At 36.5% G+C, this 144,179-nt stretch overlaps 2 protein-coding genes across 9 annotated transcripts; one reads left to right on the forward strand and one right to left on the reverse strand.

The window, feature by feature from the left end:
• The first annotated feature begins 9,821 nt into the window (after nucleotides 1–9,821).
• Nucleotides 9,822–14,401, forward strand: LOC131159968 (probable serine/threonine-protein kinase At1g54610). The gene is made up of 7 exons (XM_058115225.1): nucleotides 9,822–10,393; nucleotides 10,890–11,174; nucleotides 11,455–11,772; nucleotides 11,971–12,192; nucleotides 13,201–13,295; nucleotides 13,635–13,743; nucleotides 13,905–14,401. Exons 1-7 carry the CDS (start codon nucleotides 9,992–9,994, stop codon nucleotides 14,244–14,246), a joined length of 1,773 nt encoding a protein of 590 aa, XP_057971208.1. The 5' UTR covers nucleotides 9,822–9,991; the 3' UTR covers nucleotides 14,247–14,401.
• Nucleotides 14,402–30,339: 15,938 nt separating this feature from the next.
• On the reverse strand, nucleotides 30,340–106,153 carry LOC131160538 (crossover junction endonuclease EME1B-like). 8 transcript variants are annotated; one of them, XM_058116327.1, is made up of 12 exons: nucleotides 105,590–106,153; nucleotides 104,718–104,861; nucleotides 104,474–104,547; nucleotides 103,251–103,433; nucleotides 103,014–103,167; nucleotides 102,509–102,618; nucleotides 101,007–101,182; nucleotides 86,774–86,837; nucleotides 86,541–86,659; nucleotides 72,500–72,589; nucleotides 32,415–32,529; nucleotides 30,340–31,367 (listed from the first exon to the last, which is right to left on the reverse strand). In XM_058116327.1, exons 1-12 carry the CDS (start codon nucleotides 106,023–106,025, stop codon nucleotides 31,197–31,199), a joined length of 1,836 nt encoding a protein of 611 aa, XP_057972310.1. In that variant the 5' UTR covers nucleotides 106,026–106,153; the 3' UTR covers nucleotides 30,340–31,196. The 8 variants fall into 8 exon arrangements, 6 of the variants coding, with proteins under 6 accessions (XP_057972310.1, XP_057972311.1, XP_057972312.1 ...); XM_058116328.1 differs by having other exon boundaries at nucleotides 104,745–104,861; nucleotides 105,590–106,118; XM_058116329.1 differs by having other exon boundaries at nucleotides 104,474–104,520; nucleotides 105,590–106,118.
• Between the last annotated feature and the right edge of the window lie 38,026 nt (nucleotides 106,154–144,179).

The raw sequence follows: 144,179 nt of genomic DNA on the forward strand, positions 1-144,179 counted from the left end.
ATCTATTATTCAATATCATTAGCACCAAAGAATCTACATCATCAATTACATCACTGACATCAGATAACATACACACAACATAAATATTTTTTTAGTGATAATTCCCGAGAATAAAGAAGTTTATTTGCCCATTCAAGTAGCTTCCCTCTGCTCTAACACTAATGCTAGGGCACTCACCTTACTCAGTAAGCCCTCGGGTTATGTATCCAGGCAAAGTTTTCGATAATAGGGAAGATTCTCTGGGACCCCAGAAAATTACCAAGGGTGGAGAATTCTACTTCACCATTGTCGCGACGTCCCAGGAGCGCGTGTGCCCCGGGCGGCGAAATTAAAATCATTTTAATATTTTCATGGAAAAACATGGATATCGGAGTCGCCACTAACCTTTAGTGCGGTTAGAACACATGATTACTACCCCGTTAGGGGTAGAATCGGTCTACATTACCAGAGTTGAGGCCGGGAGTTCGGTTACGCGAGGGGAAGGTAGGAGCACCCCCTACGCGCCCGTCCTTACGAACGGTACCTAATTAATTTGAAATTATCCCTAAGTTAATCTAATAATTCTTTAAATTATTCCTTTTTATGAATTTATAAATACATGTAAAATATAAATAAATAAATATATACATATATTCCCTCAGAGCTTAAGGTACGTGAAGCCCGAAGGCTCATACCCCCGCAATAAAATCATAGGGATATAAATACGAAAATACTTAATACAATAATACAAAAATACTAGAAATAGTAAATATTGTAATACAATAGAAACATAGAAAATAGTAAAAAATAAAATATATATATATATATATATATATATATATGATAATAATAAGGCTAATACATCATAATGATAATACACTACATGTAATAACTATTCTACTATGATAGTGATACATATATATATATATATATATATATATATATATATATATCTCATAATATTAATAACATATAAATGTTAAAACAATATTTTAATATTATATATCGTAACACGTAAGTACTAACATTGTACAATAATAATATTATTAGAATGATAATATACCTATATCACACTATTAGCAATAGTAATACACATATATTATAACAATACTACTAGAATACTAATACACATATACCACAATAATATACATATCTTAATACGTAAATATTAATATTATACCATAATAATACTACTATACTAATAATACATATATATCATAATTTTAATAACTATACAATATGATAATAATACATTTTAACAAATACATGCAAAAACCCTAATTATAAATAATCAAACTTTAACATAGCACTAACAAAACCCTAATATTAAGAATAAAAGAAACATTTAAGAACTCGCCAATAAATCAAACCCTAAAAGTTAAAAACAAACATAGAAACAAATAAGATGAAATTATGGAATTAGCCAATCCCTAAAATAAATATACAATATATGCAATAATATGAAGATAATGAGAGTTTGAATAATACAACTGCAAATCTAGAACTTTGAATAATATAACAAGAAGTGAAAATATGAACATGTATACTAGTCATTAAAACATATAAAAAGTTTACACATATATAAAACATGATGTCAATACTAAAGTTAATTTATAACAATAAATCATAAAAAAATAAAAAAATAAAAAAAAATAAATAAATAAAATAAGACCATAATAATAATACACATATAATGTGAAAAACACCTTAATAAATACTTTACAACATGACAGTAATTATTTTATATAAACAATGATACACCAGAGAAAAAAATAAAAATAAAAAATTAATATGGATATTAACATTAAAACCTTTAAACTCATATGATAACAATATAAACCTCAAGATTGCAATAAATATCACAAAATATGAACATGGACATTAAATTCTGAGACACATGATGCAGGAAAAGTAAAAAAAATAAAAATAAATAAAACCTACAATAAAATAAAATGAAAACTGATCATGGATTATCACAAGGGGTATACAAACATTTAATAAAATAAAATATATAAAAAAAAAGGTATGAGTGTTGTGTGCGTGTCTGAAGGCAGGAAACTCACTGTGAGTTTCAGCGTGTGTGTGTGTGCATCGTGTTTGTGTGCTTGTGTATTCACGTGTTTGCATGCGGAAGGGCAGGAGACTCACCGTGGGCTGACGGCACGGGGAAGGATGCCGGAGACGGCGATGGTTGCTGGAGGCTCGTGGGGAAGCGGCAGCGACTATAAGTGGCCGGAGAGGTGGCGGTTCATGCGGCAGCAGCAGGACCTGTGCGCAGAGAAGAAGCAGCAGGCTTCGGTGGCTAGGAGGATTGCTAGAGCTGCGTGGCCGTGGAATCTGCTGGATGTTGGTGGAGTGTGAGGATGAAGGAGGTAGCAATGGTGTTGCCGGAGCTGTGCAGAGGGGCTGCAAAGCTGAGTGGCTCTCGGCTGTGGTGGCTGGGGCGACGGTGGTTGTTGCTGCTGCGTGTGTTAGATGCTGTGTGCGTACCTCCAATGGCTGCTGGGGTTGTCGGAGTTGATGGGAGTGGCCAGATATCAAGGGGAAGAGGGAAGAAGATGACGGGTGTTCTGGAAGAAGAAGAAGAAGAAGAAGCAGACTCTTTGTTTTTTTTCTTTGGTTTCCTGTGCGCCTCGGCTGTGCGCTGCCTTGGCCTCCCCTCTTATAAAAAATTTTTGAAAACCCTAAAAACATTTCCTTTTTGGATTTTATTTTTCTTTTTCTCCTTTTTTTTTATTCTTATAATAATAATGAAAATGGAAATAATAATAATAATAATCATAATAATATAAATATCAATAAGGTAATAATAATAATAATACTACTAAATAGTAAATAGTAATAAATAATTGTAGTAAAAATAAAAATAATAAAGATAAAATAATTATAATGATAATAATAAATAAATAATAGTGATAATAATAAATTACTTATAATAATGTAGGAAATAAATAATAATAATAATACTAATAAATAATAAACAAATAACAGTAATAATAATAATAATAATAATAATAAACAAATAATAGTAATAATAATAATAATAATAATAATAATAATAATAATAATAATAATAATAATATATCACAAACAATAAAATAAATAAAAAAAATAATTATAGTAAAGTAAAAAGAAAATAAAGATAGTAAAAGTACTAGTAATAATAATAAAAATGAAAAATAATAATAATAATGATAATAAAAATACAAGCAAAATAATAGTAAAGTACTAATAATATAGGAAACTAATAATAATAATATAATAATAATAATAATAAAAATAATAAGAGGGGACCCCTTGTTCTATTTGGTTAGAGCAAAAATAGGGTGTCTACAAAGAGTGTGTGGCAAAGAGTTTAGTACATACAAAAATAATCATCTATTATTCAATATCATTAGCACCAAAGAATCTACATCATCAATTACATCACTGACATCAGATAACATACACACAACATAAATATTTTTTTAGTGATAATTCCCGAGAATAAAGAAGTTTATTTGCCCATTCAAGTAGCTTCCCTCTGCTCTAACACTAATGCTAGGGCACTCACCTTACTCAGTAAGCCCTCGGGTTATGTATCCAGGCAAAGTTTTCGATAATAGGGAAGATTCTCTGGGACCCCAGAAAATTACCAAGGGTGGAGAATTCTACTTCAACATAACTACTTATATAATTAAAGTTACACGCATCCAATGTTAATCATTTCACAGAGATCCACATATACACACATATCACAACCCATCCACACAAGATACACACATACTTCATTCACACCCACATAGGGTCCATATCCACACAAGTAATACAGTCCTCATAGGAGTCACGTCCACATAGAAATATCGTCTACACATGACTCACAACTACACAGGTTACTACACAAGCTTCCCAACCACACAGGTTACAAAGCCACACACACAACCTCGTTCATAGTAATCGGTAAAACAAACTCCTCATTCCACTGCCAATGTTTTACCCCCTTAATATAAATGTCCATATAACGACTTCCTCATACCACTGCCAACGTTATATGGCTATTTATATCAGGTACGATATAACAACCTCCTCATACCACTGCCAATGCTGTATCACAATTTACATGAACTATAGTACATTACACATTCATGACATAACCAATCATTTAGGCACAACAACACATTCACCATAGTATTTACAATCAAACAATATTCACGGCCGAACAGTATTCACAACTAGTAACCACAAGCAAACAATAAATCATAATAGAGCAGTACTCGCATCCATTTAATTATGAAAGTTATTTTCATACCACATAGTTTTTCCCAAACATAAAATATAATCAAAATCATTATTTTCTAAATGCCTAACTGTTTAGATAAATCATACCTAGATATATATATATATATATATATATATATATATATATATGTATATATTTGTATACTCGAATTTAATCGGTTTAAAATTATTAAAAATTTGATGTAACATTTTCCCCTTACCTGCTCCTCGAGATTTTGCCTAAACTGAACAAAAAACAAAACCCCGTATACCAAAAATCTTAACTTAACTAGTTTGACCCTAGGATAGTTATCATTTATCATCTCCTAGGCCCATATACTCCTAATACTTAATTTAATATTAAAAATATCGTACTTACCCTGGTTTTGGAGTGGTGCCCAAGTTCTCCAAATTGAAAATCTATTCCGCTTATGTTGCAGAGAATCTTCCCAAGGACCTCATGGTGGTTCCTGATCATCAATCCGGACTAAATTAGGTCCGAAATCGAACAGAGAAGGTGAGGGAGCCATAGGTAGAGAGAGAGTGGCGTGAGGAGAGAGAAATTCTCGCTTAAAATGAAAGCTTCCCTATTTATAGGCAGGGCTTCATCGACGAGAGACGTGGATTCGTTGACGAGCCTAAAAAGAATGTTTGTCAACAAAACCGTTAGTTCATCAACGAATTTGAGAAATACCCAAAACCTCTCTCGGTAAATCTTCATCAACGAGACACATATACTCGTCGACGAAACCCAGAAGATTATTCATCGGCGAGAAGATCAAATTCATCGACGAGTCCTTGCTTGATACCTTTTTAAATTTCTTTTCCCTTTCTTTTATTTTTCTTTTCTTCCTTTTATTTATTTTCTTTTATTTTTCTAAATTTGGGTTACTACATTGCTTATCTCTCCACTTGACCATGAACTTTCGATATGATCTTGCTAGTGTGAACTTTAGCTTGTCATCCAAGATTACATCAAGGTACTTGGGCATGGGTAAGGGTAGAGGCAAAAGCAATTTCAGGTTTTCAGGGTCAAGAGGAGTGGAAAATGGAGTGGGGTCACGTGCAAGGTTAGAATTTGAAGGTTCTATAAAATAAGATGCTACAAGAAATATGGTTAGATTTTCAACATTAAAAATATTGCTTATGCTAAAATCAATAGGAATATTAAGCATGTAAGCAATCAGAACCAGTTTTCTTTAAACTTTTGAAATGATCCATCTTGTTAGCATGTAACTTCCTCACCTTTCCTACAGGAATCTGCTTAAGACGAATATAGACTATAACCATATCACCCTTTGAAAATTCTTTTAACACGCAATGTATGTCAACAGTAGATTTATAACGTGCATGATTCAAAATAACCTTCATTCTTATTTCAGAGTGTAGATTGTGTATAAGCTTTGCAAAAGCATCAGTTGGCTTGCTCACTCTAAACTTAAGTGGTAGTGGAATAAGATCTACAGGCTTTCTAGGACTATCCTGTAATAACCTAAAATGGGCTGAGTATTGCGGTCCTATCCACTGAACTACTAAGTGCAAAATTGGCCACATAAAGGCATAAATCCCAAGCTATGATGTTTTCAACTACCTTACATATCAATAGGTCCCTAAGGCTCCTATTTTCTAGTTCAACTTGCCAATTAGTTTGGGGGTAGTAAGCACTAGAACATTTAAGTTTGGTGCCTAACATGGTCCTCAAGGCTTTCAAGAAGTAACCTATGAGTTGAACATCTTTATTTGAAACAATAATTTTGAGAAACCTATGCTTGATGACAATCTTGTTGGTATCTCTATCATTGATGCATGTGCTCAAAGTGTTATCTTCCTTGTGATTAAGGAAATTAAGGCGGGCAAATGGACCTACACTCTTATGAACAAAGTCATGTTCATTCAATTCATTCACTTGTTTCAGCTCCTTATGTTCTATCGGGTTCACTCTATGATGTCGCAAATGAGGCAGAGATGAATAAGGAACAAAGTCAGTGATATGTTGATTGTCTCTCATGGGAGATGACTCACTAGTTGACTCAGGGATGACATCCTTAAACTCAAAAGGTAGGGACGATACTTCTACGAGTGTTTCTTTCTTAGAAAGGGCCATTTCAGTCTCCTTAGTAACAACCACATTCACTTCCTGTGTATCTTGACTTTCCTGCTCACACAACTTTTTTCTTATGGTGTTCAAAGATTACCCACTAATTTCTTTCTTTTCCTTCTTCTTTTTCTCACCATTTTCCTTATCAAGCGTCAAGTTCCTGGTGGGACATTATTTGGAAAAGTGTCCTTATTTATGGCACCTAAAGCTCACTGCATTTCCAAAACTCTAGTGAGAGGATCCAGTCATGGGTGCTTTTCTTTTGTCCATAGGTTGTTGGACTGTGGGATTGCTCCTTATGGAGATACCTTGACCTGACTGTGCTGGTCAGGACTTGTCATAATTGTGTACCTTTCAAGAGTATGACTCATTGGAAAAGGTATCAAACTGTTTTTCCATCGGCCCTTTAGTCATTTGCTCAAAGTCATGAGCTAAATTATAGGCTTGTTCAAGGGACTCAATGTGATGGCGAAACAGTTTTGTCCTTAGTTCGGGCTTTAATCCTAGGCAAAATCAGGAGATCTGCTGACTAATAGTCTCATAGACACCACATCTTATAGACAACTCATCGAATTGACTCATGTATTTTGAAACAGTCATGCTACCTTGACGCAAGTTGTAAAGCTGATCTATAAGGTGCTCTCTAAAACTAAGGGGTACATACTTCTCCCTCAACCTATCCTTCATTAGATTCCAATGCTCAATGGGTCTATGATCTAACCTCACTTCTTGCCTCTCAACATTCATCCAATGGAGCTTGACTTGCCCCGTTAACCTCATTTTTGCAAACTTAACCCAATGAGGATCAGTCATTTTATTACAATTAAAATAGGAATCCATCCTAGTCAACCAATCTTAGAAGATTTTAGGGTCCATTTGTCCATAATATGTGGGGGCTTCTATCTTTACTTGCTTCATTACATCCTCGTAAGGATCACGATGGTCCCTTCGGTAAGATCTCCTAACATGAAGGTCATCAACGTCATAGTCCTCATCATCCCAATGTTGGGCATAGGGCTCATGACGTGGGGGTATCCTAGCATTGTTATCTTGGCAACTCACTCGCCTTTGTGGAGGGAGGGAAGGTCTTTCTCTAGGAGTTATAAGTGGCTCTCTTTCAACGTGAATCCTATGACCTCGATAAGGATTCCCAACTTGAGTAGACATCCTAGGGGTTGGGAAAGGATTCGAAAAGCACTAGGGTAGCCCTTTGGAATGGTGTTTGGTTACACAAAGCAAGGTCAAGTGTGAACCTAACATAACTAAGGTCCAAATACCCAAAATTTAGAGTATAGGTGGGTTGTTCTAGGCAAAACCGTCACCTGTTTTTTCTGGAAACCTGAGAGTTGCTAATGGATTTTTACCCGTGAACACCTTTTAGTATTTGGGGCATAACTTTTGCTACAAAACTCCAAATAAGGCGATCTTTGTGGTTAACGCTTTTGAAAACGGGAAACTTTTGATAGTGAAAATTGCACATCAATTCTACATAAAATAAAGGTGTTGGGGCTTAAAAGGTTCGCCTAATTCGACCTAGGCTTTGATACCAAGATGATGCAGGACGGGAATGGTCAACCTATGTCCTACGATTCAACCCTCACACAAACACATACACTTAAACACTTTAATTTAATAATTTAATTATCTGAACATAAACACAATAAATCATGTTTTATTTCACATGTTCAAAGATTTTGAAAAGGTGTATGACTTGTCCAGCAATTAAGTCTTAATTCGTTCTTTCACAAAGGAATCAAATTATTTGTTGAAAAGTTGTTATTTCAAATACTCAAGAATAAAAGTCCTATGTTAGCAAACTAATATTCATACAATTGATTTTAACTAACAAGTACCAATATTGCAATCTATGGATCAAATGGGTTACTCAAAGATGTGATTTTAATCTACTAGCAAAGGTTCACAAGATATAGCAAAGGATTCAAACACAAGTACTGAAGTTACCAAGGGATTGATTTGGATGACTTGACATTGTTCCACACGTAGTTAGGTCACGCCATAGGTCTTTCGTACAAGTTTTGAATCACAAGATGAACGCAGCAATGAAGTGTAGATGATGATCGTCGTGTAGGTGTATGAAGGTGCTAGCCATATGGTGTTAATGGGGACTGTGAGAGTATTAGATGGAGGAGGGGTTATGGAGTCGTTGGATAGTTTAGTGGTCTCTCACGACTTGATCTCCGAAGAGAACATCGTAGTCTCACACTACTCACTCACTCACAAGGAGAGGGACAAGTTTTACAAGCTCAAGCAAAGAAATGTTTTTTCTATATTCAACTTCAACGTCATGTCTTGTTCTTACAATAAAAAGACTATTTATAGACATAACTTGGGAGACAAAGTATTAAACACTCAACAACTCTCAACAACTTTCAACGACTATTAACCTAACACAACCAATACTTATTAAAAAACAAAGAACTCCAACTCATACGCACACAAATCAAGCTTAGTTGTCTTGCATTATTATAATTCAAATTTAAAATTTAAACATATTCCAAAAGGAAAGCCAAAACCAAGTAGGGCCCATTAGAGTTGTGTGGGGCCCATTGGGCTGTGTGGGCCCCCTATGAATCTCGGATTCGAACTTGCTTTGGCATATGAATTGGGTTCTTCATGCATCGAATGTTCCCAAGTAGTCTTCGAACAACCAATCTGTGTAGGACCTATGAAGTCGTGTGGGGCCTACATGGGTCTTAAGTTGAACTTTGCTTCAATACTTTACTTGGGGTTTTAAATTTGATCTTCAAGCACCTAATAGTCTTGCAATAACATATCCAAGAAAATTTATAAAGTCAACATAATAGTAATAAAGTCTTTAAATCTTCAATCCAACTAGTTAGATGGTCTGCAAGTAAGATCTTTAATTAATCTCATTTTTTCCGGAAAAACATATATAAACAATAATGGACATCTAGAATTCGTTCATATGTCACCATGTCGGTTAAGGAGTGGACCTCGGGAGGTCGTCCATGTATCACCAAATCAGCAAAATAAAGGAGTATGACATATTGACCCTCATCATCTTATTAGTTCTTTTAATAATTGAATACACAAACATACTTATTTTATTCACTTATTTATAAATCAACCCGCTTAGGCTCTACCCAAGAAGGATCCATGGGCTCATTATGTGATTATGCTGTCCAAACTGTGGACCCTGTGACCGGTGACCGGCAACCGGCAGCGCACCGAACAAAATCCGTACACAAACATTTGCCCGCCAAAATTGATTAACTTCTGTAACCGTTACTCTTCATTCTTCATCACAGCGACCCAACTAAAAAGTGTTCTTTTTTTATTCACAAATAACAAATAAAAGCTAAAGCCACCCTGAGAAAACAAGAGTGTCCAGGTGTTGACAATGTTGCTGATGATCATCACCTTTCCTCTGTCTCTCTCCTTCGACACGGCGAAGAAAGCGGAGCCCAAGACAAAGCCCCCCCTTTCTTCTTCAGCATACTTCCAAATGCGTGCCGGCCAAAGGACAGCAACATCACATGATGCAACCACCTGATCATTCTTATCATCATCCTCCTAATCTTGCATTTGCCATATGCCACAAAGCTGCAAGCAGTGCTCCGATCGAGCCCCGAGCCGCCCCGGAACCCCTCAGCATTCGCCGGAGTGGCATATGCAATGGGGTGTATTCTCACGAAGCATTCGACGCAGTCGGGAAGACGCCGGGGCCTCGAGAAGCTGAAATTGGAAAATGGGTATGCTAGGCGAGCCGTTGGCCGGAAACAGCAGGGGAAGAATCCATCCGGTAATCTCGTTCCGCAGGGGCAGGGGGCGGGTAATAAGAAAGGGGGAGTGGGACTTGGTGGTGGAGGAGGAGGAGAAGAAAGGAAGGTGAGAATCAGAGAAGAGGAAAACAGAGATCTTGGTGGGGATGTTTTGGAAAAGATTTTGCAGAAGAAGAAGATTGCAGGAGATGAGCTTGTGGATGGTTGGCCAAGGTGGCTTGCCGATAATATCCCAAGGGAAGTCCTGTTGGGTTTGGTTCCAAAGAGTGTTGATTCTTATGAGAAGCTCGAAAAGGTACATGCATTGATTTGGTAGTAGGCCAGGAGAATATGATCAGTCATTATTTGTTAAATCATTTTTTTTTTCTTTTGGTACGTCTTTGTGCCAAATTTAATTCAGTACTATCATTTTGATTTTGTTGGATGTTGGATGTTCAATTCATCCCTGTTCTTCCAAAAAACAGGGGTTGCATTTCTCTGATTTCACCGCTTTTTCTATCTATGACAACGGTACCTTTTAATTTTTCATTTCATTGCTTGTTCTTCTTTAATGAAATTAAGTCTGTTTTTTTTTTTTTTTTCATTAATCTATTAATACACATAGCATACTTGTTCTTGAAAAGTATCAAACGCTACACATTGTTTTCTTCGATTTTGGGGAAAACAGGGCTTTTTTCTCCTTTTCTTCCCCTGTTTTTGGGGACAGCCATTGTAGCCCTTGGTCGGATGACTGTCAGAATAAAGAAGAACCCATTGTTCTGAATTGGGTGTGGAAATTTTGGTTTTTGCAGGTTGGGCAGGGGACCTATAGCAATGTTTATAAAGCGCGAGACAGGGCGACAGGAGAGATTGTTGCCTTGAAGAAAGTGCGGTTCGATGCATCGGAGGCGGAAAGCGTGAAATTTATGGCAAGAGAGATAATGATACAGCGGAAGTTAGATCACCCCAATGTCATGAAGCTTGAAGGCCTAGCCACATCAAGGATGCAGTATAGCCTGTACCTGGTTTTTGATTTCATGCACTCTGACTTGGCCAAGATTATCTCTCATCCAGACAGGCGCCTAAGTGAGCCACAGGTTGGATTCTTGCCTTTTACCTTTTAAATGATGAAATATAGATTTCATTATAACTAGCTATTGATTTTGAACTGTCAAACTTGGGACCCCTGAAGTGCTTGAGACAGTTTGAGTTCAATTGATTTGGAAACATAATGAATAAATATCATTAGAAGCAAAGCATGCTAGTGAAAAAAAAAGCAGCAGCATATGTTCTCATCATAAGTACCCAGGAATGATTTAGTTCTAAAAATGAGTGGAGATTCTTAAGCAATGATGTAGGAAACTGTTACTGATGCAGGTTAAGTGCTACATGCAGCAGCTGCTTTCTGGTCTGCAGCACTGCCATGAGAGGGGAATTTTGCACCGAGACATCAAAGGGTCCAACTTGTTGATAGACAAAGGGGGGATGTTGAAGATTGCAGATTTTGGTCTGGCAAATTACTTCAATCCCAAGCCGAGACGCCCTCTTACAAGCCGAGTTGTGACGCTGTGGTACAGACCCCCAGAGCTGTTGTTAGGTGCTACAGATTATGGAGTTGGAGTTGATCTCTGGAGTGCAGGATGCCTTTTGGCCGAGATGTTCGTTGGAAAGCCAATTATGCCCGGTAGGACAGAGGTAAAAATCTGAAATCATGTTATTTTGGATACAATTGAAATTGCTCCATTGATAAGTTCTAGTTTCAATTATTGAGAAAAGGACCATTGGCATGAATGAGAGTCAGCATCACAAATAGTAGTGAGAAAAAGAAAAGAAAAAAGGAACAAGGAAAAATGTTCCCACTCCTTGTGATTATTAAGCTTTTTGTGTATTCAGGTGGAGCAGCTCCATAAGATTTTCAAACTTTGTGGTTCACCATCAGAGGACTATTGGAAGAAAATGAAGCTACCTGCAAGCTTCAGACCACCACAACAGTATAAACCTAGTTTGCAAGAGACCTTTGGGGAATTCCCACCCTCTTCATTTGGTCTTTTGACCCAGCTTCTTGCTCTGGATCCAACATATCGCGGCTGTGCTGCTTCTGCTCTTCAAAGTGAAGTAAGTGCAAACAGGCAGCACCTTGTTTTTTAATCACTGCTGTGTGGTGTACTTATTTCTTTTCGCTTGCTTAACTGTTCCCTTCAACTGCAAAGGATTACAGTAACAGTGGTTCTAAAGCTTAAGAATTTCTGAAAAAAGTCAATGCAAGATTTAAGAGTTTTGGGAGCCTAAATGATTAAAACTACAGCACTTTCTAAAATAAGTGTTTGGGCATTGAATTTTATATATTTAAATTCACAAAAGTAGAAAAGCCTTGCAGCATTTTAAGCTTTGTGTTTAAAAATCAGAAACGTCGCTAACCGATACAATGTTCAAGCAATCCTCATCTGCCTATGTTCATCTAAATTGGAGGAAATTTTATGATTGATTTGTGGACTTAAGTTACAGGAAGTTTCGCCCGATTTTCAAGCTCAATTACATGATTTTTATTCTGTAGCAAGAGGAAGAGGAGGAGGATGAGAGTGATGTGTCAAATATTTAAGGATTGAATTCAGACTAAGATGAACAATTAACCAAGGTGTTACTCGGCAGGAGTTAGTGGAAGCCTTTATCTGGCTCGGCTGCTTGTCAATTAATGTTGGCTGTAGCATGAACAAATTATCATTTCAAAAAGATAGAAACACACTGTCAAACAACTGGGCTCTGTAGATTTTCTTTTGCTTTGTTTTGTTTTGTTTTGTTTTGTTTTGTTTTTTTTCCCATCTGCTTTTGCAGCCGCACCTTGTCCATCAAAAGGAGGTGGCAAGGTCATCTCATAGCTCTCTGGCCTCTTACTTTATGGGACTTGCACAATGTTTTTCACCAACACCTCCAGTCTTTATAAGCTTTCAAGTTGAATTTTGCATTTCCAAAAGTTGAATAATCAAATTTCATGGAAGTCTAGCTTAACAAATAAGACCAAAAGGTGTTAATGGACTTCCTCTTAATTTTCTTCCTCATAACTATTTGAATTACTTTGTTTGGAGTATCATGTTTTGTAATCTAAGTAGGTATTTTTGCTTACAGTTCTTTAGTTCAAGTCCACTGGCGTGCGACCTATCGGGTCTACCTGTGGTGTACAAATGGGAGGATAAGCCAACTCAAACCAATGGGCGGAAGAAGTATGTTTTATTGGTTAAGCACTGTCAAATTTCTTTCTCCTTTGTATCAGGACAATACTATATGGCGCTTTATAAAGATCATCACAGGTGTTTTATCTGTTAGTGACCAACAAAAATAGAGGAAAAGAATAATACTTAATCCTTGTATAATTTTGTTTAACCGTGCTACATTTTGTTTGGTTGTTTTAATCACTTTTACCATTTTCTTTATACAAAATCATTAGGATGGAAAATGAAACATGCATACAAATTCATTTTCTTGAGCTGTACAAACATGGGGATCTCCGTATGCCCCAGCCCCACAGGTGAGCTGCCTGATTTTAATTTTTCCTCTGGCAGGCATAGGTCTTCGAAGACAAGACAAAGGCCACAAACAAATCGCAGAGGCTGTGGGAGAGATGAGCTAATAGTAATGCAGGACAAAGAAGATGCTGAATCTTCAAAACAGGTAAAATTGCCCCTAGTACTAAAGTATTCCCCTAGAATAATGTTTCCAACTGAAGTTTATTTTGTAGTAACTCATGTGTTGGGCTTGGAACCGAAGAACCATTTCGAGCCAAGATCATGAAATTGATCACAAATAAACTTATCATTTGCTTTCTTTACCAGGAGATCAGGAATGCAGAAGCAAAAATGGATAGCCAAGAGATTGCTACAACAGCAATGAGAATTTCATTTAGTTTACATGCGAGCAGGCACGAAGAAAGCATTGTGTTCTCCCCTATCCCTGCTGTTAAATCCCATCAAAACAGATCTCCAAGAACTGAGGGTCATCCTAATGCTTCTAAGAACATCCAGAACCTGCCCCACTCAAGGGCCTCTACTACAGACAGCTCTGACCGCAGTGAAGGCAACAAGTCAACTCTCCACCGCAGGTCTATCTCTACGATGGATTTCCGAATACTTGATGCAGAACAGGTTTCAAAACTCTTTTCATCAGGCAATGATTAAGCCATGGAAAAAAAATTATCAAACCTCACATTTTTTGTTTAAACTTGTGTATTATATCCTGCTCCCTTTGTCTCATATTTTGCTTTTTGGGGACAGACATGTAACCAATTGAACACATTTTTGTGATTCTTGCAAGTTTTATTATTGCTTAAATTTGTTTTGGCTGGTTTTCTCAAGGGAGATTTGTAATGGACAATAAGCTACAATTTCTAGAAACATGATCAATCAAGTTTACTTGGTGTTTTAAGCATGATCGATGACTGGGATTTTTTTTTTCTATAAAAACAGAACACTAGCTAAGGCTTCCTCACCTTCTCTACCACAATGGCATATGAATGGGACAAGCTTCTCCTCTTCTTTGAGAAATTACTCACAAGAAAAGAGAGAGAACCTACCCTTTATAGAGTTTGAACTTACAAGTATACCCTGATTAGAGGCCAACACATCATAAACTCTGATTAGGGTTAGGCTTCTATGCTATGCTCGCCTGATTACATCTATATGTAGAGTGATCTCACGCTATTAAAATGCATCAAAGCTCAATACATCATCATGATCACCATCTTTATATTCAGCAAATTGATGAAATTATAAACTATAATCAATATAAGCTCACCTAAGGATAAGGTCTAACATTCTTTTGGTTGGGCATTGTTGGTTATGAACACAATTTTTAAGACTTTTTATGATTTCATAAATGACTAGGATAAAAAAATATTTTGGGGTAATATGTCTTAAAAATGAAAACAACTCTCATGATCTAATTTAAATGTGCTAACAATGAATCATGGCAACCGTTACGTCATTTATATACATAATACCAATCCTTGGTTACAAAACCTTAATATGATGAATTTGTGCTAATACAAATTTTAGTCCCTCTTTATGGTTTCAACATAGTGCCCATAATTTTTGACAAGTACAACATGTTAGGATTAAGCGTTACTGGTTTGCCTAAAAGCAATTGGTGTTAGGGAGGGCGCAGTTTTATTTCCTTATACTCTTGGCAGCGCAAAATCCCGCACTAAGTGGTAGGCGCCTATGTGGGGCTGCACCATTTCTGGTGCCAACGAGCTAGCACGCCAAGCACAGTCAAGCTGGGGCCTAGCTCTCAGAGCAGGGTTGACTGTTGATTCCCCATAAAGCCTACAATCCCCCCCCCCCAACAGCTACCTTGGGAACGCTCGAACCCGTGACCTCTCTCTGATACCAATTGTTAGGATCAAACGCTACCGGTTCGTCTAAAAGCAAAGTTCGGCGATTCGTGCCTACATCCTTGCCTCAAGCAATCCACTTGACGATTCCACTATACGCTCCTTCAGTAGGTGGAGAAACTTCTCTTTTTCAGTAGGCAGAGATGCCTCTCTCTTTCAATAGGCGGAGATACCTTTACAAACTTCTAAGCGAAAATCCCCTTTCAGTTGGCAACAATTCACCCCAGAATCGTCAAGGTATAATGAGCAATAGAAATCGAGTTGTACAAATAAAACTCTCTGAATAGAGCAAATTCGTACAATAAAAAATCACACTAATACACTCTCAATATGATTATGAATGAAGCTCAAGGAGTAACTAGAAGGTGAGCACTTGAAAGATAAACAAAGAATTTGCAAAGTACTTGAAAAGATTTTTCAACAAAGATCAAAACCTTGGATGTGTATGATAGATGTATATCGCTCTTTTCTCATCATCTAGAACAAGTTTTGGAACTTGTATTTATAGGCAAGATAATGAACTAGCCATTTTATGACCATTGGACTTTAAAAGATAATTTATTACATTCAAAACTAGCCGTTTTCTAGCTGCTGCAGCTTTCTGCTGTGATATTCGATCGACCGAATTGACACTCGATCGCTCAAATTCCCTGGAGATGGAATTTGTGCAAGTCAGTAGCAACTCGGTTGCCCAAACTGTCTGGTTCGGTCGCCCAAACTACCTGGAACATGAATTGTGTATGTCCAATGGCAATACCACTTTCCTAAACACCCTTCAGTATTTGAAGCACAACTTTTGCTAGAGAACTTCAAAAAGGGCAATCTAGGTATCTACAGATAGTGAAGAAAAATTCCCACAACTTTCATGTTTACGATTTTTGAAGATGGGAAGATATTGATAGAGAAAATCGCACATCAAGGTGACAGTAGAAAAAAGAGGGGATTTGGAGAATCTTGTTTTGGGGAGATAAGAAGGGATTGACTGAGTACCCTTCTTCAGCCTCCTGAACTTCCTAAAGCCTTAAGACCCTTCGTTTGTCATTCCGAAAATGATTTTAACACTTTGAAATAAAATAATTATAAAATAATTTTTGTATATTTATAAAATAATTTTCAATGAAATATAAAGGGCCTAGAGTCCAACTAAGGTCACCTATAAGCTTCTTCACATAACCAATGATAGTGTACTTAGATAGGTCTTATTTGCCATATACATAAAACAAGTTCTTTTATTGTGAGTTGAGGTGTGATCCCAAGAGAGGGGTGAATTGGGTATTTAAAAAATTTATGCAAAGTCTTAATCAATTTTACTATGATTTTCACAAGTGATCTCACTACTTGATAATCACAGTATTCACTGCATATAAATATATCAATATAAGTGTGCTTAACTTTAAAATATTTTTTGCTATGATTGCAACAATTTATCAAACTACACAATGAATATAATATTCACAGCATTCATAGAAGATAAATATCAATATAAATATGCTTAAAAACAAAAGAGTTTAGGAAGAGAGAGTGACACAGTATTTTACAAGGTTTGGCGATCCGTGCCAATGTCCTTGCCTCAAGAAACCCGCTGAGGATTTCACTATACCCTCCTTCAATAGGTGGAGAAACCTCTCTCCTTCAATAGGCAGAGATGTCTCTCTCCTTCAGTAGGTGGAGAAGTCTCTCAAGCGAAAATCCTCTTTCGCTTGTCAACGATTCAATCCCAGAATCATTAAGATAGAAAAAAGCAGATCAAAGTAGTGTTGTACAGATTAAACTCTCTAAATAGAGAGATTTTGTACACGAATAAAACACTAATACACTCTCAATTGAAGATTGAAACAAAGCTTAAAGAGTAGATAAGGTTTTTCTGGTTTTTGAAAAGCAATAAGCTTGAAAAACAAACTCAGAAAATTTCACAGCAGTGTGTGGCATTAATCATAATCAATTAAAGTGTTTTTCGTCATTAAGGCTAGGTACTTATTTATGGGAATGAATTCTAGCCATTGGCATGTTTAATGGCTTGATAATTTAGATTCTAAGTGATTTTATGGTCGTTGTGATAAGTACCGCGCAAGCTTTGATTGACTGAACTATATGTTCGGTCACCCGAACCAATTTAAATCTAAAATTTCCAAATTGGCAGTACGCACTTGGTCGACTGAACTCTTAGGTTCGGTCGCCCAAACCAACTGAGTCTAGAAATTAAAAATGGCAGTAGCCATTCGGTCGATTGAACCTTGAGGTTCGATTGCCCGAACTTCGTGGAACCATACTAGTGTTCAAATAGTATACATTCAGTCAACTAAGCACTTTGCCTCAGGCGCCCGCACTTCCTAAAATACGAAATCCTTTATATTTTAATTCCAAAAATGATTTTAGCCCTTTTGAAATAACTTTTGAACTTGTAAAAAAATATTTTTCAAGAATTTTAAAGTACCTAAGGTCCAACTAAGTCACCTAAGAGCTTCGTCACAATAATCAAGTGAGGTGTACTTACATGAATCTTAATAGTAGTTACATAACAAAATTTTTCATGTCTTAAAGCTTGGTCTTCATACATCTTCATGTCTTTAAGGTTGGCCTTCATACAAGTTTCATGTTTATAGCCAAATACCATTGTCTTGTATGCTACATGGCTTTCCATTTTACATCTTTTATTATGCTTTAATACCTTAATACCTGTATATACACTTGATAGCACAATTAGATGTCTTGATTTATTATTATCAAAATGAGATTAAACCTTGTTAGGTCAACAATCTCCCCCTTTTTTATGATGACAAACAATGAGTAAAATGAGGTTGCCTTCACAAGGCTCCCCCTCACAATATGCATTAAACATAAAAATAAGTAATGTATAATCTTTTAGGCATATTTGAACGAAGACTTAGAATTTTCAAGTGTTTGAATATTAAGCTTAACTTTGATTAAATTTCGTAAATTTTGAGAATATATCAAAGCTTTTAAAAATTTTGGTAAAATGTAAAATAAAATAATCATTTTGCTCATAATTCTCCCCCCTTTTGACATCAGAAAAAGGCAAAAAAAAAAAAATCCGAATAAGATTGCATTTTGACATTTTCTCTATATTTTCCCATTAAAAAACTTGATATGATAATTCATTTCAATTGTCATTAAATAGGAATTGTACGTTTGCCAACCAGCATCATAACATCAATATATATCAACCAGCATGCATAAGTTTGCCACATTCAACAATCAGCATGCATAATTTTGCCAACATACAACAACCAGCATTATTAGCACAAACATTCACAAGATCATAGCATTTGCAAAACAAACCATCTATATTAAGATCTGAAGGCATACATAAATAATTATATTGTTTTCAAAATAAACATACACATAAGAAATGTACAACAAGCTCTCCCCCTAAAAGTTAGCTCTCTCTTAATATAATCTTCTTTGGTAGCATCTCCATTAGACGAACTTTCATCCTTCTCGTCATCTTCCTCATCCTCGTCGCTTTGGCTTGCTTCCATAGGTACTTTCCCTTTAGAAGAAGTAGCACCATCTAGTTTCATTTCGACCCTTTCAAGTCTTTGGTTGAAGGACCGGAAGTTGGAGTGGATGTCCTGTTGAAGTGCATTGAATCTGAAGTCTATATGCTGATGAAGGTCTTTGAGAGCTCCTTGGATAGAGGCATAATCGGGAGGAGCATAGGTAGCACCCTCAAGAACATTTGGCTCAGCCATGCAGGCATGTTCCCATTCCTCCTCCACCCATGCATCAACATTAATGCAAGGAGGTGGGCAATGTTTGGGAATCCAACCAAGAGGACCAACCAGACAGTAGCCTATTTGCTTTAACATGGTAGATGAGAAGAAATCAGTGGATTTGCATGCTACACATAGGGAAAAGGGACGATCGAGATGCTCAAAAATAAGATTGATAGCCCCTCTATAAGAGAGAATGACCCTTTGTGTTTCCTCCTTGGCTGTCATCCATTTAATAATGAGGAAGGGAAGGTCAAGGTGCCTTCCAGTATAGAGACACCGTAGGATAAAACAGTCGAAATATGACAAGTGGTCTCTAGACCCTCTATGAGGAAGAATATTGTACGTTAGGATTAAATGGATGATTTTAGCTTCAAGAGTGAGTTGCTTGTAAAGTGGAGGATGACCAAAGTAGTGACTAACTTCTTCCAATTCAAGCTATAAAAACTCTTGTGGAGTAAAATCTTGCTCCATTATCCATGAGGTTCCTACTTTGGGGCATCTAAATTCCCCACGCTCTATTCCTAAAAATGTCGACTAACGTTTGATTAGTAAAGAGGAAGGTTTTGTCCATGATTTGAGTGGCGTAGTTTTCACCATCCTTAATTAGGTTTGCATAGAAAAAGCGTACAATATTTGGGTAAACACCCTGGGGTTGATGAAACAAAAATCTACCCCAACCTAAATCGAAAAAACAACGACAAATTTTCGTAAAATATTCTTCCATAAAAGGAATGTCGAGTATCTTACCAAGGATGGGATCGAGAGATCGAAGATGCTTGTTATAGAGCTTCTTAGCTCTAGTCGTCATGAGCCAGCGTGTGATGCCTACGGTGTCATCTTGACATGTGGTTGATGTTTTTCGTGCAAAGCTCTTTTCCCTAGGCATAGTGATGAAGATTTAAGGACTAAAAGAGTGATCTCGATGGAGGATCTGAGCTTAGAGAGGTCGAAAAGAGGGTTTCGCACTTCCGGATGAGAGAAACAGAGTGTCAGGTCAGTGAAAGGACAAGACTTTAGGGTTTTACGCGAAGGTTAAGTTTTTAAATCCCCATGGTTCGGTCGATTAAGTGTAGGGTTCGGTCACCCGAATAACCTAACACTCCTAAGTAATGAAGTCAGAATGGATTCAGTCAACTGGGTCTGTTCATTCAGTTGCCTGAGTCATTCGGTTGACTGACTTTTGAATTTCCAGTCGCCCAAATCGTTTAACACTCCCTAGCAACCAAGTCAATATAGATTCGATGGACCGACTCATTCATTCGGTCACTCAAGTTGCCTGGAATTCAAAATCACCTTTGGCAGTATGTGTTCGATCGACTAGGCAAGAGCATTCAGTCACCCGAATTGCCTGAAGTTGCCAATATCTTATATTTAGTTTTGTATACTAATTATAATGGCCTAATTTGCTTCAAATTCTCCCATTTTTGTTCTAAGATTATTCATTTTGCATAACTCCATATAAGAACTCCATTTTACTAATGAAGAGCAACATGTGAATGGCTAAAGTCTGAATGGCTTTCCAATTTGGCTACAAGTGCATAGATTTCTTTGAAATCGATACTTTCATCTTTAATTGAAACCTTGTGCAACCAACCTAGATTTGTTGCAGCCAACAATACCATTCTAATAATACAAAGCTCTAATTTATTGATCAAGGGTTGAAGGCTTATAAGGGAGTATGGATTTATTTTTTCAAAAAATAATTATAATATTTTCATGCTTGTGGATTAAGCATGATAGGTATGTTCTAACCATTTAGGCAATGAGCATTTAGGAGTATATGATTTTTTCTTGATTAATGCTCTTGTATTAACAATGACTAAGGAATATTTTAGGTCGAGTATAGAGGAATATTCTATTTTGAGCTAATGAAAACTTGAATTCTTTAGTGGATGCTTCTAATTTGATTGTGGTAGGATGTCTTTTAATAAACACTAGCAGACTAAGAATTGATCATGATAATCAGTGCTTATGACTAGGTTTGAGAAGGTTTCACTAGTAGAGTTTAACATGTTGAATTATAAGTGATGACAAATTTTTCACTTTTGAATGCCTTTGAAATTTGATTAAGATATTCAAACTTAAGCATACATATATTATTTAAAATTATTCAACTAAGGTAAACACTTTTGTGCATAGAAAGTGGATTTCCTAGAGCATGCTATCTCATCCCTTGAGCTATAACCAATACTTTCACATATTAACCAATCAACCATGATATATATAGTTAAGATATTATATTAGATTTATCATTTGAATTTCTCATATTGGCTTAATTATCTAAAATCCTTAGTATAGTTGACCCATACACTAGGATTTGACTTTTTAAACGCTATCCACTATCAAATCATTATTTAGTTATCCCTTTTCATTTAGGTATGATTGAATCTACTTAATCCTTATTAGATGACTAGTCATAAGATCTAAGGAAGAAATATTTTAAAGATAATGTAGTTCTTCTAGGTACCCATTCTTCCTTGGGTCTCAAGGGGTTCACATTAGATGTTTCCTTAATTTTCCAAACCTTTTTAGTTTTCGCACTTTTCCTTTTAAATAGGCAATCAATTTTGATATGACCCTTCTTTTTGCACAAGAAATAGGTAGTGTGAGTATAAATATTATTCAAAAAACTACTAGCATAAAATTTAGACTCTTTTACAAAATATCCCACGTAAAGGTTTTCCTTTTTCATATTTTATTTACCATTAAAACCAATGTCTTTTTTATCCAAGGTCATCTTTTGAGAACCCACTAACTTATTGTTGACGTTAGTGTATTCCCAAGAGGGGGGTGAATTGGGTATTTAAAAGTTACTTCCTACGTTAAACTAGATCAACAGCAGCTTTACACAAACCTAAGATTTTTCTATTTAATTATAACCCAATCAACACATGCATTACCTATAATGAATTAAGCATACAACATACATGTGCTGAAAAATAAAAGTGCAGAAAATAAATTTGCGAAAATATAAAGAACACGGCCAACTGTGCCTACGTCCCCGCCTCTAGCTCGCAAGTCCGGGGATTCCACTAATGCTCACTTAATGGGTGGAGCGGCACCGATTACAACCAAATCAATTAGCATAGGACTGACCTCAACCTTTACAAATTCTCCTTGTGGGCGGATAAAGCCCTAGGTCAAATTCACAGGACTGATCCCAACCTTTACACAATCCTTACGGGGTTAGATTACTGTCCCCTCAGACCACACATGGAATACAACAGATGTGTAATACAATTTTTATGTACACGAAAATATGCTTCTCACACTAAGCAGATATGTACTACAATATGCGCAAGTATTAATCAATCCATACCAAACATGTAAGAACTGTAAGTTCAGTGGTGTATATGTGCAATCTACACTCAATATAATGATTATACTCAGTCAAGCACAAGAGTGTTCAAGCAAGCTAATCTTTGAAAGCAAAGTATATGAAATCTCAGTATCAGATTAGTGTTTCAAAGATGCTAGCAATATTATTCAAACAAACTCAAAAATATTTTCTCAAATTGTATCAAGCACAAGAGTTGTTTGAAAACAAGCTTTGAAAAATATTTTGCATACAAAAATAATTACTTAAGGAATCTTGCAATGACAATGCGAAGAACCTCAAGCTAAAGAATTTTCACAGTACAAGATTTATCAAGTTAAATCCGTGGGAAGAACCCTAGCCAAGGTCTCAAGAAAAATCAAACAATACAAATATTAATGAGAGTATAGGGCTATTAGGATAAAACACTAATAATCTAAACACTCTCTCTACGCTTGGATGTTCAAAGAAGACGAAGTAAAAGAGTATTTTGGATAGTATTTGGCAAAATAGGCTTTCTAAATTTGAGAGGATATTTTGTTAATGATCTTGCTAATCTTCTACTAATTTTTTCAAATGAGCCCCTATATATAGAAGTTGGGCAAAATATGACCGTTTAGGACGTGTAGGGTATTATTAGGATTGTTTTAAACCATTTTAACACAATTAACCCTGTTTAAAAAATTTAACCACGGTAAAAATAATATAGCAACCCGAGAACACCGGTCGACTAAAGGCGAGGTTCGATTGACTGAGTGTTTCAAGTTTGGTCAACTAGGTAAGATTTGAATTGGAAGTTCGGTCGACCGGTCAACAGGGTTCCAAGGCGATTTTTCCTTTTCGCGCGGTTTGGTCAACCATGAGATTTTGAACTAAGTAATTCGGTCGACCCAACAGTTGGCCGGACACACGTGGGAACATGGTCGACCAAGCGGTTGGCGTAGCATTTGGGCTCGATCAACCGTCTGATCAAATAGTTGACTCAGAGGAAGTTCGGTCGACCGGATAAAATGAACTGGGCATGGCTCAGTCGACCGAGCAATGGTCAAACAGTTGACCCAATCACCGATTCGGTCAACCAACAGATATGTACTTATAAAGTACGATCGACCAAACATGCATTTTAAGTGCATTTCGATTCTATTTACTTATGTGATCACTCTTTCCATATAACTATATATATATATATATATATATATATATATATATATATATTTATGCATATATGAGTGTCTTAGGGTCACTTTAGGTCTTCTTTAAGACATCGAAAAAATCTGGCGTCGGTCTGGTAGGCACCCATAAGGGATTGCACCATTTTTGGTGCCAACGAGCTGGCACACCAAGTACTGTTGAGTTGGGGCCCAGCTCTCAGAGCAAGGTTCTTGCTCTCAAAGCAGGGTTGACTGTTGACTCCCCATAAAGCCAACACAACAATCCATGTCTCCAATGAGACATCTTATGTCATATCAATATTATATTACATCCCAATATTACCCTATCTGTCATATGACATCTACTATGCTTTGAGACATACATATTAATATCTAAGCCATAATAATACCTATCACGACTATTCTGTGCCTCCTATATATATATATATATATATATATGGATTCATACACACAGGTGCATATGTATTCATGCAAATGCATAGATAGAAATAAACAAATATGCCAAACTAAAATTAATTTATTTAGGTAAGTGGTTATACCCAAACATTTATAGACCATCCATCCACCCACTTAAAAAGGATTTAGCCACCATGCCGCTTTTATTCTCCCGCTAACCAAGTACTTCAAAAGAATATAAAAATACTTATGTTTTCAACACTATACTTAGAAAATATTAGGTTGAATCTTTTGGTCAATGGATCAACTATCATTGCACTGGTAAATATATGCTCAATGATTTTTCGCCCTTTTTCAATATATTTCTGGCTACTCAATATTTTAACTTGTACATGTTCCTAGTTATTTTATCTCTAATTTTTCTTAGAAAATAAATTTTGTAGCCAACCAACATGAATGCTAGCTTTATATTAAATGAGTCGCAGCTTGCATGGCAGAGGATGTCACTCTTTTGTGTTTCACTCTTTCATGATAGCAAGAGAAAGTACTTACTGTGAAAAGTACTAAATATAAGTACTTGAGGTAAAAATCATATCAATAAATATGATTTAGACATGGAATAATGATATAAAGCAAAATACAAAGCGATTGATTGATATATAGTCCTCACAATAACCATAGCCAACTAATGTACATTCATTTTTGGAATGCCATATGCAAATTTTACTACAAAATTAAATTAAATTCAAACTAATTTTGCAAGATTAGACTAATCATATTGCAGTGTATTTAATGACTTCCGAGTCATATAAGACTTCATAAGCTTGTCCAGTGAGTATATTTATTTTTATGAAATGCTATCATTGGTTTTTTTTTTGGACAATGTTAGCCTAAAATAAAGAGCCCAAGCACAACCCTAATATTTTTTTTTTCCACCCTTTAAAGTTTGTTAAAATATTATATTTTAATCTAAAAATAATTTTAAAGATATCAAAGAAAAAAAAATTAGGATGGAGGCAAAATAGTCAAAACTCCGATAAAATGGTCAAACACAAGGCTCCTTCTGTGCCACATACACTTACGATAACACGGGCCGAGAAATACTTATGATGGATCGTTCCTCCACGTAGGTTTAATTCAAAATACGCAATTGTTTATATGGTTTAGTTTGTGGCCCCTCCATGACAAACAAGTTGCTACCAATGGATAGCCAACAATAGACCATCCAATATTCAAAAACTACTTTGAATTTTTTATTTTTTAATCTAAAAAACTATTATCATATAAATATAGGGTTATACATCTAATAATGATGCTCGGAAGATGCAATAAATAATAAGTATTGATTAGAAACTTGACCATAGAATCACTCGCTATGCTAGGTCGGATGACCAATACATTAAAGTCATTGATGCATAATAGAAAATCTACATATTTCTTGCTGTAAAAATAAAAATTTCCGAGTAGGGCTTTCGCCTCTCTAACCTTAAGGTTTAATCGAGCTTATATTAATTTTTGAAAAGTATGTACAAGAGACGAGAAGTATCCCATTGCCAACATTCTACTTGCAAGCTATAATTGATTTTGTTGTCCTAAAATAGAAGTAGTTGCAATAAATAGAGGTCCACATGAGGACAAACTAGAAAAAGATCCCCGGAAAAATGATCAAAATTTTTTCTTTAAATTTTTTATTTGGTAGTAAAGATCATGAGCAGTTGATTTGCTTAGGGAAAAGAAATTAAAGAAGACACTAATACCAAATCAATAATGAAAGCATGTTCTTTCTATTTCTGTTTTTACTTGGACTGCATACTTCCAAAATGTTCACTAGCTCATCCACACAGTTGCCAACATCATGAACTCGATGCTAGCATATATGCTCCTGCTTGAATCCCGCAACTAGAATTGAACATATGAAAACTAAAACATAAAGCATATTTAGGAAAGATTGTGTTTGGCAGTCCAGAAAACATATCCATAAAATGGTCATACACCTGAACCGAGAAAGTTAAGTCAAGCGGCAGATTAAGAACATACATATAATTAAAGATGAATGGAAGAGGTACCAAGTGAGAACAAGATGGTGGGATTTTCCCGGAAAATTGCAAACTGTACTGATAAGAACACGCACGCACACGCACACAGAGATGGGTGAAGTGGTTTCATGTTGCTTTCCATTAGCCTCTTATTTAATTCAAGTTATTTAATGGGAGCATGGAGAGGTTGTAGACAGCATATGGCCTTTCCACCTCCCATTCTTTGGACCACAGAACCATTACTGAAAACCGTATTTGATGATCAGGGAACCCAAGATGGAAAGTAACGTCAAGAAGAAACCAGAGGATGAAATTGAAAATCATGTATGATCATATGCAAAGAGGTGATTATCTCAATTCAAAATCTTAAATTCTTAATACAGACAAGCCCAATCAACTCAATCAAATCCCAACACAGGCTAATTACTTGAATTCAAGCTTTCAAAACCAGACTGGATGAGATTAACTAACGGGTAAATTATATTTTGGGACTTGACAGAGCAATCCAGACCACATACTGTAATAAGTGGGTCGGGTATCATGCATGCTGCCATTTAATTTAATTCTCCGCACTCTAACCAAGTGTACAAATCTGTCTGCAATTCATTTCCGAACTTCAAATTTTTCTCAGCAACCAAATGAAACATAAATCAAGGAGTTGATCTGGGTCATATATATACAGAGAACTAACCAAACGCATCAAAATCTATCTCAAGCTTTATACGTACTCCCATGAATTCTGCAAATTAACACAAAAGGAAGGCTTTCACTCTGGCCCCCAAAACAAAAACCAAGAACAAAAAATCTAAAAACAAAACAAAGGCACAACAAAGAGAGACGGGACAAATTAAAAGGGGGCAGGGAAAAAGGAGAGAGACCAATTAAGAGAGAGAGAGAGAGAGAGAGAGAGAGAGAGAGACGATAATTGATAATTAAGAAGTGAAGTCATCAGAGAACTTGTTCTTGATCCACTTGAAGCTGTTGCGGAAAGAGGATTTGAGCTTGCCTTCCATGGAGTACATGTTGTAGGAAGCAACCCTCTTCCTTCTCTGCAGCTCTGGGTTGGTTGATGCTGCAAATCCATCATTCACGTTCCCGCTTGGCCCATTGAAGCTGTAGGATTTGGAGCGTTCTTCCATCCCAAACCTTGCTTCTGCGTACGAATACTCTGGAAACGACTTGCACTTCTCCATTAATATCAAACACTTTTAATTAATTAACTATAAAAGCTACAAGATATACAGTCTTTAGCTAGCTCTCTCTCGACTTCAAAATCAAAATCGCCACCGCACACCGACCCACCCTCTGCTTATTATATATATGTGTGCGTGTGTGCGCGCGCGTCTGTGTAGGGTTAAGAAATTGCATGCAGAGAGAGAAGAAAAGTTTGGGGACCAAGTGGAACGAATGATGAATGATGTATGATGAATGATGATGATGATGATGATGATGATGATGATGATGGACATGGGAGACACAAATGTTGTGGGCTGACTGTGGCTATGGCTAATTGAGCTACTGGGGTGTGAGCCTTTAATTTTACATCAAAGGGTGCCAAAAAGTTTTGATACTACCAAAGTCTTTCTCTAGGCTGATACCTACCTACACACATCATATGCCAACTCTCTCTCTCTCTCTCTCTCTCTCTCTCTCATACACACACACCCTTTTCCTTTTTACCCCCATGAGGCATGAGCAGTGGGATCCTGGGGGTGGAGGGTTACCCTGGCGCGTACCCTATAACTTGTAGGGATACCCTAATACCCTTTTGGAGTTTGTCATGTGACTAGGGAAAAATGGGCACCCAATAAAATTATTTATTATTATTATTATTTTTGGAGATAAATTGCAGAAAGTCAAGTAATGGAGCGTGGGAATGCCATGAGGCCCATGACTTCTAAAATAAGATTTAGCATGTTTAGGCACCCATTTGGTTTGTGCACAATTCAAGGGAAGATTCATTTTTAATTTTTTTTTATATAAAATTATTGATCATTTTTTAATGTAAAAAGGAATAAACTAATAAAAATATTTCTAATTTTTATGCAGTTAGAAAAAAGTGAAAAAAAAAATGACTTGATATAAAAAAAATATTAAAAAATATTTTTCATTATTTTTCTACATTTCTAACTCTTTTTTTACATGTAAGAGTATGGAATTCGCATACCAAACTTTAATTTGTAAAAATTACATTTAAATTTTCATTTAAATAAACACAAATGCAAATTCAAGTCATAAAATCTATAACTCCAAATATTACCTTATACAAAATTAGAAAGAAAGGAAAAAAAAAAAAAGTTTTCTTTTTGTGATTGTTTTAAAATATAAAAATAAAAAAAATTGGACATTTAAAAAAAAATTATATTTTTAACACAGATCTTGAAAATTAAAAAATAAAGTAAAATTTCTTAAAAATTACTTGAAAACTTTTAAAATTAAAAAACAAAAAGTTTCTTTTTCTTTTTTTTGTAATTAAACAGTTTTCAATTTTTTTAGCACGATGATTCTATAATAAGATTTTTGCCAATTTGAAAAATAAAAAACTTTATTTTCACTGACATAATTTTAATCTTGTAATCATACTAACGTATAATATACAACTTATGAAAAAATAAAAATTACATTGACAAATTGGACATTAGCTTTGGGGAGGAGCCGTCCGGGGGATGACATGGCATATTGTGATTAGTAGACAGACAGTGATGATGAGCTCATTCAATCAGAGTGCACCACGTCATCCAGCCCTCCATAGGTGGGGTGGTGAAAATGTGAAATAGGGAAATATTCCTTCACGCCTCTCAAGTGGGCATCATCATCAAGTGGTGGGGCCCATCACTGTTGGGGGTTATTGATTGGGTGAAGGCCAAAGAGGCTCAATTCATCTAAAAATATTATTAATGGGGAAAATTACATAAAGACCCCCGTGCTTGTATTTCAAGTAATAAATTATTTTTATATTTATTAATATCGAACCTATAAAGAGCAAATGTCTTAAATAGTTTTTTCATGTTCTTAAATTATATTAGGCTTGTTATTGATTAGTGTTACTAAATCTAATATCCGGTTAACCGAGTCAATACCTAATTAACCTTCTTAATTAAATTCAATTACTATGTAGGTATATCTCGTTGCGAGAGATGTATTATTGGATAATTCTTGAATAGAGTTAAAGAAACTAAACTATACAAGTTACCAACAATATTAATTAAATGAAGGAATAAAATCCGAATCTATTTTTCATGACATTAAGCATGGATCCGATATATCATGACAAATTCTTCATAAAAAAATATATCTTCCAAAAAGAAATTTGAGATATCGAGTAAATGTCTACATAAATTTTTTTTTGTTTGACAAAATGATTCATCAAGTACGTTAACGTGTTCAGCATGTCAAACTAAATCGAACAAGTTTACTAAAAAAAATTTGAATTTTATATATATATATATATATATATATATATATATATATATAATGATGGATGTACAACTATATCTAAATATCCTCTCTAAGGTTCTCATAAGTATTTTGGGAATAAACAACATCAAAATAGCATAAGAGCCCATTTTGACTTTGTGAGTGCCAAGTTCAAGAAGCCTCTCTCTAATCAGCCCTAATAATTTAATATAGATTAGCAACCCCAATTAAAGTGTTCCCACTCTCACTTTGTGAAAAGCATTGCCGTATCATGTTTTAGCTTCTTTCCAAGTTCTTTTTTAGTCTATACATCAGATCAGAGGATGGGAAAACGAGTTTTTTGTCATTTTCAGAATTTTCTTTCTTGTTTTTGAAAATAAAATTAAAACGTTAAACAATATAAACAACACAGAACCATGTTTGGTAGGATATTTTCAAAACTGATTTTCATTTATTTTGTTGAGCTTTTAGGGAAAAAAATCGAACTAATAATTGAGCTCCCTAAAAGAGATTGTTTATAGGAATAACCAGCCCCCGCCCTAACCCGCCCCCCCAGCAAGGGCGGGGGCGGGGGAGCGGCACTTGTTTAATTTTTGTAACAAACCAAACACGCCCCAGGTTTTTACCATAAAACTTGTCCTCCCATATCCTTCATTAGAAAGGTTTGGGGAGGATAACAATCCATTGACTTAAGATTTGAAATCCGCTAATCAGATTGGGACCTATACCAATAATATAAGATCAACATTATAAACCCCAAAAGCATACGTACCTCGTGTGGAATGAAGCAATAATACAATATTGATGGGTTCTAAATCCGAGTGTCTCAAAGTCTTTCTCATTCATTAAACTAGCACGAAAAGTTATCAGTTAATGTAGTAGTAGTAGTAATAATAGTGATAAACTGGTAATAATGATGAAGATTACAATGGAACTTCATATCAGTGAGTTGATGGATTTAATAGCTGAAAGCTCACACGAATCTAAAAAGTAAAAATCAGATTTATGAAGGATTACAAACAATTGTGGATGAATCAACGGACTTGACTGCCGATAGATCACACAAATCTCCAAATGCGCCCCAGGCTCTAAAATGTGTATTCTGTACTTGAAAAATGACTTGGAGAAGGTGGGCGTGTCTGCTGGTTCCACCAGCGGCCAGCCCCATGTGGTGTCCACAACAGATGCACACTAGAATAAATGGTTTAGATGCTGATGGTGCGCACTGCCACAGTAGAAAGTATTGCTGCACAAGGACAGCAACCTCAGAATTTCAGACATGCTTCACCAACGATGGAACAGAATAGAATAGAATAGCTAGGGGATTCCTCCAAGTGGGTTACATATATCTGGAGATGGAATGCCTCCAGATTTCCATAACAGCCCCCAAACAAACACCACTCTTTTTTCAACTCCATCCAATCTGATTCGCTGATTAGGAGCACAAGGGTCAATCTCATCGCCACTTGATTCATAGACTGGATACAGGTCACTGCTCGAACAGAGCTGACGCGATAAGCAATATTCGTGTTCATCAACTGTGCTGAAATAGAAAGTGTAGCAGCAAGAAACAGGAACTGGTGGGGCATGTCACCAGCTCTACTTTTGCTCATCCAATTGGAGATGATCTCAAGGAATTGCCATTGGAATTTATTTTTGAAATTAATGCGTGAAAAAATCAGCACCATCCTCAACATCATCCGTTTTGATACTCCCACTCTGAGCCATGAGTATTCTGTACACTCTCTTGGAACAAATCTCGCCTAATCTTCTATCACCGCCAAGCAAGCCTTCTGTAGTCAAATCCTTCAGCAGAAACTCTTTCTCATGCACCTGTCAATTTGATAAAAACAAACACCAAATTATTTCTCACCATTGCTCCATGTTAGAATTGGGAATCCTTCACACAGCCTTAATATACATGGGTGAGAACCAACTTAACCCAAAAGCTTAAACTATTAAAACTTGAGTCCAACCATATATATACGCCACTCATCCTTTAATTTTCCAATGTGGGACAACTCTCACAAGTGGAATTTCCAACAAACCAACTAGAGAAAGAGAAGAGTAGAAGATATTCATTGTCCCAACAGACCTTGAACACTGGGTGGGATATTATATCAACTTTAACTTCACAATTTGTGGGGATATACCATTGTTTTTTAATGACTTTGACCCATTCATCGTAATGCGGCATCATACCACCCACTCAACAAAGGTTACATAACATACCCTGTTCCTACAATATTAGGATTCTTTTATATCTGTCACTTCCAATACAATAAGACACCACAATTTATTAGGAGTTCATTACGTTGTCCTACTAGTGCCCACTTTACAAAAATTCTTTAAATCATGTTACAGAAAACAAGAAATGGTTGGGTTCCTTTCTCCTTCAAATTCCTTCCCAGCTGCTCACATGGAACTCAGCAAAATATACCCTTACAGTATTTTCGCTTCTGAAACAGCTAAAGTTCCAAAATGAACAAGATGTGATTACTCCCAGATATCAAGTGCTTGTTATATATGCTCCCCTCCAACCTCCTTCAGGGCGTGGGTCATGATGTGGCTAACCCCATAAAGAGCATGCCTCCCCATGAGAGCCCCCTTAGTTTTTTCAGTCTAGGGCCCTAGGCCACTTCTTGAATTGGCTCCCCAGCAGATTGGGCTCCAGGACATGTCATGGATAGATTGCCATGAACTGGTTACTCCCTCTATCATTTTCCAGGACGAAAGGGGAAAACACACACACAAATGCAACCAAATAGGTGGCTAACAAATTAAACATTGTAAATATGTATTTCAACGATGCTTTCCATCAATCAAATAGTGACAATGTGCATCACAGAGACAGTCAATACATAGCTTGAGAATACATACCGATTTACTGGGGTCCATGTAAACACTCAGAAGGGATTTCATGGTTGGATATTTCTTCCATATAGCAATAGCGAACCGTGGTTGTACTTTTGGGATGGCTACCAGCGCTTTTAACCTGACCGCACAAAGTATATTCAGGTATGCAAGGGCAATTGTGCAATCAGATAACAAATAGACATCAAAACAAGCTATGGATGCATGAGAAAAGCCTAAAAAGCTTTACTCCATATATATATATATATATATATATATATAGGGCAAACTGCAGCAACCTCCCTTGAGGCTTCTGAGGTTTACCTTTAACCCCTAAGTTTTTGAATCTGCAACATCTTCCCTTCAAGTCTAATTTTTTGTTGTAAACCCTTTCGTAGTTAGTTGACATTGTTGCCTCTATGCAAAATATTTTTTTTAGCTTAATCTTACAAAAAAATTCATTTTAAATGTTTAAACTTTTAAAATGATGATTCGCCTTTTTATAACATTTTTTTTATGATTGCCTAAAAATTTATTGTGTGAAATTTAAAAATTTTTGAATGATAATTCCATCCATGGTCTTAAGAAAAAATTTAGCATTTTAATATTAAATAATTTTAGAATGAGAAATTAAACAACGATTAGAAAATTTGTCACTTAAAAGTTTTTGGACTTTCATGAATAAGAATTATTGAAATTTTAAATAAAGAAAAAATTCTAATATAAGAACAAAATTGGCATTTTAAGGATTTAAGACTAAGTGCACATTAATAACAATTAATTAAAAATACAAAAAAAAAATCTCAGAAAAAGGCAAGAAGCAATATTAGCTCCAAACAGGAAAAACAAAAGAGCCTCACCAGAACAAAGGAAAGAAACAGAACCAACCAAACTTACTAGGACCTGAAATGAAACATTTGATATCCTCAACACTAAAAGCAACCTCATCAGTCTTAGCAGTCAAATTTTCAGAGACTAATCTGTTTCTAGTCCTCCATAAGTGATCGAGACAAGCAACAAAGACAACAGATGGTTCAGTAGCTTCAATTTCTTCATTCCACAGTATATCTGGGTGCAAGACCTTCAGACGCTTCAGTAGTTTTTTCTGCTCCAACATTTAAAGAAAAGACAGTTCCTTGGTTCCGCCTCATTTTTGCAGAACAAACAGATCCAGGAGATGTTTCTATTCCAATTATCAAATATGATCAAGGGTTTAAAGTCTAATCCAGGAAGCAAGCTCTAATATTAAGGCATGCCTTGGAATGCAGCCTTTGAACCAGATTACTTTTGGCTAAGAAATAGCAGCCCCCCTCTCCCTATTTAACTCTGAAGCAGAAACAAGGTTCAAAACAGAAGAATCACCTACAAGCACTTTGTCCAGAGCAGTGGGATTAGGCTCAAAATTCAGGCTTCTTTGATGGCAGTAACTAAAGTGGAACATCTTCTAGACCATCACCAGCTCCTTTTCTTACTCACCTAAGCTTCCAGGGGAGGTAAGATTTCATGATGAACATTTTGACCAAATATGATGCATAGAGCCCAAAAGGATGATGACTGTCAAAAAATAAAGAAGTCTTACAACCATCCCCAATAATATGTTTGAAATGAAAAAAAACTTTACTTCTAACACGTAGGACACTCTTCTAGAAACTGGTACAACTTGGGGGGTTTTATTGCCCAAATACTTGTCTTTAAGCTTGTAGCCTAAACCCGTTTGATCCAGAGAACAGGAGAGCCATAGCAGAGAAGACAAAGAAGCTTCGCTGCATAAGCCTCTCTCAGCTCCCACAAATTTCTAATGCCCAAACCACCCTCTGAATGAGGGTTATAAACTTTATCCCAACTAATGCTGCAGCTAGAAGTACACGAATCAGTATTCTTCCACAAAGGCTTCAAACTTTTATTCCAGAGCTTTGATGACAGAAGGTAAAACAAGAAATGAACCCTACTAATTATGTATGCTCATCAGCAGAGTTAATAACCTGCAATCTTCTGGCAATTCTCTCAATCAATAGAAAATAATCATCCTCACCGACTCTTTTGGTAACCTGGGGCAGACTCATACTTAACAGGAAGAGTGCCCTCAGACATACCCAAAAGACTCAAAAAAATTATGTCTTCGACTCCTCAATTAAACCAGTAGAAACAACTGAAGACTTCAGAGGGTTGATTTGGCGGCAAGAACACAGACAAAAGCATCCGGGGAATATTTGGTGCTCCTTGCAAAGGCTAAATCTCAATCAACAACAACAGCAGCAGCAGCAGCAGCAAGCCTCAAGTCCCACTAGGCTAAATCTCAATCGTTAAAAAGATAAGCAGCTCATTTGCAAAACACAAGTTAGTTAGGCCAATATTCCTGCATCTACTGTGAAACTTGAGTTTCCCTTTAGAAGTGCCAGGACCAACATTTTAGTCAGCACCTGCATAGCAATAACAAAAAGTAGTGGGAATGGGAATCTCAGTCTAAACCCCTCATTACTCCTGAAAAACCCATCTAAAGATCCATTAAAATGGCACACATCCACTGACCCAAAGGAGTGCCAATAGCTTCAAGCACTTTAAAAATAAAACCCCAGTTCACTGAATCAGAACCCTTGTTTTTTCAAGTCCACTTTTATGGCCAAACTGGGACTCCCTTAATTTAAATGGTAATTATGGAGGAGGTCCTGGGCCAGCAAGAAGCGGTTCTGCATAGATCTACCCTTCACAAAGCTGTTTGATTCAAGGTTGTCAGAATTGGATCCAAAGTGGGATCATTGGAGGGATCCCCAGTATCGGATCGTAGAATCAGATTGAGAATCATAAGATTCTACTTTCAGTGTAAAAGAAATATTAAAAAATTATATGTGGAACTTTATGACAAGTCTAAGACTGAAAGCTTGGTAAGTGTAGTTAAAAATACAATAAAACTATTAAAAAGTTCAGACAATAAAAAAGAAGAGTAAGAAAAAAATAGAAAAACATAGCTCACTGTTGAGTCTTTTTTGAAGCTTTTCAAGAAGCAGATCTGTTTCGAAGCATACCACTGCAGCTCAGCTGGGTTGCTGGCTTGGCTCTTTTCTCTGCTGCTGCTGATTGAATGAAAAGAACTCTGGGTCGAAGAGGACTGAGTTGTTCTTGTCAAACACCAAAGAAAGAAGAGGATTGAGGACTGAGGATTGAGTTTTTGTCGAACAACAAGAACTCTGGTTGTTGAACACCAAAGAACTGCTGATCGAACACTAGTTACTAGATGGAGGGGGCTCTAGTTGTCAAACAGGAGAGAAATTTAGGTGTTGGGCTGCTAAACTTCAAAGAGTAGAGGACTGAGGTGTCAAGCTCCAGGGAGCCTGGGAGCTATTTTGCCTCAATTTTTAAAGACTCTGGGCCAAACATAAACCTTATGGGGCCTTTGGGGCAATAAAAAACGTGTATTGGGCCTCATTATTAAAACCCAAAAAAAAAAAAAACCAATCTAGGTAACAAAACAGGATTGGTACAATTCTACAATTCTGTTTCTACCAATTCTTTTACGTGGTACCACGATTTTACTTGATTCTGATTTTTGTTGCGACTTAGATCATTTGAGTGAATCTGCAATTCTATGATTGCAATTTTAATAACCATGGTTTGATTAGAGCTAAATAAAAGCTTCTAAGCATTATTGCAATGTGTTAGTGAAAATCATGGTAATACATTTATAAATGATACTAGAGCAAGCAATATTTTAAAGGGCAAAGGTGTAAGGGAGTGAGGCATTTTAATCCTTAAGAGGCAAGGCGAAAGCCTTAAGGCATTGGGGCATAAGCCTTCTAAAAATTTATTTTTAAGATAAAAAAAAATGTAAATAAATTTTATATATTTTAAAAACAAGGAAAAATTAAGAAAATCAAAAATATAATGTAAGAAAGAAAAATTATATATATACTTTGCAAACTACTTGTTGGCTATTCAAAAATTGCTAACTTGAATACATGACATAATCATGACAAGAGATAGCTATACTATTACAAAGTCCAAACTATTTTCATGATCTAAGATACAACTCTCTATTATTTTGGAAAGACTAAGGTTCAAGAGTTCTAAAAATCAACTCATATTATGAGATTTTTTTTATACAAACATGTAGTTAAAATTTTTTAACCAATTCTTACTTGACAATCACACACCCAAAATGCGTTAAGGCTCAACCAAAAAAGGCGCAAAAAGCATGCCTTTTGTAAAAATGTGTTAATGCGTTAGCCTTTTTGGAATTTGGTATTTTAGGTTGAGCCTCAAGGCGTTTTAGGCATTCCTTGCCTTGAGGGGAGCCTCAATTGAGCCTTTTGAAACACTGACAGCAAGCAACGGGCCTGAATCAGCTTCAGAAGTAGAATCGAGGCACTTTCGAACCAGTGTCAAATTCGTGCAGTTCACCTACTTAAGAAAGCATCATCCTTCTTATATCATCTTTATCAATTTTCTTAGTTAGGATAGCCTTAATGCTCATCAGAACAACTGAAATTCAAGAGTTCCTTCAAAAAGAGAGGTTACAGGGAATAATTTCCTTGTTATTAGAACCCAATAAATTTGCATAGTAAGCTACCAACTCCTTTTTAATGTCCTCAGGAGAATCAATTATAGAACCATCAGAATTAATCAGAACATTGATTAGAATTTTAATCATCAGCCATGGCCGTTGCCCACCATCAGCCATGCTCTTGAGTTGGTTTTTGTGTTGTTGGACCAATATTTTATAATATGAATTTAGTTTGATGATTGTACTAGTTTGTAAAGTGTGTAATTGATAAATTTGCATGAATGGGGCTTATATTTCATTTTAAATCAAAATTACCACAATATTTGTCAAGGAAAGCACGCCTAAATATATATATACACACTATATACATTAATTAACGTATCTCTTCCGTGTCATGTCCTCTTTTTTTTCTTTTGAAACAGCCACATTGCCATGTCCGTACCATGTCGTATTTGTGTCTCATGTCGGTATAGATGCTTTCTAGGTTTCAGATCTGGCTTTCAAAACATCAAAGAAGACACGATTATTTCTGTCCCAAATTGAGAGCAAGTAATTAGGATTATGCCTCGACAATTTAAATTGCTCATTTTAGCACATTGTTTTGAAGTGTGTGATGCAGGGGCAGCATCAAGGTTCTGCAGCCATAGAAAAATTAGAAGAAAGGGGAAGGGAGGAGAGAGGAGATACTAGTGGGGAACTCATGTTCAATTAACAATTTAAATTCATCAACTAACTACAGCATGACTTTCACACACTATTTATAAGAAAGCCTCTTTACATGAAATTACACATAAACCCCTAAAACTACATTACGTTACAAGTACACCCCTACTTTACACAAATATTACAAACAAACCCCAAAAATACACATAATACTGTACTAATTAAACTAAATACATAATAAGCTACTTGTTGGGGATGTGGCTCATATTTAGAGCAAATCACATATTTTGAATTTGGAGGCTTGTAGATTGGACTTATCTGGAGATTTTTTTTCTCTGGGAGATAACTATAGATGTAGTTTAGTTATACTAGAACTCTTCTATAGGCATTAGATGGTTATATAAACATCATTATGTAACTCTAGAAAGGTTTAAGCTTGGTGTAAGCTTCAAGTAAGCTTCAAAGTTGGAAGCTTTGACATTGATCATGGTGAAACCGAGGTTGCTGCTCCTGTGGATGTAGGTTATTGTCGAACCACGTAAATCTTGTGTTCTAACTGTGTTTTTTATTCTTCTTATTATTGTTTGATTGCTTCTTGAGTATATATCATCATCGAGTAATTGCATTAGTGGAGGTTGATTGTTTCGTATTTGATTGTGTGCTTCCGCTGCGCATGTTCAAGTTAAACGAATGTCAACAAGTGGTATCAGAGCTATAAGTTCTACAATGGCTGGGGTCTCTTCGATTAAGTTCGATGCAAATAAGTTCGATGGAATTAGTAATTTCGGGCTTTGGCAATGAAGGATGAAGGACTTACTAGTGCAACAAGGGATGGTGAAGGCGTAATATGGAAAGAAGCCGAACGACATGAATAACGCATGTTGGAAGGAGCTTGAAGCAAAGATGATTTCCATGATCAGGTTATGTCTGGTCAATGACGTGTTGTATCACGTCATGGATGAGGATTCTCCAGCATCAATTTGGTGAAAACTGGAAAGTCGATATGTCATAGGGTTCTCCAAAATCTACGAATGTAGTTGAAGAGGACTCAAGGAGCAATGATGGTGAGATGCTTACTGTTTCATCAGGCTTAGAATGCCTCACGGGTTCTTGGATCCTATACTTAGGATGTTCTTTTCACATGACGCCCAACAAAGCCTAATTCAAGATGTATGACAGTGTGGTAAGGATGTTATGTGGGGTAAGGCATGTATCCGATCTACGGAAGAACGTGATATCATTGGGTGCTTTGGATTGTAATGGGTATAGTTACAAGTCCAAAGGCAAGACGATGATGGTGTGATGGGGTATTGATGGTGATGAAGGGACAGAGGATAGCAGGGAATCTCTATGCAATACAGGGTAACAAAGTTGTAGGTGGAGCTATAGCTGAGAGTTCTAAGTCAAGAAATATTGTTTTGTGTAATGTAACCACACACAAAACGGTGGGTATTCTTAACTACATTGGTGTGGATGTTTGGGGACCCGTGAGGGCAGCATCACAGGTTGGACATGGGTATTTCATTAGGTTATCACGAAAATTCTGAGGGTATCTCATGCGGCACAAGTTGGAGTTGATTGCCAGGTGTAACTTGTGGCTGAGGTGGAGTACCACATCGGGAGAGAGTTCATCAAGTCAGATATTGTTGCTGAGTATGCTGGTGTTCAAGTAGTTTTGTGAGCAGGGCATGGTGTTTGCAAAGCTTGCATGGGACTTCTTGGTGAAGTTAGCGAGTATGGCGTGTTTCTCGGTTAATCGATTGCCAAAGGAATCACTAGATGGGAGAGTTGCACGAGAAGCTTGGACAGGTTATGCGGTAGACTTTGGAGGTCCAGCTATGCACATTTCTAGTGAGGTGGGATCTAGGCTTGATATTATGTCTAGACAGTGCATCTTTCTGGTATACAAGAAAGATGGATTCAAGCTAGGTGATCCAATGGCAAAGAAGGTGATGATTGGTAGAGACATGGCTTTAGGTGTTAAAACCATGGGACAACATACTCAGGTAGATGAAGAGAAACGGGTGCCAGAAAGCAACAGTAGCAACAATAAGCATGTTGTGCAGATGGAGTTAGAGACTCAGGGTAGAAGTTCAGGGAGTTCTAACTCAGGAGACCTACGGTATCACAAGATAAACTGGAGCAGAAAGGAGAATGTGATGCGGGTGGAGTTTTCGACTCAGGGCAAAGATGATGTTGGTTATAATGCAGGGAGTTCGAGCTCAGGAGACCAACAGGATCACAATAGGCTCAAAAGCCTTATCAAGCCACCTCCCAGATGTGATCTAATGTCTTATGCAACCATTACTACCAAGAAGTATCCTACTACCTTTCAAGAGGCATTGCACGGCTAGGAGAAGGGTAGGTGGACAGGCGTCATGGTGGAGGAGATGGAGGTATTGTATAAGAATCAGACAGGGGGGTTGGTGGTGCTCCCAGAGTGGGAGAGTGAGATAGGATGCAAGTGGGCAATAATTCTGCTGTTTTATGTGAATGACATGCCAATTGCTAGAACGGTTCCGACTGAGGTAAATTAGTCGAGGACTATGTTAAGAAAAGAAGTTGACATGAAGGTTTTGAATGCTGCCAAGAGTGTTCTTGGGTTGGAGAATTGCTAGGATAAAGCTGCTGGAAGATTGGTGTTATCTCAGGGCAGCTGTGTGGACAAAACCACGTGGAAATTTTGATTTTTTTAGGGTGGTTTTGGGGATCAGGTGTTGATGAGGTTTAGCATGGTTAGTGTTAAAGTGGTCACCGGTACACTGGTGGTGAATCTAAGTAAACAGTCTACCGCTCAGTACTCAAAGACAAATGGCAATGTTCGAGTAATGTCAAAGGTTTCCTACGCCAATACAGTTGGGTACATCAGCGAGCAACAGAGGGTTCCGTCAGTTGTGAGGTTCGGAGATGGAGACTACACAGGGGACTTGGAAGACAAGAGGCTTGCAACGAGGTACGTTGTGGGAAGGCCTAAGTGTTGGAAGTCCGAGGTACAATCTCAGGGTGCATTGGTTGCAACTACATCGGAGTTCTTGGCAGAGGCTGAGGCTGACAAGGTAGCATTGTAGTTTAGAGGATCGTTTAAAGAGTTGGGTGTTCAACTAGGTGGAGTTCATATTACCACAGTCAAGTTCAAATGTGGTTTGGACTTGGTTCACATCTCCAAGTGTTAGAGGGGAGGCAGGTCCCAATCTACAGGCTCGGGTGGAGCAGCGGTTATGCTTTTAGATTTCCAAAAAGGTGAATATTCGCCAAGGTGGAGATTGTTGGGGATGTGGCTCATATTTAGAGAAGATCACGTATTTTGAATTCGGGGCCTTGTAGATTGGGCTTATCTAGAGGTTTTTTCTCTAGGGGATAACTATTGGTGTAGTTTAGTTTTACTAGAACTCTTCTATAGGCATTAGATGGTTATATAAACATCATTATGTAACTCTAGAAAGGTTTAAGCTTGGTGTAAGCTTCAAAGTTGGAAGCTTTGACATTGATCGTAGTGAAACCGAGGTTGCTGCTCCTATGGACGTAGGCTATTGCCGAACCACATAAATCTTGTGCATTCTAGGTGTGCTTTTTATCCTTCTTAGTATTGTTTGATTGTTTCTTAAGTATATTTCATCATCGAGTGATTGCATTAGTGGTTGTTGATTGTTTCGTATTTGATTGTGTGCTTTCGATGTGCGTATTCAAGTTGAACATATGTCAACACTACTAATTAAACCCAATAGTTATCAATCCAATTCTTCTTAAGTAGTCTCCAACATGGATCTTCCAAAGGTCTTGCTTCTTGTTCATTATCATATGTAAATTCAGATGCATGGTATACATCAGTACTCCATTGCATTTCCCATTCGAAGTTAGAATAAATATGTATTGATTACCTTCCTAGCGTATATATAAGATTGAATCCATTCGATTTCTAAAAAGGATTATTAATCCTTAAATTTTTTAGCTACATCAACTCTCCCCCAGTTAGAAAAATTTGGACTCAAATTTTGAAGTGTTGGAGGATCATAATTAAGAAGCAAACTTGGATTCTTCCAAAGCCAGAGATTGAATAAGAAACTACGCTCCATTGGCAACACCACAGACTTGACTTGAGAATTAGCATCAACCAACTCATCAAGGATGACAAACTCTACAATAGGAATGTTTGAAAGACTTTGGATGTCTTCAAACACAGTCATTGCCTTAGTTGTGGTGTCTTTAAGTTGGGTGACATCGACATGATCAATAATCTCAGATTCTTTGTCTTGGTTAATTGGTAGAGCAGACTTCCAAATGACTTTCTTCCCATTACAATGGTAGACATATGTGTTCTCAAGCCCTTGAGTCGCACCCAAATCATCCAACCAAGGAGAACCAAGGAGTACATGGCCAATGTTCATAGGTATGATATCATACCAAACATGATCAAAGTAAGCACCCGTTTGGATAGGAACCAAACATCTTTCACAAACATGTAAGGTAGTGTTATCATTCCAAGATATGTCATAAGGCTTTCGATGGGGTTCTGGATAAAACTGCATACCAATGACTCCATTTAAGGAAACCACATTCATTGAACATCTCCCATCAATAATGAATTTGCAAACCTTTACTCTACATTTGAGAAAGGTGTTGAAAAGCTTGAAATTGTGCCCAAAGTTTGGCAAATGGCATTCCTTTTTCCTATGATTTTTCTTCATGTTGCTCAATTTATGCATATACATGCTGCAGCTATATATCTCAATCCCTTAACACAATTTCCCAAAAGCCTTACTCCCAATTTCTCAAAAAACTATCTTTAATTTACCTTGATATTGATTGTCCTGCTGAAATGAAACAAATTCATGAAGAAAACTCACAAATCACAGCAACAAAACCTGATTCTTGATGCTAGCAGTGACAATTTTTAGGGTTTCATGCCAAAATTATTGCGCTTGCTTACAATATATTGTGTCCCGATCAAATATCAAGCTACAGATCAAATTATCGTGGAGAAATTCAAAATATCATGGCTGCAGGAAATTTCTCTCGAGACAGGAAATTGTAGAAAACTCTGGGACACTTTCTCATGCGCTTCGCCAGTGCATGAGGCGTGTGAGTCACCAGCGGCGAGATTCCAGAGATAAAACTTCAGGCGACTGCAGATCAGTGGGTGTGGAACACAGTGGTGGTGGTGGTGTGCTGAGAAAAACACAAGAAACTAGTGATTCTAGAAGGCTGATGGCTGAAATATGTTTGGCCAGCGCGTGGGGGTCCTCCGGTGCTTGGACAGCGATGAAATTCTGAGGGGAAGGGTTTTGTGGGGTTCTATTTTTGGTGGCATGGGCGGTGTTGCAGTGGGACACTTTCTCACGAGCTTCGCCGGCGCATGAAGCATGTAAGTCACCGGTGGTGAGATTCCAGTGATGAAACTTCAGGCGACTGCAGATCAGTGGGTGTGGAGCACAGTGGTGGTGGCGGTGTGATGAGAAAAACACAAGACACTAGTGATTTTTGAAGGCTGATGGCTGGAGTATGTTTGCCGGTGCGTGAAGAAGCGACAGTAGATAGGGAGGGAGAAGTTACAGACCAAAGGAGAAGAAGAAGAAGAGAAGAGAAGAAGCAGCAGCAGGGAGGGATGGAGAAGTTACAGAACAGAGGAGGAGAAGGAATGAAGTTGTAGCAGAGGGAGATACAAGTTGCAGAATAGTGGGTGAAAGGAAGAAGAGAATAAGAGGGGGGGAAAAAGATTGAAAAGAAAAGATGGAGGAATTGAAAGGGAAGAAAGATACCATGGTTGGGCTCTGATACCAAATGATGCAGGGGCAGCATCAAGGTTCTCCAGCCATGGAGAAATTAATAGAGGAAGGGGAAGGGAGAGAGGGGATACTAGGGGGGAACTCACGTTCAATTAATAATTCAATTTCATCAACAATCAGCATGGCTTTCACACACTAGTTATAAGAAAGCCTCTTACATGAAATTACACATAAACCCCTAAAACTACATTATGTAACAAATCTATCCCTACTTTACACAAATATTACAAACAAACCCCCAAAATACACATAATATTGTACTAATTAAACTAAATACATAATAAACGACTAATTAAACCCAACAATTATCAATCCAATTCTTCTTAATTAGTCTCCAACATGGATCTTCCCAAGGCCTTGCTTGTCCTACATCAGTGTGACTTTGTAATTCCACCATTGTTCTAAATCTTGCCATAATGTCACGAGCTAAGTTTGTTCAGGGCATTATGCTTGCCTGTGACCGCTTATCTTGTGTGCTTAGGATGGGTTTCCATCATGTAAATATTAGTGTAGGGTTATTTTTGCTAGTAGAGTCTTTGTATGCCAAATAAGGCAGTATGACTCCTCAGTCACTTTGATGTTTCCTAGTGCCAGGATGATAATTACATAAAAACCTCTTTAGGGAAGGGTGAGTGTTCATCAGTCATTGTAAAACTCACTAGCTATTGTCAACGTGTTTAGCCTACTTGCCTCCCTCGTTAAGCACACAATGTCAACAGAGGTGTTGTTAATGAATTACGTTTGCTTCAATGTTTACTGCTTGCTTGCCACAACTTTTGATTACTGTTTCCGCTTCTATTTGAATGAATGTCAATGAAAGTATTTCGTGGATGAATGTTGGTAAACGATAGGCTGGCTAGTTAAACAAAAGTGCTTTAACTAGCGCCGCACAGCACTTCGCTAGGGTGTGAAAATAGTCGGACCGTGACACTTGATATCAAAGCTAAGTCTGTGAACACTTGGTCAGAGCCCAAGGTTGAGTTGCTACGTGAATTCAATTGCCTTCGTTGTTAGATTTGGAAAGCTTTGGTAAGTGATCATGGTACCAAACAATGCTGAGAGGATCAGCATGCTAGAAGCACAGGTTGAGACAACAACTAACACTATGGCCGCGGAAGTGGGCCAGATGAGAGAACTTGTTGATGAAGTGATGGGATCACAAAAACATCAAACAGGTGTGATAGGCGACATGTCAGAGGACTTTCGCCACACAATTGAAACTTTGCAGTCGCGGATGGCTGATCTGGATGCAAAGGTGAATCTTATGGTTCTTGCTATGGGGAACTCCAACACTCCAAAAGTTAGCAAGACCAAGGTGTCAGAACCCAGGACGTAAGGGGGTTCCCGAGATGCCAAGGAGCTAGAAAACTTCTTGTTCGATGTGGAGCAGTACTTTCGCGCTGTGAGGTTGGCCTTAGAACAGGTAAAAGGTGGATACTGCGACCATGTACTTGGTTGGTGATGCCAAATTGTGGTGGCGTACTAAGTACAAAGAAATTGAAAATGAAATGTGTGTAATCGATAATTGGGCAGACTTGAAGAGAGAGCTCAAGGCCCAATTCTTCCTGAGAATGCTGAGTATAATGCAAGGAGAAAACTGAGAGATCTCAAGCATACAGGATCGATCTGGGAATATGTAAAACAATTTTCTGCTTTAATGTTGGATATTCGAGATATGTCAAAGAAGGACAAGTTGTTCTATTTTCTAGAGAGGATGAAACCATGGGCAAGAGCTGAACTTCATAGGCAAAGAGTTCAAGACTTGCCAACTACACAAGCGGCTGCAGAACACTTGACTGACTACGCTGGTGATGATACCTCTTCGTCCAAACGGTTTGGCGGAGAGAGAAACAGTGGAAAGTCTTTCAAGAAAGGCAAACCCAAGAGTGGGGGAGCCGACACTAAATCATCAACCTCGAAGGAAGCTTCGTCGTCTCAAGGGTTCAACACACCCAATGGAAAAGGGAAGAGTAAAATTTTGTGCTACTTGTGTGGTGGATCTCACAGAGTGAGTGAGTGTCAACACAAGAGATTACTCAATGCCTTACAAGCTTCCACTTCGGGAAAAGAGTTGGAAAGCGAAGAGGAAGAGGATAATGCCCCGAGGGTGGGTTCAGTGCGGCTCATGAGCTCATTGGAAAAGCAAGCAAAACACCGAAAGTTGCACGAGCAAAAGAGTTAATGTTTGTGGACTTGAGGATAAATGGGAAGAGTACCCGCGCTATGGTGGATACAAGGGCTACTTATAATTTTGTTTCGCAGTTGGAAGCATGGAGACTCAACTTATCCTTAGAGAAGGATACAGGACGCATGAAAGCAATTAACTCTGTAGCCCAGCCTACTCTGGGAGTAGCCAAGCAAGTGGCTGTAAAGCTTGGACATTGGAAAGGTTATGCGAATTTCACAGCAGTGCCATTGGATGACTTTCCAGTCATTCTAGGAATGGAGTTCCTAAAGGGGACGAGGGCAGTGCTGATGCCTTCAGCTAGTTCTGTGTGTCTGATGGGAGATCACTCGTGCATGGTGCAAGTCGTTGCAATGAAAGGAGACGACAGGAAGTCCCTTTCAGCCATACAACTCAATGAAGGATTGGGTCAGGGTAAGTAGACACGTCTAGCCACGGTGGTGGTAGACAAAGAAGTAGGCCAAGAGTTGAAGACTACAACCATCCAAGCGGTGTTGGATGAGTACAAGGAGGTGTTGCCGGATAAGCTGCCTCACAATTTGCCTTCACGACGGACTGTGGAGCATGAGATCAAGTTGTTATCTCCTGCCACCTGCTAAACGGCAATGTCGGATTGTGCCTATTGAGATAGTAGAGTTGGGGAAACAACTTAATGAGTTGGAAGCGGAATGTGTTCACCCTTCCAAAACACCGTTGGGAGCATCGGTGTTGTTTCAGAGGAAACATGAAGAGCATCTACGGAAGGTGTTCGACAAGCTGAGAGGAAACAGTTTAGATGTGAAGAAAGAGAAGTGCTCTTCCGCTCAGTGGAGCAACATATTCCTTGGCATGTAGCTGAACAAAGTCGTATCCAAAGGGGTATGGAGAAGGTAAGGATGATTCAAGAACGGAAGATCCCCATGACAGTGAAGGAGTTGCGTTCCTTTCTTGGCCTTACTAAATATTGCAGGAAGTTCATTGAGGGGTATTCGCGGAGAATGACTCCAATGACAGGACTACTGGGGAGGTATTATTGGCCACACACACGGGATGAAGTAGTTGATTATACCAAAACTTGTCTCACTTGCCAACAAGACAAGGGGGAGCGGAAGAAGTATGATACTTTCAAGGCCACACCAAAGTACAGTTTGGCAGGGGAGACAATACAATTGTTCCTTGTGACATTTGTGAAACATTGGGGTGTTCCCCAAGTTATTATTTGTGACCGAGATTTGATGTTCACTGACAACTTTTTGACAAAGTTGTTCAGGATATTCAGGTCACATCTTGACATCTCTTCGAGTTATCACCGACAGACAGACCAACTAATGAAGAGATTTAGAGAGCTGCTAGATGAGTACTTGAGCCATTTTGTCAACGACAACTAGAAGAATGGCGTGCAACTACTTGATGTGACTCCGTTCTGTGGCAATGCCCAAAGGAGCTCAACAACCAACAAGAGCACTTTTGAGCTTGTTACAGGCCAGCTGCCGCTGTTACCTCACACAATGGGCGAGTCGTACAGACGAAAGAGTCCCAGGGCGTACATCTTCACCAGAGAATTAAGACAAAATGTAGAGTTTGCTCGAGCCAATCTAGAGAAAGCTTCTAAGCAGATGGAGAAGTGGGCAGATCGGGGGAGAAGACCGCAATTTCATGTCAGTTGCCTCAAGCCGTTCAACGCCAACACCAATGACCTGAGCAGAAGTCAATTCAATAGAGCAGAGTTGAAGACAATGCAACCTGACAGACACGACGTTGAAGAGATCCTTGCAGACAGAAAGTTCATATCATCAAGGAAGAAGCGGCAGAAGTTCCTAGTGAAGTGGAAATGCCTTGATGACAAAGACATCAGCTGGATTTCTACGAAAGATATTCAACCGTTCGTGGACAAACTTGAAGTGTACCTACTGCCAAAGTCTACGAGGACGTTAACCGCATAAGTGGGGGAGAAGCCGTACTCGTGGGGGTCCGGGGGCAACACCCTCGGGAAAATTTTTTGGGCCCATTCGGAACAGAACCCTATGCGCAACATATAAAAGGATTGCTTTTTGGTGATTAGGGTTTGTGATCAAACTTCGTGAGAGAGCGAGAGGGAGAGTATTATACCGCTGCACTCTCTGTAATATTTCTCCCTGATAATAATGAAATCCCTGCAACTCAGTGGACGTAGGCAAAATTGTCGAACCACGTAAATACTGTCTTGTGCGCGTGATTCATTTTTCTTTGGCGTGTATTCTTTCTCTATTTTGTTTCTCACAGGTTTCGGAATTTGTTTTTAATTCCCAACAACTGGTATCAGAGCCTAGGGCTAGGCTCGAGTGGGAGCAATGGCAGAGGAAGCAGGAAAGGCATCTGGAATAGAAAAGTTTGATGGCACAGATTTTGAATTCTAGAGGATGCAGATCGAGGATTATCTCTATGGGAAGAAGTTACATCTACCGCTGCTAGGAGAAAAACCTACTACTATAAAGGACGAGGAATGGACTCTCCTTGACAGACAGGTACTGGGAGTTATAAGATTGACTCTGTCTAGGTCTTTTGCATACAACGTTGTGAATGAGAAGGCTACAGCAGATCTGATGAAGGCTCTGTCTGGTATGTATGAAAAACCATCAGCAAATAACAAGGTACATCTCATGAAGAAATTATTTAATTTGAAGATGGCAGAGAATGCATCAGTAGCACAACATCAGAATGAGTTTAATACTATCACAAATCAATTATCGTCTGTAGAAATTGATTTTGATGATGAGATTCGTGCACTGATCGTTTTGGCTTCGTTGCCAAACAGTTGGGAGGCAATAAGGATGGCAGTAAGCAACTCTACAGGAAAAGAAAAACTGAAGCATAATGATATACGAGATTTAATTCTAGCTTAGGAGATTCACAGAAGAGATGCGGGTGAAACCTCAGGATCTGGCTCTGCCCTAAACCTTGAGACCAGGGGCAGAGGTAATGACCGAAATTCAGATCGGGGTAGATCAAAATCCAGAAACTGTAATCGAAACAGAAGTAAATCTAGATCAGGCCAAAAGGGACAATGCTGGAACTGCAGGAAAACGGGTCACTTTAGGAGACAATGCAAAAGTCTTAAGAAGAAGAGTGAGGATGATTCTGCTAATGTTGTAACAGAAGAGGTACAGGATGCACTACTTATTGCAGTAGACAATCCACTTGATGATTGGGTTTTGGACTCAGGAGCTTCATTTCATACCACTTCACACCATGAAATCATACAGAACTATGTAGCAGGAGATTTTGGTCAGGTGTATTTGGCTGATGGTACAGCCTTACATGTTGTGGGTATGGGAAACGTCCGAATGTTGTTGCCCAATGGGTCTGTTTGGTTACTAGAGAAGGTACGACATATTCCTGACCTGAGAAGGAATTTAATTTCTATCTGACAGCTTGATGATGAAGGGCATGCAATGTTGTTTGCTGGTGGCACTTGGAAGGTTACAAAGGGAGCCAAAGTATTGGCTCTTGGAAAGAAATCTAGTACTCTATACATGACCTCAAGTCCAAGAGACACAATTGCAGTTGCTGAACCAAGTACTGATACAAGCTTATGGCACCGCAGACTTGCTCACATGAGTGAGAAAGGAATGAAGATGCTACTGTCAAAAGGGAAACTACCGGAATTGAAGTCCGTTGATTTTGACTTGTGTGAAAGTTGCATCTTAGGAAAGCATAAAATGGTGAGTTTCTTGAAAAGTGGCAGAACACCGAAGGCTGAAAAATTAGAGTTAGTGCACACAAATTTGTGGGGGCCTTCTCCCGTTGCATCCCTTGGAGGTTCAAGGTACTACGTTACTTTCATTGATGACTAAACCAGAAAGGTATGGGTTTATTTTCTGAGAAATAAATATGATGTATTTGAAACTCTTAAGAAATGGAAGGCCATGGTTGAGACAGAGACAGGTTTGAAAGTAAAGTGTTTGAGGTCGGATAACGGAGGAGAGTACATAGATGGAGGGTTCATAGAGTATTGTGCTGCACATGGAATCAAAATGGAAAAGACCATTCTTGGGGCCCCACAGCAGAATGGTGTGGCTGAGCGCATGAACAGAACTCTCAATGAGCGTGCTAGGAGTACGAGATTGCATGCTGGACACCAAAAACTTTCTAAGTTGATGCTGTTAGTACTGCAGCTTATCTGATAAACCGAGTACCTTCAGTTCCCATGGAATTTAGACTTCCTGAAGAGGTTTGGAGCGATAAAGAGGTAAAGTTTTCTCACTTAAAAGTTTTTGGTTGTGTTTCTTATGTTTATATTGATTCTGATGCTCGTAGTAAACTCGATGCAAAGTCCAAAATATGCTATTTCATTGGCTATGGTGATGAGAAATTTGGCTATCGGTTTTGGGATGAACAAAACAAAAAAAAATCATCAGAAGTAGAAATGTGATATTTAATAAATAGGTTATGTACAAGGACAGGTCAACTGTAGTGTCAGATGTCACAACGATAGATCAGAAGAAATCTGAGTTTATTAACTTAGATGAGTTGACTAAAATTACTGTCCAGGAAAAGGGTGAAGATGATAGGGAGAATGTAAAATCATGAGAAAATCAAAATACACCTATAGCTGCAGTCCGTAGATCTTCCAGGGCCATTAGACCTCCACAGCGTTATTCACCTGCTTTAAATTATCTCTCGTTAACTGATGGTGGTGAGCCAGAGTGTTATGATGAAGCCTTGCAGGATAAAAGTTCAAGCAAGTGGGAGTTAGCCATGAAGGGTGAGATGGATTCCTTGTTGGGGAATCAGACATGGGAACTAACTGAATTGCCAGTAGGGAAGAAGGCTTTGCACAACAAGTGGGTATACAGAATAAAGAATGAACATGATGGTAGCAAGCGCTACAAAGCCAGATTAGTTGTCAAAGGGTTCCAACAAAAGGAGGGCATTGATTTCACAGAAATATTTTCTCCAGTTGTGAAGATGTCGACATTTAGACTGGTACTGGGAATGGTGGCTGCAGAAAATCTACATCTTGAGCAGTTAGATGTGAAAACGGCATTCCTTCATGGTGACTTGGAGGAAGACATCTACATGATTCAACCAGAAGGGTTCATTGTCCAGGGACAAGAGAATTTAGTCTGCAAACTGAGAAAGAGCTTGTATGGTCTAAAACAAGCTCCAAGACAGTGGCATAAGAAATTTGATAATTTTATGCATAAAATTGGGTTCAAGAGATGTGAAGCTGATCACTGCTGTTATGTTAAGTTCTTTGACAATTCTTACATCATTTTACTTTTATATGTAGATGATATGCTCATTGCAGGGTCTAGCATTGAGGAGATTAATAATCTGAAGAAGCAATTGTCAAAACAGTTTGCAATGAAGGATTTGGGAGCTACAAAGCAAATCCTTGGAATGAGAATCATTAGAGACAAGGCTAATGGTACATTGAGGCTTTCACAGTCAGAGTATGTGAAGAAAATTCTCAGCAGGTTCAACATGAATGAAGCTAAACCAGTGAGCACACCTTTGGGTAGTCATTTCAAACTAAGCAAGGAACAGTCACCGAAGACAGAAGAAGAAAGGGACCATATGAGCAAGGTGCCCTATGCTTCAACTATTGGCAGTTTGATGTATGCTATGGTGTGTACAAGGCCAGACATTGCACATGCACTGGGAGTTGTGAGCAGATTCATGAGTAGGCTAGGAAAGCAGCATTGGGAGGCAGTAAAGTGGATTCTGAGATATCTGAGGGGTTCATCAGATACATGTCTTTGCTTCACAGGTGCAAGTTTGGAACTGTAGGGTTATGTAGACGCTAATTTTGTTGGTGATAATGATAGTAGAAAGAGTACTACTGGATTTGTATTTACTCTAGGTGGTACAGCTATATCTTGGGCTTCAAATTTGCAAAAGATTGTTACTTTGTCTACTACAGAAGCTGAGTATGTTGCAGCAACTGAAGTTGGAAAGGAGATGATTTGGCTACGTGGTTTCTTAGATGAATTGGGTAAGAAGCAGAAGATGAACATTCTACACAATGACAGTCAGAGTGCAATTTTTCTTGCCAAAAATTCGACTTTTCATTCAAAGTCTAAACACATACAGACAAAATACCACTTTATCCGTTACCTTGTTGAAGATAAGCTGGTAATACTTGAGAAGAAATGTGGATCTAAGAACCCGGCAGACATGTTGACTAAGGGTGTTACTATTGAGAAACTGAAGTTGTGTGCAGCTTCAGTTGGTCTTCTAGCTTAAGAACAGGAGGTTGAGTTGCAGGGATGAGGGATTGTTCATTTGGGAGGATTGCAGTTGATATTGGTGATTGAACTAGTCTCCAAGTGGGAGATTTGTTGGGCTTTTGTGGAGCCTAATTGTGTTAAATTTGGATGATGACTCGACCTTTATTTAATGAGAGATTTCTATCCTAAGGCTTAGTCCATGGAGCGGCCCAAGCCGTACTGGGGGTCCGGGGGCAACGGCCCCAGGAAAATTTCTTGGGCCCATTTGGAACGAAACCCTATGCACAACATATAAAAGGATTGTTTTTGGGTGATTAGGGTTTGTGATCAAACTTCGCGAGAGAGCGAGAGGGAGAGTATTGTACCGCTGCACTCTCTGTAATATTTTTCCCTAATAATAGTGAAATCCTTGCAACTCTGTGGACGTAGGCAAAATTACCGAACCACGTAAATACTGTCTTGTGCGTGTGATTCATTTTTTTTTGGCGTGTATTCTTTCTCTATTTTGTTTCTCACAGGTTTCGGAATTTGTTTTTAATTCCCAATAGTATTGTTAATGAATTACGTTTGCTTCAATGTTTACTACTTGCTTGCCACAACTTTCATAAATTGATTACTGTTTCCACTACTATTTGAATGTATGTCAATGAAAGTATTTCGTGGATGAATGTTGGTAAACGATAGGCTGGCTAGTTAAACAAGAGTGCTTTAACTAGCGCTGCACGGCCCTTTGCAAGGGTGTGAAAATAGTCGGACCGTGACACAGCATGGATAATTCGGTAGGATTTGGGCATTCTTCAAAGTTGTGGAAATCTTGTTTTTGTGATGAGACCATTCCTGTATTGGACTGGAAGTTTATTGGGTGATATTTATATTTTCCCAGTTGTTTTATGCCTCAAATATAGCATCTGCTGTTGCATTATTTATTTGCATGGAGATTGGCATGCATATTTTGCCATATTTTTTCTATAATTTTCTTTTTTTGTATTTTACACACAACTATACTGCTTGTCATTCCAAGTCCTCAACAAATGGTATTAGAGCAAGTATATGTTGGCGGCTGCAGTAGGTTAATGTGAATAAAGATGAAGGTGCTTCTAGTATGATGAATAATTTTAAATGGCACCAATTGGGTGATTTGGAAATCGCAACTTGGAAATCGATGGTGCAGGATATTGTGTACTACAAAAGGCTTGGATGAACTTGAGCCTGTAGGAGGAGAAAAGGCCAAGCCTACTGATATGCAAGAGAAAGAACGGGAAAAAAATTAATTATAAGGCCATTGACATCACTAGCCAATGGTAGGACTTCAGTGTTTTTCATGACGTGTCAAATGTGACATTTACCTATGGTCTATGAGAGAAGCTAGAGAGTCTATACATCTGAAAATAGCACAAAGAAAGCTTTCTTGGTGAGGAAGCTACTGAAAATGAAATACAAGATATTTCCATTACATACATCTAAATGAACAAGTCAAAGTCCAGGGGCAGAAGCAGCCGTTACCATTTTGATCACAAGGGACAATTGAGTATAAATTGCCAAATCATGAAACAAGAGTAGAAAAAGGTACTTACTAAAAATAATAATAATGATGATGTAAATACTAGATCTAGTGTCACCATGGAGAACGAAGTGGCAGTACTCTCCTTTGATGAGGAAAGTCTACAAGTGGAGAATTAGGAAATTGAGCGAGTAATTAGTACTAGTTCATCCTGCCAAGCTACTGGCTATGGGATATAGAAAATAAGAAGATTATTTGAAACCAAGATATGGTCTTCCACAAAAATGAGACAGTTACTCAGATTGAGAAACGTGTAGTGGGGAACAATCACTTGGTACTTCTTTTTTCAGATAATAAAAGACAATATATTAAGAGGGAAAGAGAAAACAAACAAGAGAGGACAAAAATCCTCAATGAAGAAAATTAGAACAAAGATTAAAGGCAATCCAAACCACAACTGCCCACCCCTCAAAAAATCCCAAACAAACTGCTACGTAAAAATAACTCTTTTCAATCCCTTTCCTTCATAGTTGACAAGCACTGCAAATTAGATAATTCCCAGAGTCCCTTCCTAGGTTAATTTAACCACCATCCAAGCAGACTTCCTTCCCCTTTGATTCAGCTTACTGTAAACCCTTCTTATACAACAAATGTTGAAAACGAGAAACAAAGGCAGACAAAAAATACTGGCCTCATTCTGCTCAATCTTGTCTTCTTCCACATCTATTTTATCATTCCCAAACCAAGAACTCCCTCTAAATCAGCCGCTGGAGATGGAGACTACAAAGGAAGGAACACACATAAAATCAGAATAATCAGGTCCAAAACCAAGTTGTTCACCAACCTCATCTGTAAGTATCCCTCCATCATAATCAAAATCACTATGCAGATCACTCTCACTTAGTAATTTTAATTTGTTTAAAATTCTGATTTAATTTTTATTAACCAAATTGAATCAAATTTAGTCTATTATCCAACCATTAACAAATCATCCATCCACCGACCAAATAATTTTTTGGTTAATTCAGTTAATTTGGCTAAAGAAATCTTATGACTCTTTCTATTTTTTAAATATATTTTATTATACACAAAAACACACAATAATATTTCCATTAATTTGCTAATCAGCTGGAGTGTATTGATTTGACTCCATAAATGGGACCAACCCCACAATGGCATGTTGCCACCAAAAGTATAAAAACCTTGTAATTCTTTTAAAGAATCTCTTAATTGTCTAAGAGCAACTATAAGGAGATCTTTTAACCAAAAAGAATTCAGTTCATATGTAGGATACCTATCCAGAATTTTTCGTAACTCAATCATGTAATATGGAATCATCAAATATTTGACCTTTTCGAATTCCATCTATAACTCACTAGAGGCTTGGGAAAAAAAAAAAAAAAAAGATGTGTGCAAACAATATATCCAACAACAAGAAGAAGGAGAAGGATTGAATAGAAAACAAGCATGTTAAAAACAAAGGATACATTTTTACTATGCTACTAATATTTGTACCTGGTCATCTATTCAGCCCAAGCCTGGGTGAGGAAGAGTTACAAGACGTAAAACAAAAAAAAACAAAAAAAATATGTGGATTGGGCCATGCATACTGTATGAAATATACCATCATTCACGATAAGATCAATAATAAAATAAAAAATAAATTAAAAAAAAAAAAAAGTAAGGCCATTCCATTTCCCATTTCAACAAAAGACCATATCCAAGAGTTCCATAGCTTCAGGTTAGCTATCCTGCTCATGATTTTCTTACCCCCAGAGGGAAAGGTTCTCCTCCTTTAAGACGATTGTGGGCAAGAAGGGATTTGAACCCTCAACATTGTGGTTCACAACCGCATGTTGTAATCCTCTGAGCTACAATCCCCACCCCATCTCTGCTAGATCTATTCTCGAGAGTACTCTAAAGCAAAAAAAAAAAAAACATTTCCTCTCCCTAACCGTTTCATATTAAGATGTGAAAGCACATTTCTCTCTATGAGAATGATACCCCCAAAGATGTGAAGTGGGAGAGAAGGGAAGTCATAATTTTTGTTAACTGAACCCGAAAATTAAAAAAATAATAATAATTGTATCGAACTGAACTAAATTATCCAATTAACTTAGTCAAATTAACCAATTTTTCAGTTAATTAATTTGGTTTTAACTTGAGAGTGCTTGGCTATAGAAAAGTGAAACGACTATAAGTACGATTGCTAGTTCCCAATTTCTCATATGCTCCTTCTCCATCACAACATCCCATAGATAGAAGACACATGCATAAAGAAGTTCATGGTAACATGCCATGAATTGTGTTGAGTGTCAATCATCAACTTGAAGTCCTACTTTTGAGCATATTCTCCTTATTATTCTTTAGGGTGGGGGGGCTGGGGGGCTAGAGAGTTTTCAGGAACTAACTCACATTGATAAAGATAGGCGGTTGCACCATGCAAGAAGAAATGAGATTCTTGTAGAAAAATTGCAAGAATGAGTTGGTTGAACTTCCCAAAGGAAGAAAGGAACTAAAGAGAGATGGAAATGATAAGCTTGGTAAGCACAAAACTCAGTTGAGGTCAAAGAGTTTGGACAAAAGGAAGGTATTGATTTTGATGAAATCTTCTTTCCATTGGTTAAAATGGCATCCATTTAAGCAATTATTGGTTTGGAAAATGGTATGAACCAATGTTTTAAAAGGTGAAGGCGTAAGGCGAGGCGTTTTTCCCTCCGCAAGGCAAGGCATAAGCCTTAAGGCGTTGAGGCATAAGCATTTTGGGACTATATTTTTTAAAATAATTAATAAATAAAATACATTTATATATATTATAAAAATGAGAAATTTTAGAATAATGGAGAAAAATATAAAACATAATTTTTAAAGACATTGGCAGTCTCTTGGGAGTCTGTGACATACAGCACTAGAGAGAGTTGAATACTCGAATTAGTTTGAGGAAAGACCACAGACTGAGAAGAGACCTCAAAGCAGAGAGGCTGTAGGGGGTCGCGGAGAGAGACGAGAGGCTGTCGAGGGTCACTAGAGAGAGACGAGAGGTACGAATGGGTCGTCGGAGAAAGAAGAGACATCAAAAGGGGTCATCGAAGGCAAATGAGAGGTCGGAAAGGGTAGTGAACTCGTTGGAGAGAGACAAGAAGCTAGAGCAGTCTTCGAAACTAGACGCAAGCTTGGAAAGAGACGGGAGATCCGAAGGGGTTGTTGGAGAGAGACGAGAAGCTAGAGGAGTCATCAGAGAGAGACAGAAGCTTGGAAGAAAGAAGACCATCAAGAGAGTGGCGTTTTAATGCTCGTCAAAGCCCTATCAATTCTGTTTTTTTGTTTTTTTTTTTAATATTTTAAATCAGTCTGCTCCCAAAAGGCATAGCCTTCCCATCTATGGCGTAAAAGGCGCGCCTTTTGTCTTGAGGCGTAGGTATTCTCCCTTGAGGCGAACACATTTTAGGATTTACACCTTTCAAGTTACGTCTTAGGGCATTTTATGCTAAAAATGCATCAAGGCGCGCCTCCATGAATGCCTTTTAAAACATTGACATGAACCTTGAGCTAGAGTAGTTAGATGTGAAAACTACCTTCACTCATGGAGATATGAAAGGAGATTTGTATGGTGTGGCCGGAAGGTTTTGAAGTTGAAAGAAAACAAAAAATGATTTGAAGGTTGAAGAGTCTCAATAAGTTAAAGCAAGCATCTAGGCAGTGTAACAAATGGGGTTTGACCATTTGAATCATGGTGGTTCCTGTCTATATAAGAGATCATTTTGATCCAAGTCTCCACTTGAAAGATTCTATGGCAATGGTCATATCATTTTATTTCTTAATGTCAATGATCTGCTAATAGTAAGACAGGATCAATTGATTAACATGCTGAAAGAAAAATAGTCAAGTCCTCTGACGTGAAGCAATTAGGATCAGCACAACAAATTTACAGAAGGCTGTTCATGCAGAAAAAGCTAGAATATCGGGTTTGTCACCAGAGAAGTACTTTGCACAGGAACTACAAATTCAAAAATGCACAATGCTAAATCAGTAGCACTTCACTTGCTGGTCATCCCAAATTTAAGTAAGAAATCATGTCCGACAACTAGGCAGAGAGTAAAGGCATGGCAATTGCTCCTTACTCCTTGGCAGTTGGAAGTTTGAGCCAAACATTATCTACACAATTGATGATGTAAGTATATTTCTTGATAATCCCAGGGGAGAACAATGGGGAGTGAATAATTTGATATCTGAGGAGTTCCAAGGTGTATTTATGTTTGAGGATCTAAACCAGTTCCAAAAGTCTTTACTGATGCTGACACGTCAGGTTATCTCAATCATAGAAGTTCTACTACTCATTACTTGTATACTTGCAGGGGGGCACTTCTTGGCAATTTAACTTACAAAAGTGGGTTGCACTTTCTACAACTAATGGGGAGAACACTTCTGCCACAGAATTAATGAAGAAGATAATTAGCTTGAAAATATTTCTTCAAGAGCTAGGTTTGAAGCAGGCTGAGTATGTGGTGCGCTATGACAAATGAAAAACTCAAGCGAGGGTACCATGCACTATTCCTGCATTAAGCACATTGATGTCAGCTAGCTACCTGAGAAAGTGGAGAGAGTATGTTCAGCTCAAGAAAATTCCCCCACAGATATGTCAGCTAAGTTGATTTTTCAGGAGAAATTTTTGTGCAAAGAGTTGGTCTAGTGTAATAACTAGGGGTGTAATCAGTTTTATACGGTTTGGTTAACAGCAAAATCGAAACCAAAACAAACTATTCGGTTTTGAAATTTCATGAACCAAAACTGAACTGTAAACTGTCAGTTAAAAGAAAGATCAATTCGACAGTTTTCTGATTTGGTTCAGTTAAATTCTGTTTTCAAATCTTTGGAATGCATTATTGATATCCTTGGGAGCTAGTCAAAATTTGAATGCATCAAGGGGTGAGGGCCTTATCCAGGCCTCTATTTCAAGCCCAGACAATGAGCTGGAATGTGAGAAGGTGGGAGGGGGGGAAATCTAATCCTTTCCCACGCACAGCCAATGTGAGATGGAAATCATGGGAGGCAGGGCAGCACAACACAAGTGCACAACCTTCCTACAGCAGAGGGGCAAACTCATTGTCCCACATCAAAGATCTACAAACTAGGGGAGCAAACTTGTTCCACATCGAAGATCTACAAGCTAGGGGAGCTGGACCATTTGTACAAAATGTCACACCCACACCCCAACTTCCATCATTTAAAATTTGCTAAAACAAGACAATATTTAAATATTTTAATAATAATAATTACTCAAGTTAGGACATTATGAATTATAATAAAATGACCAAATACTTACGGAAGTTAGTATAGAACTAAATAACAATAACGACGACGACGACGACGACAACATCAAACCGAGCCTTAAGTCCCACTAGGTGGGGTTGGCTACTTGAATCCTTTTCTGCCAAATGATGCGATCATGGGCAATTTTCTTCAAAATATTCAGCGCTATTAAATCCTTACTATCTAATTCCAAGTTATTTTAGGTCTACACCTACTCTTTCTACTGTCTCTCACAGTAATTATTTCACTCTTCCTCATTGGTGCACTATTTGGCTTATGTTGCAGGTGCCAAAACCAATTAAGTTGCCCCTCCCATATCTTATCTTCTACAGGAGCTATGCCTAACTTACCGTGAATATAACCATTCGTTAGTTAATCTTTTAACGTTATACCATCATCCATCTTAGCATTCTCATTTCAGCAACTTTTACTTTTTAGATATGTTGTTTCTTAGTCGCTCAACATCTAATCCATATAGTATAGTTGGTCTTACAGTCATCCTGTAGAACTTTCCTTTGGGCATTCTACAATCACACAGCACAGTTGAAGCACTTCTCCATTTTACCCAACTTGTTTTAAACCTATGCATTAGATCTTCAATTTCTCCTTCAACTTGCATAATAGATCCAAGTTATCGAAATCTACTAGTGCTATTTCCTTCAATATTCCTCCTACCATGACTGAAATTACATTTCATATATTTTGTCTTATTTCTACTTATCCTAAAGCCTCTAGATTCTAAAGTTTTTCTCCATAAAATATAAAATTATGACATTTTGTACACCCCTAGTATTCCCCTACTCTAACCCAGATCATCCTTTTCCAACCTTTTCCCCAAAAAAAATTAAACAAAAAAATCCAACAACAACAAAAGAACAAAACGATTCTTTCTCTTTTCTCTATTTCCATCTCTGCTCTGATTTGAAGGTTAGAAAACGACCACAACCGCAAAGGAACCCTACAACCATGATCCTTGTTTTTAAATTAATGAGGCTTTACAACCACTACTGACAAAAGGGTCCCCAAGAGAGTAATCTGGCAGTCACTGCTTTTTCTGCTAGCAAATTTTTGTCTGAGTCGTTGATGAGATTTGAAATGATAAACAACTAATTAAATATTCCATGCCCTGACATATATTGCACAATTTTTTCGGAAAATCTTTCCTAGCCCTCCAAACCCCCCCCCCCCCCCCGACTGAGGTTGTGAACACGTGTCCACCATAGAAACTGGAAACACAAAGGCCACTGGACAAAATGGCAAAGCCATGACCTTTGACCACTGAGAATGATCAGTTGTCTATTAAGATTCTTTTTCTTTTTTTTTTAATAATGAACAATTATTCAAATATTCCATGTATGCCTTCCCAGTCCTCGGCACCCTCCCCCCCCCCCCCCGACTGAGGTTCTGAACCCCAGTTTACCATACAAACTGGAAACACGAAGGTCATTGGGCACAATAGTGGAGCCATGACCTGTGACCACCGAGAATGATCAGTTGTATATTAAGATTGTTTTTTTTTTTTTTTTTTTGCTAATATTTAGTTTTTGAAAATATTTTTCATCATTATGCAGTAGTACAGCATCTTTAGCCACACTAATTTAGCAATAAAGTGAAAAAAAAAGTTTAGGGTAAAATATTTCACTACAATAACTTAAAAATAAATAGATAGGTTTTTCTTAATTTGCTACAAGAACTTCAGAATAAATAAACAAATACAACTTAAATATTTTCACTCCAAAAAATTCAAAACATCTTCATATATTTCACAATTGTGCTTGACACATATTAAACTTGATTATTTCATAATCATCTCATTTTCAGTACTCTTTAGGGATGACAATCAGACATTGCCAGGCCAGTTTCAGCTCTCCCAACCTCCCCATCCCTGCTCTTGGAAAAGAAAACTAGCCCCATCCTTACCCTATTTCTCCCCAACCCCGTCCAATAAAGGGATTAGGATTCATGAACCCGTAGTTTTCAAGACTTAAGTTTATAAATTTAACATTAAATTGTTAATGAACTGATGACATTGCGTAAAATAATGTTTTTGGCACTAAACTTATATCTCACCACCCTCACCAATCAATTTATGCCCATGGAATCCTCCCCACCCCCAAATCCCCACTCCAAACTGTTGACACCAAATTCGGATCCGGGGTGCGCCAGTAGATGGGAAATTGCTTATGGCTGGCTATCCCCAAACAAGATACTAAAATGGGGTAGAGTAGACTCAAAAAAACACAAAAATGGAAAAATGCAAAGTCACCACCTGTATTATTTTTTTTATATGGTAAACAAAGGGGAAAATAAATACTCTAAAAAGGTTTATGGTCCAGAGAAAACGGATTCAAGGGTATTATCTGTAGGGAAGGTGGTAGACCAACCATTCTAAGGGAGATTAGCCATCCAGCACCCTACAATACCCGCTCAAAAAACAGTTACTACTACGTGTGTGTGTGTGTGTGTCCAAATAATATATAAAAAGGAATAGGAAGAAAGAAAGGAAAATCCCCCTTTGATCATCTAGGGAAGAATCACTATCCAAGAGTCCAAACAAACAGGGATAAAAGCCCTGACAAAATATTGTTTGAAAAAGGAATTGGCATCAAAATATCCTAAGTTTTGACAAAGAGATGATGAAAAAAGGTTTTAATTGATTGCCTTAGATTCAAAGATGCCTCATTCCTTTGGAATAATGATTTAGAAAACCTCAACATCAAATTTTAATTTCAATCATGGATTGGATGACGTGAAAGAGGTTTCTGGTTTGAATTTTGAATAAGTGATTGAAATTAAAGAAATAAATGTTGATGGAGTAGAGGATTTTCTTTATTGATACCAAGTTTTAATAAAGAGTTGAAATAATCCATCATTAATGAAGAGTTGAAAATCTTAGATTGACTATCAATGTTTAAAGTCAAGATCGGGCTGACTCGTAATGGATGATTTTGAAAATCCCTGATTGGTTTTTAGGGTTTTAATGCAAAAGTAGAGTCAACCCTTGATTGGAGATTTGGAAAATACCTTATTGGAGGTTCGAAAATACCTAATTGGAGATTAGGGTTTTAATGCTGAGATTTAGTCAACCTTTGATTAGAGGTTTGAAAATCCCTGTTTGAAGATCAAGGTTTTAAAGCTGAGATTTATTAAACCTTTGATTGGAGGTTTGAAAATCCTTAACTGGAGATCCCTTATTAGAGATCAAGGTTTTAATGTTGAGATTTAGTCAACCCTTGATTGGAGGTCTAAAAATCCCTGATTGGAGACCAAGGTTTTAATGTTGAGATTTAGCCAACCCTTGATTGAGATTTGAAAATCCTTGACAAGAGATTAGGGTTTTAATGCAGATATTTAGTCAACCTTTGAATTGAAGGCTTGGGAATCTTGGATGTCTAAATTATTCTCATTAGATTGAGTATCTTTAATTAAGGCAATCATCATTTATGAAAAGGATTTGAAATTTTGGAAGAGGAAGATTTTTCAATTTGATAAGAAGGTAAAGTTTTTGAAAGATTGCTAAATTTATCACTTACCATTAAAGGTAAGGATTTGAAAAATTGAAAGAAAAAAAAAAAGCGAGGGAAGTTTCCATTTTGACAAAAAGGAAGGTTTTGAGTGAACTACTAAGTTCATCATTGGATATTAAAGGAAGGAGTTGAAATTTTGAACATGGAAAGTTTGAATTTGGACGGGAAAAGAAGTTTGAAACTTGTTAAATTGAGAAGGGTTCAAAAAAAATTCTTTTAGAAAGAAGATTCTAAATTTATTCCTAGCTTCAATATTGTGGCGCAAATGTCGACTCTGTTTGCCCATACAGGTTGAATGGGAAGCATATGCCTGGCGCCTAAGGTTGAGCAAGGGAAGAGTACCATACAATGAGACTCCCCTAGCCATCCCATCATCAGCCAGGTCAAAGGTTTAGAATAAAGATGGAGACAAACAAATCACACTAGCACAAAAATGGTAGGGACAGCACATATTCTTAATGAGTAAGCACAAGCAATCTAAAGCACATTAGAGACTACTTATGATGCAAAAACAAATGATTGGAACAAATTTTCAATGTCCACAATTAGCTCTTCATTAATAAGACCAATTACATGCATGCCATGAGAACCTTTTAAAGACATATTTCACCAAATCAATGCGTTTAGTAAGCCCTCATGTTAGTCTTAGAAACTACAACTACTCTTCACCATTCATTAATTCAAGAAGTCATGGAAGGATAACTTGCATACAAAGTATATTAGAACAACTAGAGCATGAACCAACTATGATCAAACTATCAATTCTATGTAGACACCCTAATTTCGTCTAGGGCTTATATAACAAAATTAGACACATTTTATTTCATAAAATGCAAAAAATACAAGGAAATAAACTTTCACATTGAAAGGAACCAAAAAAAATACATAAAAGAAAATTTTTTAAAAAAAATTCAGATTCTCCAATTCCATGTTGACACCAGCACACACGCACAAAGGAAACAATTAGGAAATCAGCAATAAAGATTGATTGATTTTTTCTTATTTGATTGATCAGTTTTTTTAAAAAAATTGATTGATCAAGTTTAAATGAAGATTTATGTTGATCAATGCTCCCAAGCCTATAAATGGAAGCTTTTTGAGAGAGATAGGACAAACATGGAAGAATAAACAATTAGGAAATCAACAATAAAGATTGATCGATCTGTTTTTTAATTTGATTGATTCGTTTTTTTTAAAATTGATTGATCAAGTTTAAATGTTGATTTATGTTGATCAATGCTCCCAAGCCTATGAATGGAAGCTTTTTGAGAGTAATAAGACACACATGGAAGAATAAACAATTAGGAAATCAACAATAAAGAATGATTATTCTATTATTTAATTTGATTTATCCGTTTTTTTAAATTGATTGATCAAGTTTAAAAGTTGATTTATGCTGATCAATGCTCCCAAACCTATAAATGGAAGCTTTTTTAGAGGGATAGGACACATATGGAAGCATAAACAATTAGGTAATAAGCAATAAAGATGGATTGATCTGTTTCTTAATTTGATTGATATGTTTTTTATTTGATTGATTGAGTTTATATGTTAATTTATCAATCAAATTTAATGCTCCCAAGCCTATAAACGGAGGCTTTCTAAGAGACAATGGGACAAAATCATAGAGATAAAATCATGTAAGTCATTGTGAGAATTTTGATCGAGGGTCAAATATAGAGATTGTGAATTGGAGATACAATGGAGTAAGAGGAATTCAGAAAGCTGTTGAAGGAATCCAAGAGGCCAGGGGCAATGGCAGAGTAGGAGGAACTGAAGGTTTGAAGAGGGAATTCAAGAGATTCAGGCAAAACTAGTGGCAAAGAAGAATTTTTTTTTGGGGGGGGGTGCCGAGAATACTTGAGGAGTTGAAGACTAAGGTTGGTTTTGTTTTGTTTTCGTGTTCAGTTTTGTTTCATGCTCAATTTTTTCTTTTAAACTATAGAAATCTAGTAATTTAAAAAAATTTGTTCTGAAATTGATCAGTTGACCCGACCCATTAACCAAGATTCGACCTGTGGACTCAAAGGCCCAAGACCCAAGTCCAATTTGGACCTAGGTCCATTGACTCTCGACTTTGCTCTCGGCCCAAAACCCAAGTTGGCCTAAGGTGACTCAATCCAATGCCCCTAAACCCAACTGGTCCAGAACAATTCGGCCCAAGTTCATTCTCGAATAAAAAATTGAAGCCCAATTAGACAAAGCCCTTGCTCAAGCCCAAATCCTATGACTCATTAGCCAAAACCCAAGCCCAAAGCCCAAGTCTCTTACCCAATTAGCCTTCAGCCCAACCACAAACTAGACCCAAGCACTTAAACCAGCCCAATCATAGATCAAACCCAATTGGGCCTAACTAGACTCAACCTACCCCTTAACCCAACCTAGCCTAACTTGGGTCAATTGACTCAGCCTCATCACCCCGTTTGAACAACGAGAAACTACAAGAAAATAAAAAATAGAGCAGAAAAATAAAAAAGGAAATGGGTAGACTTGTATGTTGGTTCTTTTTATCTGGGTTTGAGGGTTACAGACTTACAATCACAGTTCCTTCATATCTTCCGAAACTTGCAAAAGAACATAAAAGAGAAATCAGAGAAAAAAAACATAGAAGAGAGATATGAGACAAGAAGAAAGGGTGAGAGAGAGTGTGAGATCTAAGAGAAGAAGAAAGGGTGAGAGACAGTGAGAGAAGAGAGTGGTGAGAAAGAAGATCTGCGAGAGAAAAGAAACATAAAGAAAAAGAAAAAGAAAAAGGAGAGCGAAGGAAAGAACAGTGAGAGGAAAGAGATGAGAGAGGAAGGAGAGGGAAATGAGGTGTAAGAAAAGATCAGAGAGAGAGAGAGAGAGAGAGAGAGAGAGAGAGAGAAAATTAGGTTTTTATATTGGATCTTAATGGAACACATGTCACCGTACGGACAGTAACATATGGCGCAACCAAAACCATTTGCTTTGAGGGCGACGTGGAGCAATCCTGACCGTCCAATCTGTGTTTTCTCTGTACAGTCGAATTTACTGCCACATCAGCAATCCGTGTTAAATGCTCTGAGCCACTTGGGAACTGCCACGTAGTAGGTGATGTCACACTGACGTCACCCTACTGCAGAAAATTTAAAAAAAAAAAACAAAAAACAAAGGATTTGCCAATCAAGCACTCAAATACTTAACTCAACCCCTATAGCTTTTTCTTCAGCAAAACGAAGTCTCTTCTGCCATTCTGCTCTTTCGACCTCTCTAGCTTCTTCTTTTATCTGGGTTGAGCAATCATAATGTCAACATGACGTCACCCACCACATGGCAAACCCTCTGTTTTCCTCTTTCTTTCTTTCTTTTTTGAATTTTCTACATCAAGTGATGTCCACGTGACGTCACCTACCACGTGGCAATTCCCAAGTGGCTTAGAGTGATTGACGCGGATTGCTGACATGGCAGTAAATCCAGTCATCCTAAGAAAACACAGATTGGACGGTCAAGATAGCTCCACGTCACCCTCAAAACAAACGGTTCTGGTTGCGCCACATGTCACCGTTTGTACGGTGACACGCGTCCCACTAAGATCCAATATAAAAACCCATTTCTCTCTCTCTCTCCCCTTCTTCCGCCTCATTTCTCCCTCCTCTCCTTCCTCTCTCCTCTCATTGTCCTTTCCTTTTCTCTTCATTTTCTCTCTCTCTATTCCTCTTCTCTCGCAGATCTTTCTCACCACTCTCTCTTCTCTCACTCTCACCCTTTCTTCTTCTCTCGGATCTCTCTTCCATGTTTCTTTTCTCTTTGATTTCTCTTCAATGTTCTTTTGCAGGTATTGGAAGATACGAAGGAAGTATGAATGTAACCCTCAAACCCATATCAAAATGAACCAACAGACAAGTCTACGCATTCCCCTTTTTTTATTTTTCTGCTCTATATTTTCTTGTTTTCTTAGTAAATTTTCTCACAGTTTCTCCTTGTCCAAATAGGGTGATGATGCTGAGTCAATTGACCCGAGTTAGGCTAGGTTGGGTTAAGGGGTAGGTTCGCTCAGGTTAGGCCCAATTGGGCATGATTTGTGATTGGGCTAGTTTAAGTGCTTGGGCTTAGTTTGTGGTTAGGCTGAAGGCTAATTGGGTCTGAGACTTAGGCTTTGGGCTTGGGTTTTGGCTAATGGGTCATACGATTTGAGCTTAAGCAAGGGCTTGATCTGATTAGGTTTGACCTTTTTATTCGAGAATGAACTTGGGCTCAACTATTCTAGCCCAATTGGGTTTAGGAACATTAGATTGAGTCACCTTAGGACCAATTGGGTTTTAGGCCAAGAGCAAAGTCAAGAGTCAATGGACCCAAGTCCAAATTGGACCTGGATCTCGGGTCTTTGGGTCCATGAGTCGAATCTTGGTTAATGCGTCGGGTCAACGAGTTAATTTCAAAAGAAAATTTTTTAAATTACTAGATTTGTATAATTTAAAATCAAAAATTGAGCATGAAAACAAAACAGAACACGAAAACAAAACAAAACCAACCTTAGTCTTCAACTCCTTCAGTCATGGGTTTTGGCTAATGGGTCATAGGATTTGAGCTTAAGCAAAGGCTTGATCTAATTAGGTTTGACTTTTTTATTCGAGAATGAACTTGGGCTTAAATGTTCTAGCCCAAATGGGTTTAGGAACATTAGATTGAGTCACCTTAGGACCAGTTGGGTTTTAGGCCAAGAGCAAAGTCAAGAGTCAATGGACCCAAGTCCAAATTGGACCTAGATCTCGGGTCTTTGGGTCCACGAGTCGAATCTTGGTTAATGCGTCGGCTCAACGGGTTAATTGCATAACAAAATTTTTTAAATTACTAGATTTGTATAATTTAAAATCAAAAATTGAGCATGAAAACAAAACAGAACACGAAAACAAAACAAAACCAACCTTAGTCTTCAACTCTTTCAGTCTTCTCACCCCCCCCCCCCTTTCTCAATTCTTCTCTGCCACTAGCTTTTTGCTTGAATCTCCTTAATTCCTCTTCAAACCTTTAGTTCCACCAACTCTGCAATTGCCCCTATCCTCTTGGATTCCTTCAACAGCTTTTTGAATTCCTCTTACTCCTTTATAGTATCTCCAATTCACGATCTCTATATCTCACCCTCGATCAGAATTCACATAATGGCTTACACAATTTTTATCTCTACGATTTTGTCCTTGTGTCTCTCAAAAAGCCTCTATCTATAGGCTTGGGAGCATTAAATTTGATTGATAAATCAACATTTAAACTCCATCAATCAAATCAAAAACGGAACAATCAAATTAAGAAACAAATCAATCAATCTTTTATTGCTGATTTCCTAATTTTTTATCCTTCCATGTGTGTCATAGCCCTCTCAAAAAGCTTCCATCCATAGACCTCGGAGCATTGATCAATATAAACCAACTTTTAAACTTGATCAATCAATTTAAAAAACGAATTAATCAAATTCAAAAACATATCAATCAATATTTATTACTGATTTCCTAATTGTTTATTCTTCCATGTGTGTCTTATCCCTCTCAAAAAGCTTCCATTTATAGGCTTGGGAACATTGATCAACACAAATTAACATTTAAACTTGATCAATCAATTAAAAAAAAAAAACAGATCAATCAAATTAAAAAACAGATCAATCAATCTTTATTGTTGATTTCCTAACTGTTTATTCTTCCATGTATGTCCTATCCCTCTCAAAAAACTTCCATTTATAGGCTTGGGAGCATTGATCAGCATAAATCAACATTTAAACTTGATCAATCAATTTTTTTAAAAAAATGGATCAAACAAATAAAAAAAATCAATCAATTTTTATTGCTGATTTCCTAATTGTTTCCTTTGTACGTGTGTGCAAGTGCCAGCATGGAATTGGAGAATCTGATTTTTTTTTTTCTCTTTTCTGTATCTTTTTTTGTTCTTTTCAATGTAAAAGCTTATTTCCCTGTATTTTTTCCATTTTATGAAATAAATTTTTGTCTAATTTAGTTTTATAAGCCCAAGACAAATTGAGGTGTCTACACTATGCATTCATTCAAACCAAGAAGGGGAATGTTTATCTATCCGAAACATGCTCCCATGAATATCTACTAGAATCGCCAATGATATCACAATGATGTACAAACGAGCATACATGGCATGGAGGTTAAACATATGTAAATATCTGGGAACATGCAAGAAATAAATCTAAACAATTTCAGCCCAATCATGCCCCGAGCCCCGACCATTAAGGCTGCCACACGCTGCTACCTTCACATATATATCAGCACAGCAAGAAAATAAAACAAACACAGCAAGGGAAAAACATGAACTCAACAAGAAAACCACCCCATCAATGACCCTAAAGAAACCTACAAGCAGCCTTCAGCTGTCTAACCAAACCCAGCTGTAACTTCAAGGAGAACAGCCCCTTGCTGCTGTCTACCCAAACCCAATTACAATCCCTAAGAAGAAGAACCCAAATAACCTTAATAAAACCCTAAAAGAGAGCACTCCAACAGCCCCCCTGTGCTGCTGTTAAAACTACCCTGTAACTGCCCTAGCAAGAGGCACTCCAGCAGCCTTCTTGCTGCTGTCTAAACATGACCCAATTACAGCCACAATAGTATGCAAGCAGCCCCCTTTGCCGTGGCCTATACACGGCCAAGCACTGTCCTGAGGCCTGCAAGCCATGTCCTCTACTGCTGTATACACACGACTCCTCAACAAACCCTAAGGAAACAACAACCAAACAACCCCCTTTTGCTGCTTGTAAACCAACCCCAACACCCCCAAAAGAAAGCACTTTGGCAGTCTCCATGCTGCTATCTAGATACAACCCCATTATAGCCCAAAAACAATACTTCAGCAGCCTCCCTGCTACTGTATACACGACCCCTACAAGAAAACCAGCAGCCTCCTTTACCATGGAATCTCAACAACCCTAAAACAACAACCTAACAGCCTCCCTAACTGCTGCTGCTCACAGCACTATGATAAACCCTAAAAAAAAAATTACACAAAGCAGCCCCCCTTTCTTGCTGCTTTACAGCAGCTGCATGCTGCCATAGCCACCAAACTCCTTAACTCCCTTCAAAGCTCACTCCTTTAAACACGAATATACCAAAGAAATCAAACATGAAGCAACCGATCATTAAAGTATAAACATAAAAATGCTACTTTGCATGGAACTCATACATTTTTAAGATGTACTCCTTTTTGTGTGCTCTCTTCTCTTTCTTTTCTTTTTGTTGATTTGCAGCCCTAGCTTCTTTTTTTTTTCCTCTTCTTCTTCTTGTGTAGCCATGCCTCTCTCTCTCTCTCTCTCTCTCTCTCTCTCTCTCTCTCTCTCTCTCTCTCTCTCTCTCTCTCTCTCTCTCTTATATTTTTCTCTTGCCCAAACTTCTATCTTATCTTGTGTAGCCGTGCCTCTCTCTCTCTCAAGACTCTAACCTAAACCCTACCCCTTCTCTCTCTCCAATTTGGCTCCCAAACCCCACTATTCTAAATCACTCTATTCTTTTCACTCTACAATTGAGCTCTCTCCCCCCCATAGTAGTTAGAGGCGCGAGGCGAGCCGAGGCGCAAAGGGTCTTTGAAGCCAAGGCGCGTGCCTCATGAAGGTGAGGCGCACAATTATTAAAATGGTGTAAAATGTCTATTTGGGGTAATTGATGTATGAACATATGAATATCTAGTAATATTAGAATTTAAAATGCCAAAAAATTCAATTACAAAATTGAAAATTTAGCCCAAAAGCATCAACAATTCAACATAGTTCAACATTAAAAGAAAAGAGTACAAATCAAAAAAAAGTAGCAAAATTTCAATAAAATAAATAAATATTATGTATTAATTATAATTTATAAACTCACATTAATTAAACTAAATATTACAAATTAAAAAATAGTAGCTAAATTGAAGGTGAGGCGCACAATTATTAAAATGGTGTAAAATGTCTATTTGGGGTAATTGATATATGAACATATGAATATATAGTAATATTAGAATTTAAAATGCCAAAAAATTCAATTATAAAATTGAAAATTTAGCCCAAAAGCGTCAACAATTCAACATAGTTCAACATCAAAAGAAAAGAGTACAAATCAAAAAATAGTAGCAAAATTTCAATAATAAAAAAAATATTATGTATTAATTATAATTTATAAACTCACATTAATTAAATTAAATATTACAAATTAAAAAATAGTAGCTAAATTTCAGTAAAAATAATAAATATTATGTATTAGTTATAATTTATAAACTTGCATTAATTAAACTAAATATTTAATTAGTAATTACATATAAAGAAGAACAGGAAAGAGAGTAGCCAAATTTCAATAAAAAGAATAAATATTATGTATTAGTTATAGTTTATAAACTTACATTAATTAAACTAAATATTACAAATTTAAAAACAGTAGGTAAATTTCAGTAAAATAAATAAATATTATATATTAGTTATAATTTATAAGCTTAGATTAATTAAAGAAAATATTTACATATAAAGAAGAAGAAAAAGAGAAGCAGCAGGCAGCAGGCAGAAGTCAGCAGTCAGCAGCACGCAGCACGCAGGCAGCAGGAAGAAGAAGAAGAAGAACTTGCGAGGGCTCCTGCTGGTTGGAAACGAAGTTGCGAAGGGTCGTGCTTCTTCAAAATGTCGAAGACGAACTCACGATCCTGGTTCGAAGCTTGAAGACGAAGTAGCGAAGGCTTCCGGCTGGTTCGAAGGCTCGCAGACGAGCTCACGTTGCTGGTTCGAAGGATCGCGAAGGCTCTTGCTTGTTCGAATGTGCAAAACGAACTCACGAAGGGCTTCGAAGGGCCGAGAAGGGCTAGGGCAATGTTCGTTCGAGTCAAATGAGGGCTACGGGTCTGGCTGTGGCTATTTCTCTACTTTAAATGACTAAAAAGTCACAAGGCGCGACTCACTGCGCCTGTCGCCCCAGTGCGCCTCGTCTCGCCTAGCATCGCCTCTTGCAAGTCGCCTCGCCTCACCTGGTTTGAGGCGCAAGCCTCTTCGCTTCACTGCGCCTTGCACCTAGGGCGCGCTTTTAACTACTATGCTCCCCCCCCCCCCCCCTCTTCTTTTCCCTTGTTCTCCTCCCTCCTATTTATAGGCAAGAAGGAGAAGCTAGGGTTTCCAAAAAATAAATTAATGGACAATAGGGTCCTTGGAGGCATGCTTGAGCTCCAAGTTATGCTCTAGGGCTGCATGTATTTGAGCGCTTGGGCTCCTAAGACTCCAAGGAGCCTTTTTTGAATTCAAATTGGGCATCTTAGACTGCAAGGAGCCTTTTTTAAACTTCAAAGAGGCCCCCTGAGACCTCAAAGAGACTCCTTGAGCCCCAATTAAACCCAATAAAATGCATAAGTCCCTTGAAGGGCCCTCTCCATTGAAAATAGCCTTTTTAGCTCTCTTAGGATCAATGCTCCAAAGTAATACACCCCATGGGTCAAAATGGGCATTGACACAAACACTTTTCAAATTTCCAAATTGCATAATTTGGGATGGGGCTCCACAGAGAGAAAGGAAAATAGGTGAATTTTCATCTCTAATATTATTATATACATCTCTCTTACTATACAAAACCAAGCAATTAATTATCCAACCATCACTGTGGTGCATTGGTTTGGAGTTTTTAAGAGGGAATAGTTTCCACAAGATTCAAAGAGATTGGAGGAATGTGCTGGCTTGTTGATTCTTTTCCCTTTCTGTAGTTTTTAGTTGCTTTTTTCTGGTTTGTTCCAGATTTTTTTCAAGAGATGTCTCATTCTCCCTCTTGTAAATTCTTCGCTCTTATTAATGAAATTTTCTTTTTCTATCAGAAATAAAAATTATCCAACCATTTTCCCATTCGATTAAATAGCCAGATTTTTAAATCTTTTAATCATAGAAAATGTCCTTTTGGTCAGCTGCTTAGCTATAGCAACATTTAAGCATGAAACTTGGATTTAAAATATTTATATAACTTGCAAATTCGAGTGAAGGCAAATATGGGAATTTATACAACTTATCGATATACATAATTGATCCAATAAAGAAAATTTTCAAATCCTAGTGAGGGGTCCACCCAGGCAACTGGGGACCTGCCCATCCTCATCACAATGCACAATTTAAATGTATAGAATAAAGGCATGCGTAAATGAATCCATGTCCAGATTATTTTTCTAGATTATTTTTCTAAGAGAATGTCCATGAAAAGTAGAACTTACACCTCAAACATAATATATGTAATTCCATCTCCATCAACTAAAGTATTTAAAATGCTGCAGTGTTGCTTGAGATACACACACACACACACACACACACACTTTTATGTCTGAATCTGTAGAAAAATAAGAAAGCAAATGCAAAACAGATTGCACATGTAGTAGACACAGTTAAGGGCAGGTGGATGACAAGGAAAAGCAAAAAATAATTATAATGATATAATACTAGCTTTCACAATGATAAAATTGATGATTGGAATACTATTAAGAGGGAAAGCAAATCTCACCATGTGCTCTTTTTTATTAAATTCCTGTCAACAGAATCCTTGGGGATAAGGGATCCATTAGCATTTATAGATAATCGTGTTAACTTCTTCCTGCAAATGAAAAATAAATGAGAGGATTTAGAATATTGATCCACAATGCATGCAACAGAGAGAGATGAAAGCATTTATAATGTATTGTGTAGTGATTTCCATCTAATGCTCCTTTAGATCTAAGAGATGTAAAGTACTTGGCAGGTTAAGGTAAGATAAAAATGAAAAAAAGACTCCACGAAAAAATAAGGAGGTTATAAATTATTTATAAAAATGAAACATTATTTATCTTACTAATAAGGATTTTGGTTTTATGATATCTCTAAAGGACTTCTTTTGCCAATAGGGAGAAAAAACATGCAAAGAGTAGACAAAGGAAGCTACACATTTCCCAATAGGACATGGTTGAAACAGAATACCATATAATTAACATATGACTCATAATGGCCAACTGAAATGTGTATTACAGAACATTTGTAACAAGCCTTCACCTCAAACAAGTAGAGGATGAGAAACAGAGTTTAGTTGTTGCTTTGAAGACCTCCTTACAGAGTCACAGAATTGCATGACTTTTCGACATGGTGTTTTGGTTGCAGATAATTTGTGGGTCACAGGGACAGAGCCTTTAGAACCAAATATTTGTTACTAGGACATGGCTGACATAGAATACCATATAATTAACATACAACTCATAGTGACCAACTGAAACTCATGATATAGAACATTTGTAAGAAGCTTTAACTTCAAACAAGTAGACAATGACAAACAGTGTCAAGTTGCAGCTTTTAAGACCTGATTTACAGAGTCACAGACTTTCCAGACTTTTTTTATAGTCCGGACATTTTTATTGCAGATAGTACATCGGTCACAGGGAGCAAAAGCCATTGGAACCTAATGTTTGTTAGATGGATGCATAATAAGTAAATGCTTTTTTGGCTTGGTCTACAGTGAAGGAGTCCATACGCACAGGATAACATGAAATAGAAGTTTCCAAAGAAAGGGTGAGTTTTGGGAAATCTTTGTATGACGCTGGGACACTTCAAAGAGATTTATCCAATTGAACAGCGCCTTTTGTGTGATTGCATTGGGTGGCTGTTTATACAGGGATTCTAATCAGTTTCTGTGTAGTTGGAGTTAGACAGATTAGATTACACCTTTAAAAAAGAAACTCCCAATTCATAAGCTGAAAACTTTTGTACAGATCCCTTTTCTAGTGGCTTCAGATTCATCATCATCCTTCGGTGATTTATCTGAAAAAAATTTTTTGATGAAAAATTGAAAGTAAATTCTATTGTTTTCTCTTCCTTTTTTTTTTTATGGGTCCTTGTGCATTCTTGTGTATATAGATTGCACCCCATTTGTCCCCAACAGTAGTTAGCTTTATATATCCCAAAAAAAATATTGCAATATATTACAAAATAAAGAAAAATATTTTCCGGTTGATGGTTGATATTGGTGGCTTTGCGAAGCTGAGCATCTTCTATTCGCTGGGATAAAGCTTTTCCTCTGCAGGGGCCTTCCGATCAAGCAGCGATGCTGCTCATGATAGGCTTAGCTTTAAGCCTCCGGTTTGGATAAGTCAAGTCCCTTCGGGCAGAGCTGGATGCCCTTATGGCCACCTTTCTTCAACAAGAAGCGGAGCTGGCAGCTAAGAGCATGCCCTTGAGGAAGTTCAAAAGCGTCTCAATCAACAAATCCAAGCCCAAGAGGCATTTCTCAGGTGGTTGAGGTTCAGGAAAAAAAGGTCACATGTCAACTGAAATACATGCAGTACAAGAAATGCCAAAGACAACAGAATATGGAATGCAGGGGATCACAGATACATTTAGAAAATTTGGAAAATCTGATAAGGGCCTACATGGTGATTGTATCAGTGAAGCTGAACTAATACAGGCAGATACCATGTACGCAATTCTAAAAACTTAAGTTATACAAGTTCCACTGCAAAAATCTCCAAAGGGAAAGCATTACATGGTATTCCAACATCCAACATTCACCTAGCAAAATCTGTACACCCCTTCTCTCTTAGTTCTTTCTTACATGCCTCGTTAGTGGATGTTAGCTTCTTCTCTTCTTTCCTACTTTGAACAGTATTCTTTGGATTGCGAGTAAAATACAAATCTATTGGCCCTTTTGCAAAATCTGTACACGCCTTCTCTCTTAGTTCTTTCTTACATGCCTCGTTAGTGGATGTTTGTTTCTTCTCTTCTTTCCTACTTTGAACAGTATGCTTTGGATTGCGAGTAAAACACAAATCTATTGGCCCTTTAGTTGTTTTGGTTCTCCAAGGTGAGATCAGGTGTCCTGCTTACTCAATTGGTAGGAAATTCAACTTCTGCCACTAAAATCTCTCTTCCCACAAGAATCAGTTTATTGAGTATCATCCTCTTCATCTTCACCATAACAATTTATATCATCAAAATTAGGCATGGGCAATAAAAGGTTTTCCTCCTCCTCTGCTTTTTTCTTCATCGTATATTCCCTAATCTCCTCACAAATATGAGCTGGACACTTAAGAGTATTCTTTCACATTTTGAAATCTGCCAACAATATGTTTTCTTGCCCACAATACCCCTCCCTTTGTTACTTCTCCACAAAGTGTCATTGTTTCTATTATTCTTATCATCCAAATCTGCATGCTTTTCCATGCTGGTCCTCCTTTGACCAGAATCCACTTAAAACACCAAATGCAAGGAATATCTGACAATAAATAGTAGGAAGTAGCAGCTGTAAATTCCAGAAATAAAAACAAATATATTCGGGGAGGTGTATACTATGTTTCCAACAAAACAGCAAAAAAAAAAAAAAGGAAAAACAGCTGAATTAAAACAGATGAAAAAACAACTAATATATACTCTACTGCAATCTCTATCATAAGATTTCAGCAATTGCACTTCTACATACAAAGTCCCCCCCTTAGTCCTCACATTTTTCTGGATCTGAAGTCTTAAAAACATAAAACCCAAATCCAGTGTGCCTCACTCCTGTGCCTCCCAGTAAAAAAGAAGTCCTAAAATGGCTGGAAATAGACTCTGGATAAGAGCAGGAAGACTGCACTGAACTCAGTCACTCATGGCAGAAGATAAAGAAGAAAAGTAGATGACAAGAAGAATAAGAGGAGAAGAAAACATCTGCTCTGAAACCTGGTCCAAGAGACAGAGAGGGAGAGGGAGAGAGAGGAAGAAGAAAGTTGCAATTCAAGAACTTTGTTGGCAAATTCTAGTCTCTGACTGTTCGGCACTCCAACAATATGACCTAGTCGAGATTCGAGACCAAGTCTTGAGGAAGAAGAAGAAGACAACGACGACTGACCTGCTCAAAGAAGGCTCACGCTGGCTCAAAGAAAAGTAGAAAAGTCTCTTCATACTGGATCCAAGTAAAAAACCAAAAGTGACTCTAAAAAAAGGTAAAAAAGTGAACATTCTCAAGTCAACACCATGCCTTGAAAGAGCTTTGCATGATCAATCAGTCAATCTTCTCTTTCTCACTGTTTTTTGGCATTTGATTCATGTCGCAATGTTCCCAGACACAAACTTGGACAAAATGGTTTGATTTTGAAAATTATATTTTCGTGGAAAGCAAGATGTAATGGAGTCGCCACTAACTTTTTAGTGTAGTTAGCAAGGTCTTAAATTTCGATTTCGACTCAAATTTCGAAGCTCCAAAAGTACAGAAATTTCGACGAAAATTTCAATTTCGATGTCGATTTGAAAAAATAACGGAAACTAGCAGTAAAGCATGGAATTCTTTGTGAAACTTTAGAAATGGTTAACAAACATAAAAATATAAGTTTTAAGACTAATATATTACAAATTAAATACATCTATGTTTTGTATGAGGTGGAAAAGTTGTAAAATAGTATGTGTATCAAACATGTTTGTAAGATAATGTACATTAAACATATTCAGTTAATGCAAAAGAAATTCATAAATCATTTAAATATTATTTATTATACAAATATTGATAATTTAAACATGAATGGTTAAATAAAATATTACTATAAGTTTATTTTTTCATATAATTTCAAAAGCACTTGTGATAACCTTTTGTTTTAATAAAATAAATTAAAAGATAAATTTCACTTCACTTTCGACAAATTTCGCTAAAATTTCGAGGTTTCGATAAATTTCAGATGATTCGTTGAGATTTCGAGGGAAATTATGCAAGATAGAAATCGACTGCCATTTCGATTTCGAAGGTGACGGAAATCGGAAATTTCAAAGGAAATTTCAACAATTTCATGGAAATTTAAGACCATGGTGGTTAGAACACTTGATTACTACCCAATTAAGCGTAGAATCGGTCTGTGTTATCAAAGTCATGATTGGGAGTTCGATTACACAAGAGGAAGGTATTAGCACCCCCTACACATCCATTCTTATGAACGGTACTTAATTAATCAAAAATTATCCCAAAATAAATTTAATAAGCCTTTGAAATTACTCTCTTTCAAAAAGTGTGAAAAAATGCACAAATGAAATACTATATAAGTATTCCCACATAACCAAGGCATACCATGCTCCGAAGAGCTCATGCCTCCCTTTGAAATCATCAGGATCGGAAAATCGAGAAAATTGGGTACAAAATAAACTCCCAACATTTTGAAATTTTATAGGATTTTTCTAAGTATGAAAATATTATTTTGAGAGCTTTTTGAATTTATTCGGGGTGAAAAACATATCTCTGAGTTCAAGGCATCTTTTGAAATTTTCCATGACTTTTTTTAATTTTTATGTGATTTTTCTAAGTACAAGAACATTTTTATACTTTTTCCCCATTTTTCCTGAATTTTTAAATAACACAAAGACAATTAAAGAAAATAGTGAAAAGTTAAAAACATTTCCCTAGAATTTTTTGTAATTTTTTTGAAGTTTCTAAAGTGCAAAACAAAAATTTTACTTCAAAATATTTTTGTGAATTTTCTCTAAATTTTTCTAAGGGTGCAAACAAATTTAGAATCAAAATCATTTCTGAGATTTTTTTGTAAATTTTCTTAACTTTGATTGTATTTTTCTGAGATTTTTATGATTTTTTTTAATTTATTTAAATTTATTGTGAATTATTTGAGAGTTTATAATGATAAAATAAAACAAGAGGAGATTAAACCGGTTCCATACCGGTTCAAAGGACCCGAACCGGTTTGGAGAGTAACCGGTTCAAAAGAGTCAACCTATTTAAGGTCTGGTCAAGACCAGCGCCATGTGTCTCGCAATGACAGGGTAGCGGGAATAGGTATGGATTGCTAATACGAACGAATCATGACCATTCACAGGTAGCCAAGATCGGATGGTTGAGACGACTCCACGCAGCCCCTGGAACGAAAGGGGGGGCGGTGCAACATGTCAAGAAACAGGTGAATGAAATGGGAAATATTTAAACCCCTTTTTTTTGTTTTCCTCCATTTTTCATTCTCCCATTCTGAAATAACCTCTCTCTTCTCCCTGTTCTCTCCTTTCCTTTCTTCTTCGCAAACCCGCCCGAAACCCTAGATCTTTTGGTCTCATCCCTCCCAAGCTTTCATGCTCAGCTCCTCAAATTGACGAAAACACAACTCCTTGAACCACACGCTCTTCTCCAGTAGCGGCAGCAGCCATTGTGCAGAGGAAGCTTGGAGAGCGATTGAGATGGAAGAAAGGCTAATAGAATGCGAAAGACAATGGAATGAAATCAGAACTTTGGTCGGGGTTTAGAATCAGACGGAGGTGCCGTTCTAGTAACTCTCGATGGCAACGCGAGTCCTAGAGAAGCTCCCAGATCTGCGGTCAAGCACTCTGCCTCTCTGCAGCATCTCCCTCTCTCTGTGTCTCTTTCTCAGTCCCGCTTTCACTCTCGGTCCCCCTTTTTCGAAGCCCCACCCAGACTCCAAGGGCTTCGAAGCTTCTTCGCAACTCAGATTTCTAAGGTTCTGAGATCCCTTTCAAGCTCCTTAACATTCTGCTATCCTTGAAACCCACGAGGTTTCAAGGTGATGCCCGAATTCGTGACTTGGAAGAAACCCACTCATGCTGATAGTAAGGAAGATGAGTATATTATCTTCAAAAACTCTCCCCTTTATTATACATATTGTATTTTTTTATTTTTTTTTATTTTTTTTGCATTTGTGGTTTGTGGATATATGATCTGAATATTATGACTCCTATTTTGTGATGATCTGATGGTTGTTATCCTGGTTGTGTGATTCGAGAATTAGGGCGAAGGTTTTGGATCTGGCTTCGGGTTGAAGACGAGGCGACTTGTCTCAACCCGGTGAGTGGGACAGGGTTGACTCGCATGAGTCAACCCAGGGATCAACTTAGTTAAGCCTGAGTCAGGCTCAGTGGGCTTGTTGTAATGGGCTGGTTTGAAAATGGATTCACGGGCTTTGGTTAAAATTTTTTTAAAAATAAAACAAGTTGGGCTTCGGGTTTAATTTAAAACACAGGCGGGCCTGGGGTTTGGTTTAAAATGGGCCTTGAGTTGGTTTTTACAAATGGGCTTTGGGTTTTGAAAACAACCAGGCCTGGTTTAACAGCTTAAAATACAGGCTTGGGTGAGTTTAAGTTTAAAAGTGGGCTTAGTTGAAAAAACGTGAGTGGGCCAAGGGGGTTTGAAAATAAAAGTAGGCTGAGGCTGAGTTTAGAACAAGTAAACTTTGGGGGTTTTCAAAAGGTATTTGGGTTGGTTTGGGAATTGAAATGGGCTGGGTTTTGGGTTAAAAAGGGTTCGGACCAGGGTTTGGGATTCAGACCCGAATTTGGGTCTGGGTCTGGAGTTCGGGTCTGAACTTGAGAAGTTTCAAATCTGAGTTCATATTCAAGTTCAAACACGATCCTAAACCTGAGAGAAGGTACCTGCATTTACTCACATGCTCACCAAAAATCTCATGGATTGAATCAAATTAACAAAAATAAAGTTTCATATAGTTACCTTTCTGTTTCCCTCCTCCGATCTTCTTCAGTCTTCTTCTCCAATCTCAGTGTGTCTGAATGCTTGTTCTGGTGTGGTGAGCTTCTGGGTGGGTAATCTGAATTTTACAGAGTTTCTCTTCTGCCTTGTGCTCCGTCTTCTTCTCTGCAATTTGGCAGAGGTCCTCTGAGCCTCTCTCTATTTCAACAGAACCTCCTTCCTCTAACTTACTCTTCTCTCAATTTGGCAGGGTGTTTCCTCTCTAATTTTTCCTCAATTCCTGCAGGGCTTCTACTGCTCTAATGGTGTTCTTGGCTACAGTGCAAGCCTCCCTATTCAAAGGGAGGCTTGGTGGTGATTTTGGCGCCAATTTAACTGCTAACCGATTTCCCCACCAACAAAATTCCCTACGCTGGTAGGGAATATTTCACTTATTCTTTGCCCATGTGATTTTTGCATTTTATTTTTGAATTTCATGCTAACTAACTCTCTCTATTTCCCTTCTGTGCACAGGTGAGTTTGAGGGAAACTTCCAATTCGGCCAGGTGGCAATGTAGGAGTGGAGGGCTGGGAATCTGCTGTGCTGTTTGTTGTATATATATATATTATGTATTTTTGTAATGTACCCCCTGTTTTATTTGTACTGCAACTACTGTTTGTACATTCTCTTTTATATTGCACTTTTCACTTTTTTTCATATGTAACTTTCTATTGTATATTTTCTGCTTGCCTGTGTATGTACCTCACCAAGGGCATGTGCCCATCCTAATAAAGTACATGACTTCACACCTGATTTTTCAATTTTGACCCAAAATTGGTTGACCAATTTGTGCCTTAAAAGAAATCAGCTAATAAAATCACTTTAAGTCTTAACCAAAATCCCTGATTTTAAAATTAAAAAACTCACTTTGGCAACTAAAAGACTTAGTTCAAAAACTCAAGTTAAAATTAACCGACTCACTTTGGCGACTAAAAGACTCGAGTTAAAATTTTGACCTAAAATTTTGAAGGACTTGACTCCAGACTTGGGACTCAATCTTTCAAACTAAAAAGATTCTATGTAAGGTGTAGGACTCAAGTTTAAGAAATTTTCGAAACACGACCAAAGATTTAGAAAAATTGAATTTTAAATTTAAAAAGGACTTAACTGAAAATTTTTAGAAGGCAATAGTTTTGAAAGAATGAAAATCTTCCTAGAACACCAAGACTCAACTCAAAACATTGGGGACTTATTTTTTTTACAAAAGGGTAGAAAGGACAAATTTGGAAATTCGGGGTCCTAACTAAAAGTAAATAGGCTCAGACTTAAAATTCACAATTCGAAGACTTAATCTTTGAAAAAGGACTCAATTTAAAGCAACAGGGGCCCCAATCAGACTTAAAGTCAACTTTACTATGCTAGGTTTTCTTTTAAAATGCCATTGTAAAAATTAGGGTGTCTACAACTCACATTTTAATGGAAAAGTTTACGAGAAATTGAGCTTTCAGAGGGGATAGAGAGCCTGCCAGCAATAAATTGGAAGCCAAAGGCTTGCTCAAAACCTTAGTCATTTGTTGTCATCTCAAAGCATGACCACTTGGTTGTCTACGTATGCATGTGCATATGCCTGTCCGCATATGCATGCGTGTGAGAGAGAAAGTATGCACATATTTCAGGGGAGGGGGCAGTACGCTTCACACACATGCATGTGTTTGTCTGTGACAGAGAGAGTTTGGATGCATTTTAGGGAAGAGGGTGGTATGGGTTACACTCACATAGCATAGGAGACCAGCCTTCTCAAAGCGGGGGGTGGTATGCTTGCTTATGCATCTATATGTTGCTCATTTATCTTACAGTATATCCCATTACGTGGCCACAAAACCAACTTATATTGAGTAATGGACATATACATTTTTTTTGCCTATGCTTCGACATTTCAAAAGTAGATTGTTTTAAATTCATAACATAGCTGTTGTTAGAGGTTGTTTGTGTCGTTTAGTATTACTATTATTAAGTGTGTTGTTAATTAGTGAGGGTTAGTACAGATATTATTGTCATTAGAATGTATTTAATTTGTATTATAAATAGATGGAGAGACCTATCTTCAAGTTAGGTCATTCATTTTAATCAAAATCACAACATGGTATCCAAGCGTGATCCAACCTAAACCCTATTCTTCACAGCCGTCGCAGGAAAAGTCATTCCCGCTGTTGTCCTTCTCAAATCCACCTCCACCCTTCATTATTTCACAAAACCAACCATATACCAAACACAGAACCCTCCAAAGCCTAACCCCACCAAACCCCATCACTAGAAAAGCTCCTATGCGCCGCCACGAGCTGGCCAATTGTCGACAGTACCAACCCCACGTGCTGGCGCATTAGTGAGTTTCTGCCCACCTTTTTCTTCTTTTTTTCCTCTGCCATGTTCTGATTCCTTCTCTAGACAGTACAATCAAGCTGTTGGGCCTGTTTTTTGCTCAAAAAACCAACATTTTTCGATCATGCACTCACAGTACTCCATTAATCTCTGTTCAGGGTCTGTTAAGGGTTCTTTGCGAGTTTCTGGGAGCAGTGGCAGTGTTCGTATTTCCAGTTCTGAGGCTGTGGCAGTGCTATATCAGTTGGTGAGTCGTTCACTTCATCCATGGTTGTGTCGGTGTTTCACATAGTTTGTGATTGTCCCAATTAGTTTTGATTGTTCTTCTTGTTTGACATTGGTGTGGCTGCTGGTTTGTGAGTGTTAGGATGGAGTCTAAGAATCCCAAAAATATGTATCCTACATCGCTGTCACAGATAACGACTCAAAAGTTGGATGGAAAGAACCATGTTGAATGGTCTACAGCTGTTTGAAAATCTGACTGCTTGCTCCAATCTAATCCTTCTAATGAGAGAAAGGAAGTGCAGGTTCAAGAAGATGCCTTGATTGTTTCCCTCTAATGGAATTCGATAGAGCCACAGATTGCATGGATGTGTATGCATCTAGATACGTGCAAGGAGATTTGTCATTCTATCAAGCTTCTATACTCTAGTAACATTACACTTATGTATGATATATCCCAAGAGTACTTTCAGTTACAACAAGAAGATAGAAGTACTGCATATTATTTTGGAGAGATGAAGCGTATTCATGGGGAGCTTAACATCGTGCAACCTATAACTGCCGATGTGCATGAGATGCAGAAGCACAGGAGCAAATGACAATCCTTAGTGTTCTAGCAGGTTTGAGACCCGAGTTTGAGGCAGTCCAATCCTAGATAATTAGAAGTGTCAAGCTGCCATCATTTGCCGAGGTTTATTCTCGTGTCCTTCATGCTTCATTTGCCACGCATTCTCCTACTCTTGCATTTGGCTCTGAGAGGACAGCCTTTGCTACACAGGGTGATTCTAGTTCTTTACCAAACATTTGCAAAAATTATTGAGGTGGTTCGAGTGGACATGGTGGTAGAGACGGATGAGGCCGAGGTACTCCTCGCAAGTACACTCATTATGGACAGAGTAATCATACTATTGAACAATGTTGGGACCTCCAAGGTAGACCTTCACGTGTTGCCAAGGTAGCCACCACTGACTTCATACCTTTGGGGGCAATCGATGCAGCCACCACCAACTCCTCACCTTTAGGGCCGAGCTGGGGGCAACATACTATATCCACATCAGAGGAAGAGTGTTCCAAGTTCCAGAAGTATCGAGCGTCACAACAAGCTTCTCTTCCCATTGCATCTCTTGCCCAAACATGTAATCCCACAATATGCCTGTAATCCAGTACTTCTCGTCCAGTCCCTCTCATCCCAGTCCTTGGGTTATAGACTCCACTGCCACTGATCACATCACAAGTATACCTAGCTTCTTCTCCACTCTTCAATATCCTGCAAATTTACTTTGTGATACTCTTGCTGATGGATCCACCACTGCAGTCAAGGGAATTGGGACTGCAAATCCCACTTCTTCTATTTCTCTTCCTTCGGTTTTGTATATTCCCAAATTTCCTTTGAATCTTATGTCCATTAGCAAGATTACAAAATCTATGTATTGTTCAATGACATTCTTCCCTAATTCTGTGGTTATTCAGGATTTGAAGATGAGGAAGACGATTGGTGGAAGACGTGAAGCTAGTGGACTCAATCACCTTGAGCCGCTATCTCGTTCTACTGCCTGCACTTCTGCTGCCACACCTTTCCAAATTCATTGTCGCCTTGGTCATCCTTCACTAGAAAATTTAAAATGACTTGTTCCTAGTTTGAGTTCTATGTCTAGTCTTGATTATGAGTCTTCTCAGTTAGGAAAGCACCATCATGTCCCTTTCGCTTCCCGAGTCAAGAAACAAGTTGCAAGCCCTTTTATATTAATTCATGCTGATGTTTGGGGTCCTAGTAGAGTTGTGTCCTAGTTGGGTTTTCGGTACTTTGTAACCTTTGTGGATGATTATTCAAAAATTACTTGATTATATTTAATAAAAGATTGTTCTGAGTTATTTCATGTATTTTGTGCCGTTTGTTCTAAAATTAAGAATCAATTTGGTTTGCCAGTTTGAATACTTCGAAGTGATACTAAAGAGTATATCAAGGCACAATTCACTACTTATATGACTCAGCTTGGTATTATCCATCAATCATCCTATGCCCACACTCCTCAACAAAATAGGGTTGTAGAGAAAAAAATAAGACATTCTTGAAATCACTCACCCCTTACTTTATCCAATGCATGTACCTATAGTGTTTTGGAGTGATGTTGTACTTGCTGCTTGTTATCTGATCAACAGGATGTCATCCTCTATTCTTAGTGGTAAAATTCCTTACTCAATTCTTTTTCCTAATCCACCTTTATTTTCTCTCCCTCCATGTATATTTGGGTGCGTCCTTTGTTCATCAACTAACTCCTGGAGTGGATAAGTTGGATCCTTGTGCTATAAAATGTGTCTTTCTGGGCTACTTATATACTCTAAAGGGAACCCATTGTTATAGTCTTGTTCTGCATCGCTTCTTTGTTTCTGCCAATGTTAGCTTCTTTGAGTCTACACCTTACTTCACCCAATCCCTGAGTGCTTCTAATCTTAATGAGCTCTTCCTTTGCCTAATCTTCTAGATTCTACTTTACTATCCTTGCCCAACCAACCATCTGAGTCTCCATGTAGTTTGAGTCCTTCTCATCGTCTTGATCATCCTAATTTGCAAGTGTATTCACGACGACGACTCCAAAGAAGAGAGTCCCCTCTAGCTTCCATTACCACGCCTTTGGTTTCCTCGTCCAATGATCATATTCCCTATGATGTTGATCCTCCCATTGTTGTTCGAAAAGGTAAACGCACATGTACTCATCGTCCCATTTCCAACTATGTTTTTTATGACTTCTTATCACCCTTCTATTTTTATTTGGTTACTGCTCTATCATCTACTACCCTTCCTAAATCCATTTCAGAAGCCTTAGCCCCACTTAAGGTGGAGGAATGCTATAATTGAAAAGATGAATACTTTACATGACAATGGCACTTGGGAGTTGGTACGTCTTCCTCTTGGCAAGTCTATGGTTGGTTGTCACTACATTTATAGAGTCAAAAGTCAACCCTGATGGTTTTGTGGCTCATCTAACGGCCCGTCTTGTTGGTAAGCAATATACTCCAGTGCATGGTCTAGATTATTCTAACACTTTTTCTCCGATTGCCAAACTTACATCAATACATCAGTTCACCTCCTTGGCTACTACTTGTCACTGGCCTCCACATCAGTTAGATATGAAGAATGTCTTATTGCATGGTGACCTTGAGGAGGAGGTTTATATGGGGCAACCACATGGGTTTGTTGCTCAGGAGGAGTTAGGCTTAGTTTATTGGCTCAAGAAGGCTCTATATGGTTTAAAATAGTCTCCCAAAGCATGGTTTGGTCGTTTCAGTATTGTAGTACTTGAGTTTAGTCTTCGACAATGTGCAATGGATCATTCCGTGTTTTATCGTCATACTTAATCAGTTAGGATCCTTTCTATTGTTTATGTGGATGATATTGTTAATACAAGTGATGATGATGAAGGCATTCAGAGTCTCAAAACTTTTTCTACAAACTAAGTTTCAAACCAAAGATTTGGGACCGTGAAAATACTCCTTGGGTATAAAAGTATCTAGTCCTCGTATGGGAATTGTTTTGTCATAGAGGAAGTATGTTCTTGAACTATTGGATGAAAATGGATTGTTAGGATCTAAACTAGTTGATAAACCCATGAATACTAACATCAAGTTAGTGTCGGATAAGGGTGATCTGCTACCTAATCCAAGACAATACCGAAGACTTGTTGGAAAGTTGAATTATCTCACAGTCACTCGGACGAATATATCTTTTGCAACAAGTGTTGTGAGTCAATTTCAAGATTCTCTAAGGACAAGTCATTGAAACGCAGTAAATCGCATCTTGAGATATATCAAAGGTGAACTTAGGAGAGGTCTTTTATATCTTGATTAGGGTTACACTTATATCCATGGATATACAGATGCAAATTGGGTTGAGTTGCCTTCCGACCAAAGATCCACAACCAGGTACTGTATCTTGGTTGGTAGTAATTTGGTTTCTTCGAAGAGTAAGAAACAAATTGGGGTGGCCAAGTCAAGTGCTAAATCAAAATATAGAGCTAGGACTCACACTACTTGTGAACTTGTCTAGTTGAAGAAAATGTAGGAAGAATTTGAGTATTTTGCATTCTCGGCCTATGAAGTTGATGTGTTACAATCAAGTTGCTCTTTATATTGCCTCCAACCCGGTATTTCATGAGCTGACGAAGCACATTGAAGTTGATTCCACTTTGTTCAAGAGAAACTTGTGCAGAAGCTCATTACTACAGCTTATGTGAAGTTTGATATGCAGCTTGTAGATTTCTTTACCAAAGTGTTGGAGTGTGCTCGTGTTAAATTTATTTGTAACAAGCTAGGAGCATATGACATTTATGCTCCAGCTTGAGGAGGAGTGTTAGAGGTTATTTATCTGTTTCGGTATTATTATTAAGTGTGTTCGTATGTTAATTAGTGAGAATTAGTAAGGGTATTATTGTCTTTAGAATCTATTTAATTTGTATTATAAATTGAGAGAGAGACGGAGACCTATCTTCAAGTTAGGTCACTCATTTTAATCAAAATATCAACAAATGTAATATTAGTATGAAGTACCTGAATTGGCAAGTGGCCAGGCTGCATGTCAAACCAACAACATGTTCGGCTAGTTCAGCTTCATCAAGGCATTGCCTTGAATGTACCCTAAAAAAATGAGTGGCTAATTTTGCCATTACCTGAAAGTGATGAAGTACAAAAAATCCAAATAAAAATTTGACATTTATAACATCATTGATAAAAATCTAGCAAAATTATATCATGATTCTGTGCACTGAAGTCAATGAGTCAACCTCTTCAACAGGCGGACGTCTCCAGCCATTACTATTTGTAGGATTCTTGTACTGTCCCTGATCCCTAAAGTAATGTCAATCACCACAAGATTACTTGTTCAAGTATAAACCCAGAAAAACAGAGCATGGAATATTTTAAATTGATTTTAGGGGGGAAAAAGATGAACAAATCACATAATTATAAATTGCAATCGCTTGATTTTGTGTAAACTCCACACGAGTAATTTATCAGCTAAGAGAAATCAGTGCAGTTTTGAAAATAACTTGCGCAGGAGAAAAGTGTTGACCAAACTGCATCTGCAAGTAAATAAGTAAAAAGCTCAACAAATTGATAACTACCTGAAAGTTGATTGCCTATATAATTGACAAAATCCCCTCCCCCTTTCCCCACTTTCTTATTATTAAGCCTGTTTGGTTATTTTAAGACTTGTAATAACTTTCCAAAAACTCTGAAGAAATAGAACATAGCTTTATCACAGAAAGCAATCTCATCACAGAAGGGATCACAATATCAGCTTCATAGACAATTTCAAAACAGGAGCAGCTTCCTAAGACAAAGAAGCTAATCTGAATGTATTTTGGGAACTCCAGACAAATGAAAAGAAAATAATAACTATAAATAAGATGAAGAAAATGAACATGATGGGGTGTTATATCAAAATAATTCAAAATAATTTCCTTCTGTTCTTTTCTTTTCTTTCTTCCTCTTCTTTTTTCTTTTTTATTTTTCATTGTTAGGATTTGAACTCTGGACTTCCCTCACCATTCCCTAACCCTTTACCATTTGAGCAGGGTCTCAAGGGCAATTGCCTTTTCATTTTTCACCTGGGAGAACAAATTTGTATGCATTAAGATCAGGACAGGTAATCTCTTCAACTGGAATCCAAGACATAGAATATAGTGCTACTAAATTTGATGATGAGTTATGGATTATAGAAAGAGGAAAGAAATGGTAAATCTCTTGATGCTGTCAAAGGAGGAGGCAAGCCGGCAGCAAAAGGAATCTAGGTTTGACACTGGTCTAGGGAAGGGGCAGAAGGAAAAGGCACTTTGTTCTACAAGGTGCAGTCAAATCAAAGGGGAGCTTTTCTTGACCTAGTACCAACTGCCAAGAAGACAAGGGGGGTCCCTTAGAATTAGGGTTATTGAAGCTAAAAAACAGAGGGGTGGATGACTAACCAGAGAGGAAATACACTGGAGGAAAGGAAGAGGGGCTTGAGGTCCTTCAAACCAGATGCTGCATGAGTGTGATGGCCAAATACCAGAGCTCTAATTTCAAATTCCAAGTAACACAGTTGATCTAGCTCTTCTAACATAGGATTTGGAATGTCATAGTTCCCTCTAAAATTAAGGCTTTTATTTGGTTGGTAATTCTTAATAGAGTTAACAATAACAATCTATTGCAGAGTAGGAGGCCTTCGATGGCATTATCACTGGATGTGTTGTCTTTTTATTTTGATAGTTCTCAATCTGCCTGCTGCCTGATGTGGGACATCAAAAGAACTTTAGAAATACAGAGAGAGAGAGAGAGAGAGAGAGAAGAAGAAAAAGAAGAAGAAGAATAAGAAGAGAAGAAGAGGAGGAGGAGGAGAACAGAGAACAAGAAAGAGGGGAGGATGCAGCTGGGCAGCAGAGAACAGAGCGGAAGCAAGAGGGTCAAAAGTGCCTCAGTAAGGTGTCAAATCCTCCACATTAAAAACTGGACTAATGGACATACAAGTAGGCAAATCAAGTGAATATCCATTTGCTCAAGTTTCTTAAGGATGGAGAAAGGGCCAGTGGCACAAGCATGGAGCTTTTGAGATGAATTTCTGAGGTAGTGCGCAGGACTAATACGAACCAGCACACATTAAAGTCTCTAGTTCTACGATGCACATCAAGTTTCTAATCCATATTACTCATGGCAAGTTTTCTCCTAATCTCAACATGCAACTCATGAATGTGATGAACAAAAGACTAAGCACACTTTGAAATACAGGCATCCAGTCGCAAAGGAGTAAGATCAATGGGTGCACGGGGTTTGTAACCGAATACACACTCAAAAGGACTCTAACCCATGGATCTATTCACAGAATTATTATAAGCGAACTCCACAGTAGGTAGCACCAAGTTCCAATTGTCCTGTTTTTCTCCCACTACATGCCTGAGAAGGTCACCAGAACTACAATACAAAACCTGTCATTTGGGGATGGCAAGCAAAAAAATCATCAAGCATGTCCCACACATTTTCCAAAGTGTCTTCAAAAATAACTAAAAAAATTGATATCCCTATCAGACACTATGGAAGTTGGCAAACCTTGCAATTTGTCGACCTCTTTAAAGAACAATTTAACCACATGAGTTGCATCAGAAGTCTTATAACACTGGATACAATGTTCCATCTTGGAAACTTATCAACAACAACAAATATGGAGTAATGTAATTGAGCTGTTTTAGGGAGTCCACAAACAAAATCCATACTTAGGTCTCTCCAATGTACGTTGCCAATGGAAGAGGGGTATAAAGACCAGGGTTGCGTCTCCTAGATTTAGCTAATTGACAGATACGATACTCACACACCACTACCCTAGCAACATCCCTCTTCATGGGAGGCCAATAAAACCAATCCTCAACTAACGCAATAGTTTTATACCTTCCTAGATGACCAGCTAACCCTCCAGCATGCAATTCCCAAACTAAGATCTCTAAATGAAGTGCAGGCAAACCTAGTACCTCTAAGCAGGTATCTTCATGGATGACGAGGTCTACAAAATCTCATGATGGCCCTCACACACGCCCTGAAAGATAAACCCAAAATCAAGACAAGCAGAATACCCATTCTTTAGACATTCAAGCTCAATGGCCTCAGCTCTCAAGACATGGAGAACAGCTGCTAGTCTACTGAGGCCATCATCCACCTTATTCTCAACAATGGAATGATGTTTAAGAACAAAGGTGTACTTGTTAAGAAACTCTACACAAGCAACATACTTTGCACTCAAATTCTCCTGTGAACTCAAATATTGCAAAGCGAGGAGGTTAGAAAAGAGTTCAAACTCTAGGGGTAACAAGTAATATCTCCAATGTTGAAGGAATCTCAAAACAACATAAAACTCTTTACCATATCCAAGGCATATCAGGCCTGCAATAATAGCTTGGTGGCCAAAAATCAGCTGAAAAGGATTAAGATGTGCAGTGTGATAAAAAAAGGAGATAAGTTTGCCATCTCAGGGACAAAGATGGGCAGTGAAGTGTTCTAATAATCACTTCTCTCCACTGACATCGCCTTGCTTCTTTTGACATGGAGTAGATGGAATAATGAAGTTCAGGGGGCATAGAAGCCAGAGATTCACAGGCAAGGCAAGGGAGGTAAAGACCGTCTTCTGCCACAGAAAATGAACATTCTACAAGAACAATGAAGACGATATCAGATCAGAGGTATCTGAGCTAGATCTTTCTGTGGTTCTAATTGAAAAAAGGTCAGAGGTCACTGTGCTGTGGATGTATCTGATGGAGTCTGCATGTATATTTCTCTTTTAATCATGGAACCAATCAACGGCGGAAATTGAATGGCAACCATAGGAGTTATCCAGGAGAATGCTAAGAAAGATAATACAAGTTTGTAAGGTAATTAGAGTCACCTTCAGAGAGCATGAAGAGGAGGTTTTCAAGTCTTTGCAACAATGAATAAGAGTAGGAGGAGAAGAAAAGGTGGAAAAGGAAAAAGGATTGTGAGATCAAGAAAAATACAGAGCTAAAAAGATTGCAATGCTCCACAAATACAAAGAGAAACAAAATTTAAACTTATATATTGGAACATGCAGGAAATCGATAAAAATATAAAGAAATCAGTGCTGAAGAGTTTCTTCAAAAAGCCAATACCTGATCTCATTTGTTCACAGAAACCAAAAGGGATTGTACAAGAGAATATAGATTAAGTCTCTCTGGAGTACTAAGCAGTATTGGGTTGGCATAGAAGCATCAGGAGCTGCAGGGATTATCTTGGTGGTGAGGAACTAGGAAGTCATCAAATTGTCTTGGTGATAAGGAACTAGGAAGTCATCAATAAAGGGATTACCTTGGTGATGAGGCACAAGGAAGTGATCAATTAACCAGCAGGGACGTTGGGGGAACATGGTCTCATACAAATTCAACTTTAAACAGCAAAGAAAAGATTGGATACTTGTTAGATTTACATTAAGCAGGAAGGAAGCTAAGAGACAAACTTTGTGGCAAGCATTGGTAGCAGTCTGACCCCTGGTGCAGAGCAGGGGATTTCAACTGGATGTTCACTTTAGGGAGAGTAGCAGAGAGACAAGTTGCTTCATCAGCCAGAGAAGAATTTAAAATTTTCCTAAATATGGCTGCTTTGATCAATCAGCCATTAAGGGGGGGAATAGCCTTGGACCAACTTTAGAGAGAGCCCTCATTTTCAGGACTTGAGAGATTTCTTAGTGAGACCAACTGGGATGAGCAGTACCCAAGATCCTTCTAAAAGTTGCTATCAAGGACTGAATTTGACCTTCACCAAATTTTGTTGGAGTCTTGGGGGAGAGCAAAAAGGCAAAAATGTCCTTCAAAATTGAGAACATGTGGCTGAGGGTGGAGGGGTTTAGAAACCTGGTGGAGTAGAGGAAACAGCCTACGATGAGAGGTAGCCAGCTTTAAACTAGCAACAAAGTCAAATATGTCAAAGAAGAGGCTGAAAGTGTGGAATTGAGAGGTTTTGAGAGATGAAAATTAGTAAAACAATGTTGGAGGAAATCAGCAGGCTGGATTCGAAAGAGCTGGAGGTTGGGCTCTTTGTTACGGGCTGACCGTTTCACACCTTCAGAAGGGTCATGCAGCACTAGCTAAAGCACCATTGCTTAACTAGTCAGCCAAGAGTATACTGCAGTTTACCACAAGAACACATTGATAACCATCGAATGCAAAGTAAGCAGAAACAGTAAGCAATCATGTAAGCAAATGAGAATCATGCAGTAAACATTAAAGCAACGCAATTCATTATCAACATCTATGTAGGCAACAAGTTTTTAGCGAGGCAAGTAGGCTAAACACATCTACAAATACTAGCAAGTTTTACAATGATTGATGAACATTCACTCTCCTCTAAAGAGCTTTCTATGCTTTTCTAGCTCTGGCACTAGGGAACAGTTTTTGATAAACAAAGAAATTATTAGAGAGTGCAGAATATACAAGGAAAAAGAAACTGAAAAACAAGGAGTATAAAATCCTCCCATAACATCAGTAGCAAATAATTACAGATTTCCATTCTAGACCCAAAATCTGCACTAAGGAACATAAAACTGACCGAAAAGTCAAACTCCCATTTTACACTAAGGCATAAACACACTCAATGAATAAACCCTACACTACTATTTACACGATGGTTACCCATCCAATGTATGCAAGGCAAGCGATCACAGGCAAGCATAATCCTCTAAACAAGCTTGGCTATTGACACTCTTGGAGGTGGAAAGGGAAAAGAGTGTAGCAGCAAACTGTGAGCTGGCCAGGGTAGCGAATATGAACTTATGTAGGAAATCTCTTGGGGCAGAAATTCAAGCTCTTTAGCTGAAGGAAGACAAAAAAAACATTAAATTCTTTCAAGAGTCATAAATGCATCCACGAGGAACTTGGACTTTTTTCAATTACCATTTGGATAGGTGGAAAGGTCAATGTTCCCTATATCCCTAGTTATGTGGCTAGAATAGAATACTTGAAATTCAAAAGAGGTTCCTGCTGAGCAGTAGGGAAGACGTTTTCAAGTGCCTTTTGGTTAGGTAGGCTATTGTAACTCCATCTCACAAAATTTGAGGGGCGGGACATTTAAATATGCAAGTAATGAACAATGCTCTATTCATAAAATGGCTTTGGAGCATTGGAGATTCACTCTTGAGAAGACTGACTGGTGGAGAACAGTTACTGGTAAATGGGGTTAAGTCATTAGTCAGTGGGTGTTGGTTGAAGCCTTAATGGGGTTGTGGTAGGAAATATATAAGTGAATGGTGGGAGGAGTTTTACTCCAGTGGTTCCTTTAATAATGGACCAATGGTGACGACCTGCTGTCAATCAACTCCACTAGAAAACCAAATTCCAAAACCTTTTTTTGCTAGCCTCAGATAAGAACGCAGTTGTTGAAAAAAAAAATGATAGAAATTAACAGCTGTTTCGTGAAAGAAACAAAAAAAAAAAAGGAACCCCGTGAGGTGACATTGAAGCTTTAGAGAAAATTTAAAGAGGCTAACCTCTAGGATTACTTGAGTCTTGTTATTAGTGCTTTATGGAGGTGGATTGAAGGGGAAGGGAGAGGATAATATCATTTTAAATCATTCAAAAAATAGAATTTTTTGTCTTAAGGGAAGCCTTATTATTTCTGGTTTAAAGGAGGGAAAAGGGGCAGGAGAAGCCAAAGCCCTGTATACTTGTGGAAAGCAGTTTTCATTTTCCATTTCCTGATTTCCAAATGATTGCAAAAGTGCACCCCTGTTTTCCAGTTTCAAAAACTTGTTTGGGAAAGTAGAAAAACATGTTATATGTGGGGAAAAAAAACGAGGCAGCATTTTTGTAATTATTTGGAAAGCAAAGGCTCCTACCAAAGTGACATTTTCCACTGGATAAAAAAATATCTGGGAAAGGATTCTGACTTAAAAATCAGATGAGAAGAAGAGTGTGTACAGTTAACAGGTATTTTTTGCGTAAAGAACAAAGTGAACCGTAAATCATTTGCCACTGCACTGTAAATGGGCAAGAGAGCCATGAAGTCTGGTTTTTTAACTCTCCACTGAGTTGATGCAGGACCTGGCAGCATGGGGCCAGAGCTACAGGCTGGAAGAGATTCCAGGTGCAGGAAAAGAACAAGGAACCGCATTATACCATTCCTCTTGCACAGCTCTGGATTTTATGTGGAGAGAGAGAGAGAGAGAGAGAGAGAGAGAGGGAGAGGAGGATGTCAGGGATTTTGGAGTGAAAAATTCACTATAAAAGGTTAAAGTGATTTTCTGCTTTATTATCTTGGATCAATGTTTTCAGAAATACCTAAGTTGTCTCTTTGTAGATATTATAAGTAATTTATTTGGTGGATATTGATAGTGATTTTCTCTCAGTTAATGTACTTGGGTGACTCCCCCTGGGGCCCTATAAATAAAATACTCTACTTTTACTTATCAAAAAATAAATAAACAAGCTGAAAAAATCATCAGAGAATACAAAACAGTGTTTACTGTATTCTGGCAACCAAGTGTGATGCATAGCACACAAGTTATAGGTTAGGTTAGGTTAGTTGTTTAAATAAAATCACCGAAGAGCAAGAAATGTCTGACCAGAAAAGATGAATTCTTTACTTTTAAAGGATTATCCCTCATCATTATACAAGAAAGCCATGACCTTCAAAATAACATTATTCTTCAAAGTAAAAAGCTAAGAAAAATGTCATGTAACAATGCCAGCAAGTTGTGTAAGGACGTAAGGGTGAAAATGAAGAAGTTATTGTTAGACAACCACTTCACCTAAAAGCTTAAGCTTTTAGGTGAAGTGGTAATCTAACACAGTATCAGAGATGGTTACCAGGAGGTCGGTCCTAGGTTCTAGTTATGTTGCCCATGTTTACTGTGTGGTGTTTTAAAAAAAAAATTTATTGTATTCCCTATCATGGGTGTTATTTATCATGGTTTTATCTCTCCACAGTCCACATGCTGTCGATCTGCACATGCTGGGGAGTGTTAAAGCATTATATACATTGTTGGCCCACAACCTAATAGCTTAAGCTTTTAGGTAAAGTGATATTCTAAGATTTTAGGTAAAGTGGTATTCTGACATGATATAAGGGCTGGTTACCAAGAGGCCTGGGGTTCAAGTCTTGTTGCCCGCGTTTATGTGAGGTGTTTAAAAAAAATTCCCTGTGACGGGGTGTTATCCATCTTGTGTGAATCTCTCCGCATGCTATCGGGCTGCACTTGTGGGGGAGCATTAAAGCTTGATTTACATTGTTCACCCACAACCTAACAGCTTCAGGAGGAGTGTTAAAGCTTGACATACAGTGCAGGCCAACAACCTAACAGCTTAAAGCTTTTAGGTAAAGTGGAAACCTAACAGTTATCAAAGAATGAAACACTCAAGCAAGCTTCACCTCATGATCCATGGCACCAGTAACAACAATCATACAACCATCCTCTGGCCTAATAACATGATATGAAGCTACATTTGGAAACCCACCATCAAAGACACAGGACAACAGAAGAGTTTGATTATTTTATAAATAAAGAAGGGCTTAAAAGAGTACAATAGTCAATCAACTGCATTCAAAATTATGTTCACTTGAAAATGTTGTACCAGGGTAGATTCAAAAATAACTAAATAAATATAAATAGTCCAGTTACTTGACAAGAACGACCCTATAGTTATATAAATTAATTTTCAATACATTAGTATCATGCACTGGCGAGGAGGTGCTGAGAAAGCAAACAACCAGGAGGCTGAAACAGCAGTTCTAACATATGAATACTGAGACATCTACACCGTCAACTCCAGTAGCATATCAAGTATCCATATCTGTATCTTTGAGGTTGTGCATCAAACAATACACCCACATTTGTTTTTTTATATTACAAGATATACACAGACAGATGCTATAGGAGTTTAAAAAGTGAGTCTAAGGCACACCTAAGTGTGAGGCGCAGAGAGGCAACAAAGCTAGCGCCTCAAAGGTGCTGAGGTAAGGCAACCTGCGTAAGGTGCAGTAAAGGCTCGATAAAGTTTAATTTTTACCATTTTTACCTTTTTTCAAAAAAAAAAATCTTTTGGTTTTTTACTTGGAGCCCTAGGCAGAGCTCTCTGCCTCTTCAAACCAGCATGAAGAAACTCTTCAACTCTTCTTTAAATCAACGTAACCTTCGTTATTCAAGCAGTGTTCGTACCAGCATGAGCCTTCTTTGAGCAGGTAAGTCATCATGTGTTGTCATCATCCTGTTCTTCTTCTTCCTCTTCACATCTTGATCTCAAGTCTCAACCAGGCCATATTGTTGGAGTGCTCAGTTCTTCAAAACTCAGTCTCGAATGTCAACCGGGTTATACTTTTGGAGTGCCTAACAGTTGCAGACTGGAAGCAGCCAAGCAGCTTCCAGAATTGCGAATTTCTTCTTCCCCTCTCTTAGAACACCTTTCAGAGGAGGTGCTTTCTTCTTCATCTCTCTTTCTTCTTCTGGTCATCTATTTTTCTTCTTTATTTTCAGCTGTGGTTGATTGAGTTCCTTCAGAGCAGTTGTCCTGCTTTCCAACCATTATAGGACTTCCTTTTACTGGGAGGCAGAGGATTGAGGTGCCATCTACAGTGCTGCCTAAAGCTTTTTTTCCCCGTATACTGGATTTGGGTTATATGCTTTTAAGAACTTCAGATCCAGCAAAATGTAAGGACTAAGGAAGAACTTTGGTGTGCAGAAGTGCTATTTTGTGCTTAAATCTTCTGAGACAGATTGCAGCAGAATATATATATAGTTGTTTTCCAGCTGTTTTTTTATTTTTTCTTTTTGCTGTTCTGTTGGAAATGCAACATAAACTCAAGGTCTTAAATTTTGATTTCGACTCAAATTTCGAAGCTCCAAAAGTACAGAAATTTCAACGGAAATTTCAATTTCGATGTCGATTTTGATTTCGATTTGAAAAAATAACGGAAACTAGCAGTAAAGCATGGAATTCTTTGTGAAACTTTAGAAATGGCTAACAAACATAAAAATATAAGTTTTAAGACTAATATATTACAAATTAAATACATCTATGTTTTGTATGAGGTGGAAAAGTTGTAAAATAGTATGTGTATCAAACATGTTTGTAAGATAATGTACATTAAACATATTCAGTTAATGCAAAAGAAATTCATAAATCATTTAAATATTATTTATTATACAAATATTGATAATTTAAACATGAATGGTTAAATAAAATATTACTATAAGTTTATTTTTTCATATAATTTCAAAAGCACTTGTGATAACCTTTTGTTTTAATAAAATAAATTAAAAGAGAAATTTCACTTCACTTTCGACAAATTTCGCTAAAATTTCAAGGTTTCGATAAATTTCGGATGATTCGTTGAGATTTCGACAAAAATTATGCAAGACAGAAATCGATTGCCATTTCGATTTCGAAGGTGACGGAAATCGGAAATTTCGACGGGTTCATGGAAATTTAAGACCATGCATACACTTTCATGAATTTATTATGTTTCTTTCACGAACCGCTGCTGCCTGCTTAATCAAATATTCCTTGCATATAGGGGTTAAATGGATTTTAAAGGCTTGGCAAAGATGGATCCAGCATGTAAGTATGCACATTTGGATGATAAGAATAAGAAACAATGTTAATTTTTGCAAAAAAGTAACAAAGGTAGGAGTATTATGGGCAAAACAACATATTTTTGGCAGATCTCGAAATGTAAAAGAATGCTCCAAGCGTCCAGCTCCTGTTCCTGAGGAAATTAGGGAATATACGTCAAAGAAAGAAGAGGAAGGAAAATGATTTATTGTCTGTGTCTGATTATGATGATATAGACCATTATGGTGAAGATGAAGAGGACGAAGCTTAAGAAATTGACTCTCGTGGTAAGAGAGTGTTCAGCGGTGGAAGTTGAAGTTCCCCCCAATTGAGTAGCAAGCCACCTTACTCCACCTTGAAGAAACCAAAACGGAAAGGGGCCTATGGATTTGTATTCTACTCAAGATCCGAAGAAAGTTGTTCAAAGCAGGAGAGATGGGAAGATGAAGCAAACATTCACTAATGAAGCATGTAATAGCTAGGGCCTAGGAGAGAATGTGTGTGCAGATTTAGCTAGGTGGATGTATGATGCTAGAATACCATTTATGTTGTACATTCGCAGCACTTGTATTGATTGGGCAATTTGATACTAGAATAAAGTCACTAAGCTATCATGAAGTAAGAGTTCCTTTCTCAAAGAAGCAAATTTGTCGAGCAAAAAAAAATTGATGAAGGTCCATGAGGAGGACTAAGCAAAATATGGATGCTCAATTATGTCCTGTGGGTGGAAGGATTTGGTTGCCAATAGGGACATGATAAACTTCTTAGAGAACTCTGCAAGAGGTCAGTGTTTATCAAGTCTATTGACGCTTCTAACATTGACAAGAATGTAGATAGAATGTATAAATTACTTGATGAGATGATGGATGAAATTGAAGAATTAAATGTGATTCAAGTAGAATCAAACAATGCTAGTTGTATTGTGGCAAGTAAGAACATATTCCTAAAACTTAACTGTATAATGTATGGATTATTTATTTTAATATTTTGATGGCATCACTCTTGATTTTTTAATAGGGAGAACTGGAAGAAAAGAGACAACATTCATATTGGACAGCATGTGCTGCATATTGCCTCAATTTGATATTTGAGGATATTGGCATCTTCTACAATCCATGCAACTTTAAAAAGGGCAATGTTCTTGAACAGTTATATTTATAACCGTGTTGATGTAGTGAACATGATGAAGCAATTCACTGGAGGAAAAGAGCTACTTAGGACTGCAGTGACAAGATTTGCAGAAGCCTTCATCTCCCTTCATTCAATGCACCTTCAAAATAACTTGATAAAGATGTTTACTTCTAAAAATTGGGATATTAGTAAATGGGCAAAGGAGGTGGCCTGCAAAAAGTCACCTAGTATTTTTTATGCCTATCTTTTGGATTACTCTATTTATGCCCTTAATTGACAAGCTCACTTGTTTTTGTACCCCGATCGGTGACGGGGAAAGGAAACCTGCAATGGGTTATATTTATGAAACTACAGATAAGCCATAGCTAGGGCTTTCAATGAGAGATTGGACAAACTCAAGGAAGTAGTTGAAATTATTGACAAAAGGTGGGGACGCCAACATCACCAACCCTTGCATGCTGTGGCACACTTCTTCAACCTAGAATATTATTATTCAAATCCCAGCATCAAGAAAGATGAAAAAATCATGATGGGTTTGTACAAATGCATCACAAGGCTGGTGCCATTCTCTAAATTGCATGATAAAATTTCAAATGAGTTAGCAAATTACACCACAGCCAAAGGTCTCATTGAAATTGATGTTTGTGAGACAAAGGAACAAAACAGCACCAGACAAAGTGGCTTTTAACTACTTAGGTTTAATTAGTATTTACACGTATTTTTATTCTTCTCTTAAAAATAATTTTAGCTACCTAGCAAGTAGCTATTCGTTTGTAATTTATGCAACTAAATGCTGAATGGTGGAGCTCATTTGGATCAGCACCAAACTAGCAAAAGTTCGCATGAGAATTCTTAGCCTGACATATGGAATACTGGCTGCATGAGAAATTGGAGCATATTCCAACATGTGAGTCTCTAGGATATCACGGGTTAAATGACACAGAATATTTGGTCTTGTCACCAATATTTAAAATCATCATTTACTATGTTATTTTTTAATTCTTGCAGCTAGAAAAAGGAGGAATAGGCCTGCCCAATAGCACTCAAATGATTTGGCATTCATGAAATATAATCGAACTTTGAGATGTCAATACAAGTGTGATACCCTTGATTCCATCTTTCTAAAGGATATTGATGATAATAATGAGAAGTTGATTGGCAGAATGGATGGAGATTCTGATGAGGACGATGAATGGGTGTTTGAAGATGATTCTCTGACATCAGATGCTGTTGTCAGAGCGGCTGGAGCAAATGAGCCCCCACCTCCCCCCAAAAAAAAAATTCCTCTAGATCTGGAATAAGTGGAATGTCTCAATCTTTCAAAGAGCTTAATCAAACACTGCTAGGGCTACAACATTTGAACTCATAGACGAGGATGAGATCCAAGAGGCTAGTGCAGATGAGACTGAAGAGATAGAAGACATTTGTGATGATAATTCTGATGAGGAAGAAGATGATGATATCATAGTTGATGATAACAACTATTAGATTTTAGACTTTAGAATCTTTCATTGTACTCGTCTTTTGATAATTGATATAGAACTATGTTGTCAATGGTTTTGGACCTTTGGTTTTTCAACTTGATTTTCTTTGTAGTTTGAAGTTTGAACTCTTGTGTGCTTATGTTGAAGTTGAACCATGCTTGCCTTGCTTGGAACTTGGTAGATGGTAGTCATAATTTCTTTGCATTTATGTTTTGCTATTAAATATTTTAGTGTTTTTAGATTCAAACATTACTGCTAACGTGTTAATAGATCAATCACTCATTATATAGGGCTTTGTACAAACAGTTTTAATAAATGTGCACCTCACCTTTATGAGGCTTGCACCTTCAACTCATGCCTAGGCTCCAAGTACCCTTTGTGCTTCAGTGCGCCTTGCGCCTTTAAGTAATATGGTGCATTCAATACATATTTAAAACTGCTGAAAGCAGTAATCAATTTCTTGTTCATGAAATTCTAGTCAAATATTTCCCTCTTTTCTTCATTACTTGCATAGAACCTAAGGGCCCATTTGGTATCGTTGTTGTTTCCTATTTCCTGTTTCTATTTCTCCATAGTGGAAAAAATAAATTACAAAAATGGATTTTTTTTGTCAGTTTTCTGTTTCTGTTGTCGGTTTTCGGTTGTTTGCCAAAATACTGAAAATAAGATTTCATGGTTTTCAGTTATTTTGACAATCTGTTGTCAGAATTTTACTATCTAGAAATAGTTTTTTTAGATTAAATTATTTATTTTATACACTTTTAAGTCAAAATCAAAATTAAGTGATCATATAAATTTAAATATAATTAAAATAAAAATATACATAAATTTTAAAAAAAATTATAATAAATCTAATTACAAAATACTTTACTATTTTTCAATAGTCATGTACAATAAATTTTTTTATTTTAAAGTAAATTTTGAAAATAGAACAAATAAGTAAAATAATTATAATAATTTTATTTTTATTATAGTAATTTTTTAATGTGCATTATTTGTATTATTATTTTAATCATATTTTTATAATATTTTGATTTTAAGATGAAAATGAGCATTTTTTTATTAAGTTTTTTAATTTGTATTAATGTTAACCAAATAGGTTGCTAGTTTCTAGTTTTTAGTTCCTAGTTTTTTGGTTTTTGTTTCTCAAATTTTTGACAATGACACCAAACGGCCCCTAAGATTTTGGAAAGATGTAAAATAACAGAATTTGTGGTTTGTGTGTGCACATTGTTTTTTTCTCTTTTTTTTTTTGGTGGGGGGTGGAGATTGCAGAAAATAAAGGGGCTAAATTTTATGTAAGAAAATAAGCTTGAGCACTGCCTCACCGTTTATTAATATAAGCCATCAACCTATTGATGAGGTAGCAAATTGTGTAGGTTGGGTAACGACTTCGAGTGCTGGAAATGTGATCCATGAGGGATTCATTGGTAACAAGATTGCAGAATTCTTCAGCTTCATAGACAAGTAAAACATATGGAATTACTATTCCTTCGGATGTAAGCTGAAATATATAAAATTAAGAAAAAAAAATCAATATCAATAAAAAAAAACATATGCATAATTTGTAAATGCTTCAAAACAACAATTCTTTCATAGTTTCATGCAGTAAGGGAACCAAATAAGGCATTAACTTGCAAACATAATTGTTGAAATGGATTTGGATCATGAACTGAAATCTTAATTTCATGAATCAAGAATCGAATTGAATTGCAAGATTCAGCACAAATTCTAAAAAACTACTGCACAATATTTAAATAAATATATATATATAACAAGAAAAATACATTAAAATGAAATGTCTTGATGAAAATTGAATGACCACATGCCCATACACAAACACATCTATTTATGTCAAAAAAGTATCATGTGTATTACAAAGTTGAAAAAAGTAAAAGAAAAAAATGTATAATTCACCTTTGAAATGTCAAAACATTAAAATTTCTCAATATCCAACCACATAAAACAACAACAAACCATGCTTTACATCCCACTAGGTGGGTTGGCTACATGAATCTTTTTTTGCCAATAGGAGAGTCAAACAAATGGAGACTTTGTCGAATCGTCAAACTCAATAGAAAAATCTTAAGAAATCAAACATTTGCAAACAATTCAAGGGATAGATAAAGGTATAAACATTTTGCTTATTTTGGTCCCGAAGGTCCTCAAGAAAAGAATATAAGGCTTTTTGCACTAAAAAATAATGAGCTTTTGTGTTTTTAAATGGCTAGATTTGATTGGATCTGTAGGATTTGGGTCAAACGTGAATGCTCACTGAATCTTGAATCGTAAGATTCAAGGTCAATTCTAGCTTATTTCCTTTCACTACTAGATTTAAATCGACGGGCTAGTGAATCGAATCATATGATTCAAATTGATAATCATACAATATTGACAACTAGGCTTGCAACAGGTTGGTAGAATAACTTATACCCTATTATATTTCTAAGAAAAATATTTACTCACGAAAATAAAATATAATAAAATAACTACTCAATAGCATTATACCAGCCTTTATAGGATACAATAGTTATTGGCAGTGAATCAGGAACAGTCAGATGCATAAAAGAACCTCAAACATGGCTGAAACGCATTAGCATAACAGAAGTTGATGAGAGCTGATAATAAATCGTGAATATCATATGTCACCCCTCCAAACATAAACCAATAAATCAGTATTGAACCTTTTGAAATAGTTTGATTCACTCAATTGAAGATCCATGGTAAGGGGTTTAACACTTTAGTTAAGGAAACAAGTGCACAAAACAAAAGTTGAGAAATGTTAAAACAAGCCAAGAAACACCTTAAATGAACTCAAAGCCATAATTACCTTTGAGATTTCTTCAGGAACAGTCATAGTCCAGACAATTGATCTTTCAATTGGATTTGATGTTACACGAAATGTGAGACCTTTTTCAGAAAATCTTGAAAGCAGATGTCCTAAATTCAAAAAAAGGTAAACAATAGCTTATACCATTGTTGAATTTGAAAACTAAATAAAATAAATTGACACACCCTCAACCACCACCAAAAATGTTGGACCAATGGTACACAAAAACTTAAGTTGTCAGGAATTCGGCCCAACAATGTATATCAATCTATCCAAAAGCTCCCCTTGCATGTGAAGTTGTGAGCCCATGTCCCAAAGAAAGTTGAACAAATTGAGCACAAGCAAGTGCTCAAAAGCACACAATAACAAACACATCAGGGAAGCAAATACACATCCAGAACCAGAAACAAACTCTACAGTTATGCTGTTAGGAGTTGGGAACAACAATGTATATCAAGCTATCCAACATAAAGGAAAAGAAGAAGAATACCAAGAAAGACTGTACCTCCAACTGACCCCAATTCAACTACTTTAGTGTCTATTTCAGCTACAATTGATTTTAATGCAAGCTTCCCTTTCTCCCACTTTTGCTTTTCTCTCTGCAGTTTCTTCATTTCAGCAGCTTCAGCCTTTAAAACTGCTTTTTGCACCTTTTCTTGCTGTATAATAGATTTCATTCAGCCATTTTTACTATAAAAAGTACATCAATTCAAACATTTCTGGGTTATCAGTTAAAACTCACTTCCTTTTTCAGTCGCTTTTCTTCCACCAACTGAATTCTTTCCTCCTTTGTTAACCTCTTTTTTACAGTTGCTCCATCCATCATCTTTTTCTTCTCTGCATTAACCTTGATTCTTCTTTTCTGTCCCAAGACACTATCTATCTGCTCCAGTCCGACATTATCTTTTTCAGGTTGATCACATTCCTGAGTGGAATGTCATCAGGTCATTAAACATGTAGTACATCAATTACATGTGAAAACCACCAACTTGCAATTGTGAACAGCTTCTCTTGTATGAGGAATCATAAAAATGAAATTGCAAATTTGAGATGTTTCTTCATGAGTCAAAAATCAAGACAAACAAAAAATTCATAAACACTAGGAATGGTGAAAAGTTCACCTAAAAATTATAACATTGTCATACTGCAGCCGGCAAGAATATTGCTGCCATAACACAAAAATAGATCAAGCAACATTGACCGATGACACAACAAAAAAAAACTACAATTCAAGCAACAAAAATGCCAAAGAAATGTTGGTATAAAGAAGGGAAGATACCACAAGAAGTTATATTTGATGTCATTTTATTTGACACCTAAAAAACACCATAGTATCAGAAACAACTTCTAAAAAAATGAAGTCAAGTCTTATGGCAGTACACTCTTTTTTCAACAGGTAATGTAGTGGCTGGAAGAAGGGTAGGAGGTGTGATCCCAACCGACATGCTCCCTGAGTTACAGATCGCAGCCAAGCTAGAGTCTGATAATAGTTCTTGATGCAAAATTGCACTATCCATTTTTCAGTATGTACAAGATTATATCCAAGCTGGCAAATTTATGGCAACAGTCATGCAAAATTTACACCTTCACAAAATAATTCATAATCATTTCAAAAAAAATAACAATAAAAGATACAATTTGTCACAACAATGTCCATTGTGAACCCAATTCTGCATACTTTGTCACCAAAAAAAAAAATAATTTGTGAACATAAATTATTGATACAAGTCATCGTGAACCCAGTTTCCATAATCTGACTCAAACAATGTTCTCCCAGTGGGTAACATTGTGGTCATGATCTAACAGGTGAGCTTGAATTAAGAAAACAAAAGTCCTACTCATATGTAATTGCAAAATTTTTAAGTATCTAGTGTTTAATTGGTCCATCCAAAAACATTACTCCTCAAACAGTTAAAAGGCAAACAAATTAAGTTAATAACATTAATTACACATCAAGTGGAATACCTCAGTGAGATCACATTTGGAAGAGGATGGATGTGAAGAATTATCCCCTGGCATTTGCAACGGATTAACATTCCCTGATTAAACAAGAATGAATGAAAGACAGCCAACTCCAAATGAGTCACATAAACATAAATTCGATGCTTTTTTTTTTATAAGCAAAAAAAACATGCACAAAATTCAATGCTGATAACTTCAGACATCACATGACCAAATACAGAAACAGTTCAGATATTCACTAGCTTACCAAGAGAATATGATAATTCCATATTACCCATATTTGTTGTTCCATCAAAACCAAAAGCCATTGTGTCGTTTTCCTTCCAAGTTTCTCTATGAGAAGCATTTTCAGATTCACTGTCAGACTCCAAACAAATCAATCCACTGATTTCTGAAATGCAAAAACACAAATCAAGTTTCCATATCATTGCTAAGCTTAAGAATCACATATAACACTTTCAAAAATTAACATTTTGCACTGAACCAAACACTCTACCTATAAAAAAAAAATTACTCAAGCTCCATTGAGAACTTGAAGCAATGAAAATGCCCAATTAGTTCACCCAGAGTTTTAGTCAACTCCGACCATACTAAACACACCAATCAAATTGGGCAGTAAACAAAAGATTCGGCAAGTTATTTGGTGTTTGGAATGCAAATGCATAAACATGACTAAAACCTGACCGGAAACGCCATTAAGAAAAACTCAAAGCAAACCAAAATAGTAAATTAATGAGAAAGCAAATGAACAAAATCCATAATAAACATATAAGCGCTAAACCAATATTCAGTGCTGAACCAATATTAAATTTGACATTAGGAAGTACATATTAATTAACAACAAATCCCAGAAAAATAAGACCCTCAAAAAAAGAATAATTAAGAAGTTTAGAGAACAAAAAACAAAGAACCTCTATTGGGTGTGTTAACCAACTCCAGCCATTACAATCCCAACATATAACCAAATGCAACAAAACGAATCATCAAATTCAATGCTTTCCAAACAACGCCACACACATCACTTCCACAACTACAATACACGCAACAAAACTTCCCTAAACCAAAATTAACACAAAATACAGCCTGCCAAGAAAAAATTAACAGAAAAAATCAACTCACTCGATAACTTTTGGTCAGAAGAGGAAGGTCTAGTTTGGGAATCGCCGACACTTTTGCTACATTTAACAATCGAAACCTCCTGTTTCCGTAGTCCGGACATTGGGGATTCAGGGACGAACAAAGGCGACGACGAAGGTCTAGTTTGGGAATCCCCGACACTTTTGCTACATTTAACAATCGAAACCTCCTGTTTCCGTAGTCCGGACATTGGGGTTTCAGCGACGAACAAAGGCGACGACGCTGAGGCAAGGGACGGCTTTTGCGGCGTGGGGTCATCATCGATGACGAGGACAGTAGGGTTTGGTTCCAGGTCTGTTCTTGGCTTCTTGAATTGCGCCGCCAATGGAGTGGAGAGAGCAGAGACGGTGTCGTTTCGTTCTTCTTCTTCTTCATCGTCGGAGAGGATGTCTACTTCAATGGGGATAGGCCGAGACATCTGAGAGCAGAAAATGGTGGAAGCGAAGTGGTGAGAGGGAGAGAGAACAAATAGGGCTCTACGCGGGAAATGGGAGAGAATTTGAGCCTTGGGCCTACGGCTGCATCTTGTGGGGGAAGGGGCGGGTGTGCAGTACCGTGGGTATTGTTTGGTTAGCCGAAGCATTAACCTTGAACCATTGATCAATTCCAAATTTCAATTTGCAACAAAATACAAATCGAAATCAAATCATTTAAAGCTGTTAATCAAACCAGGATTAATCAATTTTTGGACTAATATTTTTGGTTAATCAAATTGAACCGTGAAGCATAATTTTTAAAATTTTAAAGTCACTGCAAATAATATTTTTCTTTCATAATAATTAATATATAAATTTAAAATTTATGCACGAATATTAGATCAATACAATTTTTAAAAATTTAAACTATTAAACTTTTTTTATAAGATTTTATATAATATTCATTTTTTTTATTAATTGTGGTTATTGAATTGACCAAACCGAAATCGAACCATTAACTGAGAAAACTTTTTAAAAAAAATTCTAAACCGAAACCAAATTGAAAAAATATTTAACCAATTTTTCGGTTCGATTTTGCAGTTTGATTCGCTTTTTCAATTTTTCTTACCCGCCGATTGAGCTTAGTGGGTTGGACGCTCATCGATTTTAGGTCCAATAAGGGTTTCTTCTTCCAAGCCCGCCCCACTAGGCCCATGGATCTAAATTCTAAAGTTATTTTCTTTTTGTCTTTTAGGATTACAAGAAATATGGGTCATAACTACCCTACTGGATTCCCTCGAGATGAAATTCACATAGTACATTAAATTTTATTATTGCGCGCAATATCTCTATTTTTTTTTTTTTAACACTTTTGTTAAGGTCATAATCGATTTAGAAAGAGGGTTCCACAATTGAGTTGCTCCTCTTAAAGCCAAAATTGAGCTAGAAAGTGGGTCCCACAATCGAGGTGCTCCTTTTTATAGCCAACTCAAGTTGGAAAGTGGGCTCTGCAATCGAGGTGCTCCTCTTGGAGCCAAAATCGAGCTAAAACATGTGTGCTCCTCTTGGAGCCTTGAACGACCATGAAGTTGAAGAATGTTGCTTCCAAAGAAGCAAACCTGCCCTTTAGCAAAGTCACTTCAAGTCAAGGAGCAAGTGGACTTCTACAACCTACAATATCCAAACCAATGACCCAAAATCAATTCACCTCATTTCGGAGGAGATTTAATGGGATCCTCGAGAAGGCTCTCCAAAACTAGAAAGCACCATCGCAAATGCATCGCATCACCATAACAGCCCTTGAATAAGAAGAAGAACTATCAGCCAATCCAGCTTCTAAGACGGTTGTAGTTCCCATAAGAGATCCATTTCGATAAGGCAAGTATGGCAACAGATCATTCCTCGACCTCAACAACAAATTAAAAGAGATGAAAAAATATTTCAAGAAGATGTACAAGGAGATAGGAAAAGAGAAAGAAAAACTAGAATTGCTAGGTGTGGAGCAAACAAATCCACTTTTTATAACCACGGCTCTGGAAGCTCCACAACCCGTAAAGTTCAAGATGTCATAGGTCGATTCATATGATGGAACTAGAGACCCTATTGATCATCTTGACACCTTCATGTCATTTATGCTCCTTCAAGGTAACTGAGACCCAATCATGTGTAGGAATTTTGTGACGACCTTGAATGGTTCTGCTAGGTCATGGTACTAAAGTCTAAAGTCTTACACAATTAATAATTGTTGTAATATGTAGCTTATAGGTTGAGTGGAGCACATGTATGAAAGAAAATATGGTGGAAAACAGAGAAGATGGTTTGCATGACTAAACCGTCGACGATTGCCTGAAACCGTCGATAGTTTTGTCAAGTTCATAAGAAACAGTCTACTGTTATGCAGTGTTATATTAACTATTTGGTCTCGACATTAAACCATCAACAGTATGTCTGAAACCGTCGATGGTTTTGCTCGGTTACTTAGCGCTAGTTTTAAAATTTTGAATTAGGAAGTTGTATAGGTTGGATTTTAGGGGGAAAACCTTCGAGAGAGTTATATTTGCATGTTGTATGTTGTTATCCAAATGTCTTTGGACAAAATATAGTGAAAAATCACTGTCGTTTGCTCCCGTGGATGTAATCATTGTCAAACCATGTAATTCTTTGTGTCATTATTTTATTGCTTTCATATAATCTGCGTGATTGTGTTTTCTGTATATTTCTCTATTGGTTGTTGCATTGTAAGATCGTTTGTTTCTGTTGCACATTTATTTGCACAACAAATTGGTATTAGAGCATTAAGTTATAATGGCTTCTAGAATTTCTTATGCAAAGTTCGATGTTGTTAATTTTTATGAAACGAGAAATGTTGAACTTTAGCAGAGAAGGGTTAAGGATCTGCTAGTGCAACAAGGTATGGTGAAAGCACTATACGAAGGTCAATCGAAAGGCATGGATGGAACAAGTTGGAAAGAATTGGAATCAAACGTTGTGACGACTATCAGGTTTTTTCTAGCCGATGACATGTTGTATCACATTATGGATGAGGAATCTGTAGTGGTTGTTTAGCAGTCTTTAACACAGAAGTTATATCTTAAGCAAAAGTTGTAATGATTTAAGATGACAGAGGGTTCGGATTTAAACCAACACATCAATGTATTAAATCATATCATAAATGATTTGATGCAGGTTGATGTGAAGTTCGAGGAAGAAGATAAGGTGTCGATGCTATTGAATTCCCTATTTGCATCTCATATATATGAAAATCTAGTTACGACCCTAACATGGGGAAAAGAAACCCTAAATTTTGAAGAGGTTACAAGAACTCTCTTGGGTTTTCATCAAAGGAAGAAAGTGTGCAATGAGATTTCACAAGGTGAAGGGCGTGTGATGAAGGGCAACCAAGAAAGTGGGAGAAGCATGTTCTGGAGCAGATCGAGTAATAATAAATCTTAGTCGTAGTCCAGGAAGAGGAAGGACATACGGTTTTTTAAGTGCGAGAAAATTGGGCACATAAAACTGGATTATTCGGAGTGGAAGAGGGGGAATGCAGAAAATCAAAAGGGGTCGTCAAAATCTGTGAATGTAGGGGAAGAAGGAGACTCAAGGAGCAGTGATGGTGATATGCTTTTTGTTTCATCAGGTTTAGATCGCCTCATAAATTCTTAGATCCTAGATTCGGGATGTTCCTAGCACACGACACCAAATAAAAATTGGTTCAATACCTATAGGTCAGTAAATTCTAGTTTTGTTCTAATGGGAAATGATGCTTCATTCAAAATTGTTGGAATAATAAATTTCAGAATTAAAATGTATAATGGTGTTGTGAGAACATTATGTGATGTAAGGTATGTACCGGATTTACGGAAGAATGTGATTTCATTGGGTACTTTAGATTGTAACGGGTTTAGTTACAAGTCTGAAAGTGGGGTAATGAAGGTGTGTAAGGGCATCTTAATGGAGATGAAGGGACAAAAGTTAGCGGGAAATATCTTTGCACTGATCAGTACAATAGTTATAGGTGGAGCTACAAATGCAGATTCTGAGTCAGATAATATTGTATTGAGGCATATGCAATTAATTATATAGGTGAGAGTGAGATGTTCTGCGAGTATTGTGTTCTTTGGAAAAAAGAACAAGATGTAATTCAAGATAGCCAGTTCAAGTTGTGGGATCCAATGGAAAACAAGGTGGTGATCAGTAGGGATGTAGTTTTCGATGAGAAAGTTATGGTGAAATGTACTCAAGAATTTGATCATGACAAATAGGAGTCAGAAAACTAGAGCAAAGATGAACATGTTGTGCAGGTGGAATTAGAAACTCAGGGCAATGATCTTGGTTCCCCGGTTGCATGGAGTTGTAGCTCGGGGAACCAGCAAGTCAACGGTGTTCCTATACAGTGATCAAGACACACTATCAGACCACCGCCCATGTATGGATTTGATGATCTAGTATCTTATGTTTTCATTACCAATTTCAAGAGGTAGTGCACGACCAAAAGAAAAAGTAGGTGGATGGGTGCAATGATTGAGGAAATGGAGTTGCTGCATAATAATCAGACTTGGGATTTGGTGGAACTTCCAGATGAAAAAAAAGGGCAATAGGCTGTAAATGGGTATATATGAAGAAGGAAATAATTTCAAAAAAGGAAGGAGAGAAATTCAAGGCACGGTTAGTGACAAAGGCGTACTCACAGAAGAAGAGAGTAGATTATGATGAGATCTTCTCACCTATGGTTCGACACACTTCCATCAGGGTGGTGTTGGGATTAGTAGCTCACTATGATCTACATTTGTAACAAATGGATGTGAATACGACATTTCTCCATGGTGACTTGGAGGAGCAGATCTATATGGTACATCTAGAGGGATTTAGTCAACCTGAGCAAAAGCACTTAGTTTGTAAATTAAAGAAGTCTCTATATAGGCTGAAATAGTCTCCAAGGCAATGGTACAAAAGATTTGATTCCTATATGATTTGGATAAACTACAGGAGGTGTGAGTATGACTATTGCGTGTATGTGAAGAAGCTTGATGATGGTTCTCTCATTTTCTTATTATTGTATGTCGATGACATGTTAATAGCTGCGAAGGATTTAACCCAGGGAAATCAGTTAAAGGATCTGTTGCATAAAGAGTTTGACATAAAAGATCTTGGTCCAACCAAGAAGATACTTGGGATGGAGATTCACCGAGATAGAACTACAAGGAGATTGTGGTTATCTTAGGGCAGTTATAGGGAGAAAGTATTGAAAAGGTTCAGCATGGCTGATGCTTGAAAACCAAGGTGTAGTCCCAAGAGGTGGGGTGAATTGGATTTAAAAATTTATTTTAATTCTTTTCAAGAATTCTTAATCTCTTTTAATTCTTTTTAATGAATTCTTTAACCTAATTAAATTCTTTCAATGAATTTTTGATTTCTTGTTGATTTATCAAATACACAATAAATACTTAAAACAATATTTAATCCACAACCATATACCAACAAAGTATTGAACCAATTAATCAACCAAACCAATCAATTTTCCAACCAACCACAATATCCAAAGTAAGATATAAGATTTAGCTTTTGTTTATTTGCAGCCCTGTATATATGAAAGTTTGATTCAAACTTTGTGGTTAATGCAAGCCCTGTGATAATGAATTTGTTTTCTCAAAATGAAGTGCAATATAAAATCCAATACTCTTTCCAAAAGCGTAGACGTTAAATAAACTTTCAATTTAAAGAGTCTTTGGGTGTTTCACCAATCAACGTACTCCCTTACGGTTTTTGCAAAGTATGGATCAACCAACGTACTCTTTTTCGGTTTCTGCAATACCAATAACAAATTAAGCTTAAATTTATTTAATATCTAATCCATGTAGTATATGATTAAAGAATTTAAAACATCCATGTTGTTTGTATATGCTGAAAGAAAAGAGAGTAAGGGAAAGAAAGTGACACTGGGTTTTTACGAGGTTCGGCTTATCCCTAGCTTACGTCATTGCCTTTGGAAAACCACCAAAGAATTCACTAAAACCAGTTCCTTACTAGGCGGAACAAAACCTTACAAGTGATACACCACGCTCAAACACTCCTTCACTAGGCTAAAGCAATGCCTCTCCAAGCGATAACCCACGCTTGGGTAACAATGCAAACAATGCTTGAATCGTTGAATCTACAAGAATAGTAACAATAATCTTTGTACAAAGAATTACCCTCAGTTAGGGTGGATTAGTACAATTTCAAATACTATATACTTTAATCAAAATATCAATATGAAATACAATTGAAGTTCAAAAGAGATTTCACCAAGTTTTCCTTTTATATGAGAATCAACAATTTAGAAACACAGAGAAGGATTGATCAGTTGCTTCCAGAAAATCTCAACAGTTCAGATGTGTAAAGATGAGAGCATGAGAGCTTTGAGAGTATGAGAGTTTTAGCTTTGAGAATTAATTTTCAATTGTTTGGTATAATTTGATTTGCAAAACCATGTATTTATAGAGTGTGTTTCCTTTCTCCCAAGTTGCTTGGAGTGTCCCCTAAGTTTTTATAACGTTTAGATCTAAAAAAATAATTTTTATAATTTTCCCGTTAAAGTTCAAATTTTTATATTCCCGTAGGGTTAGTTGGCTAGGCAAGCGGCTGGGTAGGTGTTTATACATGGTCAGCCGATTGGACAGGCGACAGAGACCTTTCTGTTTGCCAAAAATTGATTTAGTTAGATGGTCAGTAGGCTGACTGAACACAGGTCAAAATGCTCAGTCTGCTAACTTGTCAGTTGGCTGACGAAACCAGTTCATTCTGGTCAGTTTGCTGAAGTGTTGACAACTTTGACCACCTTTCAATATTTTGGTCATAACTTTTTCTATATAACTTCAAATTAGACGTTCTTAGTATCAATAGAAATCTAAAATAAAATACCATAACTTTCATGTTGAATACTTTTTAAAATAAGGAGTGTTTGATAGAGAAAAATGCTCATCAACACAGATATAGAAAAAATAACAGAATTTAGAAAATCCTAAGATTGTTGCTTTTCATTCCAAAAACAATATAAACTTTTTTGAAATAACTTCTGACCTTATAAAAATATTTTCCAAGTATTTTAAAAGGTATCTAGGTCCAAACAATTGACCTAAGAGTTTCATGTATCCATATTGAAATCGAATGAAGTACTTATATAAAGACTTCTTAAGACTTTGACATTCTAAGCACTCAAGTCTTCATGCTTGCTTTTGCTCCATCTTGTCTTCAAGATTTAATATACTTTGAGCTTTCTTTTGCTTCTTGTTTTTCTTCAAGCTTTGATATACTTTCAAGCTCTCTCTCATATTTTTCAAGCTTTAAAATATCATCTTGAGATCCATGCTTTAAGCTTCAAATGATCATCCTTCTTTGAAGTATAAGCTTGCAATGGATCCTTGACTTCTAATATTTATATGTTTGATCATTATGAGTCCTGAAATATCATTACTCAACCAAATATGTTAATTTTCTCTTGTTTGTTTGCATCAAAATAGGATGTTAAGCCTCCTAAGGTCAATAATGCTAAATCAGTATGTACACCTCTAGCAAATCACTTTAAATTGTCTACCATTGAATGCCCAAGGACAGATGATGAAATTTGGGACATGTCAAAGGTTCCCTGTGCAAATGCTGCGGGGAGTTTAATGTATATCATAGTATGCACAAGACCATACTTGGCACATATAGTGAGTGTGGTAAGTAAGTTTCTCTCAAATCTAGGCAGACAACATTGGAAAGTCATCAAATGGATTTTCAAATACTTATGGGGTACTTCTAATTATGGCATCATGTTCGGCAAGCAATAGGATAGTCCATCAGTAGTGGGGTTCGTTGATGTTGATTATATAGGGGATATGGACGACAGAAGGCCTACAACAGATTATGTTTTCACCCTTGTAGGAGGACCCATCTATTGGAGTTCCATGGTACAATCCCTAGTGGGATTGTCTTTACAACTGAGTTTGAATATATGGCAGTCCCTGAAACTGTAAAAGAAGCTTTATGGCTTATCGATCTAGTCAAGGAACTAGGTATACAACAAGGTGTAGTTATGTTGCGTTGTGATAGTCAGAGTGTCATATACTTGGCAAAGAATCAAGTGTACCATGCTAGAATCAAGCATATTGATGTAAGGTTCCATAGGGCCCAGGAATTGATATCTTCAGGTGAACTTGTAATTGAGAAAGTTCACACATCTAAGAACGCAACAGACATCTTAACAAAGTCGATGACTACTAAAAAGTTCAAGCATAACTTGAACTTACTTCATGTCTCCAAGTGCTAGAAGGGGGACGAACCCAACCTAATGTTCAAGGTCAAGGTGAAGCATCGAACTATGTTTTCAATTTCTCCTAAGGGGGCATATATTCACCAAGGTGGAGATTGTTGTGTTTTGTGGCTCATATATTTGAGTGGATGACATATAGAAGGAGAAAAACATAGTAGAATCAACATGCTCGGGGAAACCGTTAATGGTTTGGCTGAAATTTCAGAATGCATGCTCTCAATATCTCAAACCGCCGACAGTTTTAGCAAACTTTCGACGGTTTGGCTCGGGAACCCAGTGTAGATTTTCAAAATTTGAATGGAAACGTTAATTTGGTTTGGTGTTTGGAGGCAAAGCCCTCCGTGGTGTTTATATATGCGTCAGTCTAGGCGTATTTGCATTGTCAGAAAAATAGTGTATGTGTCCTTGACACAAGATAGTAAAAATTCTTTGTCAATTGCTTCCGTGGATGTAGGCATTGCATAACCACGTAATTTTGTGTGTTGTTCTTGCTTTCATTTAATTGTTGTGGTTGTGTTATATATATTTTTACTTTATTGATTGCTATATTAGACTTTTGCTGTACAAATTCATAAGTTCTATATACAACATGCATTCATTCAGATGTTTCATTCAGATGTTTGGGAACCGGTGAGAGTAGTATCATTGGGTGCACATATGTACTTCATGAGTTTTATCGATGATTACTCACAAAATGTCTTGGTGCACTTCATGATGCACAAGTTAGAGATGCTTGTCAGGTTTAATTTGTGGTTGACGTGGAAAACCAGACCGGGAGAAAGATCTTCAGGTCATACAATAGAGCTAAGTACACTAGTGTTCAAGGAGTTTTGTGAGCAGTATGACATAGGGAGACACTTCACGGTACGCAAGACACCACAACAAAATGGTGTGGCTCGGTGTCTTAAATTCTATGCAAGGCTTAGGTATAAGGTGGGTCAAGTTGGGCTTGGGTGGGGTTGGGTTTTAGGTTGGTTATGTCCTTTGGCTTAGGTGGGTTTTGGTTAGGGTTTGGTCTGGTTGTTGGGTTATATTTAGGTTATGCTAGGTTAGGTTTTAGGATGAGGTTTTAATCTTGGGCTGGGTCAATGGGTAAGTGGATTACGATTAAGGTAGGTTGACTCAGGTCAAGGTTGACTTGGGTAGATGTTAGGTTAACTCGGGTACAAGTCTTTCGACTTGGGTCTGAGTCAAGTCAATTAAGGTCCTTATGTTAGTTTAATTTGGGTTCAAGTCATGTTGACTCGAGCTCTCAGGTTTGGGGTTTCGAGTCCTTTAACCAGGGTCATAGGTAGTTTGACCCAGGTATTTGGGTCTATTTGCAATGTTTTTGCAAGTGAATTTAGGTCCAATTTGGGGTACTGTCAGAGGAATATTGAGGATCCTAGATGGTGATTCAAGGTTCTTGAACAACTTGTTGATTTAGGTGTAATCCTAAGAGGGGGGATGAATTGGGTATTTTAAAATTCTTTAAAACCTATTTACCTCTTAGTCCCTCTTTCTAAATTTAACTTATCAAGTTCGTGTGAGGTTATTCAACATACATACGTGCAATATAAGTATTGAAGTGTGTTGCAAAAATTAAAAAGATAAGGGAAGAGAAAAGACAAACGCGATTTTATGAGGTTCAGCCAACCTGGCCTACGTCCTCACCTTGAGCAGCCCACTCAAGGATTCCACTATAATCCCTGCTCCTTAAATTGGGACAAAGCTTCCCTTACATCCGCTGCTTACAAGTAGGGGTGTACAAAATTTACCGAAAAACTGAGAACCGGACTGAAACCGAACCGTTTGAAACTTCGGTTTGGTTTTTCGATTTCGGTCATCAGTTTCGATTTTGAATTTTATAAAAAACAGATTTTTGGTATAGGTTTCGGTTTCACTCAAAAATCAAACCGTAAAAACCGAAAATTGATTATAATTTTAAAATAATTATTTTTAATACTACATAAATATGTCCTGTAGAATATATTATTTTTTTAATTTGAATTGTTGTCTTGTACTTTCTCAGGGAGTGGGGAAGGATTTTATATAGGAGGCATGAGAACCGAAGCTTCCCATTTTGGCCATGTGGGATGAGTGCTATTGGGAAGAACCGAACCAGTAGCAGCCTGCTACTACCACAACATGCATCATCTTCTCCATCTTTAGTTTCACAAGACACAAAGCATCTTCACGTACGAGTGTCCCATAATGTATGTAACCCCTGCCTCGTCAACTGAAGAGACGCTCAATCCTCTTGGCTCTTGGTCTTGGAATCCTGGTAACCTGCTGAGTGTCGACTGCCATGCCCTCCGATGCTCACGCCCACACCAACGCTGAGTCGCCCAATCCTTCCGTCCTCGACTCCTCAGAGCACCTCCCGCTTCCTCCCAAGTCCCACCCCATGCTGATGCAGCGACGCTCACGCCCACTCCAGTCGCCAACGCCCACATCTCCACGCCGACGCAGTCACACACAGCAACGCAACTCATGCCCACATTATCTCTGGTGCGAAATGTGTTTCTGGCCATCCCACATTGGTTGGAAATGGGAAGAAAAAAGTTTCTCCACCTTAATTATTGAAGTTGGATCTGCTCATCCTCTTCCGTGTTGGGCTTTGCAGTTAAAGCCTTGGCCCAGTTTAAATAATATAGGAGGCTGTGGGCTGACTTGGATTTAAGTAATCATTTTTTTGTTTTATTAGTTTAAAATTTGGTAAAACCGAATTAACCGAACCGAACCGTAAAATAAACGGTTTGGTTTGATTTTAAACTGACGGTATACGATTCGGTTGCGGTTCAGTAGTTTTAAAAACTAAGAGGTTTGGTTCGGTTGATGGTTTTGGCAATAACCGAACCAAACTGAACCGTGTACACCCCTACTTACAAGAGGTACAACTTCCTCCTAATCCGCTGCTTACAAGAGATACAACTCTCTCCTCAAACTTGGTTCACAACCCGAACCGTGATTACAATATAATCTGCAAAACACTCAATGTTGCTTCTAACAAAGCTAGTGAGTATAATGAAAATTCCTAATACATAACCATATGATGAAACTTGAAGCTCAGAATGTATGTAACGATATAATCATTATATGCAAGAGTATGATTCACTAGCTTTCCCTTTTATTAAATCTCCCAAAAATATTAATATAAGTCAATGCTTTGGAGAACTTAGGTTAAATCTTTGAATACATAAAATGCTTTGAAGATTGCAAATATTTGAAAGACACTTTCTCACAATAATATTTTCTCTCGAGTGTATATAGATAACCTTTAGACTTTTTAATCAAGTAGATTTTAGAATATTAAAAATATCAAGCCTTTGAATAAAAATTCACTTAAATCAAAAATATCTCATCAATAACAAAAGCTTTTCTCAAGTGGTAATCTAATTAAAATGATTTAATATATGCACACTCGAGATCAATCTCTTAACAAATATTCAAAAAATAGATTTTGCAATGACATCCTCTTTGAAAAATAGATATCAATCAACAAATCAGTTTAGATGAAGAACCTCTATGAGAATAACTCTTAACAAGTAGTGTGATTTACCAAACCTCAATACCAAATAAAGATTAAGATGTGTATATGAAATCCCTTTGTTTTTCTGAGTTCATATGCCCAAACTTGATCAGTATGAGTTGGAGTGCAGGCAATCGTATAGCAATATGTTCAAGTTTCTCAATTCTCTTTCAAAAAGATGTTCTCTTCTCTTCCAAAAGTCTTAGCTTTAGCACTAAGGTTTAGATGATGTATAAATAGGTGCCTTACCCTTAGAATCAATCCTAACCGCTTGATCAAAGATAGCTCGCGTGTTCTTTCATTTAAAAATTAAAATTTTAAACTTTCTCATAGGTTCAGGCGACTGAGGTTAAAAGCCCAAGTGACTGAAGTTCTTTAAAGTTTCGAAAAATTAACCTGGACATAAGGTCAAGCGACTGAAGTTTAGGGTCAGGCGCCTGAAGTGACAAGTTCAATCTACTGAGGTGTCTCGGCCAGGTTCAGTGTTTCACTATTAATTCTTCAGGCGACTGAACTTATTTTTCGGTCTCCTAAAGAAAATTTTCAAGTTACCGAACGTTGAGTTCAGGCTACCGAAGTTACCAAATCCTGGATTTTCCTTTTTAGTTCAAAAATCTGCTTTGCTTTCTTTCTTGGTTCTTTTATAAAACTATTTTTTGGAGTTTTAAAAATATTTCTAAATCCATAAATATCCCCTTATAATGTTCATGAGATGCATGAGTCCTAAGGTCATTCTAGGGTATATGTTGAGCCTCAAATTAAATCATATAAAAATGTAAATACATTAGCTCTAAGTACCCATTCCCATGACAATCTTGAACTTGTTGCTTGCATCTTTATTCTTGTACTCTTTGAGTTCCATGAATTGTGCCAAAATATGTATGTTTTAATCTTCATGGCTTCCATGACTTGTTTTCCTTTTGTGCATGCTTAATATAGTTCCTATTTACAATCTCAATGCACAGATAAAATATCAAGTGATTTGTCATTATCAAAAGTAGATTCAACTCATAAAGTCAACACAACTAATCCAACATGCTAGGGCAGTGTTCAATTTGACATGGGCCAATTTATTTTTTAGAAATCAATTACAATTTTGCAAACATGTTTATTAAGAAACTCTACAATTTGGCATGTTTAACACACACACACACACACACACACACAAAATGAATCCTAGCTTCCACCCATTCCCTTGCAATTTATTTATTAGAATGAAAAAGAACTATGGTAAAGGTACTTGCCTTTTAGGTCTTCTTGGCTCCCCCCTTAATTCTTCTTCATTGCCTCTATTTTCAGCCCTTCAAATTCAGATTTATCCTTCTTATTCTTTTTCTTCTATGATTTCTTCAAATTCTGTTTTTCCCCCTTAATCTTTCTACCCTCACTTTGTTTCTTTCTTTTTCTCTTCAAGGTACTCTCCTGAATCTTCCCCTTTTATCTCTTTGAACCCCTCCTTCTCACTTCTCCAATCTTCCTATTTATAGATCAAAGGGGCAGAAGTAGGTCCCTTATTCGCTCCAAATTTCCCTAGGAGCTAGTAGGGGTGGTTTGAGGGGAGTAGGCTATGGGGAGCTTGCTAAGTTTTGCAGCTATAGAATGGAGTAGGTGGGGAAAAGAGGCTGGCTGCAGGGGGAAAATCATTGAGGTAGGCTAGGCTAACAATTTGGGGCTTTGAAATCGAAACCAAGCCCCTTGTGGGCATAAAGTTCAAAACATGCCCAACTGGGCTTTAAAAAGCACAGGCACACATTGGGCCTCAAATTCAACACAAACCCAACTGGGCTTCTTTGCTAAGCTGCTACTAACTAAGGTTTGATATTTTGTGTGTGCAGTTATAGATCTCTTGGAAGGCAGACCCAATTGTAGCTTCGAGGAAACAACAATTTATACAAACAAATCTTTCATTTTAGGTGGTGAGACTGATAGAATCAAAACGAGAGATTGTGTCTAGGTAAAGACCATAGATAACACCAAAATTAATTAAAAAGAAGAAATAAATTAAAATAAACCCAAAGTTTTGCCATACAATGGTAGAACAAAATAGAGGTGTCTACAAGAACAATAAGACCAATGCATATTCGGTATTGAACTTTGAGTTTTTTTGTAAGTTCCACACTAAAATATTTCTAAAGTAGAAAGTTCATTTTCAAATTAATTAGTTTGTTCTCTTGTTGTTATTAAAGTCTACAACAACTATCTTAAAATCATCATTCAAAGTATGTCTAAATTGCAAAGACACGTGACAACCAAATTTAACGCTATTGCAAAAGCCCTTTAAAGATGAGATTTTTATTGTCAGTAACAAATTTTCCCTTTTTTAAAAATATTTTTATTTTCACATTTATAGGTGTTGATGCCAAAAGTTGATCCTTAAATCTTCATACCCTATATCAATGGTGATCACTTGCAACGAAAAAAAAAAAACCTTTGAGAGATCACCATTAGTGGCCTCAAGGAGTCTTCTTCAATGCTTAAGTTAGTGTTGAAGAATGAGGGAATATAATGAATCAAGCTTATGGATATTATCTCGATAGATAATATTTACCAATATTATTTGTAGCATGTACCTTACAACTTATCTATGCATGTTCTTATGGCGTATCTCATATATGACTCATATTTTATATCTAGTCCCCTTATTGTATATCACATGGCTTTATAGCATGACTCCAGTTGTACGTTTTATATCTTATCCTATCGTGTATGTTACATGGCTTTATAGCATGATTCTTGGCGTATGCTTTATATCTACGCCCCCCAACATTTTCCCTATGGCCATTACATAGAGCTTATCTATGGAGTGTTACGGTCATTTGTTCTTCTCTTTCTATTGTCCTTATAAACTATGATTACAACTTTATTTCGCCCTTAATTAATGCCATTGAGGTCATACGTCTTCTAATAATGAGGAAACCCAAGAGTCACCCCCATAAGTGAGCTTCACAAAGTGTAGGATACATTTTGCCATTTAATATGACTTCTTATTCCCAACCTATACCAACCTTTGACTATGATGTCAAAAGTTATCTTATGACTTAAACCAAGTATTGTTTGCAAATAAGCACTAAAAAGTAGCACATGTGGATGCGGTGAAACCAAACATTTTGAGTTTGTGTTTTCCTCGACTCTCAATTAATATGATTCCACACGTTAGCATACCTCTTGGTCAAGAATCGTTAAAATTGAATTTCCCACTGGCGATGCATACAGGGTATTTTCACTTTGGCTTGTAAGCTTTTATGATTTTTCTTGCAAAATGTTTCTTATATGGTACACGCCTAAATTTCCCTCATCTCTCAATCAATATAAGATTTCAAACCCTCAATTCATGAATTATTGATTCCATAATTGTTGAGTAAATCATAACTTTTCACTTGTTATATATATATATATATATATATATATATATATATATATATATATATTTCTTTTTTCTTTTAAACATCGACAAATGAATAATACAAAGTCTAATTAACAAAGAAAAAGCATCCAAAAACGCATCCATCCGACACCAAAGGAAAAAAATGATAAATAACTCGACATTCAAACAAATAAAATCAAATCATATCATTTTTGTTACTTCTTCTAGATAATTAAATATTTTATATACTTTTATTCAAGGATATATCAAGTTTGACAACTTGACCCCATATGCATCTAATAAATACAATTTCAAATATTTTGATTGATTATTAATTATTTTTGGCACCTAATATGGTCCAAGGATTAGTTTTGAGTGGTATGTATTAATGAGCAGGTCTGGTTGGGCATAAGCGCGACAAACCGTCCCGGGCATTAACCACCCGGCCTCAACTGCCCGGCCCCCTGCCCCGGCTGGGTTAAACCGGTTGTTACCTTTTTTTTTTAAATATTATTATTCCCTAATATATCAAATACTTTTTATTTCAATGATACAAATGCATTAAAATAGTCATAAATATGTGTTTTCTCCTATAACTATCCATAAAAATTTCAAAAAGGTCCTTATAACTAACCATAAAATTTTCAAAAAAGTCCCTATAACTACCCATGTATATTTTAAAAATATTTTTATAACTACTTATAAATATTCCAAAAAATATCCCTAATCACTCATAATTTTCCTAGAATATCATTTTTTACAAGATATATTTTTTATTATTTTTAAATAATTTTTTTATTGCAATTATCACTCAAAAGCCGAGAAGCATGCGCATTGTGTATGCTCACGACTACTATAAATATATATATTGAAATGATAGTTTTTGAGACCCTTTGGACACTCAATTAATCCACTAAGATAATTTTTTTATTATAATTATCATTCAAAAGCCAAGAAGCATGCGCATTATGTATACTCACGACTACTATAAATATATATATTGAAACGATGATGTTTGAGACCCTTTGAACACTTGATTAATCCATCGAGATAATGGACTCGCCCTTCTACCATTCTCCACTTAAATAATAAGGTATTATCTCATGTAAAAAGTCGTAGTCTGCAAGACTCAGACCCTGATCATTTAACCTGGAGAGCCTTGAGTTTGCTACCTGAGCCACTCTTGGAGGGCCCACAACTACTATATATTAATATATATATATATATATATATATATATATATATATATATATATCACGTGTTACATTTACATTATTAATGCATGTAAAATTTTATCTTGTGAGACATTTTTATAACTCTTAATAAATTTTAGTATATTTTTTAAACAAGTTAATAATATATTGTCATAATTTAGTTAACAAATACTACAGTTTTAATATTTAAATGTTTTATTAAAAATTAATATTTTATTTAAAATTATAAAATAGTAACATAAACACGAAATATTATTATATATGCGACAACTAAGATATAAAGACTCAAATTTTTTTTAGAATATAGGATATAATAACACAAGCATGCTCTAATTAAAACTATGTAAATTTTAAAATTTTTTTAATATAGTTATATATAAGATAAAATTTGACAAACATATAGGTTTTTTTTTTCACTATATTTATGTTGTAAAAATTATCAATATACAATTTCTTCCAATGAAAAAATATACTTATAATTTTTATTTTTTATTTACAACAACTTCGGCACGTGCAAATGAAAAAACTAAATTAGTTAACTTCATCGAATTGATTCGCTAATACTATTTGGTATAGATTCATGAAAGAGTATTGTTATACTTATCCACCAAACATATATCGCACTTTTACTTACCCGTTTTTTTATATAGTTGTACCATGCATACACATAGTACGATATGTATAAAGATAAATAAAATGATGATATTTAGAAGGTAAGTATCATATTTTTGTTTTCGGAAATAACATTGATGGTTGTTCCCTCTTCCCTTCTTTTAATTTCCACTCAAATACATTCCTCCGCTCACTTTTCATTTTCTCCTTTCATTCAATCATCTCTTTAATTCCCTCACACAATTTTGGAATGAAGAAGCGGAAACCATCTATTAATTTAAATTAATATTTAAAAAAATTTTAAAAATACTTATTTAATTAACAACTTATTCTAATATAAATTAATATGATAATCATATATTTATAATATACATTTAGAACGAGATTATTGTTAGTTAAAATAATATTATATTACTTCTACTTAACAAAAATATTTAACACTAATTAAAAATAAAAACTAACATAATTATTAATTAATTTTCAATTAAAAATATAATTTTTAACTCAAACTATATTAGAAAAGAACCATATATATATATATATATTATGTATTATAGCATATTAATTATTAACGGAATAGTATTCAATTTTTTCAATAAATAAAAAGAACCATACACAATTTTAAATTAACATTAAACAAGTTAAAATTTCTTAATTTGGTTTTATTAATGCTATTTTTGACATTACTTATAAATATACATCAATATGTGTATGAGAGAGAGAGAGAGAGAGAGAGAGAGAGAGAGAGAGAGAGGGAGGTAGGTTACTTGGTCTATTTTTTGTGTGGGGGATGGGCAACACAAGCACGTGAGCAGATGCTGCTCGGCACCCTTTGTCCACATGCATCCGGCCGGCGAGATCACGCGTACTCCCACCACCACCCGACGTTTACGGAATCCGAAAACGACGTCAATTCAATTCAGCCCCCGACCCATCCTCTCCCCCACCCGCCCACGTCAGCATGCGTGTCATTATAATTAGTACCACAGGGCAGAAGAGGAGGAGCCAGTCGGCACGTGACTGAACCATGGACACTTTTAATTATAGGGTGGGGGGCCAAACCAAAAATAAAAAAAAAAAAAGAAAAAAAAAAAAAAAGAAAAGGCGGTGGGAGCGTCAAGTGTGTGCGTTGGTGTTCGTGCATTGTCCAAGGGGGTGCGGCCCATGGGGTCAGAAGTGGTTGCAGGCAACGCGTGTCGACACGAACAAGGGTCAAGAGCGTGGCCCCGTCGTGGTGCCCAGAACAGGAGACCATGTTCATGGTGGGTATTGATTGGGAAATCCGGGGCTATGGTCGCCATCCGTCGTGCCACATTTGTTAACTTGTGACACTGTTAATTCCTCTTGTGTTGTGTCATCGGGCGCCTTTGTTTTCTTTTGGCACCTTTTATTAGGATCTACCGCCCCAAAAAAACTTTTGGGTGATCTTGTTCCACGTCATCAGCAAATTGAATGAAATTTTTAATGAGTTGAAATGTTAATATGACATTTTATAATTATATATATTGCATTTAGAAGTATGAATTTCAAACCTTAAATTTAAGTTTGGATAGATTTGATAATTTTTAATACAATTTTATATTTCATCTTATACAAATATAATATAAATATAAATTCAAGATCTCTCCAAATAATATTGTTTATTTGAAAATTTAAGTCTTATCGTATTGCAAGGAGTTTCATAATGTCTAGAGCATTCTTAGAAACCATATCATTGTAAATTTAATTCCTGTATTAATGTTTTAAATTATTATTTTTATTGTTTTTTCTTTGTTTATGCAACTTTATTCTTAGTTCTTATTGGATCTATCAATCAAGATTGTTCATAATCTTTGCTGCAGTTGTAGCAATGCTAAAATTGTCTTCTGCATCGTTAGGACACAATGACTGCACCAAAGGCATGCAAGCCTTTGAACAAGGACACCGATCCCGATTAGGGGTGACAAAACGGGTCAAAACCCAATGGGTGACCTATCACCTGCTCATTTAAATCGGATTTGAGTTCGATACAAGTTAACCTGTTTATAAACGGGTCGATCTGAACCCGACCTATTTATTAAACGGGTCATCCGCCGGGTGACCAGTCTTACCACCCCTACTCCAACCCCCTCCACTTTCTACTCCCCATTTCACTTTGCTCCGAACTCACTCCCCTTCTCCAATGGCTGATACCGATCAACAAAACCCTAATTCCCTTAACTCTGAACCGACCCACATTGACGAAAACTATCTCGTGTCATTGTCCTTCGCACATGCTAGCATCGACTGCATGTTTGGCATCATTGGTATCCCCGTTACCTCCGTTGCCAACCATGCCTTGGTCCTTGGTGTCCCCGTCCGGGTGTTCTCCTCATTGTCTCCGACCTCGGCTGTGTCCACGGCCTCGCCGGTCTCTCTTACGCCGATGTGAATGCTTGGCCGATGGTCTTATGAAAGTCAAGGTGTAGTCCTAAGAAGGGGGGTGAATTGGTTTTATAAAAATTCTTTTTAAGTGTTTTTCCGAATTTTCAACCTTTTGTAAACTTAAGCAAACACACAAGAATGCCTTAATGTTAAATCAACCACAATCCAAACACAAGCCAAATACCAATCACAAACCAAACAATAAACAATTACCCAATCACACAATACTTAACCAAATTATCAAAGCCTGCAGCACTTTCTTATTTCAGCGTTTGCCAAATTTTAGTTTGTAACCCTGTGTGAATGAATTTTTATGCGCTTCTTTTAATTAAGATTTCCGCAAGTGGTTAATCGACGTACTCCCTTTGAGGTTTATGCAAAATATCAACCAATGTACTTTCTTAGATTAAAAGGTCTTCTCAATCTTAGTTTTTCAGCAATCCTGCACTTTGAAAACACAATTTGTATATGCTGAAATTTAAATAGAAAAGGGTAGAGAGTGAGACCGAGTTTTTTTACGAGGTTCGGCTTGTCCCCAGCCTACGTTCTCGCCTTAGGCAAGACCACCTAAGGATTCCACTAACTTGTTCCTTTGCAGGCAGAACAAACTGATTACAACCCTCCTTTAGGGTGGAGCCCCCTATCCAAGCGACACCCCACGCTCGATTACAATGATCTAATTACCTGAATCATCAAGAAACAAGAAAATGGAAATAAGAAACAAGAAATAATTTCTTTTGTATAAAGAATGCTCTCAGAAAGAGTTGGTTAGTACAATTGAAAGCACTATATTCAATAACAAATATCAAAATAAATAGAACTGAAGCTCAATAACAATTTCACCGTTACTTCTCTTAGATAAGAATCAACAATTCAAATTGTAGAGCTTAAAGAAGAATGATCAGCACTTCAGAATATCTCAGCAATTCGGAATGAAATAGTGAACAAAAGAGAGCTTTGAGAGAAAAAGAGAGCTTTCTGCTTGAGAGTAGATTTTCAATTGCTTGATGTGAGTTTGATTTGATAAAAACATGTATTTATAGGTTCAAAAAGGTTAATTCATGTTACCCAAGTTTACTTGGAGTATTTTCCAAGTTTTTACAAAATTTGGGGCACAAGAAACTTAAATTTGAATTTTAAAACTTTTTTAAAAAATATAGTCGTTAATAGTGTTCAGACGCCTGAGGTCTCGGTCAGTCGCCTGAGGTTCTTTAAAATAGTGAAATTTTAACTGAAAATAGGGTCAGACGCCTGAGGTGACAAGAGTCAGTTGCCTGAGCCTACACTGCCTCTTTAGAAATTCATCAGGAAAATCTTCAGGCACCTGAGCTTATTCTCCAGTCACTTGGGGAAAATCTTCAGGCGCCTAAGCTTATTCTTCAGTCGCCTGAACAGTTATATTTTATGTTTTTTAGTATAGTTTTCAAAAACACTTGGCTCTCTTGATTTGTTACTTATAAAATATTTTTTTGGGGTTTTAAAACAAGGTCTCTAAGTCGAAGACAAACCCTAATGAACTTCAAAATATTTCCACATGATATTTAGCACGAAGTACTTACATAGGTAATCCTAAAGCCTTAAAAACTCTAAGCTTTGAAGTCTTCATATGAGTCTTTGCTTTGAGTCCTTTTAGACTTAAGCTTGAGTTAACTTTAGGCTTCCATATGCTTTGAATCATTTTGGTCCATATAAGCTTTCTTTGGATCACTTTGAAGATAAGTGTGGCTTTATGGTCCTTGGTGATCTTGAACTTGCATTTTCTTTTGATCGTTTGAACTTTGTCATTCAAGCTTCCCTGAAACATCATCACTTAACAAAACATGTTAAATCAACCTTCATTTGTTATCATCAAAACGAGATTCGAAAGTCATGTTAGGCCAACAATCTCCCCCTTTTTGATGATGACAAATAAGGAGTAAAGATGAGAGAACCTTTGAAAATGCTCCCCCTTACAATAAGCATGCTTTTAAATCAAATATGAAAAATAATGATTTCAAGTATGAGTAAGTTCAAAAATAAGTCACAATCAAGTATATTTCATTATAGCTCATTGCTCATGTCATCATATAATGCATTAATTGCTTTATAGTCTTGTTCTTCTTATGTTCTTATTTTCATTTTTTGCTTTTACTCCCCCTTGCTATATGCCAAGATTTTATATGCTTTACATATTTGCTATATGTTCATTTGTCATGGTTGCTTCCTAAAAATACTATTGTATGTTGGTCTTCAAAGGCTTAAAATCTTGTTTTGATGATAACAAAACTTAACATATTTGGTTAAGTGATGATATTTTAGGACTCAAGAATGAGAATACAAGGTCAAGTGCTCACAAGGAACATTAATTGCTTTATAGTCTTGTTCTTCTTATGTTCTTATTTTCATTTTTTGCTTTTACTCCCCCTTGCTATATGCCAAGATTTTATATGCTTTACATATTTGCTATATGTTCATTTGTCATGGTTGCTTCCTAAAAATACTATTGTATGTTGGCCTTACAAGGCTTAAAATCTTGTTTTGATGATAACAAATCAGAGGAACTTAACATATTTGATTAAGTGATGATATTTTAGGACTCAAGAATGAGAATACAAGGTCAAGTGCTCACAAGGAACATTAAAAGCTTATACTACAATTCAAAGATGATCAAATGAAGCTTAAAGAGTCGAGACATGGATTTAAAGATGATTTAATAAAGCTTGAAGATCATGAGAGCATGGATATTAAAGAGGACTTGCTACAAGATTAAAGTATGTTGAAGCTTGAAGACAAGATGAAGCTAAAGAAAGACAAGCATGAAGACTTAAGTGCGTAGAATGTCAAATGTCCTAGGAAGTCTTTATGTAAGTACTTTGTATTTAAATATCTTGTGAAATATGCTGAAAGCTCTTCTAGGGGTTATTCATTAACTTAGAGACCTTATTTAAAACCCCGAAAAATATTTTATAAGAAATCAAAGTAAGAGAACAAAAAGGATTTTTGAAAACTAAAATGAAAAATCTGAATTTGGTATGCCCAGACGACTGAGGTGTACCCTCAGAAGACTGAAGATTTCATTCAGTCTATTGAAGAATTTCTTCTGAAGACTGAATAATTAGTTCAGTCTACTGAAGATTTTTCTGAAGGAATATAGAAGAGGCGGTACACCTTCAGAAGACTGAACCCTCAGTTCAGTCGTCTGACCTTGTGTCCAGTTCAAATTTTTCAGTGTATTAAGGAACATCAGAAAATTGAACTCGATACTTCAATCGTCTGAACACTATTAACGGTTAGAAATTTTAAATATTTTAAATTTCAAATAAAGGTTTCTTGTACCGCAAAATTTATGAAAACTTGGGAGATACTCCAAATAATCTTGGGCAACACGAAATAACTTTTATAAGCCTATAAATACAAGGTTTTGCAAATCAAATAAGATATAGAAAAAAGGAATTGAAAAATCTATTTCAAAAGCTGAAAGCACATCTTGCTTTCTTGCTGGTCTCTCTTGCTAAACTCTTTGTACAACCGAATTGTTGAATTTCTGAAGTGCTGAACATCGTACAACTGAGTCCTGAGTTGCTAATTCTCATCTAAAAAGAACTTGGTGAATTCTTACTTGAGCTTCGTTGTATTTAACTTTGATATTTAATATTGAAGTACATAGTGTTTGATATTGTACTAATTTGCTCTTTGAGAGAGTATTATTCTACGCGGATATTGTTTCTTGTTTCTTGACGATTCCAGGTTATTGGATCATTGATCGAGTGTGGGGTATCACTTGGAGAGGCGTTGCTTTAGCCTAGTGAAGGAGTGACTGAGCGTGGGGTATCGCTTGGAGAGACGCTGCTCTAGCCTATTGAAGGAGTATTTAAGCATAGGGTATCATTTGTAAAAGGTTTGTTCCGCTCGGAAAGGAACTATATAGTGAAATCCTTTGGTGGTATTGGCCAAAGCCGAGGACATAGATTGGGGGATAAGCCGAACCTCATAAAAAATGTGGTGTCACTCTCCTTCCTTACTCTCTTTACTTTTCAGCATATATTAACTGCGTGGATGAATTTAATTTTTGATCATATATACTACGTGGATTGGATATTAAATAAACTGAAGATTAATTTGATTTTGAGATTTGCGAAAATCGAAAGGAAGTACGTTGGTTAATCAATACAAATTGCGAAAACCGTAAGGGAGTACGTTGATTGGTTAACACCCAAGAATAATTAACTGAAAGTTTATTTAAAGTCCAAGTTCTTAGGAGGAGTGCTGAATTTCATATTAAAGAAATCAAATCAATCAATACAGGGCTTACATATATTCACAGGGCTATAAACAAACAAATATCCTGAATTCTTGCAAAAGCAGAAATTGCCAAAGAAGCTGCATATTATATCTTGATATGGTATTTTGTGGTTGAATACTTTAGTTGTTGATTGGTTGATTGAGTTTTTTATTACTTATGTTGTGTTTTGGTTTGTGGATTGAATAAGTAAATAAGCCTATGCCGTGTGATTGTTAAATTAACAAAAGGGTTAAGAATTCTTGAAAATAATTAAAAGAAATTTTAATAACCTAATTCACCCCCCTCTTGAGACTACGCCTCAACTTTCATTGTCTTATTTTTGCTCTCCAAAATATCTCTCCCCCTTTGATATCATTCAAAAAGAATTGAGGGGCATATGCACAATGAGTCTTAGCATATTAAGAGCATAGTCATATTACACAAGGACATAAGTAATAGAGGTTACAAGCCCAACCAAAAAAAAAAGAACAAACAAAGCAATATAAAACAAGGCCAATGCATAGGGAGTTTTGAATACAACATAAAGTGAAAAAAAAATCAATTATCATCAGCATCATCATCGTCTTCCTCTTCATCACCTTCCTCACTGCCTTCCTCTACTTCTTCATCAACACTCTGGGGAGCAGAGCTAGTGTCCATAGGATCAACACCACAAGAGGAGCTAGCCTGATATTGCTCGATACGAGTGAGGCGCTAATCAAGTGAGGAAACATTCTCCTGAAAAGTTTGAAGTCCTGATCTCATGTCTCTGTTGAAGGTGGAGAATTCATGATGAAAGGGAATGAACCAAGAAGGCGTATCAGCAGAAGGTCCTTGGTCTTAAGCTGGAGGAGGGGGAGGAGGTACAATTGCTAGCCTCTGAGGTCTTCCTCCTTTCAAGAACCAACCCTGATCGTGTTTTTCATAGCCCACTTAAGGGTTGTGGAGGTGAAGAGGTCATATCGAGTATGTTTGATGAACAACTCAGAAGGTGTGGTAATATCAAGCTGAGCAAAAATAAGGTTCAACACGCCTCCAAAAGGAAGAGTGACACGAGTGGCTTCCAACTTGGCCCACATCCATTTCAAATTGAGGTTAGATAGATCAAGTTTCCTTCCCTTTAGTAAACACCATAAAAAAATCAATTGACATAAGAAAGATGATCATACGAGCCAGACTTAGGGAGGATGTTGTTGGAGATGATTTTGTGAAGTATTTGGGCCTAGAGGTTCAATTGCTTATACATAGGTGGATGGCCAAAATATACGGGTTCATTTTGTAAAGACCCGAAAAATTAAAATGATTAAAATAATTAGAAATAAATAAATAAAATAAAATAACAAATAAATAAATAAAAGGAATGACGTAGGAAAAAGAAGGAAAAAAAATTAAAAATAAAGAAATTAAATTAAATTAAGATAAATAAAATAATTAAATAATTAGTTATTAAATTAAACATTTTTACATTGGTTTTGAAAAAAAAAAACTAATTGAAATAAGAGACTATATATATAAAGTAAAAGAAGTTAAGAAGAAGAAAGAAGAAGAAAAAGAAGAAAGAAGAATAAGAAAGAAGAAGAAGAAAGAAGAAGGAGTCAGAGCATGCCCCCCCCCTTGAGTTTTTCCTGCATACTTGCGCGTCCGTCTGCGCCTCTCTCTCTCCTTCTCTCAATTTCTCGATGAGTTTGCGACGAATCAGGAAACAGAAGGTGCCGTTAGATTCTTAGTTCCGCTGCCAACATTTCTACTGGAGCAGATTTTTCATGGGAACGACTTAGACACTGCTCCTGGGGAAACATAATTTTTCTCCATTTTTTTCAATTTCGCTGTTAATATGCGGTTAAATCAACGATCAAACACCACCACCAGGTCCTAGTCGTCGATATCGTCATTTTGGCTTAGGTAATTTTTCAATTGAGGTTTTCTAGGCCCTACTCCAAAACCAGAGTGCGATTTGAGAAATTTGACAATTTGAGTATATTTAAGTGTATTATCATTTATTTAGGAATTATGACTCTAGGAAATATTTAAATAATATTTTATTCAAGAATCATTTATTGAAACTAGGAATTTAATTTTAGGGTCCGGGTGAGCACCGGAGGTACTTTTCGGAGTCCCTGTTGGCGTAGTTCAAGAAACTAGGTAAGAGAAAATTATATATTAAATCAAATTTTATGAAATTAAAGGTAATAATTTATGTTATATTATATGTATGTTTTGGTGTGAATTATTAAAATGCCAACCATGTAAAACTATGATTTCTGAGCCTATGACCACTTATTTAGTTATGTATTTGTGGAAATGAACTGAACAAAGTGGAAGGAATTTTCTAGATAATTATGTAAGAAATAGAAATTATATTTTCAGTAATTAAATGCTAAATGTGTGTTGGCTTATTTTACAGTCAATGTATGAATTTTACTGTTAAATTGTGTAACATGAGATTTTGTGCAAATATATGTTAAATGTATGAGATGTAGGCTAAGTAAGTAAAACAATGAGAATAAAATATGATATGGACAATGTTGCCTGTGTATGTTAAATGCAATCATGTAAAGGTACAACAGCTGAAAGCCGGGTTAGCAGATCTAGCTCATTTCTATGTGGACTAACTGATGACAGATAAAAGGAGCTGTGTTAGATTCAAGCGCATTTCTATGTGGACTAACAAATGACGGCTAAAGAGCGGCTGTAGTAGAAATGAATGAAAAGAAAATGTTATGCAATGAAATGACAAGGAATGACAATGCAATGAAATGAAATGTGAATGGTGAATGATACAAATGAGAAAGAGTCACTTAAAGTGAAATACAAGAAAATGTTAAGTTATAAACATGAAAGAATGTGAATGATTGAATAACGATGGAAATAATGATGTATTATTATATTAGAAGTATCTATGTACGTAGAACATGTTGTGATTGGACGAGGCATACTCTTCGCCTGAGGGCTTGCTGAGTAAGGCGAGTGCACTAGTAGCTACAGATGTGGCAGTAGCCGCATAACGCACTAGGGCAGAGGGAACCTACTTGTATGGGCGGGTAGAATTCCCTATCCTTAGGGCCTTTTTTGGTAAACTATTGTTGAATGCGCGAGTATGAGATCAATTTAATACTTGAGGGCTTACTAAGTAAGGTGAGTGCCCTGGTATGCTTTAACTGCAAATCAGAGTAGAGGGGTACTACTTGTATGGGCGGGTAATCACTCCTATCCTTGGGTAATCTCGTGAGTTAAACATTTGTATGTGTTTGATTAGGTTCAGTGAATGATTTCAGAAATTATGTTAACGCTTTTCAAATGTTAAATAATATGTCATATATAAACTCATGTTGGCCACACACTGTTTTAATATATTGTTTCTTCCCTTACTGAAATGTATCTCACCAAAATATGAATATATCTTTTTCAAGATTTCCTCGAGATTGAGCTTAGAGAGTTCGAGGTTTTTATAACATTATTGGGAAATGGAAAAAGAAAATGGTATATTTCTATGTTAATTTTAGGATGCAAATATTTATGTTTTACGTCCTTATATTTTAAGTCTGTGGAGAAAAGAAAGTTTGTGAACATACTGAAATGTTTTGGAGATATATGTAATTATGGAAATGTAGGTGTTGGATGGTTTATTATGGATTATAGTTAGAATTAGTAAACTCTGGTATTGCGATGTTATGGTATTATGTTATATGGAGATTTTGTTTATGTTTTCCACTGCGTATGTTATGGATTATGATTTATCAGGATATGATCAAGTATAATGCCCCGGACCCAGGATTAAGGGTTCGGGGCGTTACATTATGGTATCAGAGCAATGTTCAGCCGGAAGTGTGATTAATTTCACATCGTCTGGATATTGAAATGTTAGAGTATTAGGTTAGATATGATTTATACCAGAGTATAGGAAACAGTTAGGATAAGGATGCTAGATGGATAGGTTAGATTAGGTGTTGAGCAGTAGGTATGGTGTAGGGAAGTATAGGATTTTGTCTTATAGTTTGGAGGCAGAAATTCCTTAGTGGACTTCTGTGATTTTCTGATTCATTCGAAAGTTTCTGAAAACCACGGTAAATCCATCGACAGTGATGTTTCTTAGTCGTGAGACTGGTCCTTATATGGAGAACTTGAATGTGTATTGGATTTAAAGTATATAATTGTATTGTTTAGATTATGGTGTGAGATACGGTAAATCGTAGAATTATGGAAATGAAAGATCAGGTAACAAATTTCGAGGACGAAATTTCTTAAGGAGGGGAGAATGTAAAGACTCGAAAAATTAAAATGATTAAAATAATTAGAAATAAATAAATAAATACAATAAAAAATAAATAAATAAAAGGAATGGCGTGGGAAAAAGAAGGAAAAAAAATTAAAATTAAAGAAATTAAATTAAATTAAGATAAATTAAATAATTAAATAATTAGTTATTAAATTAAACATTTTTACATTGGTTTTGAAAAAAAAAAACTAATTGAAATAAGATAATATATATATATATATATATATATATATATATATATATATAAAGTAAAAGAAGATAAGAAGAAGAAAGAAGAAGAAGGAGTCAGAGCACGCCCCCCACCTTGAGTTTTTCCTGTGTGCCTGCGCGTTCATCTCCGCCTCTCTCTCTCCTTCTCTCAATTTCTCGATGAGTTTGCGACGGATCAGGAAACGGAAGGTGCCATTGGATTCCTGGTTCCGCTGCCGACATTTCTACTGGAGCAAATTTTTCATGGGAACGACTTAGGCACTGCTCCTAGGAAAAGGTAATTTTTTCTCATTTTCTTCATTTCGCTGTTAATATGCGGTTAAATCGACGACCAGGCACCACCACCGGGTCCTAGTCGTCGATATCGTCATTTTGGCATAGGTAATTGTCCAATTGGGGTTTTTTAGGCCCTACTCCAAAGCGAGAGTGAGATTTGAGAAATTTAGCAATTTGAGTATATTTAAGGGTATTATTATTTATTTAGGAATTATGGTCCTAGGAAATATTTAAATAATATTTTATTCAGGAATAATTTATTGGAATTAGAAATTTAATCTTAGGGTCCGGGTGAGTACCGCAGGTATTTTTCAGAGTCTCTGTTGGCGTAGTTCAAGAAATCAGGTAAGGGAAAATTATATATTAAATTAGATTTTATGAAATTAAAAGTAATAATTTATGTTATATTATATGTATGTTTTGGTGTGACTTATTAAAATGCCAACCATGTAAAACTGTGATTTCTGAGCCTATGATCACTTATTTAGTTATGTATTTGTGGAAATGAACTGAACAAAGTGGAAGGAATTTTTTGTATAATTATGTAAGAAATAGAAATTATATTTTCAGTAATTAAATGCTAAATGTGGGTTGGCTTATTTTACAGTCAATGTATGAATTTTACTGTTAAATTGTGTGACATGAGATTCTGTGCAAATATATGTTAAATGTATGAGATGTAGGCTAAGTAAGTAAAACAATGAGAATAAAATATGATATGGACAATGTTGCGTATGTATGTTAAATGCAACCATGTAAAGGTACAACAGCTAAAAATCGGGTTAGCAGATCTAGCTCATTTCTATGTGGACTAACTGATGACAGCTAAAAGGAGCTGTGTTAGATTCTAGCGCATTTCTATGTGGACTAACAAATGACGGCTAAAGAGCAGTTGTAGTATAAATGAATGAAAAGAAAATGTTATGTAATGAAATGACAAGGAATGACAATGTAACGAAATGAAATGTGAAAGGTGAATGATACAAATGAGAAAGAGTCACTTAAAGTGAAACACAAGGAAATGTTAAGTTATGAACATGAAAGAATGTAAATGATTGAATAACGATGGTAATAATGATGAAAGAATGTAAATGATTGAATAACGATGGTAATAATGATGTATTATGATATTAGAAGTATCTATATACGTAGAACATGATGTGACTGGGCGAGACATACTCTTCGCCTGAGGGCTTGTTGAGTAAGGTGAGTGCACTAGTAGTTACAGATGTGGCAGTAGCCGCATAACGCACTAGGGCGGAGGGAACCTACTTGTATGGGCGGGTAGAATTCCCTATCCTCAGGGCCTTTTCCAGTAAACTATTGTTGAATGCGTGCGTACGAGATCAATTTAACACTTGAGGGCTTACTGAGTAAGGCGAGTGCCCTGGTATGTTTTAACTGCGACCTTTGGGTTGCCTAAATATCAGAGCAGAGGGGTACTACTTGTATGGGCGGGTAATCACCCCTATCCTTGGGTAATCTTGTGAGTTAAACATTTGCATGTGTTTGATTAGGTTCAAGAAATGATTTTAGAAATTATGTTAACGCTTTTCAAATGTTAAATAATATGTCATATATAAACTCATGTTGGCCACACACTATTTTAATATATTGTTTCTTCCTTTACTGAGATGTGTCTTACCAAAATATGAATATATCTTTTTCAAGATTTCCTCGAGATCGAGCTTAGAGAGTTCAAGGTTTTTATAACATTATTGGGAAATGGAAAAAGAAAAGGGTATATTTCTATGTTAATTTTGGGATGCAAATATTTATGTTTTACATCCTTATATTTTAAGTCTATGGAGAAAAGAAAGTTTGTGAACATACTGAAATGTTTTGGAGATATATGTAATTATGGAAATGCAGGTGTTGGATGGTTTATTATGGATTATAGTTAGAATTAGTAAACTCTGGTATTACGATGTTATGGTATTATGTTATATGGAGATTTTGTTTATGTTTTTCGCTGCGTATGTTATGGATTATGATTTATCCGGATATGATCAGGTATAACGCCCCAAACCCAGGATTAAGGGTTCGGGGCGTTACACGTTTATCATATTCGAAGGCAAAAACTCTTCGGGTGTGAAGCCTTGCTTTAGAATCCAAGTTTGAGCAAAGGTGGGACATTCAAATTCACTCGGGGTGATATGCAAAATGGGAGCTAGGATTTGAAGAGTTAAAACAATTTTCTTGCCTCTAGCCTCAGTGGTTAGAACGTTTTCGTCATGAATCATGTTGGCATAAAATTTTTTGACTAGGTTGGGGTACATTCCTTTGGCTTGATAAACAACAAAATTTTTCCAACATATATTCCTAAACATTGGCAATATTTCAGGAAATTTGGAATCGAAGAAGGTGGTGTCAATCACCTTACCAAAGATTGGGCCATAGAATGGAGAGTAGAACGATAACAAAGCTTGAATTAGGGAGTGACTAACCATTGCTTGATGTTATTATCGTCCCTTCCGGAAGAAGATCCTCGGTTCGTTGTGGTCTTAGTGCAAGGAATTATTGTGTTTTTGGAGAATGGAACCCTAGAATCAGAGGGAAAGAGTGTAGGAGAAGAAGTTTGGGGCTATGATTCGAGGGATTTTGAGTGAGGAAGCAAGGGAGACCAAAGGTTGGAGCTTCGGGTGAGTCATGAAGTAGGAGTTAGTAGCCTGAAGTTAGGGTTTTCGCGCTTAAAATATATCGATCCTGCGACTTCGGGCACCTGAAGATTAAATTCAATCGCCTGAAGATTTACATAATTTAATTCTCAACAGGTAGTAGCACCTCAATCGCCTGAGGTTTGCTAGCTTAGGTGCCTGAGGTTCAAAATCACTCAGTGTAGGTGCCTGAACTTCCAAGCTCAGTCGCCTAAAGTCCTGAATTTTTTTAAATTCTTTTTATTCTTAATATAAAACCTTCCTAAATCACTTCCCTACTATGTAACAACCCAAGTTCTCTTCTAATGGATATGAATATTTCTTCGGAAAGAGGTTTTGTAAAGATATCAACCCATTGGTAATTTGCATTTATAAATTCAAGTATGAAATTAGGATAGCTTCCCAAGAGGGGGGGGGGTGAATTGGGAATTTAAAAACTTTCTTTTTAATTCCTTTTAAGAATACTTAACTTCTTTTATTGTTTATCTAATTCTTTTACTTGTTTGTTTAATTTGTCAAACAATAACTTGGTTTCTTTTATACAATCAACAACACAAGCACTTAAACAACTAAATCACCAATCAACCTTTCAATTAACCACACTATCCAAACTAATCAAACACAATTTGAAGGCAAACAACCAAACCAAAATTAAGATATACAGTAGTAAGAAATTAGGATGGTTGTTTGTTTATGTATGCCTTATAAATATGAATCAAGCCTTGTAGATGCTTGTTAAAATAAATTTGCTTCTTTTATATGATTTACAACCACACATCCACACTCTTCCCAAAATTCATAATTCAAATAAACTCTTAGTTAATTTTCTTTAGGTGTTTTAACTAAGTAACGTACTCCCGTATGGTTTCCGCAAAGTATGGTTTAACCAACGTACTCCCTTTCGGTTTCCGCAACCCAAATCAAAATTAAACTTTAAGTTTGTTTGATTTCCAAATAAACGTAGTGTATATGATTTCAAATTTAAACCATCCACACAATATAAATATGCTGAAAATAAAGAGTAAGGGAAAGAGAGAGTGAGACGCAGGATTTTACGAGGTTCGACTTCAACACAGCCTACGTCCTCGCCTTTGGCCAAACCACCAAAGGATTCACTAAACCTGTTCCTTTACCGGGTGGAACAATACCTTTATACACTCCTTCAGAAGGCTAGAACAGCACCTCTCTAAGCGATAATCCCTCGCCTAGCCAATGATCCAGCAAACCTGGATCGTCACAATCTATAAGAATATAATATAAATTCTGCATACAAAAAATACTCCCAAAATTTAGAGTAGGTTGTACAAATTGAAATGTAAATTGTACTTCAAAAAACCAAAGCAAAATAGAATATATGAAGCTCTAAAGTTTTTAAAAGTCACCAATGGTTCGTTTAAAAGAGAAATGGAATTGCAACCCGGAACCAAACTTTGATATTTTCAATCGACTAGAATTGTAGAATTCCTCTCCAACAAAAGATGTGAGCAAAGAAGAACTTCAGAAGAATTTCAGCACAAGATGAATTTCAAAATTTGTCTGATTTCTCTCTTTTCTTGTGTTTTCTAGTATTATGTTTTTTCATTACCCAAAGAGGTAATTATAGGCAATTTAAAAGATCAACTTCCACATCGAATTAGGTAAACTTTGAAAAAACATTTAATTTTGAATTTCAAAATTTTGAAAGATCAACATTCACATCAAATTAGGTAAACTTTGAAAAAACATTAAAATTGTTGACTAAATTTTGAAATTCAAAATTTTGAAAGATGTTGTCCATATCAAATTAGGTAAACTTTGAAAAAACATTAAATTGGTTATTAAATTTTGAAATTCAAAATTTTAAAAGAAGCTTCCCTTTGAGATCTAAAATTTGCTCCACATGGCAGTTGTCTACCATGACATGGCAGTCATCTGTCATAGTTAAAATTTAAACCCAGAATACTTTTATTAAACCCTTTAACTTTCCAGTCGTCTGTCCATAGACAGACAGTCATCTGTCAGGTGCACTGCTTATCAGAAATTCAATTTTTATTTTGAACACTTTCCTTCCTTTAAGACCTTTGTTACTTTAATTTCAAAAACATGTTTTAAGCTCTTTAAAACAAAATGTTTCTTAGTTTCTTTTGTTTTTATAAGAGCTTCACATATCTAAATGACATTTGGTTTTGAAGTACTTACAACAGTTCTTCTAATTATGGTCTTCTTAAATCCTTCAGCCTCCTTCAGCCTTTTGAAGTTCACATTTGACTTTGGGTTTGTTTGCCCTTAAGCTTCTTCATTTGTTATTCATTGCCTTCAATATTCTGAGGCTCTTTCACTAGATTAACATTGAGCTTCAACTTATCAACCTTGAGAGTTCTTTTACCTAAAACGCATCACTTAACATTATATGTTAAAGCATCTTTCATTTTGTTATCATCAAAACAGGATTGAAAAGTCCAGTTAAGTCAACAAAGTATGATGTCTTCTTTTTGAACATGATCTCTCAGAAAGTGGTATCTTATGTCAATGTGTTTTTTTTCTTGAGTGTGATATTGGATTTGTAGAGATGTTTATTGCACTTGTATTATCATACTTAATTGGTATGGTGAAATATTCTAAATTGTAGTCCTTTAATTGTTGTTTCATGTACAAGGTTTGTGCACAACAACTCTTAGCTGCTACATACTCAGCTTCAGCTGTGGATAAAATTACGGAGTTTTGTTTCTTTGAAAACTAAGACACCAGAGATCGTCCTAGAAAATGATAAGTCCACTTGTACTTTTTCTATCTATCTTATACCCAGCATAATCGGCATTTAAATAGCTAATCATTTCGAATCCAGTGTCTTTAGGATACCAAAGTCCTAAATCTATTATACTTATCAAATACCTTAGGATTCTTTTACAGCTATTTGATGTGATTCTTTAGGTGCTGATTGAAATCGTGCACACATGCATACACTAAACATTATATTGAGCCTACTAGCTATTAAGTATAACAAACCTCCTATCATACCTCTATAATATTCATATCTACCGGTTTCCCATTTTCATCTTTATCGAGGCTTATTGAACTACTTATGGGGGTACCTATAGGCTTACTACTTTCCATATCGAATTTCTTAAGCATATCTTTTATATATATTTGGATTGACATATAAAAGTCCCATTTTTTCTTGTTTGATTTGTAATCCTAGAAAGTAGTTCAATTCTCCCATCATGCTCGTTCCAAATTCCTTTTGCATACATTTAGCAAACTCTTTACATAGATTATCATTAGTTGCACCAAAAATAATATCATCTACATAAATTTGGATTATAAGCATGTCATTTTTCTTAGTTTTGATAAACAAAGTACTATCAACCTTTCCTCTAGAAAACCCTTTATCTAGTAAGAATCCACTAAGTCTTTCATATCAAGTCCTAGGGTCTTGTTTTAAACCATATAAAGCCTTAGTCAACTTGTTAACATATTTAGGTTTTTGTATGTCTTCAAAGCCCGGTGGCTGTTCAACATATACCTCTTCATTAATATAGCCTTTAAAAATGCACTCTTTACATCCATTTGATACAATTTAAATTCCTTATGAGATGCATAAGCTAAAAGCATTCTAATTGCTTTCATTCTAGTTACGGGAGCAAATGTTTCGTCATAATTTATTCCATCTTCTTGGTTATATCCTTAAGCTACGAGTCTAGTTTTATTTCTAACTACTATCCCATTTTCATTCTTTTTATTTCTAAATACCCATTTAGTTCCTATGATTGAATGATTATCTGGTTTGGGAATTAATTTCCATACTTTACTTCTTTCAAATTGATTTAACTTTTCTTCCATGGCTATTATCCATGAGTCATCATTTAGAGCTTTTTCTACATTCTTTGGTTCATCTTGAGATAAGAAGACATAGTGATTGCATAGATTTTTCAAAGAGGATCTCGTAGTTATACCTCGTGATAGTTCTCCTATTATTTGATCTTTTAAATGATTTCTTACATATTTCCATTCTTTTGGTAATTCAGTATTTTTAACAGCATCATTATTTGATTTTTCTTTATTCTCTTCTTCTTTTGCTTCTACTATGTCTAAGTCTTCTTGTTTTTGAGAAGTTTGAACTTATTCAACTTTTATTGGTTTACTGAATGAACTTTTTTCATTAAACATTACATGAATTGATTCCAAGATTGTAAGTGTTCTTTTATTGTATATTCTAAAGGCTTTGCTTTTTAATGAATACCTTAAGAATATCCCTTCATCAGCTTTTGCTTCAAATTTACCTAAATCATCTTTATCATTTAATACATAGCATTTACATCCAAAAACATGCAAGTAAGAGATATTAGGTCTTCTTCTTTTCCAAAGTTCATAGGGAGTTTTATTCAAATTTGATCTTATAGAAACTCTATTTATTACATAGCATGCGGTATTTACCGTTTCAGCCAAAAAGTATTTTGATAGATTATATTCATTTAACATTGTTCTTGCCATTTCTTGAAGAGTTTTATTCTTTCTTTCAAAAACTCCATTTTGTTGTGGAGTTCTAGGTGTTTAAAAATTATGATTGATTCCATATTCATTGCAAAATTTATCAACATCTTTGTTGTTGAATTCTCTCCTTGATCACTTCTTATATTTGAAACATTATATCCTTTTTCATTTTGAAGTTTCTTGCGTAAATTTATTAGCATATTACAAGCTTCATCCCTAAAGGCTAAAAATAATACCTAAGTAAATCTAGAGTAGTCATCAACTATAACAAATGCATATTGCTTTCTTTCTAAGCTTTGGGTTCTAGTAGGACCAAACAAGCCTAAATGAATGAGTTCGAAGGGTCTACTAGTAGATATATGTTTCTTCTTTTTAAAACTTGTTTTGATTTGCTTTCTAAGTTAGTAAGCATCACAAATTTTATCTTTTATGAATTTTGTATCTGGTAAACCTTTAGCTAAGTTCTTTCTAGATAAGTTTGATAGTAGGTCCATACTTGCATGTCCTAGTCTTTTATGACAAAACCAACTAGATTCATTCATGGTAGCCAAGCATGTTACATCTTGAGAGATTAAGTTTTCAAGGTTTATACAATATACATTATTTACTATATAGGTTGTGAATAGAATTTCATGTTTTTTAGGATTTTGAACTATACATTTGTCTTGCTTAAAGATTATATTAAGACCTTTGTCACTAAGTTGACTAATGCTTAAAAGGTTATGCTTTAATTATCAACTAACAAAACTTCATCAATAGTAAGTGAGGGTTCTTTACCAATTTTACCTATTCTGACGATTTTACCTTTGGCGTTGTCACCGAAGGTCACATACCCTCCATCTTTTTGAACTAAGGTGGTGAACTTTATTCTATCTCCCGTCATATGTCTTGAACACTCGCTGTTCAAGTACGATTTTTCCTTTGATGGATTAGTCCTAAAGCATACCTATAAGGATGGATTCATGGTATTACTTTTGAAACCCAAACCTTCTTAATTCTTTTTAAGTCATGCCTAGTTGTAGTGTTTACTTTCCATTCATTCTTGATTTTGACATACTTCTTTTTAAGTGGACAACTAAACTTTATGTGTCCTTTATTTCTATACAAGTAGCAAGTAGTGTTTTCATGTATATTTATAGAAGATGTGCTTGCATAGTATTTTGCTTCTTTTACAAAATATCTCATAAACAAATTTTTCTTCTTTTTGTTTTCCACTAATCATCCTTTGTTGACAAACCATCTTTTCAAAATTTTCTTTTCCTCTAGTAAAATTGTAAATGATTTTATCTTTATCTTTAATTTTGCTTTTAAGATCACTTATTTCTAGGTCTTTCTTGCTTTCATTATTTACTTGTAGTTTTACTAACTTTTGAGATATATTGCTAATTTTCTTGATTAGATCATCAATATGAGAATCTTTTTCTTTTGCAGCTGATTTAGAACTTTCTAGTTGATTCTTAAGATTTTCATTTTGTTCTTTCAAAGCTATGTTTCTTTTAGACACTTTGATGAACCTATTGTGTAAGTTAAATAATTCAGCTTGGATTTCCTTGAATGAAGGCATACTATCACATGAATTATTACTAGACTCTCCACTAGAATCTTCCAATGAACTATAATAAGTTTACCTTAGCATTGTGTGCCATAAAGCACATGTTGGCAACTTCTTGTTCACTTGAGTCATCCTCCGATTCGTTTGAGCTTGTGTCATCCCACGTAGCTTTCATTGCCTTCTTTTTCTTCTTCTTGTCCTTCTTTAGCTGTGGATAATTGGGTTTAATGTGTCCAACCTTCTTAAAATTATAACATGTAGGTGGATTGTTCTTAGTTTCCTTTGTGTTTGTTTCACCTTTATTACTTTTAGATCCTTTAAATTTCCTAGGAAATTTTTTATTCTTCTTGAAAAATTTTCCAAGTCTTTTAGTGATAAAGGCTAATTCTTCATTGTCTAATTCATTGTCTTCATCCTCATCACTAGAACTTTCTTTACTAGCCTTAAGGGCTATTGATTTCTTGTTTTTATTATTGTTTTCTAAATTTCTTTCATTCATTGCCATCTCATATGTGAGTAGTGAACCTATTAATTCATCTAGGGAGGTGTTTTTCAAGTTTCTTCCTTCCGCAATGACAGTGGCCTTAGGTTCCCAAATTGGTGGTAGTCCTCTAAGGATTTTTTGAATCATTTCATAAGTTGAATAATTTTTTCCTAAGGCATTGAGGGAGTTTATTATGTGAGTGAACCTAGTGTACATACTGGTGATGGTTTCATCTGGGTTAATCTTAAAAGCCTTATACTCGCTTGTGAGCATATCAATTCTACTATCTCTAACATCTATAGTTCCTTCATAAGTATTTCTAACTAGTCCCAAATTTCTTTGGTTGATTTATATGCCATGACCCTATTAAACTCATTAACATCTAAAGCACACTATAGTGCATTCATGGCACTAGAGTTAACTTGCATCATTTTATAGTCATTGTCGATCAAGTCATTTTCTTCTTTACGGACTTCTTTACCATCTACGAGTTTAGTAGGAATATAGTCACCATGTGTGACAACCTTCCATGCTTTCCAATCCATGGTTTGAATATATATCCTCATTCTTTATTTCCAAAATGTACAATTTAAACCACAAAAGATAGGCGGTCTAGTAGAGGATTGACCTTCAGCAAAAGGGAAAAAACCTAGGTGTGCTATTTAGACCTTTATATAGCTTCTAATTAGGATTTGCTATAACTTGGCTCTGATACCAATTAAAAGTTAAGATGTAGTCCCAAGAAGGGGGTGAATTGGGTTTATAAAAATTCTTTTTAAGAGTTTTTCTGAATTTTCAACCTTTTGTAAACTTAAGCAAACACACAAGAATGACTTCATGTTAAATCAAACACAATCCAAACACAAGCCAAATACCCATCACAAACCAAACAATAAACAATTACATAATCACACAATCACTATAAAAAATAAGGTTATTATTGAAGGATCAAAACCGTCACTAATACTTATAAATTTGTCACTAATAGTATCATTGACGAGTTTATAAGTATTAGTGACGGTTTTAAATTAGTTGCTATATTTGCCGTTACTACTAATTATTAGTGACGAA

This window comes from Malania oleifera, chromosome 7 (assembly GCF_029873635.1).
Source record: "Malania oleifera isolate guangnan ecotype guangnan chromosome 7, ASM2987363v1, whole genome shotgun sequence".
NCBI lineage: Eukaryota > Viridiplantae > Streptophyta > Magnoliopsida > Santalales > Ximeniaceae > Malania > Malania oleifera.

Excerpts from the sequence above, each read along its gene's own strand:
- LOC131159968 (XM_058115225.1), top strand. The coding sequence starts at position 9,992 with ATGGGGTGTATTCTCACGAAGCATTCGACGCAGTCGGGAAGACGCCGG. Across the intron at positions 11,175-11,454 it reads GGCGCCTAAGTGAGCCACAG|GTTAAGTGCTACATGCAGCA; the intron begins GTTGGATTCTTG and ends TTACTGATGCAG. Across the intron at positions 13,296-13,634 it reads CAAACCAATGGGCGGAAGAA|GCATAGGTCTTCGAAGACAA; the intron begins GTATGTTTTATT and ends TTCCTCTGGCAG.
- LOC131160538 (XM_058116327.1), bottom strand. The coding sequence starts at position 106,025 with ATGTCTCGGCCTATCCCCATTGAAGTAGACATCCTCTCCGACGATGAA. Across the intron at positions 102,619-103,013 it reads TGAATTGGGGTCAGTTGGAG|GACATCTGCTTTCAAGATTT; the intron begins GTACAGTCTTTC and ends TTTTGAATTTAG. Across the intron at positions 101,183-102,508 it reads TTCCTGAAGAAATCTCAAAG|CTTACATCCGAAGGAATAGT; the intron begins GTAATTATGGCT and ends TATATATTTCAG.